The sequence below is a fragment of the Gymnoscopelus braueri genome, assembly GCF_963280865.1.
Source record: "Gymnoscopelus braueri genome assembly, chromosome: 9".
Lineage (NCBI taxonomy): Eukaryota > Metazoa > Chordata > Actinopteri > Myctophiformes > Myctophidae > Gymnoscopelus > Gymnoscopelus braueri.
Genome location: NC_137610.1, coordinates 9098527 through 9242705, shown reverse-complemented (window position 1 = coordinate 9242705; position 144179 = coordinate 9098527). Strand labels below are relative to the sequence as shown.

General features: G+C 41.6%; 4 protein-coding genes across 12 annotated transcripts in view; 3 read left to right on the top strand and 1 right to left on the bottom strand.

Annotated features, from left to right (window-relative positions):
• slc6a15 (solute carrier family 6 member 15) overlaps window positions 1–32561 on the top strand; it is a 197154-nt gene extending 164593 nt beyond the window's left edge. For both annotated transcript variants that reach the window (XM_080437434.1, XM_080437433.1), the window contains 11 exons: window positions 374–929; window positions 6995–7152; window positions 9141–9273; window positions 10020–10201; window positions 21708–21818; window positions 23156–23397; window positions 24153–24351; window positions 26447–26639; window positions 28432–28591; window positions 29873–30035; window positions 30797–32561. In XM_080437434.1, the coding sequence (XP_080293560.1) occupies window positions 626–929; window positions 6995–7152; window positions 9141–9273; window positions 10020–10201; window positions 21708–21818; window positions 23156–23397; window positions 24153–24351; window positions 26447–26639; window positions 28432–28591; window positions 29873–30035; window positions 30797–31210 (2259 nt within the window). In that variant the 5' untranslated portion in view covers window positions 374–625 and the 3' untranslated portion in view covers window positions 31211–32561. The remainder of the gene's footprint in view (window positions 1–373; window positions 930–6994; window positions 7153–9140; window positions 9274–10019; window positions 10202–21707; window positions 21819–23155; window positions 23398–24152; window positions 24352–26446; window positions 26640–28431; window positions 28592–29872; window positions 30036–30796) is intronic.
• Window positions 32562–43749: 11188 nt separating this feature from the next.
• lrrk2 (leucine-rich repeat kinase 2) lies at window positions 43750–92807 on the bottom strand. 6 transcript variants are annotated; one of them, XM_080436822.1, is made up of 51 exons: window positions 92297–92807; window positions 91134–91219; window positions 88302–88411; window positions 86141–86229; window positions 84194–84331; window positions 83258–83392; window positions 80920–81051; window positions 79165–79284; window positions 76995–77155; window positions 75593–75672; window positions 75031–75170; window positions 74152–74281; window positions 73186–73310; window positions 71481–71608; window positions 70006–70150; window positions 69593–69732; window positions 68586–68714; window positions 67310–67480; window positions 65685–65949; window positions 65387–65584; window positions 64867–64976; window positions 64689–64761; window positions 64149–64360; window positions 63161–63411; window positions 62164–62312; window positions 61947–62040; window positions 61340–61526; window positions 60707–60888; window positions 60005–60228; window positions 59367–59494; window positions 58586–58804; window positions 57694–57895; window positions 57391–57479; window positions 56847–57034; window positions 56552–56706; window positions 55689–55835; window positions 54030–54221; window positions 53582–53728; window positions 53282–53394; window positions 52827–53023; window positions 52146–52306; window positions 51152–51322; window positions 50810–50910; window positions 49968–50180; window positions 49027–49220; window positions 48583–48655; window positions 48080–48270; window positions 47679–47831; window positions 46921–47150; window positions 45923–45991; window positions 43750–45556 (listed from the first exon to the last, which is right to left on the bottom strand). In XM_080436822.1, the coding sequence occupies exons 1-51, from the start codon at window positions 92475–92477 to the stop codon at window positions 45435–45437; spliced, it is 7740 nt and encodes a 2579-aa protein (XP_080292948.1). In that variant the 5' UTR covers window positions 92478–92807; the 3' UTR covers window positions 43750–45434. The 6 variants fall into 6 exon arrangements, with proteins under 6 accessions (XP_080292948.1, XP_080292950.1, XP_080292951.1 ...); XM_080436824.1 differs by having other exon boundaries at window positions 75040–75170; XM_080436825.1 differs by having other exon boundaries at window positions 75031–75146.
• Window positions 92808–93311: 504 nt separating this feature from the next.
• Window positions 93312–106752, top strand: LOC308091736 (proton myo-inositol cotransporter-like). Of its 3 annotated transcripts, XM_080437445.1 has the most exons (14): window positions 93312–93433; window positions 94387–94627; window positions 95123–95454; window positions 96241–96400; window positions 97831–98039; window positions 99140–99248; window positions 99996–100159; window positions 100751–100865; window positions 101074–101199; window positions 101793–101911; window positions 102653–102805; window positions 103663–103835; window positions 105621–105689; window positions 105801–106752. In XM_080437445.1, exons 2-14 carry the CDS (start codon window positions 94449–94451, stop codon window positions 105807–105809), a joined length of 1917 nt encoding a protein of 638 aa, XP_080293571.1. In that variant the 5' UTR covers window positions 93312–93433; window positions 94387–94448; the 3' UTR covers window positions 105810–106752. The 3 variants fall into 3 exon arrangements, with proteins under 3 accessions (XP_080293571.1, XP_080293570.1, XP_080293572.1); XM_080437444.1 differs by having other exon boundaries at window positions 105621–106752; XM_080437446.1 differs by lacking the exon at window positions 95123–95454 and having other exon boundaries at window positions 105621–106752.
• A 19596-nt stretch (window positions 106753–126348) lies between these two features.
• Window positions 126349–144179, top strand: part of LOC308092567 (copine-8-like) — a gene marked incomplete at both ends in the record, with an annotated part of 128471 nt that continues 110640 nt past the window's right edge. The window contains 1 exon segment of the mRNA XM_080438542.1: window positions 126349–126425. Within this exon segment, the coding sequence (XP_080294668.1) occupies window positions 126349–126425 (77 nt within the window).

Below are 144179 nucleotides of genomic sequence, written 5' to 3'. Positions count from 1 at the left end.
GTAGGAAAATAAAAATAATCAATACAAACTGGGGGCAGTAGAGGCAGTCTGGTAATCAGAAGGTCACTGGTTGGCCACCTGGCCCTGGTCTTGTGTTGGAGTGTTATGAGCGGTCTACTTAACCTAACTGCCCCCCTCCCATGAACCCATCATAACCATCTGAGCAGCCATCAGTTTTAGATTGGCAAAGAAAGTTCACTGCATGGGACTGAAATAAGATAGGGACAGACTAGAAAGAAACTAGAGAGATACTCTTAAAAGCATTATTGGGGTCTTGTCCTTTTTGTTATTTTTTACAACTGATATTATTGACAAACTATCTGAGCTAACATGTTTCACTCACTGCATCTCTGTGTCCTCTCTATCCCTCCAGACATTTGGTGATAATGAAGAAATAAAAACCTCCTCATCGCTCATTCTCTACAAACTGTTTTCCCATCCCACGTCCCTGTCAAAAACATAAATACCTCAAAAAACTCGCTGCTTACACGGGTCAGAAGAACCTAGCACAAGTGACCTTTTCCCTAAGGGACCCCTGCCCCTGCCCTTGCAGCAGTAACAACCGCGACTCCGGAACAACATTTAAAAAAGACATTCCGACCCTTGCCCTGGTTTGCTTTATCAAATGCCCAAAAACAGCAAGGCCGTCAAGAGAGAGCTTGACGACGATGTCACGGAGTCAGCCAAGGACCTGCTTTCCAATGAGGACGCCTGCGACGGTTCCTTCAAGAAGAGCTCTCTGATTGTCAACGGCCATGACGGCGGGGAGGGGAAAGAGGATTGCGATGTGGAGGAGGGGGGCTCGGATGCCGAGGACACTAGGCCCGCTTGGAACAGCAAGCTCCAGTACATCCTGGCCCAGGTGGGCTTCTCTGTAGGCCTGGGCAATGTCTGGAGGTTCCCTTATCTCTGCCAGAAGAATGGAGGGGGTGAGTTATCATTATAGTTTCAGTCTGAAAGTGGGCTAATGGTGGGAGCCGGTGACAGGTTTGATTGCGTTAGTAGCCAAACATGTATAACAATAGCAGTCGGTTCTAGAGCAACAAGACACTGAACCGCTTACCCAGTTGAGTGGTAACAGGATAGTTGGGCACTATAGGGACATCTGGGCACCTCAGTGTAAAATTGTCTATTTCATGCTGGTTTGTACCAGGAGGAGCTACTGACTGTCTGTCTGTCCGTCCTTAGCATATATCTCTCAAGAACCGTTCATCCAACTTCACACCTGTTGGGTTTATTGCTAAGGACCCAAGGAAGTGCAGTATCAGGTGTGAAGTTGATCAGGTGAGCGGTTCTCTGGATCATGCACGCTTCATACGGGCACGTGTTCTGAACGGCAGCCACACAGCCTGCATGGGCACTGCCCCAGTGGAATCATAATGTTGGTTGGCATGAAAACCTGTGTACGCTATGTGCTGTCAGTTTTCCTCTATAATCCCATTCGAATTTCAATGCTTTATTGAAAAGGAGGGAGGGAGGAGTCTTGCCTGCCTCTGCGCTGAGCCAACGTGGTGTGTGTGTCTCAGCGTGACCAGACGCACACACACACAAAGGCGCGCGGCCGAGCAACACAGAAACATTGTGTGGTATGGCAACTTTCTGTGTGCAGTCTATGCACTCAAACTTTATTAAAAAAATGTAATAAAATAAAAATGAATAAATAATTAAATATTTTAAAAAAACTACATTCGAATGGCAATTTCAGCATTCAAATGTAATTAAAAAAATTCACACACATTATTTTCGAATCCCGAAATTCGTTCTGACAGCACTATTGTACGCTTTGCCCATGGGACCATGTCAGGTTTTTTAGAAGGCCACAAGTGTTAGCATCTGTGCGCTCTCATCTCAGCTCTAATGGCTGAGTGGGCCCCAAGTGACAAGACCTAATAACCACAGTAGATATGTTGTTATCCACAATGTGTCCTACTGAAATGTAATTGAGCAAGACTCTGAAGCCCTTACAATCATGTTCACTTGTTGTGAGGTGCTCTGTATAAGAGCATCAGCTCAGTTGGTCTACTGGTATGGAATGACGGTGCCGGTTTAGTGCTAAATATTGACCCTTTTACCCTGACCTTCATTTAAAGGGTCCGGGTAGTTCAGTCGGTAGAGCACTCGTCTTTGGAGCACAACATTCTGGGTTCGATCCCATGTACCGCCAATTCAGCATATGAGTTGTGCTTGGGTAACTAAGTTGTGCAGTAAGTCCTGGGAGCTGATGGTACAACATGCCCCATTGATAAATCCTTAACTTGAGTTATGAACTAAGCCCATAGCAAATGCCTGTAATAGACTCAAGGGCCTTACAGTATGTGGGTGAATTAGTTTTTGTGTCTCAAAATGATTCTTTGTGTGTGTGTGTGTGTGTGTGTGTGTGTGTGTGTGTGTGTGTGTGTGTGTGTGTGTGTGTGTGTGTGTGTGTGTGTGTGTGTGTGTGTGTGTGTGTGTGTGTGTTTGCGCGTATGCATGCACGTGCATTTGCGTGTGTGTGTATAGCAGTTGCTAGTGTAAGAGAGGAAGAGCGGAAGAGAGGAAGAGAGACAGAGAGACAGAGAGACCTTCCCCTGTCTTCTGTCAACACAGACTTGTTTGCTCAATGACCTTTGCAATGTTTGAAGGCATATTTCAGCTTGACAGACAATCGATGTTCACCACATGCCAGTCACCAAACCAGAGCAGCCACATAAATACAGAGTAACATCCTTTTTAACACTAGTGTGCTCTTGAGTCTAATGCTGAGATCAGACTACACCAGACAGTGGTTCTCAAAGTGGGGGTCCAGGGACCCTCACCGGTCTGTATCTCAGAGTGTACAAAATTAAATTTGGGTTCCAATTGTACACTCTCAGAGTTATGGGTCAGGGTCCCTTGAAATTAAAAAGTTCACTACACAACACGACTACTTTCATGGTGGTCACCAAGATGACATCCACAAAGAGATGAATCAATATGATGATATGATGATATGTAATACCACATTTCCCATCATTCTGCTGAATGATAATATGGCCCACTTATTCTATCCTCCCTAGAGTGCAGATAATCTCTATTACAGTTCAAATACATCATAACACGTCGCATGCTGAGGAGGACTAAACAAATATTTGATTGTGTGTTGTGTGTGTGTCAAGGGAGGGAGATTACATGTCACATCTCCTGTGTGTGTGTGTGTGTGTGTGTGTGTGTGTGTGTGTGTGTGTGTGTGTGTGTGTGTGTGTGTGTGTGTGTGTGTGTGTGTGTGTGTGTGTGTGTGTGTGTGTGTGTGTGCATGCCCGCGTGACTGTGGAGGCGGCAGTCTCAATGATGTTTCCAGGTCTGTTTTAAAAGGCTCTGGTGGCACTGCTGCGTTCAGCTGTAATTAGATTAAAATGGTAGGTCTGAGGTTCTGCTACTCTGTCAATATCCTGGCTGCTGGCTAGACAACTGTGTGTGTGTGTGTGTGTGTGTGTGTGTGTGTGTGTGTGTGTGTGTGTGTGTGTGTGTGTGTGTGTGTGTGTGTGTGTGTGTGTGTGCGTGTGTGCGCGTGTGTGTGCGTGTGTGTGTGAGAAAAATAATTTCAAAACTGCAAACACAAACACACACACACACTCACAACACTGCAGTATCTTTCATGGCTGTCTGTATTATGTGTTACTGTGTTTGTGTTTGCAGTTTGAAAGTTTGTTTCGTCTTGTCTTCCATGATATCTCATCGTATCTCCCCCTTTGATTCAGTGGCTAGTTTATTTATTGTTTATAGTGTTACTTGAGCCTGTCTGCCATACGTCTTTGTTATTGTCTGCCACGTGGCACAGCTTGCCGTAACTAAGTCCAAACCTACGGTACATCCTGTGTTTGTTTGCCATTTACTACAGTATGACTGTAGGCCTAGCTTTAGATGTGGTTTTAGTTGTACCAGTGATATTTTTAATTATGGCATCCTCTGTGGTATTCCCCAAACTGGATGATTCATCAAGTTATTATTAACCCACTAAAACAGGCTGTGACAGGAATCAAACCTGCAGTCTCTCAAACCACTAGGCAACCCCTGCTGTGTCCAGCTGTCCCTGTTTGCTGTTCTAGAGTTACATAAAAGTGTTCAAGGGAGACAGTCTAAAGGTTTTGGGGGAAAACAATGGAGGCTGGGTGTGTTTTGATGTTATTTGATGTCAACATCTATTCCCGCAAATGTTTTGTGAGCACACAATGAGCTAGAATTAGATATTTTAATATCACTCTCAGCACACTGAACACACACACACACACGCGCGTGTGTGCACGCACGAACGCACACACACCGAAACAATTAACGGTGTGGGAACAGTAATGAAACTAACATTTAGACAATGCACCTCGTATTGGTGTTTCCAGATGTTGTCACCTGTGAGGCATGACAGTTGGCAGACATTCTTGAATTTGTTCTAAGAGGCATGCCTTAATTGCATTATATAAGTTTGACTTCTTCTTTGTGTCCATCATATTAGTGAATAATATAAAATGTGTATTTAGGATTAACATAACCCTTTGATGGCCTCCTCTTTCTCTTCAGTGGAGTTTTTCGATTGAAAACTGGATGTTAATGAGGATATGGCTAGACATTGACATATGGATATGGATGGATATGTGTTATCCTTTTAGCATAGATGTTAAACTATACTGCTGTACTGTTTTTCAATCTTGCTAATAAAGTATTCAATCAATCAATCAATCAATATGAAATTCCTTACAGTTTTGGATTTACAGTAATAAATGAATCAGTGAATCGGAAAACATTAACTCAGTTCTCTCTAGGCTTAAATGGGAATTTTGGACCACGGTTTTCTTACCTTTTCTATGATGTTCTATACAACAAGAAAAAAAAAGAAAGAAAAAAAAACTGAAGTCTCGCTATACAAGATTGAAATCTCGAGATTTCAATCTCGTCTAGTGAGACTTCCGTTTTCTTTTCTTTTTTTTTCCGGTTGCATAGTGTTCTGTCACTATGAACGTCAGATCTCACAAAAAACAAACAAAAAAAAGCTATTAAAATACGCGATCTAACGTTTTATTTTTGTTTGTAATTTATTGTAAGTCTAAGGACTGCAGCACCCCTTCAGCAGTCTAATTAAGTCTTTCTGCATGTGTGAAGTAGTGTCAGCATCTCTTCAATACTCGCAATAATAACGTTACCACACTTGTAATAATGAAACAGGAAATAAGAAAAGCCACATCCGCTGAACAAAGGCTATCACAGTAATAGGCCTACTGTCTCTTTCCTCTCACACTAACATCATGAGTCTGCTGCCAGCCATTTGGCTCATGTGCACTCTGTCTGTACTCTCAGATGCCACCAGACTATCAGAAGCACCATGCCCGCTCTGTATTCTAATATGCCACTCCTGTAATGGTTTGTCTTTCGTCTTACTCATTCACCCCCCAGGCTGTAATTGCACAAAGGAATGCCTCTGCTGCGGTCCACTGTAATTTGGTTAATTTTAGACTGCCGTGTCTCTCCTGGTTTCCAGAATTGTTTGATTGCACCACACACCATGAGAGGCGTAGTGGATAGAGAGCAGATACAATTAAAGAGAATGCTTGGTGTGTGTTTGTGTGTGTGTGTGTGTGTGTGTGTGTGTGTGTGTGTGTGTGTGTGTGTGTGTGTGTGTGCGTGTGCGTGTGCGAGAGAGAGAGAGAATGAGAGAGAGAGAGAGAGAGAGAGAGAGAGTGAGAGTGACAGTGAGAGAGAGAGAAAGAGAGAGTGACAGTGAGAGAGAGAGACAGTGAGAGAGAGAGAGAGAGATAGAGAGAGAGAAAGTGGAAGTTTTGTGATTGTTTCCAGGAAGTCGCATGGTCGCACAGCACAATAATCTGATCGATGTTGAGCTTTGCGTACCTTGTCTTGCTTTGAACAAGTTGCAGTATACACTACTGTTTAGCATTTCATGTGATTTTATGACATGAATATAATATAGAATAGTTGAATAATATTTGTATAAGAATTATTGGAAGATTGGCCTAACGGGAAGTAAATTTGTCCATGTGTTAAAAGAGAGTGTAATTAGCATTTCTTTTATTGAGACAGAATGAAAGTGTGAAAGTCAACAAGGAGATGTTGTAGGGAAGGTACACTGTGAAATCCTCAGTGTTAATTATCATGAATTGCTTAGAATATGTTTTTGATATTTAGATTTTGCATCGTCGTTTGTCGCACAGTTGTTTGTCCAGTTGTTTGAGTGCTGAATGTTTAATATGGACCACATAGGAAACAAGCCTTTGGCTGTGTCGCGGGATTTGACAGTGTATACTCAACACATATACTGTGTACATATACTCATGTAGGAGAGTACACACTAGCATGATTAGATCCTAAACCAGCCACGCTGCATGTGGGCCTAAGATTTGGGTCAATGGCCCCGATTCTTGGATCCATACAGTATGTGCCCTGGTTTCCCACCACTGAAGTATGATATGATGAGTAAAATGCCCATTTGACTCAACTGCAGTATAACTAACTTGTACTGTACACAGGTGTCATCGCCATGCTGGCTTGTGGTGGACAATGTTGTCAAAATTCTATTTTTGCCATGGACATACAAAACGAGTGGACAATAATATTACCAGAAACACATAAAGAGCTAGCCCTGAATGACCATAACAGGTCTGTAACTCTGAGAGTGTACAAATGGAACCAAATGGACCCTCACAGGTCCATTTGATTCCATTTGTACACACTCAGAGTTATGGGGGTCCTTGCAAATGAAACATTTGAGAACCACTGGTACAAGTGGACTCATGATGTGTCATAGTGTCATAGTTAATAAGTGTCATACATATTCTGAGGAAAACCTGGAGACATTCAGTAATTGGGTCTTATGATCAAAATAGGAACATTATAATGTTATGTAAAAACTAAATCTGTGACGGACAAAGACAAGTCTTTGCCGTGGACACATTTTTCCGTGTACGGACATATTGATGACCCCTGACTATACAGTATGTAACTCATTGAATGTAACGTGTGTGTTACTGGACAGGAGCGTACCTGGTGCCCTATCTGATCCTGTTGATCCTGATCGGCATCCCCCTGTTCTTCCTGGAGCTCGCTGTGGGACAGAGGATCCGCAGGGGCAGCATCGGGGTCTGGAACTTCATCAGCCCTCGTCTGGGGGGCATTGGCTTCGCCAGCTGTGTGGTGAGTACGCGACAGGTTACTTAGGATATGCATTCGTAGGCCATGGACCATGGATGATATTATTGTCTCCGCCAGGCCGAAAGGCATGGCGAGAGAGTATGTTTTGCCCTCTGTCCGTCCGTCCGTCCGTCCGTCCGTGTGTGTGTGTGTGTCCGTCATTATGTCTGTGGACAGCTAATCTCCGGCACCGTTGGCTTGCTCGCAGTGAAACTGTGCACACACACTCCCTGGATGCCACAGCAGAACCTCTGCCCCAAATTTTTCACATGGGCCTTTTATAGCGCCACCAGGAGGCCGATTTGTGCAAAACATATTTTTTGACAGTACTCCTACAGATTTTGTCCAAAACTCCCGCAAATCGGTACACAGTATCTCTATAGTCATTAAACAAAACGGGTCTTTCAGATTTGTCATATTCCATCCTGATTGGCTAAAAATGGCTTCCAAAGTTTGCAGGAGTGCTCCGTTTTGAACAAAATGCCTCAAATCATGAACACAGCATGCAATTTCCTTGAAATTTTGCACACATATTTCCATTATGCAGAGGAAGAAATGCTACTTGAACATTTTCAAATCAGCCCCATGGTGGCGCTATAACAGGCCGATTCATGTTTTTACCCATAACTGCACCGATCTATGTAAAACTTTGTAAGCGCACTCCCTAGAGGTCAAGGAAAAACCTTTGCCCTGCATTTTTCACATCTGCCTTTTCTAGCGCCACCAAGAGGCCGACTTATGTAAAACACATTTTTTCATATTACTTCTTCCGATTTTATCCAAATTTCACGCAAATCAGTACACATGATCTCTATAGTCATGTGATCAAGACGGATGTGTTTGATTTTTCATATTCCATCATGATTGGCTACGATTGACATCTAAAGTTTGCAGTAGTGGCTTGTTTTGAACAAAATGCCGCAAATCATGAACGCAGCGTCCGATTACGGTCAAACTTTGCACGCACATTCACACTATGTTGAGGAGCAAATGTCACCCAAAACACATTGGCCTATTATAGCGCCACCAGGAGGCCACAATAACCTACCTGACCTGGCGGAGACCTGTGCTCCGAGGAGCACTTTTTCTAGTTTTATCTCTGAGACCCCCATGTACACTACACTGAGAGTGTAGGTCCATTTGGTTCTTAACTATCAGTTATTTATAGATGGTGACTACTGGAACACCCTCAAGGATCCCTGGGGTCCCTCGACCCTACCATGACAACCAGTGTTGTACTGTAGGCGATATAACATCAAATTAATAAATTGGCTTTTTATGCCTTTATTGATAGGATAGTAGGCTGACAGGAAATGGGGAGTGACATGCAGCAAACAAAGGCCGTCGGGATTGGGACTCGAACTCCACGACGCGCTGCCAGACTACTTTGGAGCCTAGGTGCCCGGACCGCTACGTCAGCGGTCCAGGCCAACATTAAATTAAGAGTATGAAAATTAGTTACTATGATTACATTTCTATTTATGTGCACTCGCTGAGCGGCGAATCCCAATACTGTGACCACTTTCTCTCTGAATGAAATGGGAAATGGGAGCACATGTCACGATTCATCAAATACTCCCAATAAAATCCTCATCTATTATAAGATCTTCTATTTTGGGTTCTTCCATAAAAAGCTGCAGTTGTGTGTTGTGTAGCTCACAACAAGGCATTTGTCACACCTCCAATTAGGGAAATCATCAGTAATATTGATGCATTATAGCTTTCATTTATACTGGACGGATTTGGAGTATAAACCAGTACTCATTTTCATTTTCATTTTCAGCCATGGGGTGGCCTTTCTGACTGTATAATTTGGCTGAATGCAATGAAGCATTCTAAGAGACAACAACAAAAAACAAAAAACACATGTACGAGTATACCATCTTGATACCATCCAACTCCATAGGAGGAAGGAACTGATATTGGTTTCCTTTGATCCAAATCCTGTTCTCTGTAGCTGATGTTGTACTTGTCCCTTGTCCTTCCTGTAGGTGTGTTTCTTTGTGGCGCTCTACTACAATGTGATCATTGGCTGGAGTTTCTTCTACTTCTCCCAGTCCTTTCAGCAACCTCTGCCGTGGCATGAGTGTCCACTCATCAAGAATAAGACCAGTGGCAGCACATGTAAGACACACCAGAAGAGAATGAGGAGGGTGTGCACGTGTGTGTGTGTGTGTGTGTGTGTGTGTGTGTGTGTGTGTGTGTGTGTGTGTGTGTGTGTGTGTGTGTGTGTGTGGTGTTGCGTTGCGTGCGTGCGCACATGTACTTTTCTGTGTGTGTTAGGGGGGTAGTCTGTCCTTTGCAAATCTTTTTGTCCTTTAATGTGAAGCACTTTGAGTTTACTTCGAATTAAACGCGTGCTATAGAAATGAACAGAAATAATAGCCATATTATGCAAATTTAGCACATGAACCCTGGTGTCCCTATTCTGGGCATGCCTTAATAGGCGAAAATACTGTGAAAATAGGCCAAACGTTCGGCAAAAATAGCAGATCTACAAGCTCACAAGATGTGAGCTTGTAGATCGTCTGTCTTGGACAAAGAGATTTGTTGTAGAGGGAAGAAAGGCTGGGCCAAGCATAGACCCCTGGAGGACCGGTCAGTCCGTATAAGTGGTTTAAGTTGTTAATATTATGCACATTTTCAAAATGCATATTATCCAGACTCAGAGACCACTTATTCTGTATAGCCTATAATCATCCTTAATTCCTACCTTAGCTTGATGTATATTACTCATGGATTTCCCTGTTTGTAATTTTAACTATGTCGTTCTGTTTTTATCCATGAAGCACTTTGCGAATGCCTGCTACAGTAAATTAGTGTGAAATAAGGTGATCGATCCGCTGACTCCTGCCATGTTGTCCTTATAGATGTGGTTCCAGAGTGTGAGAAGAGCTCAGCCACCACGTACTACTGGTACCGCGTGGCCTTGGACATCTCTGACAGCATCGATGAGGGTGGAGGTCTCAACTGGAAGATGACGGTCTGCCTGCTGGCTGCCTGGTCCATGGTCTGTCTCGCCATGATCAAGGGAATCCAGTCCTCAGGGAAGGTGAGTAAAATAAGACTTTTCAACCTTTAAGATGAGATTTGTAGAGGTTTTGTTTCGCACGTGGGAGACCTGAGTTCCGGGTGTTACAGCTGCAATCGCAATTACAATTTAGCACACGCTCTTATCGAGAGCGAGAACATATGCCTCTTACTGTCAGGACATATAGGACATAAAACGTACAGATTGTATAGCCTTAAAGTAAATGAAAACCCATGCAGACCAAGCTGGGTGTTGGGGATTCCCGATCATACTGTCTGACTGTGATTGGAAGAACGGATACAGAGAAGATTTGAATGAATGCACTTTGAATGTGTTGTGCATGGAATATCACATACATCTTCTTTACTAAGATAACTGATGAGACCACTCTGGACTTGGATGCTTATGAAATGGCCCTTTTCTGATTTGTGGCAAGAAGTCGTTTGAAAGCCAACTTTACGTTGAACAGCAGCAATCATATCACAAGTCTACTACTGTGCAATTGTCAAGAAAAAGATGGTCTCCACTATCCAGGCTTGTCCCCTGGATCTGCACACAGCCACGCACCTATTAATCACCCTTCTATCTACACCCATCTAATAGACGACACCCTGAATGAGTGCATGTTGTGTCGATAGGCTACTACGCTGTGTGACTACTGTAATGTTAGCTGATTAATTTCTCTAATGATATATGATGCCTGGAAGCTCATGTGATCTCTCAGATTTCTAGCTGAGCTTACTTTTGACCAGGATTAGTGGAGCAGAGTTGACAATAGCGTGACTAGCATCTGGATGGATTAACCCACAGGCTAAAAGGCTTGCATTTGCTTGCAAACTCACCCAGCTACTTCCCTTTTTTTCTCCTCCTGGTCATCTTTATCCTTTTTCTCACGTTTTCTCATTTCACATGACAAGCATTAGTCGGTGCACTTCCAAAGTCAGAGTCAAGGTTGTGTTAATTGGTGAACTGCTGGCAGTTATTAATCTTTACAGAGCTCACTGTGACAGTGAAATTACATTAGATTTTCGGTGTTACCCCTGCATGCTCTGAGGCATGAATTGGGTCCAAAAATATATTTATCCAACTTTCACAGTACTGTTACTGCTGGTATCCAGTGTCCTCACTGCTTACCAGATTTGTTACCTACACCTACAAGTGTAATCAAACTAGAGAACTGGGATACGTATACTGTACATCACATTATGAATCTGATATGACAGTTACAAAGCTGTTTTTGGCTATACAGTTCCTCCTGAAATTGCATGTTAATACATATGTTCTGGTTGCCATGATTAAAATGCATTAATAACATCATATGTTCCTGCCAAACTATACATATTTCCATCTCATTTAACCACAAAGTCAGAATGTGTCTATCAATCTATATAAGTCAATGATTTCCAATATTAATTCATATCGCTATTTAGGAAATGTAAGGCAGGCATGAGCTCTTTATGAGGTTAGTTATTTTAATAATGGGAGAAAATTATGCCAAATTCCGCTTGTAATGAGCCAGTATCTAGAAAGAGAATGTGACGTCACTCCATTGAAAGTAATAGCGAAAACCTCCCAAGGTGGCGCCACCTGTTAATTTAACTCCATTGAACGGTTCCTCAAGCTAATATAGCCAAGCCTGTAGAGGCTTCCTACAGAACATAGCTGTCTGCTAGCCCTCTAAATGAGAGTTTCTCATTTGATCCAGGCATTGTCACCAGTTCAGTTCTTATCCCAACAGCTGTCTGGTTGTTTGCTTGGCTCCATTGAATCCTTGTCTTCCGCTGTGCTCTGCTTTCACCACAGTGGACACAGACAAAACAAGATGGATGCCTTCGTCTGCAGCAGTTGTGCTTTAATCTTGGTCCACTGCCATGGTGATGTGCAGACACACAGTCTCCTGCCACACAAACCCCTGCCATTCCCTGCCGCCTTAGTGTGAAATCTCACTGATAGGCACAGTCATCATTATCATTATCTCCATAACTGCCATGCTGTCAAGGTTCACAGCGCCGGGGGAAAAATATATATATTCAGCTGTCAGAATGTCCTTCCCTTCATTGAGATTATAGTGTCTTCTTGATTATACAAAGTAAAGTAACATCTTGTTAGTAATAAAATGTTTGAAAATAGCAGCTCACAACGCGTCGCGATGCGACACGTTGTGAGCTTGTAGATCAGCTATTTTCAAATAGCCTAGGTATAAAATAGGGTTAAAGTGGTTAATGTATGTTTTATAAAGTAATAATTTATATCTGCAAAGTAACTAAAGTTTTCAAATAATTGTAGTGGAGTAAAAGTACAATATTTGCCTCTGGGATGTAGTGGAGTAGAAGTAAAAGTACAGACAATTGGAAATACTCCAGTAAAGTAAAAGTACCTAAACATTTTACTTAAGTACAGTACTTGAGTAAATGTACTAGGTTACTTTACACCACTGTGTCTGACAAACCCTAGTAGCTACTCCTGTTGTAAGTGAACAGATTAGCGCATCAGTAGTGTAGAAAAGACAAAGCCACCCAGGCTGGTGGTTAGCTGTACTGTAAAGGCCAGATGGACCTCCACCAGCCAGTCTCTCTGTCTACATGGCCTTTTCAGCTGGCAGAGTGGAAGCAGACGTGAACTTTTTTTTCTTCACTTCACTGAAGGGGCCACTGTCGAATGCCTTTGAAGCTTAATCAGAGCTATGCCATTCAAAAGAATATTAATGGCCTATCCATCCACCCATGCTCGACAAAAGCCTATTCCAAGGAATATCCCTACTGTGATCTGCATTTCTCTCCCAATGCTCTGTATGGGCGGGTGTGAAAGCAACCGTTTTTGGTTGCCATGGTTCCGCGCGCTCTTTTTCTTGGCTTGATTTGTCAAGAATGTGGTGAAAAGGAGGAAAGGAGACATTTTTGGTTTATGACCGTGAGAGAGAAAAGCCCATCACATGATTGAAACAACCTGTTATGCTTAAATGAAAGTTCATCTAAAATGTTCCATCACAAATTCTAATCAAAAGGTCCTCAATGTTAAATTGCACAGAAATATCACTAGTTATGTAGATAAGTACAGTGGCACATTATTAAATCAGTAACATTTTCATAGTGAGTTTTATTACGGTCTATAATCTCTGCAAAAGACATCTTGAAAATGTTGTATTATTTGTTACAGAGATAACAGCGTAACTCTCAGAACATGACCTTTGCAAAAAAGCACATGCTATCTAATGCCAAACATAACCTTTCAAAATAAAAAAAATACCTTTTATAGCTTGTTGGAGAGAAGCTGCAGAGGAACAGATAACTACTTATCAGCCAGACAGTCTTCTTAGCCTCGTTTTGACCAAGGTTTTGTTTGTGTTCTTAATTAAGAGCCAAGTTATGAGGTTGTCAGACATGCAACACACAAGAATGTTCAGTCCCAGGGTAGAGAAAAAAATGGCCATGATATATATTCTAAATATGATGCTTGACATGTAATGAGATTTCATTTTCATTTCAGGTTGAGCATCATCCCTGAATAAACAGCATTTACTTGAGCAATGGGCAATCAATCATGGAATTTTAAACAGAAAAATCCACCCTAGCACAGAATTCATGTCACGTTGCTTCCGCATTCTTAGCCAGGTTAATCTGGATTTGTGAATATGAACAAGGCGCTCTCATATCTATATAGGGTGTGGGACGGGGTGATCCCCGCGGCCTGCCATGACGCACCCATCCTCACCCCCCCGCTGGCATCCAACATCCAAAACCAGGTTGCTGCATGCGTTGCCACCAGCTCATGCAGAATAGCACAGAGATTGCATCAGATTGCAGAATGGTTACAGCAGACCACCATGACAATACTACTGTGATGTCACCAAGATTGAGCAACACGTTGTTTAGGTTGTTCAGTGGCTTAGGACACTTTTTCTGCTTCTAGAATTTCAGCTCTACATGCACATGATAGTAGACTACTGCAGGGGTCTTCAATGTTTTCAGGCCAAGGACCCCCTAGCTGAGAGAGAGATGAAGCAGGGACCCCCTCTAGATTGTATAAAATTGTGTTTCAGATTAAACTTTTTTGCTTACTTGGTCTGCTCTTTTTCCCCCTCTACGCCTAAACCTCTTTGCTAAAAATAGTAGATCTACAAGCTCTAGATCTGCTATTTTTTGGCTAAAGTTGCTAGGGTTCAAGTGGTTATGGTAAAGATATATATCACGCAAAGATTTGACAGACCCCCTGTAGTAACTCTGAGGACCCCCTAGGGGTCCAGGATCCCCTGTTGAAGACCCCTGGACTACTGTATACAGACTGCTATTCATAATCAAAGAAAAAACTAGACGTTTTCCTGAGTTCACGGGCTAGACGGGAGTCTCTGGTTTCTATAGTAGCATGGGATATACTGCAATTGCTTTATAAGTTCACAAAATATTCACTGAATTGTGAGGTATCTTTCAAAATATATGCATTTAGTTTTTAGGGAGAACCCATCCCTTTAAGACAAGATGTTAAGCTTTTCATGGGGACACAACGTCTGAATCATCAGCCCTGCTTATGACTCAACCCCAAAACATCCCCCATCGTCTGAATCCACACCCCGTTACCAAAGCCCATAAACACTCTTGTCAGAGTGTGTGTGTGTGTGTGTGTGGGGGGGGGGGGTTGACTCAGCCCCCCTCCCCTGTCTTCCAATGCCACCTCACCAACCCAGGACAGATCCTGAGATAATGCCCCATAGCAGTGTGCATAAAGAAAAGAGGCCCACTGTCAAATTAGCACAGCAATGGGACAAAAGTAAGTACTTGTGTGGGCTCCCTTGGCCTAGCTGCTAGTGATGTGAGGCAGTGGTGGACAGTAATGGAGTAAATGTACTTGAGTACTGTACTTGAGTACAGATTCTGAGGATCTGTACTTTACTTGAGTATAAGATATTTTTTTGATACTTATTACTCTTACTTGAGTACATTTCCAAGACAAATATTTTACTTTTTTAACTTTTAGTACTTTTAAGCCTACTCCACATCCACACCAATGATTCGCCATGCAACTCCTTGCATCATGCAACTACTTGCAACTACTTGCAACCATTATCCCCAATGGCAGTTGCAAGGAGTTGCATTGGTGCGGTTGACCTTAAAACGGTTTTGTTGCAAGGAGTTGCGACTAGTTGCATTGGTGCAGTTTGGTCTTTAGGTTGGCAGTTTTTTTTCCTTCCCTAAAATGCAATTGGCCTAACTTCTGCTCTCACACTAGCCGTGTTTCTGGCTTCCCCCTCCGCTCGTATCTTTGTTACATCTTGTATGGGTGTATAGGAGTAAAAGTATTTAGTTCTGGTTCCTCAGTCATTTCTATGTTTTTATTGATTGATTGATTGATTGATCGATTGATGTACTTTATTTAGTAGGACATGAGAACAACAGTACATATTAGGTGTTTCTGCAGGCTTTGTACAACGTAGTGGTTCTACAAGAAAGCACATCAGTGCATGCAGTGCAGGTGGTTTCAGAGTTACAGTATTTCTCTGAAACAAGAGCTACTTTTACTTGTAGTGGAGTAAATTTGACCAAGAGTATCTGTACTCTTAATCAAGTACTGGGGTCGAGTACTTCGTCCACCTCTGTGTGAGTGACATCATTTTCATGGTCGAAAGGGCCGTCCACACCAAGCACTACAACTATAACTAGACGCGTCGCAATTCAGGGCAATTGCAAAGTGTGGTTGCGCCGACGGCGGTCGTGGGCTGCGGCCGCCGGGACTCGAGGAATACGCTGGGAGGAATACTGTCGGAGGCTGCGCCAATTACATTGTCACGTCTGTCATGAGATCACTTGCGTTTCATTTTGAGAGGATCGATCCACCCCGAAATAATGTTTTTGCATCAAACGGTTACATTTTGCGCATTTGTGGTGCCCCCTATGGATCAAAGTGGAAATGCTTTTGGGGATCCGTTGAGTAAACCACCCTTGACATGTAATTCAAATTTGGGATTGACTGGAGGTTTCGTTTGTGATTTTTGGCCTTTTTTGTAAAACGGGCCCCTCCCGCTAACTTTGGAAGCCATTTAAGGACGAACCGTAAGGACTATCAAAATTCTGCTTGGAGATGTTTATCGCATGGGTCCAGAGATCATGTGTACCGATTTTTGTGAAATTTGGACAAAATATGTGGGAGGAGGAGTTAAAAGTGTGTTTTGAAGAAAATTCAAAATGGCGGAAAATCTATCCTGACGCAAATTGGTGTGACCTATATAGGGAGTTGCGTCATGACCCACTCTTGAACCTACGGTTCAAGAGTTATAAGTCAAAACGTAAAGTGGGTTGTTATAGCGCCACCATGAGGCCGATTGGTGTAATATTTTTTTTAATAATTTCGCACTAAATTATAAACCTCCCCTCCAAGTCTTGTAACTGTAGCCCTTACGGTTTCCGAGAAAAAAATACTTGAATGGGAGTTTTTGCAATTCCCATTAAAGTGGATGGGGAAATTTAATGCACTAATAAATCAATATCAAAAAATCTATCCAGACGCAAATGGGCGTGGCCTATATGGGGAGTTGCGTCATGACCCAAGGAATCCAGGCAGGGGTGCAATGCTCACTGGACGGCCTTGCACGGCGTGCCGGAACCTATTTGACCAGGAGCACGCGCAGGCACACGCATAGATTTAAAACTACTTCAAATTCACACTTCATCAAAGTTTACAAAGGCTCCCGACTCACGCCAGGTACATTAACATAGGAATTAGCCTATATGCATATCAATTGTCCATTGTGTGACCTATAGTGTAGGTGTTAAGCGACGTGCGCGTCACGTCATTAATACAGTGCAAGCACTTCCCAAATGAGCATAGCAACACTGAATCCAGGGGTAAAGACTTTTTCATTTTACGACCTACGGTTCAAAAGTTATAGGCCAAAAGGTAAAGTGGGCTGTTATAGCGCCACCATGAAGCCGACTGGTGTAATATTTGTTTCAATAATTTGGCAATAAACTCTGAACCTTCCCTCAAAGTCTTGTAACTCTAGCCCTTACGGTTTTTGAGAAAAAAATACTTGAATTTGAGTTTTTTTATTTTCCCATTAAAGTGGATGGGGAAATTTAATGCACTAATAAATCAATATCAATTAAACTGTACAACGTATCTCTTAGCAAAGTACAAGCCTGGGATTCCCGATGAAGCCGTCAATTTGACATATGGCACGAAATTGGGGGGAAAAAACTGTGGGCGGAGTAGCACGGCAAAATAAAGTTTATCTATTGGAATAAAGTCGGTAGAGTACTATAGTCTGGTTGCCCATTCGGGCAACCACACTAACTAACAATAACTAACAATAACTATCTGTATAACTTACATACATGATTACATTCACCACCTTTTTGGTTTATTTATAGTTTTACAGTAGAGACAGACAGGAAACAGGGAGAGAGAGATGGGGAGAGACATGCAGCAAAGATCGTCAGGAACGGGACTCGAACCTGCAATGCACTGTCAGGCTATATTGGAGCCTAGGTGCCCGGACCGCTACGCCAGCCGTACGGGCCACCACTGTTATTCTGTAGTTGTGGTGTTTGAACTCTGCCGCCCACTTGAGTTCGAATGATTTTTTTAAACTGCCCCCCCCCCCTCTCGCCTCTCGCCGCAATGACCATTCTGTTACTGGTTACGTGCAGTTTCTCTCTCAACTCATCAACCAGGTGTCAGACAAGCCAATACACAACAAATCGTTGTTCTTTGTAAACTGGCCAGAATCAAGTGCTGCTATGATAGACTGACTGACTAGGGATCAGATTACTACAACAAGATATGGGGGAACTAAGTTGTTCCCACGTCAGTTAAAGTGAGAGCGCACGCACATACTATACCTCCGTGGAATCAAAGTGCACCGTGGCATGTGTGATCATGGTTTCCTTATTAATCGAGGTGAAAACATGCAATTTAATGTCATTGTCAATGTCTCTTATTGTAGGCTGCTACAGCTAGGCTAGATTTCATATGGAGTATAGCTGATATCTCACCTACTGTGTTAGAACAGCATTTTAGGTCCATAAAATAATGGGTGCCATCCAGGTGCGTCTTTCTTTTTTCTTTTTTTTAATGTCGGCTCCACTCGGATCTCGGAACCAATTTCAGGTTCCATTAGGGTTTGGGACCGTCATTTTTAACCTGTGAAGAGCTCTATGTGTATAATATATAATCTAATATGTTCACTATTTATTCTGACTTCCATATTACTAATGTTTATTGAAATGCAATGTTTCATGTAGTTCTTTTAAAGTTGTACAATGCAGAATCCCAAATAACGATTTTTAGCAACCTCTGCTGGTCACTACCGTCACTGCATACAATTTCCGTAATCCTCGATTACCCAGAATTCCATTCGTTTTCACCGGAAGCCGGAAGCGTTTCAAAAAGCGATCTTTTAATTGTTTTATACTATCTACGGATCGTTTCTCTTAGCCAGTGGAGCATTAGTTACCATGAGCTGTGCTTTCTTTTTCTGTTCTTTTTCGATCTTCCAATCCTACATTCTCTTAACATCAGCGTGAGGTTCCTTTTTGCTATTACCGCGGTAGTTCCTGGCCAAACAGGAAACCGTTGCGGTAGTTCCTGGGGACGTCGGCCACGACGTCATGACGTTGGCCAGGAACGTCATTTTCCCGGGAAAGTCCCCCCCTTCACCGTTCAATAGAAAATATATAAATAAAAGGCTTCCGGGTGTGAAATTCATGGAGTGGGTGTTGTGAAACTTTTGCCACTGACAAAAGATATACAATTTAACTTTAGTTTTGTTGAAAACGTTACCTAGTATTACTTTAACTTTCACAATAGAGTAAGCTTGAATTTCCTTTAAATAGAAAGTCTGAAAATTACTTAAACATTTACAATCTGTTCTTTATCCAGAGCTATAGTGCTTATAGTTAGTTAATTCAATTCCAGTCCATTTGGTTACATTTGTACACACTACACCAGCTACACCAAAACTGACAGTGAACGTCATGACGTCAGCCCCCTCCCCCCCGCCCCCAGCATGTCCACGACTTTTTCCCTCATGCCGGCACGCACGTTATGGGGTTCAAGTGGTTAAGGCTCCCACCAATAACTGCCCACAGGACTCCTCTTCTTCTTCTATTGGGGTTTATTGGCGGTTGGCAAACATAATTGTGCATTACCGCCACTGACTGTATATTGTTTCCACCACATGTCTCTGTGTAAACTACAGTGTCCCACACAAAATATCCCTTTCATCACATCCGCCCGTTCTATGACTCAGACACTTATTGTCTGAGTTGGGGCAAAACCCTCTCTCAGAATGTCATTCAGGTCTTCTCCACTAATATCCACGACATCCAGGAACCTTGTGGCTGCATCCACTATCATATTTATCCTTTCTGACTTACTCTGAATTTCTACTGCACAGTTTATAACCATGGCTATGAAAGCCAGGAATCGCCTCATGTCAAGGCAGATATTTTGGCCAGTAGCGTTCCCTTTTTCCTCCGGTCTATTTTGCACAGCCACTTGGGTTTCATTCCCCTCCAGTCTCCTCACTGCTTCCGCATACGACAATCTTTTCTTTCCTGATCCTTTTCACATCGTCTTCCATTATTCTTTTAGGACATTGCGCTGCTCCTGCATGATGGTTTCCTTGACAGTTACATTTTGGCAGGTTCTTGCTGTTCCTCACACTGCGTTCTCTCTCTTTCTTCCCACATCTCCCACACTTAAGGTCTCCTCTGTATACCCGTACTCCTGGCAGCAGAAGCACCTGAGTGGTGCTTCCTCATAAGGCCTGACTCTGTAGCACATTGGTTCTCAAAGTGGGGTCCGGGGACCCCCAAGGGTCCTTGAGGGAGTTCCAGGGGTTCCCAGCTAAATGATGGATAGTTAGGAACCAAATAGACCCTTATGGGTCTGTAACTCTGAGAATGTACAAATGGAACCAAATGGACCCTAACGGGTCCATTTGGTTCCATTTGTACACTCTCAGAGTTAAATTAACATTGATTTAACAATATAAATTGGGGTCCCATAGAAATTCCATGAAATGGGGGTCCGTAGCCTCGTGCAAGTGGGCGTCCTTGGAATTAAAATGGTTGAAAATCAATGCTAGAGCCGTAAAAATCTTCTCTTATGGGGGTCCCTGGCTTATCTTTTCAAATGGGGGTCCGTGGGCTAATAAGTGTCACGTTGGGGGTCCTTGACATGAAAAAGTTTGAGAACCACTGCTGTAGCACACATAATCAATGCACATTATTTCTGGTAGATCCTCTTCTAATGTTATACATACATACTGATTTGCTAAGCTCCTTCTTCCCACAGGACCCTGGAATGGAGCTAACTATTTGAGGGACCTGGAGGCTCTAGAAACAATACATTAACAATAGGCCTAACAAAGATATTAAAGACCCTCTAGAAAAGAAACATCACCTTACCATTTTCTGATTCCACACACTTCCACACGGCCACACTTGCCAAACTCTGTAAAGGGGATATAGAATGCAGCTTATTAAAACACGTCACCATATTGCCAAAATGAATTACAAAAGCAATAACATTGGTTCACAAGTTTCCTTGCCCAGTTTTAGATTGAATATTCCCAAGCCTCCAAGTCTTTCCCCAAACACTCAAATGCAGGCTTTGGGCCCAAAAGGAAGGCCGCAAATCTGGTCACCCCTTTTATGCCCTCCTCTTAAAGGGGCAGTGCTGCATAATGTATTTATCGTTATAGTTATAGGGCTTGGTGTGTACGTGACCACGGCACGGTTGATTTCTTCTCTTGGTCTCTGGTAGACCGTGTCCATGGTAATCAATTAGAGATGTGATGATGCTAAATGATTGATGTCAGTGTCCTGAGTCACTCTGACACCTCACATTTGGCCACAATACAGAACCTTGTGTTCTGTATTGTGGCCAAATGTGAGGTGTCAGAGTGGCCTTTTGGCAGTTAAAAGAAGGAGTCAGTACTACGTAAATATACTATTTATTTAGTCATGTATATTTTTTTTTAGGTAGTTAGGTAGGTAGGTACTGTAGGTAGGTAGGTAGGTAGGTATACAGGAAAAAGTGTTGTACACTTAAACATGACTGCTAGTATATCTCTGCTGTCTGGCAGGAACTTTAGTTAGGAGGTTAGGAGGTTAGGAGGTTTTGTTCATCATTGGTAAGAACAGCTGAATGGACCTCCAAGCTCACAATGAGGTTGGAGGTCAAAAGGGGGTGGAGCCTGGAGTCAGCTAAACCAGCTAACTCTGTTGGCCTTCGCTGGTTTAGCAGAAAATTTGAGGATCCAATGGAGTTAGCTGGTTTTGTCAGAAGTGCTTTTTAATACTTTTCATTGGTTCATTTTTATTATTTTTACCAACACACAGACGTAAAGGGTGTCCAATGGCCTTGATTTATGGAAAAAAAATGCAAAAGCGTCAATATGGAGTTAGCTGGTTTCTGCCGGACAGCAACGATATCATAGTGTATGAGCTGCTGTTCTCATTGACTGCAGGTGATGTGATAATATAGTGTGTGTACTGCGTATGTAATGAGCTGTTCTCATTGGCTGCAGGTGATGTACTTCAGTTCCCTGTTCCCGTACGTCGTACTGATCTGCTTCCTGGTTCGGGCTCTTCTCCTCAAGGGATCCATAGATGGCATCCGGCACATGTTCACTCCAAAGGTACAGTCCAATCCAGAAGTGTTCATTTAACTCTGAGAGTGTCAAAATGTGTACACACATTGATAAATGGCTACACGAATGGAGGATATTACTGTGTTACACCACATTAAAATAAAGGATTGTCTTAAATTGTCGGTGCAGAATTATAGCCAATAACAAGCCTCAGACATCTAGAAATAGGCCAGAATGTATTTAATGAGCCTCAACAAAGAGCAGTATAACTCTGTGAATCAGTGTGCCGTGTACATAATTACAATGCTATCTTTATGACCTCAATAACCCTTCAGCGTGTGCAGAGTCACCCTATTTGGAGAAGAGCACCAGTGTCTGTAAAGCTACTGTGTCGTTGTCGATATCATCTTGACATGACGTTGTGTGGAAAGCCGGTGTAAAAAAAAAAGAACAAATACAGGATCATCACAGCCTATAGGTGTTTTGATCGTAAATGTCGATGAACAACAGTGAAAGATTATGTTGATTTGGTGAAACTGGACCAAGCTGTCACACATACAGCTGAACATCACATTTTGAATCTGATAGAATCTGCCGAACAGTTTAGTTTCCAAATGAGATCATGATGAACTGATCCGATCTGCCCCAAATTTCTATCACACATTGATGGGCCTCTAAACAATGCAATTTCACAACTCCACCCATAGGGGGCACCACGAATGCTACAAATCACTGTTAGTTGCAGACATGATTTTTCAACCCAGCGGCCTAGCAGAGATCTACTACACTCTGAGGAGCACACTTTTGTAGTCAATATAATGTCTATACCAGGGGTCTTCAACAGGGGGTCCCTGACCCCTAGGGGTCCTCAGAGTTACTACAGGTGGGCCACCACGTCTTTGTGTGATTTTTGTTACATTAACATTAACCACTTGAACCCTAGCATCCCTATTCTGAGGAACATTAGCCGAAAATAGCAGATCTACTGCGAGGCGTTGTGAGCTTGTAGATCGGCTATTTTCGGCAAAGAAGTTTAGGTGTAAAATGAAAAAGGACCAAACCAAGTACAGAGCCAAATGTAAAGTTTACTGAAGTATTAAGGGTTTAAGTGCTTAAATGTCTGAAATAAACAACAAAAAAACCTACATTTACACAACACAGATGATAGCAATTAAATCTATAAGCTATGAAATCTATGGAAAAGTGTATAGCCTACAATGTAGTGGGGGGTCCCTGCTTCATCTCTGTCTCAGCTAAGGGGTCCTTGGCCTGAAAAACGTTGAAGACCCCTGGTTTATACAGTCTTATCAGCCATTGCATGAATGACAACGGAAAGGGGTTCTTCAGACTGAAGGTTCCTGTCCTGCTGTGTCTCCTCTCTCTAGCTGGAGATCATGTTGGAGCCCAAAGTGTGGCGCGAGGCGGCCACACAGGTCTTCTTCGCACTCGGCCTGGGCTTCGGCGGCGTCATTGCCTTCTCCAGCTACAACAAGCGGGACAACAATTGTCACTTTGACGCCGTGCTGGTGTCCCTCATCAACTTCTTCACCTCCGTGCTCGCCACCCTGGTGGTTTTCGCCGTGCTCGGCTTCAAAGCCAACATCATGAACATCAAGTGTGTCACTCTGTGAGTACTCTTTCCTGCTCTTCTTGAGTCTGTAGTACAGTCGGTATAACCCTTTAAGACCGGGAACGCATCTGTGTCATTTATTTTAAGATTTCTTTGGCTATTCAAAAATTGCAGATCTACAAGCTCATAGCGCGACACCCAGTTCCGCGCAGTTGAGCTTGTATATCTACTATTTTTGAAAAATCGTGAAGATTTGTTCAAATCTTTGAATATATATATTTTTAAAGCAAACATTTTTTAACTCTGTTACAACTTCTCGGGGTCCCTGGAACAAATCATTTTGGGGGTCCACGGCCAAATAATATAATTTTTTAGAACTTTTTTTTTTTTTTTTCTCAAAACAACTGGATTTAGAAGACATTTGTAGAATCCTCCCAGAAGCAAAGATTTGATGTTTGCTTTTGCACACATTTTCCACGATAACAAAAAAAAACAGCAGATCTACAAGCTCATATATCTGCTATTTTTTTATAGCCCAAAGAAATAAAAAAATGACAGAGATGTGTTCCCGGTCTAAAAGGGTCAAATGTGTTCAGTAACGTGGATTTGCAGAACGTGTGCATAAAGGACTCAAAATGTCTGAGAAAAAGCCATCATGCACTTGACACTCACGTAATTAGCGGGAATGCGCCTCGAAGTCAGTCTGGACATTGGGATTGGGCTCAAGTGTCTGATGAAGCCAGACATTCCTACTCATTTAAACAAGTCTTGTATTAGCATAAAACTGAGTATCCCTTTTGACAATTTTCCAGGAACACTAAGAAGATTGTGGCCTTACTGGGAAATGGAATTCCCCCCGAACTGATCCCGCACCACATTAATTTAAGTCATGCTGTCAGTGCTGAGGACTACCAGCAGATGACAGACAGTTTCAAAGGAGTAATGGATGGTGATGGTGATTACGCTCGACTAGGACTGGACTCCTGCACCATCGAAGCTGAACTCAACAAGGTACAGTACATAATGATGGGAAGATAAGTTGTGACATTGACAGATGCCACACATCTAAATTCACCAAACCTGTGTGCGTGCGTGCGTGCGTGTCTATCTATCTGACTGTCCCGGGTATAACTCGGACACCATCCGACCGATTGACTTCAAACTTGGCGTGGGTGTCCACACTGCCACACCCATAACTGGGTGGGGCAGGCATTCCAAACTTGCATCGGTCACGACTTACTTCGTCCCCAACTTGCATGGTCCACAAGTGGTCTAGTAAAGGGGTTCCCAAAGTTGGGGTCGCCACGCGGGACACTGACGGTGGGGTTGCAAATTTATTTTGGGTAAAAAATAAATAATAATAAATAAAATAAAATGTATTTCAATCTAAAAATGATTACAAATAGTACATTTTACCCATCTCATTAGGTACTGTAAATGTGATTGATTGAATTCTATATTAACAAGAATATTAACAGTACAAGTAGTAGGCCTACAGTCAAAAGTCATACTAAAATACGTTACAAATGCGCACCGAACGTGCAAGTTTATGTGCATAAATTACCTGCACGGTTAAAGGGATATTTCACTTTAAAAAAAACTTTTGGTCTTTTTATCGTCTACTCAGGCTTTTGTGAGCCCCCCAGACCGTTTTTAAGTTGCTTGATTCAGTATTTAGATATTTGATATTCATTTTATCAGACACGCCCCCTTCCTATACAAACCCATTATAACTTCAAACTCCATTTTTAACATGTTAGATTCATCAAAAACACCCGTCCTTGGTTCTGGTGACTCACCCTGCCCTCCTAATACGCGAGGGGGCCGTGTTTTTTCGATAACTTTTTTCATTTATTTTTAATATTTTTTTTGGAAAACGAAAAAAATTAAATACAATAAAAAAATTAAATAAAATAAATGAAAAAAGTAATCGAAAAAACACAGCCCCCTCACGTATTAGGAGGGCAGGGTGAGTCACCAGAACCAAGGACGGGTGTTTTTGATGAATCTAACATGTTAAAAATGGAGTTTGAAGTTATAATGGGTTTGTATAGGAAGGGGGCGTGTCTGATAACATGATTATCAAATATCTAAATACTAAATCAAGCAACTTAAAAACGGTCTGGGGGGCTCACAAAAGCTTGAGTAGACGATAAAATGACCCAAAGTTTTTTTGAAAGTGAAATATCCCTTTAAGTGGGGTCGCGAGTCAATGGCTGCATTATTTTGGGGTCACGGGCTGAAAAGTTTTGGAACCCATGGTCTAGTATAGCCAATATATATATATAGTCACCTTTATGGTCAATGGATATTTTGGATTGAATGCTATATACAGTGGATTTTGAAAGATAAACTAAAGGGTCATAACATTTCAACCCGGAAAAATATAATGTTATGTAAAAATGGAACGGCTGCAAGAATTGGGAGAAAGGTTTTCATGTGACAACAGCAATATGTAAACGCATAACTAATATAGTAAGACCATTTGAAAGAAAAACACACAAACAAAACCTTTCAGTCATGAAGATGTTTTCAAGGAAGTCCACCATTGACCCCTATCTGTTTTCAGAGGGCTATTTTAATGCATTTCTATTCCTGTAGTGTTACATTGAGTGTAGTCCAAAGTAGTTTGAATAATAGATGAAGTATTGGCCCTCAGGAACTATAGCAATACAACAGAGACAAGAGTACTGTAGCAACAGCTGATATACTGTGAACAGAAACACCACACACTGCAAGTTGATGAACACCTGAAGACTTGTGGGTAAAACATCAATGAGCGTAAAAATGTCAACAACCCATTTCCCTCAGCGCTGTATTGATCACAGTGGTAATGACCATAACAATATATGGAATCTTAAATAACTATTTTATAATGAGAAGCATAGGGAATTTAATTATTTACTAAAAGTCATATACAATAATTTTGTTCACATAATTGGTGCCGTGCATGGTCTTGTCTGCCATCAGTGGGTGAATGTGTGTGTATGGGTGAAAGTATAATGCACATTGTAAAGTGCTTTGGATGAAAGGCGCAGTATACATTATTTACCATTCTGTATCAACCCATATCACTTCCTCACTCTTCCTTGCTCTTCCCCTGTAGGCGGTTCAAGGAACGGGCCTGGCGTTCATTGCGTTCACAGAGGCCATGACACATTTCCCGGCCTCTCCGTTCTGGTCCGTCATGTTCTTCCTCATGTTGGTCAACTTGGGCCTGGGCAGCATGTTCGGCACCATTGAGGGCATCCTCACCCCCCTGGTCGACACCTTCAAAGTTCGCAAAGAGTTCCTAACAGGTTTGTTAGAACGCCCCTTGTGGCCTGGAGGGACTGGGTTTAATCTCCGCTGCTTTTTACTAACACATTTATTTATTTTAAGTTAACCCATTCAATTTTAGATTTATTTGGCTATTCAAAAATAGCAGATATACAAGCTCATAGTGCGGCACCGAGTGCCGCGCTATGAGCTTGTAGATCTGCTATTTTGTAAAATATTTTGTTCCAGGGACCCCCAGAAGCAAAGATTTGAGTTACAAATATTCGCTTTAAAAATATATATATTCAAAGATTTTCACGATTTAAAAAAAAAAGCAGATCTACAAGCTCATAGCGCGGCACTCGGTGCCGCGCTATGAGCTTGTAGATCTGCTATTTTTTGAATAGCCAAAGAAATCTAAAAATGACACAGATGCGTCCCCGGATTGAATGGGTTAATGTTGGTGCTGGCATCATCACTGGCATAGAAAGTTACAGTATAAATGACACTGTAAATCTAAGAACAAGCCAGAACGGGCCATTTTACATACAGTATTAACACTCTCAAAGTTAACAGTGGTGATATATAGTGTCGTTTAGAAATAATATCAACACCATTTTTAAATGAACACTGAGGATTTTTACTGTGTACGTACCTGGTACTTAGTCAGCATTTCAGACTTCCCCTGTGATTTCAATCAACAGGATATGGTTCATTCTGTTTAGTTGCTTATCACAAGTAGCATTTTATCCAATTAACCTCAGCTCAACTGTGCTTCTTCAGGGTCAGCCAAATATGTGTTACCTAGCCTGCATGCTGCTGTTAGTGGCTCAAATGTAACTAGCTGAGACTGAGTAATGGACAATTTTCATGCACATCTCAAATTAGAATATTAATATAATTGGCTAATATAGGCTATATTATTCATATAGCACTTATCAAAGCAATCACAAAGTGCTTTACAATAGATAGAAGCAAGAATAATGTACCGCACTGCAATGTATGACTTGGAACCCATAATTTGGTGATGAAAATTGCAGAAGATGCAAATATATAATGTGAATATAACCACAAACAAAATGTAATGCCTCAACTCCTACAATTCCAAGTGCTTATCAGGGTGGGGGGGTCCCCAGTTCAAATATGATTATTTTAGGGGGTCGCTGCCTGAAAAGGTTGAGAACCATTGCTCTAGAGATCACTGCTGTGCTACAGTACAAGTCATCAGTATGTTTGTGTGTACACCAGTGTTGATTTTGTCGACTAAAACTATGACGGAAAATGTCTGTTGACTAGCTTTTTTCACTTACGAAAACTAAATAAAAACTAAGCTATGATGACTAAAACTATGACTAAATATACTGACAATTTCGTCAACAAATAAAAACTAGACTAAAATGTTAGTGAGGGACTAGTGGAGAAGAGATCCAGTAGAACTAAGACGAGTCATCATGGGCAGGGGCGGATTAACCCTTCGTGGTGCCCGGTTCGGTGCCCCCCCCCCCCCGTTTTGTCAACGGTGGGGGGGGGGGGGGGGGGGGCAGCAGCGCGGTGCCCCCCGGGACCGTTTTGTCAACGGGGGGGGGGGGGGGGGGGAATCTTTTCGATGGCATCACAGCCCACCAAAAAGAATATGTTGTTGACTAAACTGTAGATTTAGTCGACTAAAACTAGACTAAAAGTAAACATTTCAGGTGACAAAAAAATGACTAAAACTAAACAGAATTTTATTCAAAAGACTACGACTAAAACTAAATCAAAATGTGTTGTCAAAATCAACACTGGTGTACACAGTAAAACCCCAGTGTTAACGAGTCCTTTCTCCTCCTGCAGTGGGATGCTGCCTGTTGGCTTTCTTCGTTGGTCTGCTGTTTGTCCAGCGTTCAGGGAACTACTTCGTGGCCATGTTTGATGACTACTCTGCCACCCTGCCTCTGCTCATCGTGGTCCTACTGGAGAACGTGGCCATCGCCTGGGTCTATGGCACTGATAAGTATGTACACTGTATCTCATAACCCACTGCTGTGTATCATAGCTACTGTATGGGAAGATCAAAAAACGTAGAGAATTTGCCTTTATACTTTCAGTAGTTCAAGGCTTACTGTAGATTGAAACCTTTTTTTTTTCTTTTCTTTTTTTTTTACTTCTGTTTGAATATCCTTGAATTTTAAGGACAAACAAAGCTATGGAGGATGTGCAAAGGCTATTGGGTTTATGAATCATCAAAGCATCGTGATTTTTATTTATTTTTTACCTCCATTATCTAAACCAAACTCCTGTAAAGTTGCATTGTTTTTACATTGCTTCCACTCGGGTTTTCGGGTTTTATTTTCTTAAATCTATATGGAACAAAGAAAGAGAATTATTTCAGCTACAGTACAAGCTTGTAGTAAACATACAAGTTAACACATTTCCTCAAACCATGAGAACAAGCAACAACATACCAGCATCATGTCCAGGGGGGGTGTACTGTACTTGTACATCAAGCTGCCTCACGCAAAAGAAACAGGAGATGGACTCCTGACCCATGGGACACATGGCTCTTGGCCCCTTGTTGTTACTTTATGAGAACAGGCAAAGGTCCTTGATTTATGAAACATCAATCCACTGTGAAGTGTGAACACAATGTTTCCTTGTTACGACTCCCCTCCCATTCTCCTCTCTCACATTCTTTGAAAACCTACAATGGGACATACTGCGATCCATGTTCTTGTCACCAACCTATAATAAAAATAATGATTTGAAAGATTGTAGATATTTAAGAAAGGTATGAGTGCAACTGAAAAAATGTAACAGCTTTCTCTTTGACATTGGTCAAGTCCGTGACTTTTACTTGTAACAGAGTATATCTACATTGCAGTATCGATACTTTGACTTAAAGGAGGAGTTCACCCAAAAAATTACTTATTTTCTATCAATTGCACACCCCATGAAGCCTTGAATTCATGGATTTATTTCTGTTTTTGTCGCATTCCTAAGCCAATAATTTGATGACTGGGTGTATTTCCGGTAGGAGACACAAATAATCTACTTTGTGTCTCCTACCGGATACATTAGCCTGTAGGAGACATGAATCAAATTATTAGCTTACGAATGTGACAAAAACTTAAAGAAAATCATGAATTCAAGGCTTCATGGGGTGTGCAATTGATAGAAAATAAGTAATTTTTTGGGTGAACTACTCCTTTAAGTAAAAGATGTGAGCACTTCTTCCATCACTGCTCCCACCATCTCACCTCCTGTCTCTCTCTCCGTCTCTCTGTCTCTCCTGTAGATTCTTTGAAGACCTGAAGGACATGCTGGGCTTCACTCCGTACCGTTTCTACTACTACATGTGGAAGTACATCACGCCGGTCCTGCTGCTGGTGCTGCTGGGATCCAGCTTAATCCAGCTGGCCATGACCCCGCCCTCCTACAGTGCCTGGAACCAGGAACTGGTGAGTCACTGTTTCTGCCTCTCTGTCCACCTGCTGCGACCTGGGGGGTTATCTACTAATATGCTCTGTAGTTTCCCTGAAATAGCTCTAAAGAAAAGGACAGGGTTGAAAGGAAGTGAGGCGTTGTCTAAAGATTAAGGGGGTGATGAAAAATAATGTGTGTGAGCCTGCTAAATGCGTTTTCTTTTAACCTGGAAGAACGAGAGGATGTTTAGTCTGCCGAGCCGACATTCAAGGCCATCGACCTGTTTTATCACTTCAAGAGAATGAGGAGGAGCAATTGTTCCAAGTGTATTGAAGTAATCAGATTGTATTAGACAACATCAGATATTTATGAATGGAATTCATGTAAAAAGCATACCGTAATTATCTAACTAATTATGCTTTTTGACTAATAATTCAAAAAAGGCATTTTAATAATTTGTCAAATGTACTCTTTAGTTTTCAATTAATATAACATGGTTAAAATAGAGATTGAAGTTACAATGGGTTTGTATAGGACAGGGGTGTGTCTGATAAAATGAATATTAAATGTCTAAATACTGAATCAAGCAACTTACAAACTGTCTGGGGTGCTAACAAAAGCCAAAGTAGACCTTAAAATGAGCCCAAACATGTAGTCTGTTATATCCTCCTTTAGAAATTAGAACTCACCACAAATGTGTTGAACAATGTAATGCTTTGTGTTAAAAAAGGGTCAACCTTCCAGAATGAAAGAAAACAATACCATATGGAGATAATCTTTCACCCCGTCTCCGCAGGCCAAGGAGCAGCCCCAGAGCTACCCTCTGTGGGGCATCATAGTGTGCATCAGCCTGGTGGTGACAGCCATCCTGCCCGTGCCCGTGGTGTTCTGCCTGCGCTACTTCAACATCATAGACGAGAAAGCCGGCGCCCTGTCCTCCGTCGCCTACAAGAAGGCGCGCATCATCAAAGACAGCAATTGCCCCGGGGACGACGACGGCGACGACGAAAGCCTCATCCGTGGCAAGGCGCCCAGCGTAATGCCCTCGCCCATGCCCGGCAACAGTATCTACCGCCTGCAGAGTGGCGGCGGGGGCGGGGGCGGGGGTGGGGGTGGCGGAGGCAGCGATGTGGACACTGCGCCCAACGGCCGCTATGGTATTGGCTATCTGATGGCCGACATGCCGGACATGCCAGAGTCAGACTTGTAAAGGATGACTGGAAGCCCCTGTTCTGCCTCCAAACCTGCCGTATAACCCGACTGGACGACCCCCCTCCTCCCCCCCCCCCCCCACCCCCCCCATGTGCGTTTAGTCGTTGGAAGTCATGCGTATTATTTGACCATTGTACTGTATATTCTTTGTAGATATCTTAGCTGCTCTTCATTACGTCGTCTCTGAACCCACGTATTGTACCTTTAAAAAGACGTTTTGAATATAACGTCATCACCACCCCTCTCCATCGCTTAGCTGAGTTCCAAACTGATCTCTTTGCACCCTTATTCCCCTTTTACAACCCTTGCTCACTCCACCTCGTAGGCGCCACAGGTTAGAATGGGTGTGTAAAGCAATAAGGTGGACCCTCGACAAAGCCTACTTGAACAAGACCTCCCTGAAGTGGAATTCATAAAGTAGCGGGTTAATGGACTAAGACAGTGGTTCTCAACCCCAGGGGGGTCCCCACATGATTTTGGGGCGGTGGGGCGGGGTCCTCAGATGACAGTGAAGTGACAATTTAAGGACTTTTAAGACCTTTTTTAATACATAGGAAAGAAAAGAGAAGTAATCAAAAAACTATACTATACAAACGACCATCATAGAAGAAAGAGGCCAAATGTTTGAAAATAGCCGATCTACAAGCTCAAAACGCCTCGCAAAGCGAGGCGTTGTGAGCTTGTAGATCTGTTATTTTCACAATATTTATCTGTGGAACCGAACAAGTGAGAGGGTCCCCAGTTCAAATAATGCTTATTTTGGGGGGGTCGCGGCCTGAAAAGGTCGAGAACCACTGGACTAAGAGATCAGTTTGGAAGTGGGGCTTTTGTGCATCTGCTGAGGGCAAGCTGGGTGAACTGTAAAATGGCTGTGTAGCTCACGATCCCCCCCTCCCCCGCCTTGCTGGTCTAAAAAGTAAAGAGATTACTAGCACTGTAGCCGCTTTGGATGGCGTTTTGACTTAGTTTGAAACAGCGAAAGGATGACATTGAAAACCACTCCCATGATTGTTCTCAAGAAGTGTGCCTAAATCATTTATATTTGTTTATAGAATACATGGTGGACGTTGTATATTTACGGTATTCTGTAAATATAATATATAAATATTATAAATATATTTATCTGAATAGTTTGGATATCAAGAACAGTGTTTATATGGTTGAGAAGAGCTCCAAAATCCTTAACGCTGGTCTCTCTTTCTTAATATTCTTTTTTTTGTTTTGTTTACTAATGTGCTGTCAATGTATACGAGGGAGTCCTTGTAAATATTTTTGGTTTTTTTTCATGAAAGTGCTTCAAATGCTGTCTTTTTTTCCTGTCAGGATTAAAGAACAAACATGTTCCAGACTGGGCACTTGTCATTTGTTTTTCTGGTTTTCTCAGACATGCAGAATGTAGACTCATCAATGTGGAATCATCATTCAGTCAGGATCAACATTCAAAAACCATAAGAAAGTACATCATCTATGAATGAAATGACTTCATGCTGATTTAAACTTACCACTCAGCACATCATCAATAAATGTGCAGAGTGCGTGTGTCTCTGTCTGTCTGTCTGTCTGTCTCTCCATGTGTGCTCCGCTCCGCATATATTGAGAACAGTAATCAACTTCAAACCTGGCATGTATCGCCTTGCCAGTCTGACGAATTTCCTTCAGAAACAGTGCTTGGTTTCTAGTTTGAAAGATTCACAGATCATGGTGCAAAACACAGCCATACTACAAAGTCACAGATTATTTTATTCACTTAGTTTGGAAGCATTTCATCTGACAACTTGCGCATAGAACTGCTGAGATATTGTACATAGAATTTAATGATGCGATGAAATTCACTGCATGACACTGACATACAGTATACCGTTGAATGAAATGACATAAAAACCATGCCCAAAGTAGACGGCCAAAAAAATCAAACAAATTCTGTCCACTCTGCCCTAAAAAGCAAACAGCAGTAATTACTTATTTTTTCCCTCCCCAAATTATTCGTTGTCAATTCCCCCGTTTGTATTGATTCTCCATGTCAATGCCAAACCCTGTCTCATCCGATATACAGCTACAAGGGGTCAACAGTCACTTCATTTCACCTGACAGTGAGGAGTATTACCAGAAGGGCGTAACACAGTCCCTCCAAGTTCCACTCCCTGCTGAACAGGCACCCCCCGGAGTCGCTAGTGCAGAGACAGAAGTCCCCCTCCCCTACTGGCTTCCCACCTGCAGTTCAAACACGGCCAATTGTATTCGCTGAAACACGCAGCCAAGCCAGCGACACCGTGGAGGAATAGAACACCAGTCTCCACGGGGCGGTGTTTGGTGCCACCTGGACTACTTGTTTAATCCCAGGTTAATCCAATCCAATATTTTTCTTTATCACTTTTGTAACAACAATAATTCTTTATCACATTTTTGAGACTTACATATAATTCTGTTTATATTCTCTGTTTAAGTGCTGATGTCAGTTTTGCCTGTTTGGCTTTTATAGCAACAAATGTGCTGGAGTGAATGTCCACTGGTAAACAAAACACACAGACATGAGAATAATAATAAAATATGGCCTTTAAGAGGCAAGGAGCCTCTTCCCTTGGCTTAGTAGTTGTTGCAGTCCCTGGTCTGCAGGCACATCAAGTAGGACATGCCTTGGTACTGAATGTAGGTCTGGACTGTAGGTAGATCACAAGCAGGTGAGCTTGGGAGGAGTTGATATCAGCCAGATTAGAGGCGATTACATGGGGGAGCATATTTTTCAGCACTTTTCCCCCGAGTGTTTCCACATTGGTCCAACAGCGGTCCAGTGTTCGTCTTGTGAAGTACACACTCATGGAGTCAATACACACCTTGTCTGGAGAAGAGGAGAAAGAATGGAAAGGTGAAGGAACATAAAAATCCAGTGAATAGTGGGTTTCCAATCTCCAAATCAACCACTGACAATAACACATTTGATGGGGGCCAAATTCTAACCTGGGACCAACACATTTTTTATTCAAACGACGACTAGTTAAAAATAATAAATAAAAGTAAATCACAGTGAAGACATCTGTACTTTGGAAGTACAGATGTCTTTATTATGTTTTATTATACCGTTGGATAATAATCTTAATACTAATACTTAATGGATTGCTGTGTGTCCATCCTGAGACAAATTCTTGGCAAGTGGCAGCCTTGGTTGATGTTGCAATAAACGATTAAACTGAATAAAAGTATCTTCTCACCTATGTTGTGAGCCTCGTCAAAGACCATCACCGATGTCTTGGCCATTTCCTTGTACACCAGGGCTGCAATCTTTGGGTCCAGGAGGCAGTTGTCGGTGAATACAACAATGTTGGCATGCTTTATCTACGACGAAACACACATACACAAAAAAAGAAATATATGGTATATTAGATTACATATTCTATATAAACTTCAAGTTGCAGTGGTGTCCGTGGCGGGCCAGGCGGCCGGATTATGAAAAGATATGCCCAACACCGACGCAAATCAGCACATCACATGCCCACATATGGAGATGCCCGTGGGTGTGTGTGCCCAGGAGAGAGAGAGGGAGGGGGAGGGAGGGAGAAAGGGAGACATAGAGCCTATTTCAACCATGCAATAACCTGTCCAATGCTGGGTACTGAAACCTGATTGTTATTTGCACTGACAATACACAAGTCGCTTTGTAATGCGTCCATTGCTAAGTGACATGTTTTCAGCGCAATAACCCTGGAAATACAGTGAAAGCAGAAATCGTGGTGCAATTCATCAGCCAAACGGGGTTCATTTTGTGGTGTCACAGCCTAGGTTTTTTTTTTTTTAAGTACTCACCGCATGGCGTGTTATGAAGTAAGGACACCAGCCTTTCCTCGTGCCATAGGCCTTCAGTTCCTCAAGGTTAAAGATGCCGTTAGGGAGGGGCGCCTGACGTTCGCCGGCTGCATCAAAAGTCTACAACATACAAAGCTCTCAATAAATTATCTTAACCCATTAAGACCTGGAACGCATCTGTGTCACTTCTTGATCTTGAAAAAGCATTATTTTACACTTTGGCTATTCAAAAATAGCAGATATACAAGCTCATAGAGCGGCACCGAGTGCCACGCTATGAACTTGTAGATCTGCTATTTCTGAAAAATCGTGAAAATGTGTGCAAATCTTTGAACATATATATTATTTTAAAGCGAACATTAACTCAAATCTTTGCTTCTGGCGGTCCCTGGAACAAAATATTTTGAGATGGGGGTCCGTGGCCAAATTCATATCATTTTGGGGGTCCTTGACATGAAAAAGTTCGAAAACCACTGATATAGAAACATATGCAACCCCCATGTCAAATTAGGGTGTACACAATATGACATTAAAAAAAAATGAACCAGTTCATTCAAATGAATAAATAAGTAATTAAAATACACAAGTAATTCATTAAATGCATAAATGATAAATAAGGATTGAAATGAAAATGGGTTGATGTGTAGAGTCAACAGTAAAACTGTACCTGTACAAAAAAAAGAACACATCCCTTTAAGGCAGGCAGTGATGTGACTTCCCCTTTAAGGACACACAGTTTGTCATATTGGAGCTGAGAGTGGAAGGAGAGAGAAGCAGACACAGAACGTCTGAAAGTGACTTAAATTGATTTGAGAAAGAAAAAAACGGATAAAAAACGTTTGATACAGCCATAAAGAGTGTCTTAACACCTTTGTGAAGAGTTTGGTCATACTTAGAAGCAGCACCTGCCTGGTTTGTGCTTGTGTTTGCACAGACCAAGTGTTTTGGTGAGTTAAAAACAAATTCATTTGTCACTGCTGAATATTTGTACTTTTAAATGGAAACGTTTTGGGTATTATTTTTTAAGAGTAACTGTGTATTGTGTACATTTGATGGTAAAATGTAAAGATTTATTAATGTAAAAAACGAATTGTTTGATCAAGGCAGCTTAGCTGGGCAGCCAGCTGACAGCAATCAGTCATCAATTTGGGTCTAGTTGTCCACTGCAGCTATAGTGTTAATTGGCCCACAGTACCTGAAGCCCTCTGTTGTTTGATCTGAGTCATTGCTGATTGATAGTGATTTATTTTCTTTATGACCTGTTGTACAGGTCAGGTTTTTTGTCCCTGTTGGAAAACAGTGAAGACATTTCTTGGAGATACAAGATGGCGAGCTAGGAAGCCCACGATTCAAGGAACCGATCTACATGCCAGTGGGTCCACTTTGCATGGTCAGACCACTGTGAAACTCACTGCCAGAGCGGTAGGAGTGTTGGGATTTATTTAGGATTCTTCTCCAATCTATCATTTTTCTATCTATTATTTTTGGACTGAACTGATTTAAGTCACAACTTGGAAGTGGGAAAAAAGACAGGCCTATGCAAGTGCCACAACTCAACTGAACTGAAAAAGGACTGTAACAGTGTCACACATTTAGTTTGATACAGATTTTTGAATTGATCTCTATAACCTGTTTGAAATGTAACATTGTTTTAAAGTTGTGATGTAAAAGGTATTGAGAACATTGTATTTAGATTTTTTTTTTTTTTACTATTTGGTTGAATGTGGTTTATATTTGAGAGAAACACTGTATGGATTATTCTGTATTACTGCAGTGCCATCTACTGTTCAGGTAATGTCATTGTGTTACCTGGTCAGTCAGTATCACCAATCACTGAACATTGGGTTCACCTGTTATATGCCTGTCAATCAGTACTACTGAGTTTCTGAAGAGGGAAGGAGCTCTCCTTCAGCTGTAAAGAGTTTCTGAAAACTATTACAAACCTAACCTCGTAGATAATTCTGTGCAGAAGACGCACTGTGTGTGTGTGTGTGTGTGTGTGTGTGTGTGTGTTGAAAGAGATTACAATACCGTGCTTATGAGAGTAGACTTTCAGACCCGGGTCCAGCAGCACTCCCACTCGAAGTTGGACTGTGTTGCTGTTAAAACATACACAATTACCGTGTTAAACAGCTATTTAACTCCTTTGTCAACCGCCAACAAGACTGTTCGGATCAACAAATGCAGACCAAGCAGTGATCAAAAACAAAGACTTGTACAACACAGCAGCATGTTTGAGTCAGAAATCCGTAGGGCCATTTTGTCTGCTTTGCATATGTTAGTTACCAGCTGACTTGGGCCACAGCAAATATTGAATGCTAAAGGGATCAAGGTCCCATGTTCATATTCATGCCAATGCAACAACATAATGTTCACTAATCTATTGGGATTAAAAAGCTCTAAAGAAACTTAAAACAAATTCTACCATGCCCACATTGTGTACGTACAGAGATAGTCCAGCAGGTGGTGTCTCCCATATCTCCTCTGTGTGCGCAGGTGAGCTGTACAAAAACAGACAGAAATATAATTAAACATTTTAAGGACTTTCCAGCTATGGCACAGACTAAAGCACACAAATAAAAACATTTAAGTACCCGGTTCCGCAGGACACCACATGCACATCCAAAAACTGCAGCGGGATTTGCTGCTGGCACTTGAGGCACAACTCCTTGAGAGCAGAAGTTTTATAAAACAGTCAATTAAAGTCAAATGATTAAATGATCAAACAGGTTTAGGGTCAACACAATAAGTAATCATTCCTTTTCGGTGTGTGTGTTTGTATGAGACTTAGTGCACTAGAAAGAAAGTTTGGGAGACAACATTAAGAATTGAGTGTATACTACAATTTTAGCCCAATTGTGACCAGAATTGTAATTATTGTTCATTGACATTTCTTATATGAAGTCATTATGATTTCATATCCAGTTTGTTAGAGTTGTATGCGTTCGACCACATGTAAACATAAGCAATTACCTGTTCCTCAGCAACCACAGGCCCCTGTATCACCTCCGGCTCAAGCCTCTGTTGAATTGGGACTAACGACAGCCCGATTTAGCTCACTATTGCTACGCAGGAAAGAGACACTGTAACCTCCCGGTGGCATTGGAATGTCTACCAATTCACCGGCTCTGTTGCTTTTGTATATTATTATATTTATTTATTTTAAATTCATGGTGTAGTCCCTTTAAGAAACTCCAACAGCATTCATATTTCAGCAGAAAGACTGTAATGATACTCACATGTTGCCGAGGGCGACCTCTCCCAACAGTATAAGACCGGTAGGATCGGACTGGGAAGTGAGGCAGTAGTTTGGACACCATGTCGGAAAAGTACACACCTTTGCCGAACATGGAACCAGTCTGGAGAGAACAGAATGAGAGAGAACAGAATGCAAATGAAACAAAATAAAATGTGTGCATGCATTGCCAAATTCTAGAACAAGAACTACATATGTATATAAAAATTGGCCCCCAAGCACCCCATCATCCTGTTTCATGAGTGCAGGTTGCCCCCTGTGTCTTGTAGCAAACTAACCGTGACCATTACTAGAAAAAGCTAGTCCATTATACAAGCTCCAACCAGCAGTTGGCGCTGTAGTGCAGGAGGCGTACTCACTGGGGCTTCAGGAGATGTAATGACCAAACCCTGATGCAAGATATTAGTGTAGTTCATGAGCCGTGAGCCGTGCCAAAGAAGCTGACGGTTGGGCAGACGGCACCGTTGGTACTCTCCCTCCCGAACAAGTTCGAAGATCTGAGAAGGAGAGGGGGAGGGTTGGTCAGGAGGTTGGTCACAAGAATTTATGACCAACACTTGAGTGTTCGAGAGACATTTCTGGAATTAATTTGTGGCTGTCAATGTAAAAGAGGGGGGGGGGTCATTATTAATCACCTACCTCTTGCACTTCCAGTGTGTAATTATTATGGGTAGCAGCATGTGTATTCTTGACGTCAGTTCCTGATTGTAGGAAAACTGCTCAGGATATATGTAGGGAAGGGGAAAATAGACCAACAGGTCGTCGACGATCAGCCTTGAATAGAACGTTAGAATCACATGTTATTTTAGTCTTGTAATATACAAACATTTATATGATTATTTTCTATCATATTTTTGTATTAAATGCGTTGCAGCTTGGAAACTAACAAAGTCTCAGAACAAGGCTATCGGTAACGTTAGGTTAGCTAGTTAACGTTCAGAAGTTTTTTTTGATAGATTGATAAACAACTAGATTGATAAACAACGTAACAACGACACACCAGTGGTGGAAGAAGTACTCACTTGTTTTACTTAAGTAAAAGCATCAATACTGCACTGTAGAAATACTCTGTTACAAGTAAAAGCACGGAATTCAACATTTACTTGAGTAAAAGTACAAAATATTGGTGTAGCTGTCGCCATAAAAGGGTTGTATATATTTTTGTATTTTATTTACATTTTGAATGTGGTTTATATTTGAGAGAAACACTGTATGGATTATGCAAGGGATAATGCATGGGGAGGTAGTCATTATTGAAATTTAAAGCCCGACAGGGTGATAATGCACCGAGGCGGAGCCGAGGTGCATTATCACCCTGAAGGGCTTTAAATTTCAATAATGACTACCTCCCCATGCATTATCCCGCTTATTACACGGCTACTTAAATACATAAATAAATAAATGGACTCAAAAGTAACAACAAAACGAAGTATTTCCTTGCTTACGGCAATGAAAGTATTCCATAAGTATTGGGCTGGGCGGACAAGTTCGCCTCGAGAAAAAAAAAAAAAAAAAAAAAACTCGCCCCAAAACACACTCGCCCCCCATTCTATATACCGCCGATTTGCCTGTAATACCGCCGGATTTGCCCCAGGGCGACTGTGTTTTGGGGCGAGCGTTTTGGTATTCCCCCGTCGATGCGCCACGATAAACAAGGAAGTGCAGTGGATCAAATAGAATCACTTTTCGGTTATTGCATCGTCTATTTCTCACTTCAAATGTTTTCAAAAACATTCTTGAGAGCAACGTTTAGTTGTAAATGACATTGGTTGTTTGTTTACATGGCTGTCATGTTGGATAAAGTATAAAACCAAGCAGCGCAGGTTGGCACAGGCAGGTGTTCTGAGTCTCTGATTACACAGCGGTCCGTTATAGAGCTCATCGGTCATTATCAAGAAATAATGACCGATGACTGACCAATCAGAATCGAGCATTCAACCAAGCCGTGTAATAATCTGTATTACTGCAGTGTCATCTACTGTTCAGGTAATATCATTGTGTTACCTGGTCAGTCACATCACCAATCACTGAACATTGGGTTCACCTGTTATACTAAGATGCCTGTAATCAGTAAATTCAGTACTACTGAGTTTCTGAAGAGGGAAGGAGCTCTCCTTCAGATGTAAACAGTTTCTGAAAACTATTACAAACCTAACCTCGTAGATAATTCTGTGCAGAAGACGCACACGGTATGTCTTTTGTTATCTCTGTATAAAATGTCATTATTGTAGTTATGTGTTTATGTTTATGTGAATATGGACAATGCATTCATCAACATGAACACATTTAAAAAGACAGTATGACTGTCAACATGGACATTTACAATTCATGACGTTATAATTCATTGTGTTAAAAAATATATTATTTGTTTTATGTTGCAGTTTTTCACGTTGTTTTCTAAAGTGGGTGGAAATAAAAAGCCATGAACACCAGTGAAGCATGGTCTATTATGCCTCGAAACAATATCATTTAGGGACGGTTATAATTGGTATCAAAATGTACTTACAGTACCAAAAGTAAAAGTACTCATTATGCAGAATGTCTCGTTTCACAAGTTATCAAATGTCTATAATGTAAAAAATCCTTTGAAAGTAGCAGATCTACAAGCTCACAACCGTTGCATCGCGACGCCTTGTGGGCTTGTAAATCGTTTTTAAAAAAGTTAGTTATACTACCTTGCCATCCAGAGTCGTCTTCAGCTCCTGCATGTACGAAAACTGCTCTGGATAGATGTTGTCATAAGGTAAATGTACCAACGGGCCGTCGACGATCAGCCTTGAATAGAACGTTAGTATCACATTTTATTTTAGTCAAGCAGGGTATCGTACTTCATCTCGAAGCCGTTATGAACTTGTGATAAGTGCAGGTAATAGATGTCGTTGACGAACGCGTGTTCAGAAGGACCTAACACTCACTGAGTGACGTCACAAGTGGGCGTGCTTACACCAAATCTGTAATGGTAATTCTTTTGCCGTGTGGACAAGCCTTGAAGGTAATTTTCGCCATGTTTAGCTTTCAAAACCTAAACATGGCGGAAACACAGATTTATCAGTGAGCTTACTATGAGGGCAGGCACACATGTTCAATGTATCAATACTATCAGTTAAACGATTAATTAGCTTTATATTATATTTATATAATTTATTATGACTATTTACATTAGACAATTGTGGATTTATAATAATTTACAGTTGATAATACTATCAATGTCCTTCATATGTTTTTGAATATTATCTACTTGCTAAACATTGATTTAAGTTGTATATTTTACATAGCTTACAATGTGTGAGTCCTGTGATTCATACTGTTTTTGCACACAAATAAATCTTTCTAATTGAAAAAAACTAATGTGTAATTTTAAATGGGTCACACACAGCAGACATTCATCCATTGTAAATAGAGTATTTTCTTCTTTATTAATGACTTGATAAGTTGATAAGTTTTGATTATTTATTATGATTGAAAAACTACTGTATGTGCCTTGGAAACACCATACATGATTATATATACCTTGCCATGCTAGAATTGTGCATAGTTGGTCCTCATAGGTCTACATTGATTTTCAAACCCATGCTATGTTACCTTACCAATAATAGTCCATGGGCCAGAACACAATTTCTTCAATGGTATACCCAGAGGGGGCAACGTTTGCATGTGACTGTTGTAGCCTATTGCCATATGTCTGTAGTGAACATAATTTGTATATCCAAAATAGTAGCTGACTACCTGTTATCATCCCTCAAATATGATATACAATGAAAGATATGTGGTGCATCATGAATGACATCTCAGCATCTAAGTCAATTTGGATGAGTTGATGGAGGAGGCGACTAAAGCAATTCAAGGTCAGGGTCTCATATTAAAGGTCAATGTCACGGTAATGGATCAAAACGTGAAAATGGCTAAACAACAAATAAGCCATTTTTTATTATGACTATCATGAGAAATCATATACAGTCTTATCAGCAATATGACATTTACTTTCATTTAACATGGTATGAAAACCTTAATGTCTTCCTCATCAGAACTACCCTTTTCAACTGTAACCACTGAATCTTCTTCAGCCACTTGGTTTACTTTGTAGCCTGGCATGGCCAGCTCAGACTAATATCACTGCGTAGATATTAGTCTGGAACCTGCATTTCCGAGGGGCAAATAAATAAATAAAAACTCACAACTTCGGAGGGAGAGAAATGCAATCTCTATGGAGAGGGGCCAGACCTAATCTGCCAAGGGCAATTATTTTTTGCAATGGCAGATTCGTCTGGAACCAGGCTATTTACTTTGTACAATTCTGGAGTTTGCACATTGTACATCTCAATCCATTGCTGAGACTTGAAGGTTATACACCTGGAAAGCTTGCATAGTCATACACATTTACCAACCAAAAGTAAAGCGCTAACTGTCCACCATCAACAGTTGTCCATCCACTGTATGGGATCTGGTTCAGATGGGTGAGTCTGCAGGGAGCATCTCCACATACTCTGGTAATGGGCATGGAGGGCATGGAGAAATAGACATGGTGGGTGTTGACTGGAATCAGCCTCTCCTCCCTTGGCACAGAATATCTGGTAGATCTTGTTCACATCACTGCAGGACGGTTCAGATCACTGGCCACATTCTACATTCCTGTAGATAAACTGACCGGGTCAGTTTCTTCTGGTTTCAGGGGATTCAGCAAGTCAACCAGAGATTGTACATCTCTCATCTTTCTTCAGTGTCAAACCATGCAAGTTTGGATGCCACAGAGTGGACATTCCTTGACTGTCATGTACCTCAGCTTCCTGGGATGGCACTCCAGGCCTGAGGCTGAACCCCTTGGTCCCACCTTGCATGGTTTCTGTGTGTCTTTAATACATGGTTTACTAGTCGGTTGTAAAGACCGAGCATTTTGATCAACAGAGGTTCAAACTTCCCTTTTACAGTGTCTGAAGTCTTTATTCCATGATTGAGTGGATAGCCTGCCCTTGGATCAAGACTGTCATAGATTTATGTTATCGAGTCTTGACTTTTACTTTCGTATCTAGATATGCAAATGTCAAAATCGATATTTAGGCTTTGTATTAAAGACTCTAGGCTTAGGCCCTGAGGGCACAACACTCAAAATAGACTAACCTCTCAGCCCAAAAAGCTCTGACCAAAGACAAACATAAACCTTTTCATTCAGATGACATTGATAACAGTTATTACAGTTAAACAACAACCTCCTGTGACCACAGTACTAAGATGAATTACAATACCACAGCAAAACTGGATATCTATACATGCCTATGGACATATCGGTCGGAGCGGCAGTTCTGGACAAACGTATATAACTTAAAAATGAAGGCAAAGTTGGATATTAAGTTAAAAGTCACTATAATTTAAAAAAATCCAATATTATCAACGAGAACAGGCATAATACTGTAAGCACAATTTCCTTCAGAAACAGTGTTTGGTTTCTAGTTTGAAAGATTCACAGTTCATAGTGCAAAACACAGCCATACTACATAGTCACAGATTATTTTATTCACTTAGTTTGGACAACTTGCACATAGAACTGCTGAGATATTGTACATAGAATTTAATAATACAATCTGGTGATGAAATTCACCGCATGACACTGACATATACCGTTGAATGAAATGACATAAAAACCATGCCCAATGTAGACGGCCAAAAAATCAAACAAAAAGTCTGTCCACTCTGCCCTACAAAAGCAAACAGCAGTAATTACTTATTTCTTCCCCTCCCCAAATTAGTCTTTGTCAATTCCCCCGTTTGTATAGTCCATGTCAATGCCAAAGCCTGTCTCGTCTGATATACAGGTAGATGGGGTCACCGGTCACTTCATTTCACCTGACAGTGAGGAGTATTACCAGAAGGGAGTAACACAGTCCCTCCAAGTTCCACTCCCTGCTGAACAGGCACCCCGGAGTCGCTAGCGCAGAGACAGAATTCACCCTCCCCTACTGCCTTCTCACCTGCGGCTCACACGGTATGTATTTGATGAAACAAATGTTGTTTGGTGCCACCCGGACTACTTGTTTAATCCCAAATTAATCCAACCTGGGATTAGACTAAATAAATTATAAACACAGCTAAACACAGAATATTTTTCTTTATCACTTTTGTAACATCAATAATTTTTTATCACATTTTTGAGAGAAACTTACATATAATTCTATTTTTATTCTCTGTTTAAGTGCTGATGTCAGTTTTGCCTGTTTGGCTTTTATAGCAACAAATGTGCTGGAGTGAATGTCCACTGGTAAACAAAACACACAGACATGAGAATAAATAATAAAATATGGCCTTTAAGAGGCAAGGAGCCTCTTCCTTTGGCTTAGTAGTTGTTCAAGTCCCTGGTTGGCTAGCAAATCAAGTAGGATATGCCTTGGTACTGCAGAGTTCCATAGATACGTAGATAAACTTGAGATACAGTAAGCTTATGTAATGGCTGAAAACCATAGGCAATGATACAACATCACAAATCAAGCCATGTGTCCCTTTTAAAAAAAGAAAATATGTTTTGTAAATATATACTGTATATAAAACAACCACATTGTGATTAAGAGATTGCCACAGTATAGTAACATGTGGCAACTTATTTTATAAGAGATGGTAAAAAAAAGAAAATAAAGAATTGTCAGTTCTTGGTCTATAGGGGTCAGTGCGCTGGAAAGTATGGCTGACAAATCAACGAGGTACCCTTAAGGTATACTGCCGACGCATATCAGTCCACAGGACCTTCGTTCCCTTATTGTCTGAGAAAAATGAAGAACAAACTCGGTCCATGTCACTGGGAGTCATGCTTTTGCACATCACCACAATATTGTGATAATATTTCTACGATGGCATTTTGTGTTGTCGTGTTCATGGCATTTCATGGTTCGTAGTTATCAGTCCTCATTCCTTCCACTTTTAAAAAAGGTCCACCAAATGACACCATGAAGTGGCGAGCAAACCAGAAAACCAGTTTTTTGCATTTTTATGAAAGTGCTGCTTTGTAGATTGGAGTCACACCAAAATTAGGAGTGTGGGGCATCAGTTTAGAAAACATCATTAAGTCATGTCATGTGAGCTCTGTAAATCTGCCGATGACTGGCGATACATTAATGTGTCACCTTAATAACCACGAACACATGAACAGCACATACTGGGGCCAACAACGTTGAACTGTGGATGTTCAGTCATGGTGCTGCTCTCTCAGCTTCGTGGTAATCTCCTCTCTCAACTCACAGTGTTTGTTCAAGTCCTTCACCTCCGACGGCAGGTCACTGTTCCACACCATCAATACTGACTCCTCATCTGAGAGGAATGAGAGGAAACACACACACATTACTTATTTACCCGCCAATGAGAAAACATTGCATGCCAAGTACAAAACATGTAAATGAAAATACTTGACAATACAACTATTTCAAGTTCAGTCTACTAAGGAAATAGATAGATAGATACTTTATTGGCAGTTAAAAAAAAAGAAATCACAACAATGTCATTATTTAGGAAAAACACCAACGTGGATTATACACAAAAAAGCCAAAGCTTGTTTCCATTGTGGTCCACCTTGAGACATAGAACAACACGCAACAAACTGTACAAAGGACCATGAAACAAAGACAAATAAATCCTTATATATATAAAGCTGGGAAATGAATGAGATCTCACTCTCACCAATATGAGTCTTGTCCTGGGGAAACCTTCTTCCCAGCACCAACACCACATTCTTCCTGTTCAGTGTTTCTGTTGTGGAAATAAATATTTTGAACCTCACAAAAACATGAAATAACCCAGTCTAGTACAGCCGAGTACAGAGGAAGTGAACAGACAGGAAATCAGCATGACATGGACAGACAATCTTTGAGATTATTTTAAGGCCTTCCTGCTGTATTTGACCGGGACAGTGGAGAGAGTCAGGTCCCACGTCAGACTCAAATTCAAGCCATTGCAATTTAGGGACGCACTTGCTACTTCACAAAAATCTCTGTAGAATCTGTTTCATTATCCCCGCCATGCCGAAACGGCCAAAGGCGAGGGATTCTTTTCTTTGCTCCTGTGAGTCTGTCTGTCTGTCTGTCTGTCCGTCGGTGAACAGCCAATCTTGGGCAACGTTGGACCGATCTGCGCGAAATTTTGTACACTCCCAGGAAGCCAAGGAAGAACCTCCACACCAAATTTGTATATAGCGGCACCATGAGGCCGATCAAGCAAAACACATTTGTTTCTACTACTCCTACAGATTTTGTCCTAACCTCATGTAAATCGGTACACATTAACTCTATAGTCCTGTGATCAAGATGTATCTGTCATAATTGGCTACAACTGGCTTCCAAAGTTTGTGAGAGTGGCCCTTTTTGCACAAAATGGCACAAATAATGAACGCAGCATCCAATTACCGTGAAATTTTGCAGGCACCTTTCCACTAGGCCAAGGAATAACTGCCACCCTAAATGTTTCAAATCGGCCTCATGGTGCCGTTCGTTCCAAAGCATATGTTCTGGTTTTAGGTACTTCACTTCTCATCGCTTATCTTTAATATTCTCTTTTAACAAATGCTATTCGAGTGTCAAGTTAAAGTAACGGTCGGCCACGGTTCATTACGATTCATCACAATTAACTCTCAGTCTCAATCAGGTGATTCAGCGCTACAATTAAAAGCAATGTTACCCAACCTATAAGTGCAGAGCCGATGGCGCGGATGGACTGACATTGGGGGCCGATGACCTGCAGCAGCTGGTGTTTGGAGAGCTCCAGCAGGATGACAAAGCCCCCTCTGGTGCCGATCCAGAGCGTAGCGCCGTTGTGGACCAGCAGGGCCTTGACGGTGGCCCACATAGAAGCTTCCGTCTCTGCAGGGGCCTCGGTCGTCTTGCCCGTCCTAGACCTCCAGCCTGAGTCTTGTCTGAAGGGAAGAGAGGTAAATTGGGGAGACATTATGGTTCGCTGGCTAAACAAACTGAAAAAAAGCCAACTGATAAGTAGGGTTGGGTTTCATGATGTTTTTTGATGAATGCTATAAAAAAAAGAAATCATAAATAATGTATAAGATGTATACTGTTTTCACTGCATCCTTCAACAGTGTAAGAGGGCATTAATTCACCCAATTTATCACCACTTCATTGCTTTCTCTTTAACCTGTCTAAGGGTTTGTACACGTACCTGATTAATGTGTATGTTGATCTGTGTGCATATACTGTAGCTGATTTGACAGTATTGGGAGCTGTAAATCCAGCATGCAGACATCCATTTCCTTTAATATGGAGCTGATTAAATTATCTGTGTGTGTGTGTGTGTGTGTGTGTGTGTGTGTGTGTGTGTGTGTGTGTGTGTGTGTGTGTGTGTGTGTGTGTGTGTGTGTGTGTGTGTGTGTGTGTGTGTGTGTGTGTGTGTGTGTGTGTGTGTGTGTGTGTGTGTGTGTGTGTGTGTGTACCTGATTATCTGAGCACAGTCGATGCAGTCCACCATCTTTTCACTCCTCTTGTCCCAAACCTCCACAGTCTGCCCCCCAGCTTTACTCAGGTACACAAGTTTGTCCACAACCATTCGAGAAACACACGCCTCACAGCTCACCGCTCGCTGCTGCCTAAAGGGTGGGTGCGCGCACACACACACGCACACGCACACGGACGGACAGGAGTGAAAACATAATCTCCCTATCTAATAAGGCAATTAAAAGATGTGCTACAATATCTCATCATATTGACACTTGATAAGAATAAATTAAACAATAATTAATTAAACAATAATACATGGAAAAATGAGAGAGGTACTTTGAAATAGCACCCCTTCAGCCTTTCGGAGCACACAGTCAAGCCTTTGTCATGAACTCACTGGAAGATGTGGTTGGGTCTGGTGTCGATGGCCTTCCACACATCGTAGTCGGCCGAGAAGGAGAGGATCCTGGACCCGCAGCCCGCCCACACCGTGCTCCTGTCCAGTGAGTGTCCAGACTGACCCAGGCACATCACAGGCGTGTGGGCGTTCCCAACAGTGAGCGTTTTGACTGGCTGGCCGTTCTCCTCCTGCAAAAGAATGGAAAAAAAAGAATAAATGATCTTTGGACGGATGTGTCTGAATTCATTACTATTATGGTTGAGTTCAAACATTAGTCTTGTACTCTTTTACTAAGTCTAATGTTAATAATGTTTGTTTCAGACCCCCGGATAGAATAGCTGTTAACTATATTTTAACAGCTATTTGTTATATTTTTGATATCTGGATAAACAACAAATAACATGCCACGCCAGCATAGTGCAGATACCGTTACAGATATAGATTAGATTAGTAAAAATGTATGTTACAGTAACAGCAGATGTTATTTTAAACTCAAGTACCTTTAGAACAATGTCCTCATAAACAGTAAGAACTCCATCTGCACTCCCAACTAGCAGGTAGCTCCTTCTTTGGCTGAAATTAAATGAAAGAAATCCAGGTGAAAGATTTGAATACATTGTCAAATTGTCGATGCATTATAATAATGTAGTCATTGTAGTTTATCAGCAGCTTTAAATACAGTACTGATACAGTATACTTGTATAAATTAACAACTATGAAAAAACTCAATATAAATCATGCATGGGCATCTCTCCTGTCTTTTAGGATTGTAGTTACAGGAATAGAAAAGGTTACACACATGGCCCACACTGACAAGGAAGCTGTCCAGTACAACAGCAATCTTTGGTTAGTAGCTCCACTAGAGTATTGTGGGATGAAAAGGCATTCACACGTAACTGTTGAAGGAGGGTATTATTCATGTTCAGTTGGGATTAACGTCCTACCTGCGACGAGGGTACGTGTGAAAGAACAGGGACGTGACAGCATCTGAGACACCCTGCAGCTGGTGCCATGACGACAGGTCCTGACTGTTGATGACCACTAAGGAGCCGGACTGAGTGCCCGCCACCAGCCAGACACAGGCCTCGTCTTGGACCTGTGCGGTCACCAGGCATAGGACAGGACTGGTGTCAATCTCCTGTTGGTGGGAGGGAACGGACATGAATAACCACAGGATAGGTTTTGATGTCAAACCCCTGGACATTCTGAGTGAGGACATACAATATAGAAAACTAGGGAACCAGCATACTGTCCAAAAATAAGGACTGGAGATTTACTAGGAAGATGTTTGTTCATTGTAATCTCAAGGATAAAATGTAAAGTGTACCGTACTGTCTTCAGTGCATCTCTCTGGACAAGGGGCAAGAAACAATACCTCGAAGGTATTGCTACAAACCAAATAAAACAAACTTGCGGAACTGAAATGTACAAATCTGAGTCAATAGGTTCCCAGAGACGTATAGTAATAAGAAAATTGCAGGTCTGCTACAACAAGGCTTCTTTCATTTTTATTATATCCAAATGTTATTTTATATTGTGTTTTTTGCTCTGTGTCCAGAATAGGTGTTTCCTATTAAGGAGATAGGTGTTCAACTTAAACTTTTTCAATTAAAATGTCCTGTTATAATGTCTTTCTTTTGCTTAATGTTTTAAGTAAAGCCCATTGAATTGCCTTGCTGTTGAAATGGGCTATACAAATACTCTTGCCTTGCCTAATCCATAGTGAGCTTTGTCGGTTCTTACACCTCTATTAACTGACAACCAACTCTCCAAACATTCTGTGACAGGCCTTTGAAGAGAGACTACACATTGACTTTATGGGTCAAATTGGTTCCATTTGTACACTCTTTTGAGTTAAATGAGAAGCCGGGATTTTACTGTGTACCTGTGTGGTGACAGTCTCAGTGTCCAGGTCCACGGCAGTGACAGAGCCCAGTTTCTGAGTGGTGCTGCCTCCTCCCAGCCACACCCTGGGACAGGGACTGGGACCGTCACTGCTGCTGCTACCCAGTGTGAAACACTCTGCACCAGGAGCCCTGGGAAACACCAGCTCCCTCATAAGACACAGCATCGGCCCCGAGTTCAGCCTGTCAAACACCTAGACGTATAAAAGAGCATCACATGACATGCCATGATAAAACATACGCTGTATCGTTGCTGTCGGAAACTTTACAACTTTACAAATCAACCGTAATTCGTCATACAACAGTCACACAAAAGTAGCTAAAATAGCTCACAATGTAGTAACATGATATCGTTGCTGTCCGGCAGAAACCAGCTAACTCCATTTGTCCGCTTTTGCATTTTTTTCCCATAAATCAGCGCTATTGAACACCCTTTACATCTGTGTGTTGATTAAAAAAATATTGAACCAGTGAAAAGTATTAAAAAGCGCTTCTGACAAAACCAGTTAACTCCATTGGATCCTCAAACTTTCTGCTAAACCAGCTAACTCCACCAAAGGGGGGTGGAGTTTTGCTGACTCCAGGCCCCACCCCCTTTGGACCTCCAACCTCATTGTGAGCTTTGAGGTCCATTCAGCTGTTCTTATCAATGATGAACAAAACCTCCTAACTCCACTTTTTGTTTTGTTTTTGTGAACATTTTGGAGTTAGCTGGTTTCTGCCGGACAGCAGAGATATAGAAAATCAGCCTTGTATTGGGGTTTGCTTATTTTGAGTCGGCATAAGCACAGTTGATCTGTTAACTAACAGACCAGCTTGTTACCTGAGCAGAAGTTGGCCGATCCTGAGGGCTCTCCCGCATGCATTCCTTCATCAGGGCTTGGAAGCCAGGCCATGGAGAACAACCATAATGCTTGACTGGGTCTGTGTGGATGAGACACATCATAGGATAACATTTTATTCTGTTAAAACGTCAGGAGACAAAGTTTGTCTAGGGCATGTGGTAAGTTCTAATATCTGCGTGGTGCTTTTATGTAAAGATGAGCTTAAAGTGCTTAGGTGAATATTCAACACATCAAATGTAATAAGTATATTCCCCAAGTATAAGTAAATTTCTCACACAGCCGATCTGAACAAGACGGGAAGAAACAGGAACAAACATTACCTGGCAGTTTCCCCCGGACAGCGATCTCGTCAAACTCGCTGGGGAACTTCATGCCATCTGAGATGCGCTCTCCACAGGTCAGAAGGTCGTACAGCAGCAGGCCGAAGGAGAAGATATCGGCCTGCTGGTTGTAGATCACATTACCGCGGGCTACCTCTGGTGCACGAAAACCTGACAAATACACAGATCACAGGCATACACAATGGAATATGTCGTAGCTGAAGTGATACAGTAAGCCACATTTGTGAAGATAAGATGATAATTATAAACCTGTCCAATATACAAACATACTGTACTTGCAAACATTTTACTTAATCAGATTTGGAATTATGAACTGACCAATAGTTTACCCCTCTGTACAATGTGTCTTAAATGTGAAGGGTTGTATGCTACAGGATATGAATGCCTTAGAGTAATAGAGTCTCTAATAGAGCCTTAGAGTAAGCAACCCTAATTTGATCAGACGATCAAATCTTAACTACTGCACATTTGCACTACAAATCATGAATCTTGGTACAGTAGGTCCACATATGAGGATCAGCAAAATGTTGGTACAGTAGGTCCACATATGAGGATCAGCTAAATGTTGGTACAGTAGGTCCACATATGAGGATCAGCTAAATGTTGGTACAGTAGGTCCACATATGAGGATCAGCTAAATGTTAAAATTATCACTTGTATTTGCTGATGTGTGGGCCTGAACAGATCAATATTGATTTGGGGCATTTTGGATTATGCAAGTAGAGACATGGCACAGTCATTACATGTTTTAACAACCATTGTTTGCAACCTGGCGGTTCTTCAGGATCTGGACCGAGAAGTGAGCAGGAAAGATTATTGCCAACTTCTCTCTCATTTTTCCCCATAGCTCATTAACAAGCCCACTGCCCCCCGGACTGGAAGATGTCTAGGACTGAGACATATATACTCGGTTGCACTGTGGTGCGCAACACCCGCACGCAACTAAGTACAACTCAGGCTTTAGGCTTCTTACCAGGTGTGCCCTCAGAGCTCCTGACTCCCATGCTACAGCAGTACTGGGCTATTCCATAGTCAGACATCTTGGCAATGATCTCAGAGTTGGTTTTCAGGTTGAACAGCAGTATGTTGTGGGGCTTCAGGTCCCGGTAGATGATCATGGATGAGTGCAGGTACCTGTTTGTATAAATGGGACACAATCACTGGGCCAAGTGGTTGAAGAGAAATAATGATGTAATTATGAGCTTTTTTCAAGTCCCTTTGTATAGGGAGAGTTACACTAGGAAGACAGTTGGGAATCTATCCCATACCAGCTAAAGGCGGAGGCTCCCGAGGTGGAGGTCTTAATCACTTGAACAGCAACATTACAATACACATCAGGCATAAAGAAATGTCCTAGTTTATTCACAACTTCAGCCTAATGTCATACATACGCATAGCCCATTTTCCTGTTGATTACTTTATTTTCAGACTTCATATTTTATTTTGTTCTTAAAACATTACAGAACTTACAAGAATAATCGAGCCAATCTTGGCTAAACATAACAGTGCGGTTAATAAATTATGGATTTTTGAATTTCGTTCAAAACTCAAATACTGTAACCAAAATCGATAGAGTAGCCAATTATATTTTTTTCTCCCAATTTAGTTGTTATGCCCCCCGGGTGGCGCTCGGGTGATTATAATGTGATTTTACCTGAGTCCGTCAGCTACTTGCAGGGCTATCCTGTGCTGGAGCTTGGGGTTGAGGCTGCCATTCTCGTGTTCAAACAGTGAGTCCAGTGACCCCCGAGGAGCTAGCTCCATTACCAGGACCTGGTAAACCGGACCTGAGCCTGCTGCCAATAGGCCCACCAGACTAGGGTGGTGGAGGCGACCCAACACTGCCAACTCCTGGAGACAAAAGCCAGAGGAGAGGAGAGGCCATTGAATGAGTTTAGGTGCCCTTGAGCACGACAAAAAATCCTCATGAGCTCAAGTGGAACTTTCTTCATCTGAGACTTATACTTTCAGTTCAGAATGAAGGGGGATAGGTGAAAAAACAAATTTTCCTTTCCACAAATATCCCCATATCAATGTTCATGATCTAAGAATCAATTTCAGTGACTGCATACTACAATATCCCAATAGAACGGCAAGAAGTACAATTACCTGTCGAAGGAGCCTGTGGATGTAAAGCTCAGATGCATGCTTGTTGAATATCTTCACAGCGACCTCTTCATCTTTGTACACTCCTCGATAGACAGTCCCAAAACCGCCATCCCCTGTGAACACACTCACACTGGTTTACTGCTTTCTTTTACAATATAAATGCTTGACGGAAACATGGATGAGTAGCCCAAGCACGGAGACAGCTTGCTTGGTTTCTTGAAATCAGGACAGGGAAAATGTAATGTACTTGTGTATGTGTATAATTACCCCAGGATTTTTTTTCCACAAAACCTTACATACCCAATAGGTTCTCCTTGGATTGGTCCATGTGCAGCTCCTCACTGTCCAGTATGATCCCAGCAGGTTGGTCACTTAGGATCAGGTCAGGCGCGATCTGAGAGATGGGTAGTGTACAGCGGGCATCTTCTGGGTTCACCAGCAGGCAATCTGAAGTAGATAAAGCAATTAAGGAAACAACCGTGAATATAAGGAGACATTTTACAACTTTTTCCTGTTTAGGAAACCTTTTTCCCTATACACTTTGTCACCCGATCTACAAGCTTACAACACGTTGTATCGTGATGCGTTGTGAGCTTGTAAATCTGCTATTTTTGACAAGTTGAAAGTGGTTAATACAATGTAATAATAACTTATCAGGTGTAATATGATAATGCCATATAAAAAAATGAAACAATGGAGAAATATACAGTGTTAGCGTCATTCTAATGAAGGCCACCACAGTACAGACCTTGATCAATATGCTTAAAGAGGTCCTCCAACAGAATCTTGCTCCAGTCCTGGCCGTCCTCGAAGCTATAGAGAGCCCATTTCTTGAGCAGTGCCTCCCCGGTGCCGTGCATGTCTGTGTTGAGGAGGCCTGGAAACCACTCCTCCAGCAGGGAGTCGATGTGGTCCACCACTTGACCCAGCAACATCCGACCTGGGGGAAAGGAGAGCATTCATCAGCATCAACACGACAGTCATAATCATTACCACCAATCATCAGGACTATACTTAGCCTAGAGTTAGTGCTAAAACGTTAAAATGTTTACGGACCAAACATCCATATTTCATGTTCTCACTTCCTTAATGACAGAATTGAACATGCCTCCATGTTTCTTTACAAGCTCATAATGTGTTGTGAACTTGTAGATTGGCTATTGTTGCTATTCAAGCAACACAGAGAGAGAGAGAGAGAGAGAGAGAGAGAGAGAGAGAGAGAGAGAGGGAGAGAGAGAGAGACTCTATTTTTAATTATGTCCTCAACTACAAGGGGAAATAACCTGCATCCAGGTGTAGATATCCATATATAGCTCCATCTATTATCTTTCTTTCACCAAAGCACAACTACCATGGTCACCATGGTAATGAATGGCCATAAGCTTATCATTATCACCATCACAACCATCTGAATCTGAAACACTACATTTATTCAACTCTGTGTTTGTGTGTGAATGATATCAAGATTATTATTTCTATACACAGCAATCCTATTCTAAATACTTACAGTGTATTCAAAGTACAATTTCCTAGGGGCTCTGGTTTACTTAAATGTAGCTAGTACTACAATTTACAGTTAATACCCTGTTATCTGACAGTAATGTACTGTAAACTGCTGAAGAAGATGGATATGAGGCACTGAGGCAGTGCTCTGCTCCTACTCAAATGATTGTCAGTTTCTCCTCTTTCAACATGACTGTGATCATATCATTTTCTAAGTATAAGTATATAAACAAACTCCACCAATCTCCCTACCGACCCCAACACTCACAAGCACTAGTCTCCACACACAACTACAGTAATGGTTCGTAGGGGTCCATTTGGTTACATTTATTTTGTACAGTCTCAGAAATACACACACATGGATAAATTAACACGCTGTACACTGTGAGGATTTTACTGTGTACACACCCTTTGCCCCTTATCCTAACCAGTGTTCATATCCATCTCTTATGCTCTCGTGCACACTCTCTCAATGATGTGCTTATTATATTAGCATGTGAGCTGTGTTGATGTGCTCGGGTGTTGTGCTCTGAAAATAGCAGATCTACAAGCGATGCGTTGTGAGCTTGTAGATAGGCTATTTTCATCCAGTAAAATCAGGCATTACGACGCCATCAAGGCACCGCCAAAATACATTTTAGTCGACTAAATCAACTGTATATTAAGTCGACTATAATCTTGTGATATTTAGTCGACTAAAACTAGACAAAACTAAAACATTTCAGGTGACTAAAATATGACTAAAACTAAATGGAATTTATTCAAAAGACAAGGAGTAAAACGAGGCACATTTCTTTATATCGCTTCGTATTGCATTTCTCTGTACTGTGAGTGTGAAGCACCTTGAGCTAAATCCTACGTATGAGAGGTGTTAAAAAAAATAATAGTTTAGCAGTAGTCTTACCTTTACGTGAGCACGGCACAGTGATCTTTACAAAGCTAGCAGGGCTGTCCTCTACAGAGGCAGCCTCCACCAGGCAGTAGGCCTCTGGAGACCAGCTCAGGTACACACCCCTCCTCCAGTACTTACGGATGGGACGCAGCACTTTCTCTGGGTAACAGAACAGCACAAACACATCTATAATAATACTAACCACATGAACCCTAACATCCCTGTTCTGGACATGTCAAAACAGACAAACATTCTGTAAAAATAGGCAAATATTTGCAGAAAATAGCCAACTATTTTAGCAACTGTTGCTATTTTCAGCAACTAGAGGTTCGGCCCAAACATCTAGAGTTCAGGCTGCTACGCAGCCCTCACACCTACGTCGCACTTCCGATCCGACCAATATGTCTGAGTCATAGTGTTGGGGGCTTTGTCAGAGTACCCGTTGTACCCGTCTGTCTATGTCCCTTTTATGCCCATATATGCACTGCGCCAGTATATGCACATGACCATATATGGGCATAGTGGTCAGATCGGTGGCTCTGAACAACCGGATCTCTGTATCTGTCAGTCCTTGGCCCTTTATGCCCATATATGGAGATCGCTGATGTCATCAGTATATGCCCATATATCGGCATGCAACCCTTTTGTGACTGATTTGTTTGAGGCTGATGACGACACATTGAGGTTAGATAACACACTCCATATTTGGCCGTAGCTGCATTGGGAACTCCTTATATGGTTATGGCCGAGTCGGAGTGACGTCAGAGGTCTGCCCTCCCATTAGCCAATGCATCTTATTCTTTTCAATGCTAACTATCTCTTATCATGCAGCTTTACTAACTAACTGATAATGCATGGGTTAGTGGCTATGTCACCTCTTCCACAGAGCAGGTAGGGGGACACCTCCAGGAGACGGTTGATCTGTCGTGACCAGTAGCCCATGGGGAAATAGGGCATCTCGTAGAGGCGCACTATGACCTCGGAGTTCTCACAGTGGGGCAGCTCTATCCCCGGCCTGAGCTTGGACAGACTGTGGAAGGAGAAGTGAGCATTGTAAAATCCTGAATGTTAATTCAACTCTTGAGAGTGTACAAATGGAACCAAATGAACCCGTAAGGGTCATACTGATAAATATAAGCCAATACAAAAATCACATGTGTATTAAGGTACCTGCTAGGTACAAGCAGCTGGTCCTCCCCAATCGGCAATGCCACCTGGAACTTCTCCAGCAGTTTGAAGAACTGGGTCAGGCGGCTCTTGGGGAAACACTTGCTCTCAAACAGGAAGCGTTCCAGTGCCGAGCGCTGCACCACTCCTTTAGGGTGCTCCCATGAACCACAGCTCGTCAACACCAGTTTCTACACATAAAATAACACAGTACAATCCTCAGTATCATTTATCTAATTGTAACTGAGTGTACAAAATGTAAGATTACATTTGAATTAGAGTTCTCAAATTCTGCCCAAACCCGACCCTACCCGACGTTTTCAGGCCGGGCCGAGCCTCGGGTTCCATTTCGGGTTTTTGGGCTTAACCTTATGGTAATTGTTCGAACGGGCCCTGTTTGGGCCGGCCCAGTTGAGCCCAGTTAGGGCAGAGCCTGTTGAGAACTCTTAATTTGAATACTCTCAGTGTTAAATGAACATTTAACCAGTGTATTGCAGTATGCAGATGGATTTAGACAGATTGTCTTAAATTCCCAGGAGGCTCAGACCTGTGATATGATGTTGCAGAGCCACTGTGGATCAATGAAGTAGAGTTCCTGGAGCTGAAGTGCAGGGTCGTCATAGTGGAACAGAACACCTACAGGGATAAACAGTATATTTACTGTAAATGTAACGCACACACACACACACACACACACACACACACACACACACACACACACACCTTTTTTTTTGGTCAAAAATAGGACATATTATTTAATAGAATACAATGTGCTCTATTGTATAATTTAACTAATTTCAACTTCAAGCGCTAAAACCCCTAATACGACTCAGTCATAGCTCCATCTTACCAGCTTCACTGAGGAAGTGGACAGCATGTGGGAGCTCAGCTTCGTCCAGCTGAAGCTGGTTGTCCTGGATGACCTGAAGCAGCTTGTGGTGTGTGAGGACGGGGAACTCTGGAGGAACACTGGCTCTCTCCTGAAGAACCCTGCGCTCCAGCTCCACATAACTCTCTGGCACCAGCTGCCCCATCACAGGCTGACCCTGGATCTGGAAGCAGAATGGAGGCGAGAAATGTGGGGAAAGTAGAGGAAAGAGGTTGAACGAGAACGAGATGACATTGTGATGGGATTTCTGCTTCACAGTCAAATCCTCCGGGTTAATTTAACTCTGAGAGTGTGCATTTGTTTACATTTTCACACTCTCAGGTCCTTATTTTGCGGTGCAGCGCTTGGATTGTCGCCAAGGACTGTATGTTGTCCATCAGCTCAACTGGGAAACTGTTTAGTCTTGATATATGGTCTTGTTCCTGTAAGTTCTTTCAAGCTTCACCTTTACTGAGGCAGTGAAGCATCCTCCCAAAAGTGCAACAGTAGCAGAAGTAGACAGGTAATTTGTCTGGAACGATTTTGTTCACGGCAATGATTCGTTCAAATGATTCGTTCACGTTCTCGTTCAGTGGTGCTATTTTCTAGTGAAAAACACCATCGCGGGAGCGTTATTATTAGGTCGCGCGTCCTGTGTACGGGCGGAGGGGATGGGGGGCATGAACGATAGCGTGAACGTTAACAGTGACATAAAGGACAGATTAGATATGATTTGAGTGGCTATACTGTCCAAACTGGGACACAAATATAATATTTATAATTGATATTGTATTTCATTTTTGCTGTTCAGACTTAATAAAAAGCAATCCGACTCCAATCTGGACATCCGCACACACTCCGGCTGTCTCCTCACCTTGAAGCTGGTGACCTCCCTTGCGATGGCCTTGCGTAGCTTGGCCACGGTGTCCGAGTCCTCGTGTGCCGACACCATGTGGTAGTCCTTGATGGCTGGGAAGCCCTGGTGGTTCAACAGCTCTTCTCTGATCTTGGTCAAGCAGGCCTGGAGCTGGGGCTCCTCAATCACATCCGTGTGTGTCCCCACCAGGATGACCGGGGACAGTGGAGCTGCTGCCTACAGGCCATGATTATACCACAGATATACAAGAACATGAGGTCCACTCAAAAACATGTTTTTTTTGTCTTATAGGGGGGGAAATAATTATACATTTTTGTCACTTAACTTTTATACAAATAATGTACAACAATCCAACAAGAGAGACAAATTATGAAGGCAGGCAGTAACCTTTCGCCTGTGTCCATTTATAATATATAACATACTCTCGTCCAGCTCGGTGGCCTTGTGGTTAGACTATCTTCCCTGAGACTGGGAGGTTGGGTTTCAATCCCCGGCCGGGTCATACCAAAGACTATGAAAATAGGACCCAATGCCTCCCTGCTTGGCACTCAGCATCAAGGGTTGGATTGGGGGTAAGTCCCTACGACATGCTAATGTCATGTCCAGGGGGTGTACTTGTCCATCAAGCCGCCTCACGCTACAGAAACAGGAGATAGAATCCTGCCCTGTGGGCCACATGGCTCGGCAAGGCTACTTATCTATTCCCTCGATACACATTGTAAAGTAACATGCCCATAAAATGGGGAGTACACACAAAGTATGAATGTTTGTCTCTTACTTTGATGTTGAAGAGCCAAGGTTTGAGGGCATCCACCTGGCTGGCTCCTTTACTGAGGTCATACACCACCAGATAGAGAGCTCTTGGAGTTAGGAAGTGAGGGTGGGAGCCACTGAACTCTTCTTCACCTGTCGACAGAAAATAGTGAAATGCAACTTAATGTAGTGTGTATTAATTATTTTCAGGAGCAGCCTCCCATGTTTTCTTTCAAGAAATTCAGCTCTTGTAAAAGCACTTCTCACCCAAATCCTGATATCTGCTTAGGACGGATATGGGCTGTCCTAAGCAGATATCCAAGATTACAAATGGACCCTATCAAGGCGTATTTTGATTAAACAACAATCCACGTATTTTTAATGCGCATGATGCCCTAATTATCTTTTTTTTTTTTTTATATTCTTAATCAAATCCTATGAGCAGACCATTAATTTTAAATGCAAAAACATTCATTACATTTTAGTTTCATGGCAGCAACATGTCATCATTTTATTTAATTAATGATGAATCTCTAATTCAATAAACAGCTCTTCATTAGACAGTCCTTCATGTCCCAGGGCCAGTGTGAATTGCTTTTGATACACCATGATTCCATCATGTTGAAATCTACATCTGGGATCTACCACCGTGTCCTGACGCACCTGAAAAGTCCCACACGTTGAGCACCATGTTCTTCTTGTCCCTCTCCCGGATGATCCAGTCCCTGACATCAATGCCAACGGTGGTCCTTTCCGTGTACCACTGTGATCGCTTCCGCTTCATCAGCTGTTGGATCAGGGTGGTCTTCCCACTGCCCGCATTCCCTACCACGATGAGCTTCATCCTATTGTAGGGAACCGCCTTCTTTAGACGTTGCCGCAGGAACCTGGAGAAAAGAGAAGATAAATGGAAATGATGATGGCAATTTATTGAACTCAACAAACAAAGTTTGAGGGCAGTACAATGGTGTACCCGGACGTGAACTACCCTGAGTAGTGTTTTCTTCACAAAATATCCCATCAGCACAGAGAGGTGTGTGTTGTTCCTAGAGTTCTCAAATACACTGCCCGAACCCGAACCTACCCGACCCAACGTTTTCGGGAAAATGTATGCTAATTAGTCGGGCCTAAAATTATGGTAATTGTCCGGGCCGGGCCCTGTTCGGGTCGACCCAGTTAGGGCCCAGTTAGGGCCGGGCCTTAATTTTCAGGCCCGTTGAGAACTCTAGTTGTTCCTGAAAATATTGCTTGCTAGGCAATAAAGAACTTCTAAGCTCTGTGTTGCTGTAGACTGCATGGCTTCTGGGGGTAAAAGGGTACCGTATATCACAACAATGTGAACATTTTTTAATTTCAGACCCTAACCTGACAATGTCTTTGGTCTTGCTGCCGATGTGCTTCAGGTCCAGCTGGAGGCGCAAGCCGTCCAGGGGCAGGTCCCACAGTCTCACCAGCTTCCCCATCTCATCGGGGAAGGAGCGCAGGCCGGCGTTACGGCTAACGTCCAGGGACGTCAGCTCCTGCAGAAGCCCAATCTGAGGAGGAATCTGAAGACAGAGCACGGTGACTTACAATTAACCACATGAACCCTAGCATCTCTATTCTGGGGCAAACAGTTGCAGCGCCCTGCATTGTGAGCTTGTACTGTAGGTCAGCTATTTTGGGGGCGAAGAGGTTGGGTGCAGAGGGAAAAAGGAGGGGACCAAGTATACACCATTGAGAGACTCTGGTCAACAAAGTATATGTAGGGTTTGAGTGGTTAAAGGCATTTGATTTACACCATAATATACAGATATTTTTTTGTCACAGTTTTAGTTTACATGTGTTACATAACAGTTTTCTGTAGGTTTCTTGTTCTGCAGTTTAAATGAGAAAGACAGGTGAATGCGAATGAGTGAAAAATAACATCGTTAACACATGTTAATGAAAACAGCCATTAAATTAAATTCAATATTAACAGTCCTGTGAATATTCAAGTGTGCAGACTTAATGCTGTACCTCAGAGAGCTTGTTGTCACTCAGGTGGAGTTTTTCCAACCTGGCCCATTTGTAGATCGGTCCACTCAGATCAAGAGATGCGATCCGGTTCTGACCGAACACCAGTTCTCGCAGGTTCACGGATGCCCATGACACGGGGCCCGGCAGGAAGTCAATAGCATTGGTTTTCATGTCTACTGAACGCAAACTGAACAACATAAATAAGCTTTAGGAATGGGTGATCAATTTGTGTACTGTCAAATGCAGATGGCTGATGAACCAGCTGATGTTTTTATTTTATTTTGGTAAAAGATACAAGTAAAATCACAATATAACTTAAACCCAGGTTAACACATGAAAGCGCAATGAAACATTTGTTTCAAATGTGGTCCTGACAATACACAAAACTCCAAAACATTATGGGGATATGGGAAGGTGATGTCAGTGTTATACTACAGTAAGGACTTAAAGAACATTTCAATTCTTTGTTACCACATTTCAATTCTTTGTTATCAAACAGTTTCAAAACTCTTGCAATGTTAAGCCTCACATTCCTATCATAATTACCAAGAACGTAGCCTCACATTCCTTAGCAAGAATTACTTTTACAAAACCACCCAATACTTACTTTACTAAATCAAGTACAGCCGGAGGAATGCAACTGAAACTGTTGCAGGCCAATTTCAGTGTTGCTACCTTGGATGGTAGATAGGACAGAGAGCCTATAAAAGAAAACATTTGATATTTCTTCACATCATGACTAGTATCCCAAACATACATAGGATTGTGAAAACACTTGCTGAGCTGAGTTGTCGAATTCATTCAAGTACTGCAGCAATCCTTACTGAGTTTGTTCATGGAGGCACTGAAGGTCTCTAGTTTGGGACAGCCAGTCAGAAAGTCAGGGGAGATGTTCTCCAAACTGTTCTTACTCACATCAAGCATCTTCATCTCAGGCAGACAGAGAAGAGCACACAGCTCAGTCATTCTATTGCTGAACACAGAAATGCACAAACAACATCACCTTTGGGAATTCACTGATTAGTAGGGGTGTGCCGATATATCGTCCCGCGATATATCGCGATACGTTTTCGTGACGATATGTATCGTTTTGGAGAGAAAAAAATATCGTTTCGGGTCAGGTGTCACACTATTGCCCTATTTGGATTCAAAACGGCTATTGTAGCTGAAAAGCTACAAGTTCGCATGTCTGAATAATGCAAAAACAGAATTATTTGTTTGCATTTGCTTTTTTTCTCCCCCATATATTTTCATAATAAAAAAGTGCGTATCGTATCGTATCGAAATCGTATCGAAGTTGTGAGCCCAATATCGTATCGTATCGTTTCGTGAAATTAGTGTATTGGCACACCCCTACTGATTAGCAAACAGAAGCGCTGACTTTATATTCCTAATTTGCTCCAGAGTACTTTAAAAACTAGTTCAGATGTAAGAATTGCAACAACATGAAACTGTTTTAGAATGTTGAGAAGAAAAAAGTGCAGCAGTGTGAACTAGCAGAACATATTGACAATTTACTGAGGAGATTGACCATGTCAAACCTTGATTATTAGACAAATAACAATGCCGGGAGCTTACAGTACATGACAAAGAAAACGGCACATTTATTTTGAGTCCTTATGGACATGTTTAGCTGTATTGAATGTGTACAGGACCGTTTTAAAAGGTTTGTAATCATATATCTTGATTCTTTTGCAAGGTGTTGCCAGTTCCATTCAGTCTTATCACCAATGTTAGATCTGAGCTAGCTTTGACAGTCAGCTATTGTCAAGGAAAAAGGATGATGCTCCATCATGAAAAATGAATATCCCAGCATCCTACCCTTCCATGGACAGCTCCTCCAGTCCATTCATGGCCTGGCCCAGCTGGTGTGGGAAGGTGGTGATCTGGTTGAAGGACAGGTTGATTTGTCGTAGCGACGGGCAGGAGACGGTGGGTTCGAGGGTCAGCAGCGGGCCCACAGAGTTGCGGGAGACATTGAGCGTGCTCAGTGAGGGCAGACACAGCAGCTCCGCTGGCAGAGACTGGAGATGGTTGCCTTGGAGATCCAGCCGAGTCAAACTCTTAAAGCTCTGATGTAATAAAAACAAACGGATGACTGTGAAACTATAGGGTAATCGATAAAGTGTAGTGATTTAATATTCCTAAAATAAAATGTGCCAAATATAGTTAAATTTGAGGGTTTAAATCTTAAAATCACTTAATTGATGCACTGACACTAGGGAATCCATACCAACACATAAAGTGTTGCAGACATCTATTAGACCGAGAGTGGTCTCATACTGTATTTAATTGCAAATTGAATTAAATAAGTCTTAAATTAATTTTACATTTGATTTAAATTGTTTAAACATACAGTTACCGGTGTATGAGAGGTTTTTATAAAGTATATATAACACTTGCGAGCTAGAAGGAGACAAAGAGCCACGCACAACAATCTGATAATAAAGGTAACTAGAAAGTGAGAGCATGGTTCACTAACGTACTACATAGTTACTAAACATGCTATTGTAAATGCTATTGAGTTCCTATGTTTCATCTGGACATACGTGTCACACTGATGACGTCAGTGTGGAACTCCATATATGGGCAAGACTGATAGGAAGTTTGGTGGATCGGCGGGCGGTAGGAAAATATTCATACAAATATTTGGGAATTGAGTTCCTCGGCCTACTGCCAGTATGCACAAACATTTGACGCTGATCTGTGAAGTGGTTTGCGAGATTAGCAGAGGACAGACACCGACAGACACACCCGCACATGAACAAAAACATTATCTCTCCATAATCTTTTCACCAGGTCAACCTACCTGACACAGCGCTGAGGGGAAGTCCAGCAGGTTGTTGTGGCTCAGGTCCAAGCGGGCCAGGTGCTCCAGGTTCTGCTGGACAGAGCCCTCGTCCATCAAACAGCTCAGAGTGTCTAGCTCATTCCCTGACAGGTCCAGGAGACGGATTCTCTCCCTGTCCGCGGTCAGGGAGGTGGAGATCTCCCCAGAACCCAGGACTGGGGAGTAGATACCTGAGGAGGAGTATAGTACATGCCATTGGATGCAAATGTACATCTTTAAAAATATGAACTCTCTGGAAAATGGCTTTACAAATTTTTAATGGGTTCAAATGTTCATTCATATAGGACTCACCTCAGATTCAGAAAACAAGTTGCTAGTGAAGTTTTTCCTGTGATCTACATCATCTACTTTATGTGTGTAGTCCCCCCCCCCCTTTCTTTTATGAGCGGATAGCAATGATTAATAAATTACAGCTAATTACTGAAAATTGGGTACCAGCATCTGCAGACCATGCCTACAATTGTAAATTGTATGTCAAATGTTTTATACAGTATGTACCTTTTTGGTTGTGGCCAATCCTGCCATGTCTCCTCTGTAGAGGCTCATTAAGTTCCATATCATTTTGGCCACTCTGGAATTAAGAAAGACAAAAAAGTAAACAATGAGAGAGAGCAACAGCGGAACCTTCAAAACCCAAACACAGGGAACACGCCACATGGTGGATGGAGGGTCACACCTCTGCACTAGCATGCCTGCGACGTCCTTGCTTCCTCTTGCTTCCCCTCAACTCCTCCGTAGAGTTGTTATGGGACATGGGAGACAAGGTGAGTGACAGAGAGTCACTTCCTACAAAAGTAAAAGCACATAAAGTTAAAGCTGAAATCAATAACTTATTTTTGTGAATACATTTGCATTTTAACCAATCTGTATGGCAGAGTATGTTGATACGATATAACTAATTGCTGTGTTGGTGTTTTTTTGTTTGGTTCTATATTTTTTGAGAACTAAGTCCTGGTACTAATAGCACATGGTTCCTTTTTCTGATTTTTATCCCCACTACTGAGGCTTAAAGAATGACAGTGTCAGTTGGTTCAAACCACGCTTGTAGGCTTCTCATCTGCTTCTTCCAAACAATTCCACTTCCATGCACAGAAAGTGCAATATTAAAACCTACCTAAAGCATGCAGTGAAAAGTGTAATTTATATAATGGCTATCTGAAAATTGCACTGGTCTCACTGGTTTGAGTGAGACTCACCATCACTCTCCAGGTCATCGTTGAGGAACAGGCCATCATCCGTAGATACGAAGCTGAAGCTAAAGCTGGAGCTCTCGTCACTCTCGTCCGACATGTAGCCGGAGGTCAGGCAGGGGTCACCCAGGGACCTGGGAGGACCTGCTGTGCTCTTTGACCTAAGGAGGGACTGTACGTAGCGGGCCAGCCACGCCCCTTTACCTGAGGACACAAAACACAGTGCAGTACATAGACCAAGAACAACTAGAACAAGAACCTTGCTTATGGATTTGTGTGTTAAGGGTAATTTTTTTCCCCTTACTGTTGTTGGTTCGGAAACTGGGGGATCTTCCTCGGTCGGCCAGCAGGGGTCCCAGCCAGGCGGCGTCAAGGTGGCCGAGGCGAAAGCCCCCCAGGCAGAGGGCAGAGTTGTTGAGGTCCAGGCCCAGACGTCGCAGCAGCTGGATGACGGCGGGCCCATCGCCTCGCTTGACGCTCACCGCCAGCGCACTACGAAGGTGCTGCTCATGGACCCCCTTGCTGAGCAACAGCTCCACCAGCTCCAATGGTCCTCCCTTCTCACACACCTGACAAAACACCAGTAAGAGAAGATTCATTCAGATCACTTTTTTATATTGTATTTGTTTAGCCAAAACTCTTAAACCTGTATTTTTCTTTTCTCCATTTGAAACAATGGATAGTACAGGTACATTTAACTCCATATTATCAGTTCAGAAACATATTATAATAGATATATTTAGATGTAAAAGTATACAGGACAGTATGTATAAGATGTGTCAAGGGATACAAATATAAATGGACACTTACCGGTATATAGTTTCAAAATGAAATGAAGCAATATATTGAGTTGAGTTGCATTTAAACAAAAGCCAGCTTTTGAAATGACACGATACATTTGTGAGTAAAGAATATGGCTAAAAGAATGAGTCCTCCCCCTGACCCTTGAGGAGTTACAGGCCCCTCCGGCTAATTCCTATCGACCTCAGCTTGAACCATACCATACAACATAATAGACCTTTAGTTTGACGTCACTTGCCTGAAATGACTGAGATGTAATGTGCATTTCTCCATTATAGTGATCTGATTTATTTTTTTCCCATTTGTGAGAAGGGGTAGAAAATCGATTCGTAATCCAATGATGTGATACAGAGCTCTTGGTAAGAAATGTAGGAAATCTCCTGAATCTCCTGATACCAATATGCTATAAGTAAAAGCACACACATTTTTAGATTTCTTTGACTATTCAAAAATAGCAGATCTACAAGCTCATATAGCACTACGAGCTTGTAGATCTGCTATTTTTGAGAAATTGTGAAAAGATGTGATAATCTTTGAATATATATTTTTTTTACTCAAATATTTGCTTCTGGGGGTCCCTGGAACAAAATATTTTGAGATGGGGGGGGGGGGGCGGACAAATACATATCATTTTGGGGGTCCTTGACATGAAAAAAGTTGATATAGCAACATAAGTAAGAAGAAAAGAAAAAAAAAGTTAGGATTTAGAAGACATTTGTAGTTAAAAATGTTCGCTTTAAAAATATATATATATTCAAAGATTTGCACAAATGTTCAAGATTTTTCAAAACTAGCACATCTACAAGCTCATAGCGTGGCACTCGGTGCCACGCTATGAGCTTGTATATCTGCTATTTTTGAATAGACCAAAGAAATCTTTAAATGACACAGATGCGTTCCCGGTCTAAATGGGTTAAGACATGGCACAGCAACCTCTCACTCATAAGAACAATCACCCGACTAAATGTTACTTACATACATGTAATACAAAATAGCCGATCTACAAGCTCACAATGCATTGGCACCACGAGGTATACATAAATCAGGCTGCCATCAGCCCCGAAATCCAATCAGCATTGGTAGAGCCCTGACCGTGATGTATGAGGTCCAGTGAACTCTCTCTCTCACCTGGTAGATGAGGGACTCCGTCTTGGTCTTCCTGTTGATGTCGGCTCCCATCTGGATGAGACACTCGGCTATCAGTGCGTCTCCGTCCTCGCAGGCCTTCTCCAGCATGCTGTACCGCAGCTCAGTGTCACACCACATCTTAGACAGAGCCAGGCACGCTGACCTGCGGAGCTGAGACACACACACACACACACACACACACACACACACACACACACACACACACACACACACAGAGCAGGATGAGAAGAGTTGTGTTTGATTTTTATTGAGTATGTACATAATAAAAGTCCCTCAGCAATGTAATAGGCTCTATGCACAGCAGTCATATATAATGAAGGCTCTGTTCCATTTAGTGTAGCACAGTGGTTCTCAAACGTTTTAATTTCAAGGACCCCCATAACTCTTAAGGCGGTTACACACCGGCGAATATGCGAATATACGCAAAATTCGGACTCGTTCCGAATAATTAAAAGACGCTTTTTTCGCTCCGCGAAACTGGTGTGGAAGCTTGCATTGACTTTATAAGGTTTAAAAAAAAAACGTAATATTCGCATGAAAAAAATCGCCCCGGTGTGTAAGGACCTTTAGAGTGTACAAATGGAACCAAATGGAACCAAATGGAACCAAATGGACCCGTAATGGGTCCATTTGGTTCCATTTGTACACTCTCAGAGTTACACATCCGTAAGAGGCCATTTGGAAACCCCCCAGGGAACCACGAGGGTCCCTGGACCACACTTTGAGACCCACTGGTGTAGCAGAGTGTTTCCAGTGATCCAACATGCACAATATGAGCACCCTGACTCTGTTTGAACAGAATGGAACAGAGTATCAATGATACATTAGTATCATTGGTAACACTTGTGAAGGAAGTAAGAAGAGAACCAGTTTAGTTCCAATGTGGTTGCTGTGCATGGAGCCTATTTGATACAGAGAGGTAAGGAGAGGAAAGGAAAAGGGGGTGATTCCCGTTAGACCTAATTTGCGTGGCTCCAAAGAGGGGGCTCGGATTGGGCCGAAACCTTGCACAAATTGGGAGCCATGCAACAATGTTGCCGTAAAGAGACTGACGTCATCGATGACGCTGTTCCCATGTGGATCTCGAGATCCTCATGTGACTTCTACTTTTATTTTCTGTTACAATCAATGACTGATAAGGCTGCACTGGGCAGTAGCCCAAACAATCTTGGTGTTGAAAGTTTCCATGCAATGTACACACACACTCAAGAGTTAAATGAACACTGATGATTTTACAGTGTAGCCAACATCTTACTGGGTTGTTGCTCTGATCGGGAGTGTCTTCTCTGAGCTGTGTAAAAATCAGTCTGTCAAAATCTTCTCTCTGCAGCTCAGCAGCAGCTCCTGAACACGCATCTAACATCCTCAGAGCCACCTGGAATCCCTACAGAAACATGACCAGCAACACAACAGTTTCACTACCAAAAAACAAAATAATATCGTATAGCATTTGGGATAAAGATTCAGTTTTAATTCACTGTGAACTTGTACTCAACAGTTGGCAACCACAATGGGGTGCAAAGTGCAGTTAGCACTATTGTATGGGATGTACTGCTAATGGGTGAATGCTATGCAAACTGTGCCACACCATTTGATGTCTGTTCAGTTGTGTTAAACAAGAGAGGGGGCTCGCAACTCTCTTATAAAATACTCAAATCTTATTCACAGCAGCAACAGAATGACGTTTTGACCTTGCCGTCTTTTTCAAGTTAGCGCAAGAACAGGAAATTACATCTTTATATAGCAATGGTACAAAGTGGTGGACAAATTGCCATGGTTACCAGGCTTACCTGGTGAACAGGAGTGGTACCAAAGATTATACAATTTCAGATATTTGAGCATTTCAGTTGTGTTATCCATTAAAATATGGCATTTGGGTGCCTGTTCAGTCTAAACACTGACATTTTGACCAATCTCAGGTGTGTGCCAAGAAAGATTGAAGTTGTTGCATTTCTTCAAAAGACCATGTACTCTATGTAAAGTTTTGGAAAGTGTTTGGTAACAGTTATAATAGATCAGCTAATATTATCTAATTGCACACCACATGTATCATCTGCTGATATTTCTCTGTAGATCAAAGGAACAGCTAGTTATTCAAGTCTGTATCACGGCACCTCTTGTATATTGTATACATTATACCTAACATAGGTAGATTATAATAATGAGGTATACACAATGGACTGAGGAACTGCGACCTCACATTGTGAGAGATATTGTCCATGACAGAATGGTATCAACATCAAAGCCACACATCCAGGTCACCTTCAGTAGCATCTCTGGGTCCTCTTTGTACTGGACCAGGGAGGTGACCAGAACTGAAGCCAGAACTGGTACGATCATTCTGGACAGCTTCTTCTTGGACACGAGGTAGTAGAGCAGGGTCAAGCCCCAGTAGTGTATCTCTGTGGGACACCGGGAAGTGAGTAATGTCACCATTAGTAACTTAATCATTAATCATGTTAGTCCTGACAGTAAGGGACAAATGTGACGCATCCTGTTTAGTTATGTCAGAGGATCATTCTACCAAAATCACACAATCCTTGAGACTAAGAATGGATTACGTTGACCATTGACTGGCCCTTAAAAACATTTCAAAACAGCAGTGAGGATAAATAGCACTGTAAGAACACATCATGAGGGGATATGTACCATCATATCCCAGCAGTAGTACCTACCTCGTTCCCTTGGGAACATCTGTAGCGTGTGTAGCACAGTGTCTATCGCCCCCTGCTGGCAGAGGAGGTCCACTGCACCAGAGCAGTCAGCCAGAAAAGACAACACTTTCAGACCACACTCCTGTATGTACACACTGCTGATAAACTACACACACACACACACACACACACACACACACACACACACACACACACACACACACACACACACACACACACACACACACACACACACACACACACACACACACACACACACACACACACACACACACACACACACACACACACACACACACACACACACACACACACACGATCAATTGGCTTCCTTTTGCTATTGGCTTTTTTTAAAGCATTTTCTTTTTTTATCCACCGTTTCTATTTTAAGGTATGTTTGTCAGGCACATAATTAAATCAATTTGATCATTTTATTACATTACATAACATTCCAAACATAATATCAGGCATCGTATTGCCACGTCCTAGATCATTTTCTGATTCTGAATGTGTCTTTTGTTTTAGCAGATCTTGTTTTCTTGTTGACAACAATACTCACTGCTTTCCACACTGAGTCATTTGTTACTATTTTAGTCACTATTTTAAAAGTCCCCTGCTCCTGGTTTAACTTAACATCCGAGCAGCCTGTTATCATTTTTACTTTATGTGTACTTCCTATTTGTATCTGTTCATATTTGTTTCGCAACGTTGTTGTACTGTATGTGGACTGGAGACACATTGCATTTATACTTTATTACTGATGTGGCCAAATTCAGCAATGTTACACGAGAGGGTGTGCGCTATCGTGATTATTGGAACGACAGTGATGGGGTCAGGAACGAGGCAGAGCACTGAAGTGCCAATAATCACAATAAAGCCACCCTTGAGTGTAATATTGCGATTATACAACAGTTACCATCAAAATAAAACGTGTACAAATGTATTCATATTGTGGGGCATTTCGCCCCACAATATGAATATTGAGTCCCTGTTTACTCAGCCAGTCCAGACCCAACATTGAGATGGCTGTGCACTAGAGAACCTTTCCAAAAACTGAACACACAGAGAAACAAAACTCACTGTAATTAAGATATTCGATAGAAATTCCACATTTTGTAATGACAGATTTAAACTTCCCATGCAAACTGCTAGCCTAGATACTTAGCCGGCTCTGCTCTGCGAGACTGTGTCTGAGCAGCACAGCTGATTTTTATATTAGGTGTGCTGTCATGCTCGTTTGAGCCCGGGTAGAGAGAGCCTATCAGATTGCTTGGTCAGAACTACCTGTTGTATAATGCATTACAAGCCACACCCTGAGGATAAGTAAGTGATGAGTGTCACTAAATGCCAGGCGTAAATGTGGTCACAGTTAACTAGTAAAAGGATGACCCCAACAGCTACTATTGCTGTATTCTGCTGCTTACTGTCCCTTCCCGGGTGTGGTGTTTGTGAGAGGTTCTCTGTAGAGTCCCTACCCTGTTGAGGACCTCCAGGTAGACAGTGTGAGCCCCTTCCACGACACACTGGTTCTTCAGGACCTTCAGTGATATGTCCACAGTGTCTGGGTCTGCCACTGAGCCGCCGTGTTCCTGCAGACTCCTGTCTGAGAATGACATGTTCAAGATCACAAGAGATCAATAAGCTCACAATGATCTTACAATGGTCTGAATTATCATTATAATAAAATAAGTACAACCTTAATCTATTGAGTCCAAGCCTAATTCACAGAAGCCGAAAAAAGGATTTAAACTGAGACCATGTTTGTCAAAAGTTCACAACAGAAGAGGAATCCGATTGGGAGAGATAGGCTGGATGAGATTAAGGCTAATAAATATAAATAAAGATAGACCGGGGGCACAGGTTCAAGTTGGCTTCATTTTTGCTCCAATCCAACTCGGGGTTCTGAACCCAACAAACTAATTTAGAAAAATTAGCAGGCTGGCGATAACACATCAAATTGAGTAAAACTAGTCCACTGTCAGATCTAGGTCTAGATAAGTCTTGTAGATAGTCTTTTTTGATTCCCATAGCCTTTCCTCCCCATATAAATTATGAGATTAGTTTATCTAATTTGAAGCAAAAAAGGGAATGAAGATTGGCAAACCATGGAACAGGTATACAAAAATGGGGCAGAACATTAATTTTTATGAAGTTTACACTCCCTGCCAAGGATATATTCATAATGGCCCATCTATTTAAGTCTACTTTGTAAGTGTGCATGCGCGCACACACACAAATCTAATTTAACTAATCTAATTAAAGTGTTTATTCAGGATATCCTCTACAGAAGGCTTATTCTGCATATCGTCCTAATTATTGGAGATCTGAATGCACCAAAACAATCTGCCTAAGATCATACACAGGGCCCTATTGACGGTTCCAAAGTCTCGCCTTGTCACAAAGAGCTTTTTGCCGTTCGGGCCCCTCGGCTGTGGAACTCACTGCCTAGGGATCTCAGGCAGGCAACCTCAATGTCCTCTTTCATATCTTTCTAAAAACTCACCTCTATCGCACAGCTTTTTCTTAACCCATTTAGACCTGAGGCCGATTCTAAAAACGCCTTCTAAATCCTGACCTAAGTTTTCGGAAAAACTTCAAATATGTTTTCAATTTTTTTTCTAAATGTATGTTGCTATATACTGTACATAGCAACAGGAACCCCAAAAGGGGTTCCCGTCCTGAAAGGTATAGTTACAAATAGGGTTTCCCGCCCAAAATGGGTTAATTTATGAACCGTTGTACTAGTTATGCAATTTCTTATCTTTATTGTATATTTACTGTTGTTGTTGTAAAGCAATTTGTAACTTGTTTTCAAAAGGTGCAATATATATAAATAAAGTTATTATAATCTCATTACATTTAATTTTAGAGCAGGGTGGAGATGGTATCACTTTGACATCACCCTCTCTCTCTCTCTCTCTGTCTCTCTCTCTCTCTCCGTCTCTTTCTCTCTCCCTCTCCGTCTCTCTCTCTTTCTCTCTCTCTCTCTCTCTCTCTTTCTCTCTCTCTCTCTTTCTCTCTCCGTGTCACACACACACACACACACACACACACACACACACACACACACACACACACACACACACACACACACACACACACACACACACACACACACACACACACACACACACACACACACACACACACACACACACACACACACACACACACACACACCTGGGCAGAGGAAGGTGAGACTGGCCTGTAGGGCCTCAATTTGGAGCTCTGGTTCAAAATTGTGGATCTTCATGGCTTTCAGGATTTGACCCATGGCCATATTCAACTCATCCAGACTGGCCGTCCTGCATAAGACACACAAGAACACGTTTCCTCAAACGGAACAAATATAGCATTTTCTTGCCCCGCTAGCGCTGGGGATTACAATGTCAGTCTGTCTGTCCAACACTTTGGTCCCAAAACATTGATCAAAAAAAGTACTGGTTGGATTGCCATGGATTTAGCTGTGCACCTTGTCCCTCGAGACAGATGTGTTGGCTCCCACAATTTTCAAATGCTTCCGCCCAGGGGCGTTTCTAGGCATAGACAAACTAGGCAGATGCCTAGGGCGCCATCTGCTGGTGGGAGCGCCAAAATTGCACCCCCCTCCACCCATTTCTTTCTCTTTTTTCAAATGTATTTTTCAATTTTTCAAAAACTGTTTATGGGGGGTTTGCAATTCTTTAACCAGTGGAAAGGGTGCTAATTTAAAGATGTTTATACATTAGAATGTGTAGATATTCATATACAATATACAGTAAGATGTTCCACCTAAACCTAAATAAAGCTGATGTGTCGTTTCCTTTAGCATAGCCCTTAGGCTAAAAATTACACGTGCAAAGAAGATATCTCAATGGGCAGATTGCCATAAAACTCGGGAGTACCACGGCCTATAGGGGCCGCAGGCGAGATTTATTTGTCTATTACTCAAAAAAAGCTTCAGAGTTGACACGAACACGGATAAGGGTGTGTCCTAATCTCTACAACACCAACATCAAGAGTTCACACATAGTTTGTATTGAAACCCTTCATAAGAATAGGCAATAGGGTGCAGATACTGGTATGAGACGGTGAGACCTTGCTCTCAATACGTCACACCCCACTCCATAGAGTAGCATGTTAGGAAAGTCTGGGTGGACCCCTCACCTGCCCTGGAACAGGAGATGGAGAAGTCTGCAGGCACTGGTGGAGACCTCCAGTGAAGTGGCATGCCTCTTCATCATCTCCACCAAGTTCACATGGAGGCCATTGGACAGCAGCAGAGAACGCATTTTACCTACACAAACAATAACGTGTGAATCTATACAATATATTATTTGGAGCGCCAAATGGGGGTGTTTTATCACAGTGGGACCGGATGATATCAGTTCTTCGTCAGTAAGGTAGAGTTCCCATAGAGCCATACTATAATATCTCTGCTGTCGGGCAGAAACCAGCTAACTCCAAAATGTTCATTTTTCAGGAAATGAAAAAAACTAAACAAAAAGTGGAGTTAGGAGGTTTTGGTCATCATTGATAAGAACAGCTGAATGGACCTCCAAGCTCACAATGAGGTTGGAGGTCAAAAGGGGGTGGAGCATGGAGTCAGCAAAACCAGCTAACTCCACCACCCTTTGGTGGACTTAACTGGTTTAGCAGAAAGTTTGAGGATCCAATGGAGTTAGCTGGTTTTGTCAGAAGCACTTTTTAATACTTTTCATTGGTTCAATATATTTTTTACCAACACACAGACGTAAAGGGTGTTCAATAGCACTGATTTATGGGGGAAAAAATGCAAAAGCGTCAAAACTTTCAACACAGGTCACGTGATGACAGGTTATGACAAAAATACAAAAGATGTCTTTACTGTGACTGCAGACAATCTAAAAAATACCTGGTTTGAAAGGGAGCCTATGAGCAGGGGTCAGGGAGCAAATACATACTGTGCCCCATCATTCTGTTTATTCATGTTTTCTTTCACTTGGCCATAAAGTACATCCACATGACATTCACAGGTGTCAATACATGTTAGTTAGTGTACAGTACGTTTCTCACGGTTGCGTGTGATGAGCGTGCATAAGGCACTGGTAGCAGCGCTGAACACTCTGGGAGAGGAGGAGTGGAGCAACATGGATGCCATCAGCTGTCTGTGGACGGGAGCTCTGAGAACAAACACATAATCACAACTAAACTCAATTATGACAATGAGTGGTTTCCTCATTGGATGCCTAAATGAGACAAGTCACTTAAGGGAGCAGTGTGCAGACCTTATTTATTTGCCTTTGATCTTTGTTCGCCTTCAAAGGGTTTGGATGCGTATGTATGTGTTCTTTGATCTTGCTCTATTACGCTAGCTATTAAAACCTAATTTTCCCACGTGTTTGTTAGCCACTTCTAACCTGATGTCCCTATTTTGGACATGTCATTATAGGCAAACTTTCAGATTTCTGATATTTTTGAACGTTTTACAGAGTTCATAACACGTCACGGATGAGCTTGTATATCTGCTATTTTTTAATAGCCAAAGAAATATAAAATGACACAGATGATTTCCCGTTTTTAATGGGTTAATAATAATAATAATATCATCATATCATCATAATCATACCTTTCCTCCTGCTCCTCTGCTGAATGGTTCAGTCCATCTCCATGTAACAACAGGCTGTGAATGGCCCAACATGCGGCTTCCTGAGGAAAGCAAAAGGTTCACTTCATGAAGATTAGACAAACGAAAGTTGTGTCAAACAGGACATTGCTGAAAGCTGACACGGTTTGTTTAGTGTAAAGCAGTGTTTCTCAACAGTTGTGCTGGGAACCAACGTTATTCCAAGGTGTTCTGACAGGTCATGGACCAAGAAGAACTTTAGCAGTCATGGATCCTGACTTTAAGGCTAGGGGTGTGCCGATATATCGTCCCGCGATATATCGCGATATGTTTTCGTGACGATATGTATCGTTTTGGGGAAAAAATATATAGTTTTGAAAAAAAATAAAAATAATAATCAGACATGCAAACAGCCCCGAGGTGAAAAGGGTGACAACATGTTGTTGTTTTTTCGGGTCAGGTGTCACACTATTGCCCTATTTGGATTCAAAACGGCTATTGTAGCTGAAAAGCTACAAGTTTGCATGTCTGAATAATGCAAAACGGAAATATTTGTTTGCATTTGCTTTCCCCCCCCATATATTTTCATAATAAAAAAGTGCCATATATCGTATCGTATCGATATCGTATCGATGTCGTGAGCCCAATATCGTATCGTATCGTTTCATGAAATTAGTGTATCGGCACACCCCTAGTTAAGGCCGATGCGAAAATCCAGGTCCCATCAGATGAGAATCCCTGGTACGTTGACTGGGAACGTTGATAAGTTTACCTAAAGTAAACTCATCTCAAACTCAATATGTTAAGCTAAAATAAACATGCATACAAACTAGGCTAAACTAACCTGAACTAAGCTCACACCAAACCCAAACTGAACGAGAGAGAGATGTCTGTTAGTCTGACCAGTGGTGTAAAGTAACTAAGTACGTTTACTCAAGTACTGTACTTAAGTACAATTTTACTTTACTACTTTTACTTTACTGGAGTACTACCAATTTTCGATACTTTTACTTTTACTCCACTACATCTCTGGGGAAAATATTGTACTTTTACTCCACTACAAATATTTGATAATAAACTTTAGTTACTACAGTAGTTACTTTGCAGATATACATTATTATATTATAAAACATACATTAACCACTTCAGCCCTATTTTATACAAAGGCTATTTGAAAATAGCTGATCTACAAGCTCACAACGCGTCGCGTGAGCTTGTAGATCGGCTATTTTCAAACATTTTAGTACTTTTAGGTTTGGTACTTTAAGTATATTTTGATGCCAATACTTTTGTACTTTTACTCAAGTAGCATTTTGAACACAGGCCTTTTACTTGTAACAGAGTATTTTCATATTGTGGTATTGCTACTTTTACTTAAGTAAAATATCTGAGTACTGAGTCTGACCTGTACATGAGGCTCTGCAGCATGGAGCTCCAGTGCGGTGCAGCAGACCTCCATCCACTCCAGACCCAGGTCATCCACCTCCTCCTTCCCCCTGTTCTCCTCCGCCTCGCCATCCTCCAGGCCCCGCTGTGCCACCGCCTTGCTCTGCACGATGGTCTCAGCTGTGGGAGAGGAGACAGACAGAGCATAGAATAATTCATAGTAAAACTATTTTGTGTAGCGCTAGTGTCCATCCTATATTGATTGCATGAAGGTTTACAAAGAATTCCATGGCAATCGTGGCAGTAGTTTGCAAGATATCTTGTTTAGGATGGATGGACACAAGGAGGAACAATCAACATTTCCAACCTTAGAGCCCCACCCCTAGCGGGGCTAAAAAGTTATAGGTCAGTCTATTTGTAGCCTGCCAGACTGTAAATGAGTAGCCATTACCAATACAGTGGTTCTGTTGTAACTATCTCTTGTGCTATTTAGCACAGCAGCTATGCAAAGTGTACAGTACTGAGTGGTTCTCAGCCTTTTCAGGTCGCGACCCCCCCAAAAGAATCATATTTGAACTGGGGACCCCCCACCCTGACAAGCACTTTAGGAGTTGAGGCATTTCATTTTGTTTTACTGAATAATTTCAAGCCTCAATTAGCCTCTGTCTTAGTAAATATTTGACAATTTGGCCAATGTTTGACCATTTTTATAGCATAGTTTGTTGGTTACTTGCAGTAATGGTCTCTTTTTATTTTTAGAGGTCTTTAAATGATTTAAATTGTCACTTTAGAAATATGCAGATACCCTGTACTCGTCTCATTTTGTTTACTGTTGATTGAGAAAACAATGTTGCATATTAGCAAATCATCTGCGGTCCAGACCCACAGGTTGAGAACCACTGTGTTACTGTTTGACATGTAAGCTAATTTGTCTCATCTGTTTAAGAAAGTAGCTAGCTGATATATTGCACTTTTACCTTAGCGCTAGGTATACTCTTAGTTGCTTGTTTTAGAAGAGAATGCACATAAGACTTCCGGTGATTAGTAGTTTTCTTGCCTACCTACTGTATGTTGAATGCACTTACTGTAAGTCGCTTTGGATAAAAGAGTCTGCTAAATGACTGTAATGTAACGTCTAATAAGGACATCTAACAAACTCATTAATGTGTGTCCTGTTGTCCACATCACCATGGACTTTGAGAGCATGTGCTACATCTGTAAGGACTGAATTCTAGGAATTCCCCAACAGGACGTCCTGTGACAATAATCTCTGTATAAATAGTCTGTATTTCTTTTGTACTACAAAATGTTTTGACAGATTAGCGGTATGTTCATGTGTCTCCTCAAAGTTGGAATGTCCCCCCCCCCCCCGCTTATCACAAAATGCTTCACACAATTGGAGCGCATGGAGGTTTTGTTGTATGTCGTCCCGGCTCTTTGCCTGTTAACCACTTAAAATCTATACTATACTTGGTTAACCGCAGCTGCAAATAGCCTATTAGCACACAATATCTACTAGCACACAATCTTGTGAGCCTGATCTGCTATTTTTCTGCAAAAGAATACCCAGAATAGGGATGCTGGGGTTTAAGTGGTTTATGTCCAGTCTTTCCTCTTTCTTTCCCATGACAACGGAATTTGCCTTGGGGACAATATGTGGCATTGTATGTTACATGTTGTGAATTTCCCCTTCCGCATGTGAAAGCACAGTTAATACATTTGTGTAACATGGTTGTAAATGGTGGTGTTTTAATTTTGTGTTAGATGAACAGCTTGAGTGGGTACGTCCCTGCTACAAAGGAAGTGATTGTGTGCTTGTTTGTGTGTCTGTATGGTGTGGACTGTATGTGAGAGAGAATAAGATTTAATTAGGAACATGCTTGTATATGTATGTATATGCATGTGTGTGTTTCAGAAATAGACTCAGAGAAACTTCGCACTAGGTGAGAAGAGAAGTGTGTGCATGTGTGTGTGTGTGTGTGTGTGTGTGTGTGCATGTGTGCATGTGTGCGTGCATGTGTGCGCGTGTGTGTGTGTGTGTGTGTGTGTGTGTGTGTGTGTGTGTGTGTGCGTGCGTGCGCGTGCGTGCGTGCGTGCGTGCGTGCGTGCGTGCGTGCGTGTGCATGTGTGTGTGTGCATGTGTGTGTGTGTGTGTGTGTGTGTGTGTGTGTGTGTGTGTGTGTGCTCACTTAGCAGAGCCAGACAGGACAGTGCAGCAGCTTGCAGTGTGGTGTTGTCAGGGAACGTCTGACAGGCTCTTACTGCCACCCTCTGGACTCCATTCAGCACCAGGATGTTGTAGTAACTCTCTACGAAAAGACAAAACAAACACAACCAGGATCAACACCCACAACTACAGCCTCAGAAAAATCTAGAACTACATGAAAGTGCATAACGGCTTCGGTCAGCATAGATAGCAGGCATACATAGCTTCAAGTGCAAAACGGCATAACAGTATGAACATAAGTCAGTCATAGTCTGTCATAGGTCTGTTTACAGTAGCCACAGGCAAGTAGCCATGTTGTCCGGGCAGTATATCAGCTCAGTGCTTGTTCATCAGCCTGATGGCGGGCCAAATAAAAAGTACTCCACAGTCTTTTAGTGCAGCTGTCAAGACTAAGATGACACTTGCTGGCCTCCTGACATCCACAATCAGCTCCTTCCTTAGTCTTTCCAGCGTTGAGAGCGAGGTTATTCTCCTGGCACCAATCCGCCAGTGCGGTGTATTGGCCTTGTCTCTATAGGCCGTCTCAATGGCGTTGGTGATCAGGCCCCATGTGTGTAGTACTTAATTGCAGTCGTGAGTGGTCATACAGTCTTGTCAGTCATGTTTACAGGGAGTACAGGAGGGGTCAGATGTCATATGATATTTCCCATCCGTGTGATGGCTTGACAGAAAAGTCCAATATCCAGCTGCACATGGTTGGGTGCAGGCTTAGGTCTTTGAGCTTCCTTTTCGAGTATTGCAGGAAATATTGTGTTGACGGCTGAGCTGAAGTCCACAGCACCCTTATTAGTCCTCAGTATCCCTATTCAGGGCATGCCTTATTAGGAGAACATTTGGCAAAGATAGACGAACAGTTGGTGAAGATAGGCGAACACAAATAGCAGATCTACAAGTTCACAACACCTCACGTTGTGATGTGTTGTGAACTTGTAGATGTTTTCACGTACAACAATGTATATAGGGTTTAAAAGGATAAGTGCAGTAAAATAATGAAACAATTGATAAATTGACAGATAAATCACCAATATACTGTATAGAATATGATTCCTTTTGATTTATTCTAGTTTAATATACCACTTCCCCCATGAGATTTGTTGGGAAGCCACAAATGAACCCAAGCTGTGTGGAAACAGTGTGGAGAGAGACAGAGCAAAGGAAAAGTGTGTGAATTACCTCCAAGTACACAACCTCAGCCTGATGGCGATGAAAGTCTAATATCTCCCCCGAGCGATGGGGATATCCCTTTGGCTTAGCGGTTAAGATGTTGGCTTTCCATGCGGGAGACCCGGGTTCAAATCCCGGGTGTTACACAAGGATACCATCACATTGGATCCTTTGGAGATATTTCTAGTATGTCGCTGTCACACCATTACCCATTTAACCACCAAGAAGATCGATTCAAGCAAGATTGGGGGAAGTGGCATGCCACTGACACAAGGGAACTACAACATCTGCTTTAAGAAAATCACTAAATGATTAAGCAAAACCTCCGTAACAACCACAAAATGACACTCCACATGCCACTGCTGCATGAAAATTCCAGAACAGAACACTGGCTGGGTGGGATTTCAAAGATGATACATAAATAAATAGTAATATTCTCTTTTTCGTAACCTTTTTTTACAACAGGGATGAGGTGCCAAATTAGCTTTTGTGACTATACTCAGACAAATGTCCCTGGTATGACCATTTGAACCACCAAGGTATAAATCCTAACCTGACATGAACTTCCGGAACAGACAGCAGGCGGTCTCCTGGAGGTCCTCCACTTCAGGGAAAGAGTCCATGGCAGTGATGAGCATGCTGTAACACCTGGCTCCCCCTGACATCAGCACCTCAACGTTACTGCCTGGGAGAGGAACACAAAGGAGTTCATTTAGACTGTGTCCCTTGCGTTGCATTTGTACTTTTTTTTGTTTCTATATTTACTTTGCTGGTCTACTTTTGGACCAAATTTGAAATATATATATATTTTTTTTATATAATTTTTATCCCGCGATTTTGTAACCCTTATTTTTTCACCCGGTGCCAATTTCTGAGTGATCCTGGGCGCTACATTCCCCTCACCAGCCTAGGGAGGTCAGGGCCGAGCTCATGCCTCCTTCAATGCATGAGAGCCAACTGACCTTCTTGTCACCTGACAGGGGGGAGTTTCCCTGGTTGGACGTAGCGCGTGGAAGGAACACGTTATTCCAACCAGTTCCCTTCCCCTCCATCAGGCGCCCCGGCTGTCATGGGGGAGGCGGTATAGCGACCAGGATTACTACATGTTTTTGTGAGGGTATTAACTACCCTGAGAGACACAGGGAGAACATGCAAACTCCACACAGAGTAGGCCCTTTCGCCAACCCCACCTAGGGTATGGGCGCTGATGACGCGGAGGAGAAGACACGCAGAACCTCAAAAATATTGTTTTTAATTCCATTATGTTCTTACTTGTTGACATTTAATTTTCTCGTTCCTTTTTTGGACAAAGAAAATGAGTACCGTCCGGTAGACATTAAAGGGATACTTCACTTTCGGCGGGGGGAAACATTTAAAAAATATATTAAAAATAAATGAAAAAAGTAATGGAAAATTCATGGCCCCCTCACGCATTAGAGTGTCCTACTAATGTGTGAGGGGGCCTTTATTTTGCCATAACTTCTTTCATTTTTTTTAAATATATTTTTTTAATGTTTATTTTATGTGAAAGTGAAATATCCCTTTAAGATTTGGTCAAGATTTTACATGTGGTGATAGTGATCAGCAACTAGCCTATGGCACTTAATAGTTTGGCATTATTCCAAAGTAAATGTTCAGTGTGTGACATAAAGTAATGTTTTCCCCACACTTTTTGTGTAGTCCCCACAGAAATTCCAGCAACCAATAAATGTAATTTCCCAAATGTTTCAGTGTCTACAAACGTTGTTCACAGCAAAACACAGTTCTTCCCTACAATAAATCAAATCAAAGCAATGCGCCTTCCAATTACAGCCAGTCAGTGTTGCCTTTTCCAAAAACAAGAAAAATACTTTTTGGGAGAAATGTTGAAAGCACCTTCAATGTGATTACGCCGTCTTCAATACAAAACATAATCCCCCCCGGTTTGCAGCATAATCAGATTTGTGCAGAGATGGTATCCTAGTGTCCTTAGAGCAGGCAAGGAAATAAATGTGGATCAAAGAGGGAGTTAAGTCAGTGTGCTTTGTGTTTGCCTTTGTGATGAATGCCTGTTTCTTAGAAGCCTGATGAGGTGAATGATGTAATGGCCAGTGACCTATCGCTGTTAAACTAGGCCAAGTTTATGCGTTCTTCTGGCACCGCGCATAAACAGAATCTGAGGGCAATTTAAACATAAACATAAACAAGACACACAGATCAGCTACGTCCTCACTTAACACTGGCCGGATGTGGCCTTAGACAATTATCAACAGTATAGTTTTAAATTAAAACTATATTGTTGATAATTGTCTAAGGCCACACATTAAACATTAAAACTTTTAATTTCTATTTATCTGCATAAGGTTTTTGTGGAGCGTGCAAATGCTAATGTTTTACATCTGTGAAGTGCCCAGTGCTGCGTTGTGTTTGTGTATGTTTGTTTGTTGATGTGTGCACATGTCTGCACTTAAACTGTGTTTCGGGTGGCCTATTGTATTTCTTTTGGTCTCCTCTTAGTTTGCTAAAATGTGTCTTTAGGACTTAGGACTTTTACTTTATTTATATATGTTATGCTCCAATTGCTGTTAAGCACTTTATAACTCCTGTTTTGAAAAGTGCTATACAAATAAAGTTATTATTATTATTAAGGGATGAATGCCTTCCTCAGTCACATTTTTCTAGCCCTTTGCCTCCAAGACATATTACTGTATGCCCGATTCCTTTCCAGTCATTTCACTTTCAGACAGATTTGATTCAGAGTGACTTCCAGCAAGTGCAACTGCAGAATGAGCTTCAACTCGTAGATCCATTACATTAGCAACCAGTATTATAAAACGCAGATCACCCTTTTCCACTCCTACTTCTCTCCATTTCCTTTACAACCATTATTCAGCCTTCTGGCATGGCCTTACCAGGGCTGGCCAGGGGGAGCAGCACTTTCATGCCCTGGAGGAGCAGGTCAGGACTGTCCTGAAATCTCTGCAGGGCTGCCAGGACTACAGCGTGATCCTGGTTCTCCACAAACTCCACCAGGTGCTCATCACTCACTGAAGACAGACAGACCGACAGACCGACAGACCGACAGACAGACAGACAGACAGACAGACAGACAGACAGACAGACAGACAGACAGACAGACAGACAGACAGACAGACAGACAGACAGACAGACAGACAGACAGACAGACAGACAGACAGACAGACAGACAGACAGACAGACAGACAGACAGACAGACAGACAGACAAGTTCCTTATAGAGCTGTGCATTGATTGCATTGAAGACATTTCACAGAAAGAGTGCAATGTTTTGTGTTATGAATTATGAAATAAGGCTTAAAAGGGTAGATAATTGTATAAATGTGAGATTGTTATGGTTATGTAAATGCCAATAGACGTTTTACAGAAGTTGCACTACCATTCACTTCCATGAGAAATAAACAGGTAAAGTATGAATGTGTTATATGTGTGTTAATTTATAGTTATTTTCAACGGCCTACTCAGGAACGATGCAAGTCGGGAACGATGCACGTTGGAAATGCATGCCCCACCCAGATATGTAATACCCGTTATAACCGTTGTTAGAGTACCCGTCTGTCTGTCTGTGTCCATTTTGTGCACATATATGGAGTTCTGTATGGAGTTCTGTCTGTTCTGTATGGACAGGCAGACAGGTACAATGGATACTCTGAAAACGGGTATTGCATAATCAGGTGGGGCATGCATCGTTCCAGAGTAGGCCGGTGCCGGTCTAGTCAATGTAATTTCTGTTGCCAAGTTCACAATTTGTCGTATCGCATTCAAGTATAAATGAAGTATTAGTGTGACTGTGTGGTTACAGTATGTATGTACCTCTCTCCAGGAGAAGCTGCAGAGCGCAGCAGCCTTGGAGCTGCACCTCCTCACTGGTCGGGAAGGTCTTCATCCCCACCACCACCAGCCCAAACACATCCTCCTCCTCTTCATCCAGGAGACACTGCAGCAGCTTGTCTGCAACGCACACACACACACACACACACACACACACACACACACACACACACACACACACACACACACACACACACACACACACACACACACACACACACACACACACACACACACACACACACACACACACACACACACACACACACACACACACACATTTATACAGTATTTCTGTACTTATGAGTGATACATAAAGTTGATACATAAAGTTTGATTAATTAATTCACAGATTAGTACAGGTATGTGCACATGAAACAATAAAAAATATATTTCTTGTTGAAATATAACTTGCATCCTATCTGTTGTGCCGTTTTCATGTCCTCCATTTATTCCATCACATCAATGTCATTTTAATATCAATATCTGACCTAATGACAATCATTTCAAATCTAAAATAGATTTAAATTGAAGAAGAAGAGTTCAGAAAAGAAGAAAGAAGAAAACATGTGTACTGTCTTCTATAGAAGGCAACTCTCCTACCGGATCAAAACCGCCAGGAGAAGGCGTGCTTTACTCAAGGGGAGTCTTGAGAAATAGTCTCTTATAGTTTAACTGGGTGCAGATTCTTGAGGATACATACAATGAAAGGATTATCCGCACTCTCTTCAGTTATTTCTTAATTTCTTTTTTAATAGGTTCACAGCAGCAGCAGTCCATCTAGAGAAACGGACGTGTTTCGGCATGTCGGCCTTCCTCAGCGTTTCAAAATGAAAACTGAAACGCGTCCGTTTCTCTAGGTTAATAGGTTCACTGCTGCTGCTGTGAACCTATTAAAAAATAAATTTAGAAATAACTGAAGAGAGTGCGGATAATCCTTTCATTGTCTGTCTTCTATAGAATAATAAAACTCCAGGACTATGTAATTGCACCATGACCTTTCAGTCAGAACAGGTAAGCTCTTTATCCTGAACTCGTAAACATGTGAAACAAAAGGCTCCTCATGGTCATGGCTGGGAAGTAGCTGCCTTGCAGTTTTTCTCCTCGTACTGTTCGGCCGATACTGTACTTCCATTGACTGATAACGGCGGGAAGGACACCATGTGACCAGTGGTCTTAATTGAATCTCCTGCATTCTCAGCCACTCCACATCAAACTGAGCTTATGATGTTATATATGGGCCGTTATATATACAGTACATGCTATAGTAAAAACCTCAAATAACCTTTTCATCTCATGAGCGAAGAGATGTAAAATATAAACAGTGTGTTTACCCCACACTCCCAACAAAGAAGAAGTGGACTTTTACAGTCGATATATTATCCAATGATACAATGTATTGTATACATGCACAAAAAAAGATTTAATAACAGCTACAACAGAGGTTTATAGCCAGATATGGACTGTACCTATTTGTCTTTACCTGCTTCATTAATATATTCTTTTTGCACTCTTTTCCTTGTCAAAATACTTGTGAAAAAGGGGCGATTGTCTTTAAAAGAAATGTGCATATCTTATGCATGCCAATTGCCCATGTGAAGGCATAACTGTCCCTGACAAACATTTTCATGTCAAGGATCCCCAAATTGATTTATTTGGCTGTGACCCCCATCTTGTGGCAGGGACCCCTAGAAGAGATGATTATTCCAAATTTCCACAAAAAAAAGCAAGATCTTTTAGACTTTTTCAAAAATAGTAGTGAGCTTGTAGATCGGCTATTTTTTTATAGCCAAAGTATAACATAAGGTTAAAGTGGTTAAACTGACTCTGATGCTATATCAACTAATAGTTCGGGAGACCCCGTGGAACCCCTTCAAGGACCACTGGGGGTCCCCAGACCCCATTTTGAGAACCATTGGTATACAGTACCTGATGTAAGCAGCAGAGCCAGGGCCCTGAGTCCAACCATGGTCACCTTGCAGTCTGCACTGTACTGGGCCAACACCTTGAGGATCTGTCTGCAGACACAACACATGTGAACAGAAATTAATTGGAGGTAGGCCTACATAATGTCGCTGTCGGGCAGAAAGAAACCATCCATGTCCAAAACCGTCACTTTTCATCACCCACTGTAGTTATTACTTGGTCACAAGCTCTTGTTAATACTTCATTGGTTACATATTGACAGAAGGACGTAACCACTTTCACTTTCAGAATAGTGTGCATTCTTGTGCGTCTTATCTTTCTTACCTGCGGCGTTCTTATCTGTTCTTTTTCTTTTCTTTTGAATGACTACTGTAAACTGCCATGCGGTGACTACATTTCACTTGTGGGATCAATAAATTAAAGACCCATCTATCTATCTATCTATCTATCTATCTATATATTATTGTATATCAATAGTAAAAAACATAAAAAATATAAGGGCTGTGTAAAGATTTTGTAAAATCCAATTTGAGTACATCTTAAGCACAATCAGTCAAGGTCTTTGAGGCACCTTGCAGTTTCCACAAAGCCACCACCAACCAATTCAAAATCCAAATATCTCCTTAAAGATTTTACTATGCTGTGTTGATATGCTAAGTATGGTGAGAACGTCAGAATTATGAGAATTATCTTCAGACTTTAGACTTTATTGTCCCACAAGGGGAAATTCCTTTTAGCAATACTAACAGAAAATGAAAGCTCAGGCCAGTTCTGCAACACTTATTTAAAACCCTATACTTAGTTGACCAGATTCCCAAGGGCTCTAATACTAGGCCCCCTTTTTTCGCTCTACACTAAATATCTTTGCAAATAATAACCAATCTACAAGCTCATAATGCATCACGGACGTGTTGTGATGGATTGAGAGCTTGTAGATCTGCTATTTTTGCGGAAAGTTGGCCCCAAAATAGGGATGCTAGGGTTCAAGTGGTTAAGAAGGCTGACTGCAGGTATAAGGCTTTTCCCAAAAGAAGCACTTTTCCTCAATGTTCTATACCAGTGCCCGGAGCTGGGTATTAGGGTAAGGCGGTGATTGAGTAGGTGTGTGAAGTCCTGTAATATTGAGATTGAAATACATGCAATGGCTTTGTTGTTTAGTTCTGTGAGGTTAGGCGTGGGAAAACCAATTATCCTGGCAGCAGTGTTGGCTAATGGCTATGCATGTCAGTTGTGCCCGGGTAAGGCGGGATAACATGTTAAACGAGAAATACCGCATTATGGTTATACTGTATGCCTCCGCCAATCAGTTTCCGTTAACATCTGTGTCTTGTTGTGACTGGTGCAGTCGTTGTTGTTGCAAAGCGTGTACAGGTATGGGCGCTCCGGTGTTAGTGGTGAGTGCAGGTGATGTGGTTGTGCCGACTGTCACTGAGAAACTTGCGCATGAGATGAGTCAGATGGAGTATCCTGGCGAAGGTGCCAGGGGGATCCAAGTGCTGGAGGAGGAGGTATAGCAGGCAGGCCACAGCATCCTCAATGCACCTCTTAGCTCAGTCTGTAGAGCACTTGCCTTTTGACCACAAGGTTCTGGGTTTGATTCCAGGTACCACCAAATCAAAGTATGAGTAGCATGGTTTGGGTATCTAAGACGTGCGTTACTGGGAGCTGATGGTAGGTCCTGTGCTCCACCTCAGCAATCCATTTGTCAGGGGTATAGCTTATTGAAAAGGGGATAGACACCCTCGTTCTCGGCTGATACCGACAATAAGCCACTTACCTACTTACTGACTTGGAGGGGATCCAGTTGTGGGGCAACAACTGGCAGGATGATGAATTAAAGGATGTTTCAATAGAGGTGTACTTGATGGAAATTGTCAAGCAAATGTACTTTCACTGACACACACACACACACACACACACACACACACACACACACACACACACACACACACACACACACACACACACACACACACACACACACACACACACACACACACACACACACACACACACACACACACACACACACACACACACACACACACACTTAATTGCTTATCAAAACACAAAGCCACACGAAGAGAAAAACGCAGACTCACAGTGTATGCACAGCATACATACCGTAAGTTTTTTACAGTCCCAGTTAATTCTCTATACTTACTGGTGAACTCCCAGTACATCCCAGTCCTTGGCAGCTGCCAGTGGTCTGGTCAACTCGTCCAGAGTGGCAGGACATATCTCAATCAGCCGACACAGCAGGGACCACCCCACCTGTAGCAAGGAACACACACTCACTGTGAACTATCATTCACAAGTAAGACGCGCGAACGCGGTAAGCGAACGCAAAAAAAGAAAAAAAAGAATGAAAAAAAATATATATATTTTTTTTTTTAAATCTGCGTTAAAAGGAGCATCTTAGAAAAATACTAATTCACAAAAAAAAAACTTGGAATGTTTTTGAACAATTCAACAAAGTGTTTGAAGTGCCTGTTTCACCCACTTCCGGGGGGCGGAGCCAAAATCCGAGCCCGAAGTATTTGTTCGTAGACCCCCACTTAGGGGGGGTAGAAAAAGTTTCGGAGCGATTCGGGCACTTTTCATTTAACATGGGGTTTCAATGGGGAGTTTTTAGGAGCCTTCTCCGGGGCGTGGCTTCCGGGGGAAGGGGCGGGCTTAAACGCAACCTTGACAGGTGTGTTCAGTTTTCAAAGACCTTTCATTTGATGTATGGTACGTCTATATTGGACATTTACTTATCTCAGAGGAGCTGCACAAAGGCAGTGCACACAGAGACACAGAGACACAGACAGAGACACAGTGCACACAGAGACACAGAGACACAACCCAAGCAGGGTTACATAGTAAGCTCCACTTGGTCGGAGGCGCGGCTCCGCCCTAATCAGATTTGTGGCCTATCCAGATTGGAGTCGCATACAGTAGTTTTTATGCAGTCTGAACAGCAGAAAACCACATGGAAACTGATTTTACACATTTTATTACTTTCCTTTTATTACAATCTGAGTCCAATCTAGACAGGAAATTTGATTTTGGCTGGATTTTGGCTGCCAGTCTGAACAGGGCCTTTAAGGTGTGCAACTGCAAACACCACAAGTATTTCTGAACAGTGTAACTTGTGCATTGTGTGCTACAATGTATGAAGAACAGGGGCTATAAAAAATAATAAAGATGATTAATTATGATTTAACAGGGAATGCAATGCAACTCCTGCCCCTAACAGTGTAAGTGCTATTATGTACCAGTTGAAGTACAAAACCCAGGGATCCCGATGAGCCAATGAGGAAATAAATAATGGTAGCAGGAAAGCAGGAAACCAGGAATATCCGCTAGACATGACTGACCGGAAGTTGTGTGCCCACAAAATCCTTGAAACAATCACCAACAGAAAACAAAATCCCTGACAAATGTCGGAGTCCAGCTCCAAGACAAAATGTTTGTTAATGACATTTGTTTTCTTGGATTTTACTTGGATCTTCCTGGCATGGGGTAGTGTCAGTTATGCCAAGGAGATTTGAGAACGTTTGTTTTTTTCTGTTTGTTCTGATGAGCATTGTTTTTGCATTGACAACTGACTCCTCTCTGGTCTGTATGGAATATGTCATTTGTTTATCTCATGTTTTTTACCTACTGTAATTACTGTGGGTGCAAACCAAACTTTCCTAAATAAACAATAAATACTTGAATGGAAAAAGGATTGGTGCTCAAAGGAACTGAACAGATTGAGGTTTACAATGAATCCATGTCAGTTTAGCTCAGATTTCATTTTCCTTTCAGTCCAGCTCTTATCTCACTCACCACCCATACTGTAAGCTGCTATATTGAGCAGTCACGGGACTACACACCAGATAAAGCACAGGTGTTTCACAATCATAGCAGTATGACTACATAGATGGAATATTTCCAAGGCATGTATTCATACAGGATGCTCTTACAGAATATTATGCTAAGATAAAACAATGGCAATAATAATAACAAGAAATAGAAAAGAAACATGATACACAAAACTGTTAAACTATGTTACTTTAAACAGTAGAAATCTATAAATGCAAGGAATCTCTGTGAGCGTCTGTCCGTCCATGTTTCCCCACATATCTTGGAAACCAAACTCAGCGTGCATATTGCAAAGAACCAGAGGGAATGATTGGCAATGGGAAAGTCAGTCGGATTGGCGGTTCTCCAAAAAATATTGATAAATCCACAAATCTGAGATCATAGTACTGGCATAATAGACTGGCCTGGACTCCATTCCATATTTGGTTATGGCTGACACAGAACTTCATATAAGAGCATGAAAGAGACACAGATCAGACAGATATAGAGATCTTCATATGGGCATAAAAGGGACACAGGCAGACAGACATATAGAGATCTCCATACAGTATGTGCTCATATATGTCCATCCATGACTCAACATCAAACTTGGCATGCACAAACCTGAGGGCCCGGTGCAAAGTCGGCTGGATCATTGGCTGTCCAGAGTCAGACCCACAGATCCAAATCCTATGCCCATATCTATGGACATCATAGTACTGACGTCATAGCCACTAAGTACTAGGGTGGTGGGTTAGGTACCGCACTGGACAACAAGTATACAAAGGGTATTACATGCATTCCCGGCTTGCATCATTCCCGAGAAGGCCGGTGCCCGTCTAGTATAAATAAAACATGTCAGTACTGTTATTGACACTTGCCGTGTAGATACAATACACAAGAGTTCACTAGCATTTAGCACCTACTAGCAGGATGCTGATATAGATGGCCTCAATAGAAAGAGGATTTAGCTTTAAAACAGAAGTACACATTAAGTGTTTAGCAAGCTAATACTTAGTTGACTGGGTTGGCTCTGTACTTGGTCTGCTCTTTTTCCCCCCCTCTACCTCTTCACCGAAAATAGCAAATATACAATGGCAAATGCACAGCAAATATACAACAGCAAGTGGTAATTGGACAAATGGAATGCTTACACAAACCTTACCTGCTGTACACCTCTGCTACCCATGTAGGACGACAGTACCAACATGAGAGGAGCCTGGACATCTTTATCTTCAAACAGCTCTGCTGCTGCACAAACAACACACAAAGGGCCACAGTAAAGGATGACAGCGTGGCTATTCCATTACATCCCTGCATGACCAGGAGAGATATTGCGTTTATGAGCTTCAAGCAGTACTAGGCTACTGTACTTGTCAACCAGTTAGGTGTCCTACCAGAAACCAGGGTCAACATTTCTGCTAAAGTTATAGCCTATTGTACACATACTGTACCATACATTGGTTAAAATAACGTTTTATTCATTAAGATGCATTTTTCATGCAATGTGATGATGCAAAGCATATAAGACAAAGTGATGGTAAAGTTATGAAACATAAAAAGTCAGATGATTAATAACAGTACAAAACCAAACAAGATCAGGCAACAATATTATGAAAATTGGGTAATAATCTACTTAAATCCCGTTTATAAACGTGTTAACAAGCTACATTTAAGAGATGACTGAAGTAACTGAAAGGTTACTTACAATATAATCATCATGCATTGATTGTTAAGACAAAGAGACAGTTTCCTCCTCAGTGTTCATTTATCCATTTGATTTGTTACTCTGAGAGTGTACAATTGATGTGTCCATTTTGGTGACATGTGTAAACATAGTTTCATACGGTGTAAAGTAACTACTGTAAGTACACAATTACTCAAGTACTGTACTTAAGTACAATTTTGAGGTATTTTACTTTTCAGTACTTCTACATCTCAGAGGCAAATATTATACTTTTACTAATACAATTATTTGAAAACTTTAGTTAGTTACTAAGTAGATTTGAATTATTATTACAAAATTAACCACTTCAACCCTATATATACACTTTGGCCATTTGAAAATAACATTCTGTGTAATGAGCACTTTTACTTTTGGTACTTTAGGTACATTTTGATACCAATACTTTTGTACTTTCACTCAAGTAAAATGAATTAAAAATGAATTTGAATTCCAGACTTTTACTTGTAACAGAGTATTTCTACATTGCAGTATTGATACTTTTACTGAAGTAAAACAAATGGAGTACTTTTTCCACTGGACAAAAAGTCAAAGTTGATGCACATGATGATGATGATGAATGAATGTGTGCAGTTGATTCCTACCACAGTCAGTGTGCGCCAGGAACAGCAGATCCTGGATGATCTGAATCAGTGTGCTCAACTGTCTGTCCTCCTGCAAGTTATTCAGCCTCACTAACAGCTTCTTCAGCCTCTCTCCCAGTTCCTCTTTGTTTACCATGATCTTTGAAATAGTTATGGTCTTCCAAACCAGCTTCACATTCATTCAATTACGCCTCGACTTGTGGCAACTTGTTTGTTCCATGAGAATAATAAACAAGCAGCAGGATCGCCACTCTGGACATGATCTACAAAGTCTGGGGAAGGAGACAGCTGTCAAAGTTTGAAGTCGATATGATAATAATCCCCCGGTGGTTAAATGTGCTCCGATCGAGATTCATGTTCCTGTTTTTTTCAACTGAGATTTGCCTGTCGTTTCGGTCTGAGAGAGAAAGCGTTGTCCCTTATTCTCTCAGCAACAGGCGTGTTCTTCTGGGTAGTTCCTATGGTTTTATGGGTCAGATCCACTGTAAAAAAATATCATATGACTTCACTTCACTTCAGTCAGTTCAACTTCCCGTTTCCCGTTTGGAGGAATGTTGCAGACAGACAACAACATGCGTCAGAGCAGCTCAAGTACAACTTGTAGTTCCGATCACTGGTTTTCACAATAAGATCTAAGCTTGACAGAAATTACTTTCATTCCCCCAAACATTTTGCACCCTGTCCCAGGCTGACACATATTTTCAAAATCTTTTCACAAGGAGGTCTGACACTATGGCTGACATGGGTCAAAACCGTCAAATCATGGAGCTGGTAAAAAAAAAAAAAGCAAGGGGATTTTGTTTTCTTTCCCTTTTTTTATATCTGAGGTTTCATATGTTTATATAATTTATATTACTGCTACACACAAGTTATTGTGTAGGTCACCTTTTAAAGTGGAAACCTATCTTCATGTAATGATTAATCCTGCTGTTCTCCCTTGGTATCTGTAAATAAATAATAATAATAATAAATACACACATTTATTTTGAAAGCAGAATCGATCCATTTCCGGAAAAGGTGTACCTTATTTCAGTGTGCTTGATGTAGGCTGACCATAGAGGCTGACACACACAGCAGCCAATTCAGGAATCAGGATATAGATAATTTCTCCAAGCAAAAGCTTTCATATGATTTAAGGTATAGTAGCCTATACATACTCTCACATCTATTTAAGATGGAGTTTTACACACAACTCCTTCACACGGCTGTGTCGTTTTACATGATGTTATCCAATGTTTCCTGACGTTTGTTTATAACGCTGATAGATTAAAGGTATGGATGGGAGTCCTGCTGTGGCTATAGACCTGACGTAGTCGTTCCACCGTGTTTACAGATCAGTTTTGACGCACGCAGACAGTCCTCCTGACAGGAATAATGACTTTGCATGATCGATAGTCGCTACTGTGCAATGAGCATGCAGAATAAAAGTAAGTTTTTTTTTTACACACTCGTGTTCAGTAGCCTAATGTTAGACACAAGACTGTTTATGAAATGATCAGCTATGATGACTGGTTGGTTCGTGCAAGCCTGCGGGGTTAACACAAATGAGTTCTCCTTAACGCTATGTTACTTTGTAGCCGTTGCCCCCGCACACCGGTAGCGCGGCCTCTCTTCTGTAGGAAAAATAAGAAATACACTTTTGCTACTCACCAAAAAAAGGACTGTTTTAAGACGTTGAAAGCATACTTTCCTTTGTGGGAACACTCGGAGCCCCCCACCTCACGTCTAAAATACACTTTTTGGACAGAAAAGTAAATATTCCACCGGATGGAAAAATTACTCCACTGCGCCCCCTACAGATCTTGTCAATAGAAAAATTCCATTGACCTCCTTCTAACTCCTTCTAACGCTATGGACCAGAGCCTATACTTTTTTCTCCGTCAGACTACAGTGAAAAGATGTGAGAGAGTGTTTTTTTTGTCGATTGCTTTTCTAGGGCTATTTACTATGTCCCGCCATTGATCTCTTCGCCAACGGAGAGATCAATGTGCAAGATTCTCTATCTACCGTGCACCAGCGCCTGCTTTTTGAACTGCATGCTGTGATGTGACACCTATCATCATCTGTACACTGCTTCTCCATCTGTTCAGCTTCAGCATCAACCCGGGCAGCAGGAGACAGGAGTCATGATGACTTCAGCTCTCAGAGGATTATGAGCAACCTGATGGGCGCCAGGAAGAGGAAAGCAGTCGATGATGATGGAGAGCAGAGTCTCGTCGGAGCCGGAGCTCCCTGCGATCATGATGCCGGGGCCAGCAGCCTCCAGCCCCGGGACCACAGGGTGTCCAGCACCGCTGCTGCTGGAGGAGATGTCATGGACCAATATGACAGGTAGGGATGGGACATAATACTGTACATATTTTTTGTTTTTCTTATTTTTATTTTTAAACTGTTTATATGATGTTCTGCATAGTAGTGTATATCTGTCTGTCATTTAATGTCACTATGAACTGAGTACAAAGGACCCCAATTAAAACAAGCCATAGGTTGTTGTTTTTTTAATCCTATTTAGTTGACTTTTGTTTCTTTATTTTATTTATTTGCTTTTTTTCTGCAAACTTCTAAATAAAGTATTCAATCAATCAATCAATCAAACAATATGAAAATGACATGTCACGATTATTGTGGCAAATTTGTTTGCGATTAACGATATTATCACGCTAATCAAAATATGCTTAAAACTTAAAATGCCACTTTTGTTAATCACTTGAACCCCAGGGGGGGAACATTTGCCTAAAATAGCCGATCTACAAGCTCACAAGGCATTGCGTTGCGTTTTATCACGATAAACGATAATAACGATTATCGTCCCATCCCTAATGACAGGAGGACGCCGGGTTTCGTCTACGTTTTGGCGTTTTTCTCCGCCCTGGGGGGCTTTCTCTTCGGGTACGACACGGGGGTGGTGTCCGGAGTCATGCTGCTCCTGAAGAGCGAGATGAACTTGAACTACATGTGGCAGGAGCTGCTGGTCTCCAGCACCGTGGGAGCCGCCGCGCTGGCCGCGCTGGCCGGCGGGCCACTGAACGGGGCGTTCGGACGCAGGGTCTGCATCCTGGCGGCCAGCTTGATCTTCACCGTCGGCGGGGTCATCATGGGCTTCGCCCCGAACAAATGGTTCCTACTGGTGGGAAGGATTATAGTGGGTTTGGGTATAGGTACGTTTATTAGCCTGCCCTATGTAGCTACACAGTAAAATCCTCAGTATTCATTATTTTTATTTTTAACTAATACACTTTATTTCTCCCTTTTCCCATAAAGCAAGTACTTAGAAAAGTGATATAGGCTATACATTTTAGGTGTTTTTATTATTATTATTAGGCTATTATTATTATTAATGTGACCAAAGGTAGGCTATGTAGCCTACATGAGTTTAGACATAAGGTGCAAAACTAATTTGGGTATAGGCTGTAGCTGCTATTGCTTTGAGTCTTGGAATAGTAGGTTACAGAAAGCGGAAAAAGCCTTAGAGCGTATGTAAAGTTAATATGAATAAACACACACCTCCCAAACCTGACTGGTTGCCTTATAGCTGTTAGTCGCACATGACCAGGTCTAACTGATTGCCCCAAGGGCAAGGCTATTATTGTAAAAAGTGTCACTTGTTAACTGGTTTTGGGGGCATAGCCTAGACTAGGCTATATATCACTATAACTAAAACATGTATATAAATACATCATCAAGATGCTTTATTGTTCAGAGATTCCTTCTTTATTATCGTTATGCATATGTCAAAATTGATTTGAAAGCCATAGCACTGGAAAAGTGTGACTAGAAAATTAGCTAATTGACATGGCTCCTCCTAGTCTTATCTTAATCTTTAGTAAAAAATAATACACAAATTGTGGCATGTTTTGCCATAATAATTTATTCACAGTGAATGATAAACCTGCAGTGATTGTCCATTTTTACACTCTCAGAGATTGTGTTCTCTTATGCCTCAGGTATAGCCTCCATGACAGTGCCTGTCTACATGGCGGAGATGTCACCACCTCATCTGAGAGGCCAGCTGGTTACCATTAACACCCTTTTCATTACTGGGGGCCAGTTCTTTGCCAGTATTATTGACGGGGCATTCAGTTACCTGCAGCATGATGGTTGGAGGTATGTATGTGTCTTCTACCAGTGATAAAACATGACTGCATATGTGTGTGGTTTGGGGTATTAAAGTCCCTGTCCACAACATGTCCCATGCTGTGGTTTAAATCCTCAGAATACATTTACAATAAATTCAATAAATGTACATTTCAAGTATTATTCTCCTCCAAAAAGGCATAAAAGAGTTTTTACAGTACAGTTGCTTTATCTTTCCCCTACTTTAGTTGGGCCTATTCTATATATCATGAAAGCAACATTGAGTCTGCCCCAAATTGGAATCAGATGTTGTTGAGGAACCTTTTATAGAGAACACCTCCAAAGCGCTTTCACTTCTGACCATAGCGGTGCCACAAATGCAAAAGTTGAACCGTACTGTATGTCGACATAGAAACACTATTTCCACCATTGCCTCCTTGGGTCCTAACGGTTGCAACCCACAACTTACAGTACACAGCCCTAATGATCATTTGTCTTTATATGCCCTGGGCGAGGGGCTGATAGGTTCTTTATTTCACCTTTAACTCTGTTGAAGTGAAATAAATCTCAAAACACAACCACTTGTGAACCAGACTGTGTTTTATATACTGCAACCCACACCTGAATGTCAATTGATTGATTGAAATGATTGCTGATTCCGGGCTCACAAACCTTTTCTCATAAATATACTTGAATAATATAAAATCATTGGTCAAGTATTCTGTTATTTTTACTCAATATGAAACTAGTTGGAAAAATAGACCTAAAAGCACTGTTGTACAGTATGCAATACCTCTACTACCAATAATATGGTAAGAGAGCTTAATTCTCCATCAACTGTAATGTCGAACATGGAATATGAATTTAAATCCTGTGTTCAATAGGCCGTTACCAGCTGCTACATCTAAATACAAATTCAAAGAGTGAGCAAAGGTGTGATTTGTGGGTGAGAATCGCAGGTTGTTGATTTCTTATGGATGAGTTGATGTAAGATGTGGTGTAAATGAAGCATGATTATGCACTTGTATCAACACACATTTTCATCATGTTTCTCACATTTTCTTTTGCCCTGCATGTATTCTATCTATCCCTTTTCATTCTTTCATGGGCTACTCAGCAGAGGAGTCAAACATTCTTACACTTAGACGTTTTATTCTTGTTGCACATTACTTTTCTAATGTGACAGTATTCGTGTCAAATCTGTCAATGATGACACTTCGATTAGTAGTTAGCAGACAGAATGGCATAACGTTGGGGGGGGGGGGGGGCACTGGGCAGGACACACACACACACACACACACACACACACCACCCCTTGTAACATCTTTTATCTTTCTAAACAGTCCCTCCTCTTGCTCACCCCATTGTCTCTTTTTCTCTCCCTTTCTCCTTCCATCCTCCTCCACTCCCAACCCACTCTTTCCCTCTCCTCTAACGTTTGGTTTTCCTGTACTGTATAGGTACATGCTGGGCCTGTCTGTGGTCCCTGCCATTCTGCAGTTCACCGGCTTCCTCTTCCTGCCAGAGAGCCCGCGCTGGCTGCTTCAGAAGGGCAAAACCCAGGAGGCCAGGCGTGTCCTCAGCCGCATCAGAGGAGAACAGAGCATCGACGAGGAGTATGACACCATATGGACCAGTATAGAGGAAGAGGAGAAGGAGGCGGGGGCAGGTGAGAGTCTTCTACAAAAATACCTTCACATGAGAGACTTGTGAAACATGGCGTCATTGGCTGTCACGCGTCAGGGCACTGCTGTTTTTAGGTGAGCTGTTTCTAGCTGAGATGTTGAGCTGTTTCCGGAAAATCCTTATTTCTTTTTAAACCAAGCGTACATGAGGAGGAGGAGGAGGAGAAAGAGATGGCGAGTAATGAAAGGTGCCAAAAAACAACGACACAAATTTGTGGTTTTAATTATGTTGTGACACATTTCAAGTGCTAGCAAAGTAACAGTACAGTAACTAGAGAGCAAATCATGTTACTGTTGAATATTTCTTTCCAGAGAGATCATGCCTTCCTAATAAGTTTGAGTGTAAAGTACCCTGAAACTAGCTACTATCACTTCCACATACTACTACTGATACTAATACTACTACTGAATCAGTCTTGTACCTGTTGTACTAATCAGGATATCTATATCCCATAGGCCTTTGTTACTATGTGTCAACAGAACCAACTTTAAAACACTGTTTTGAAATACCATATCCACACATTTGTAGTTCTACTACATACACTAAGATTTATGTTTTCATTTTACAATTTACATTTTAGGCATTTAGCCCTTTATCCAGAGCGACTTACAAGTGTGAGATCTGAGTAAATGGCATGAACTTTCTTTGTGGGATTATTTTATGCTCACAAGCTTCAGTATACTTGTTCTCATTATGCATTATTTTATTTATGTTTTTCTTTTTAATCGATGATTGATAGGCATTGAAGCTGAAGCCTCAAAAACAAGACCTAAATTCATGTGTGTGTCATTGTGCGTGTTAATTGATTACCACTGATAGCTCTATATGGGAGAGCTGTTGTTGGCAGCAATGTGATTTTGTGACTATCATATACTGTATATGGCGTGAATAAGTCCTTTATGATTTGTCTTTTTCTTTTGTTTTTATGTCTCTATTGTATTGTTATGTTGGGCTGTGCTGTGTCCTAGGTCCTGTCATGCTTGTGGTGTATTGTCTACCTTTTTGTCTAATAAAAATATTGAAACAGATTACCACTGATTTAAAAAATCCTTTTCATATCTGACTTCCTTACTTGTACAATAGGCGGGCTGATTATCTGGCGTATCCTGAGCCACGGACCAACACGCAGGGCCCTCACCGTGGGCTGTGGTCTCCAGATGTTTCAACAGCTGTCTGGGATCAACACTGTCATGTATGTACTCCTGTTGTCTTCTCACAGGGAACAATGTTATTCCAACATTTGTATTATAGTCATGTACTGTAGGTACTGTAGCTCTATTGACTTCTATAAGGAACCTGTATCTATGTTAATATCAACACTATCAAAAGGGTCATCCCAGTGTCTGCTAATGTATAGGGTATTTCTACTATACATTAGCACACTCATCTAATAACAGTATTTCTACATTAGTATTAACACATAAACTATTTATTTGCACCAGCCATGTCATTTTCACATTGTCCACTTTATTGTCATGTTTTGTTCTGACTGACAGACCACATTTTCATTTGGACACATTACTCATAAATATATAGGATAAGTAGGTTGGGTATAAATATTTGGTTCAGTGAACCAAATCGATATTGCCGGGTACCGATAAAATCCTATTCATATAAGAGTCCAGTGGTTTTCCTTTAAATAAAAAGTACATCTAGCTTTAACTGCTACTGCTTTCCACTGTGTTGTCATGGAATAAACGTATAAATGGTAATTTCTTAAAGTTGACAATTATGGATGTAACATTAGTTTAAACGTTTTCAAAGGGGGCCATATTTAAAAACATGAAAAAACCTTAGAGCCTACTGCTTCTCCTGTCATACCGAACCTTTGGACCATGAAAAAGTCACATACACTGATTACATTTTTAGACTCTGGGTTCTAGTGGATTGAAATCTAGTAAGTGACTTTCACATCTCTCTCTCTCGCAAACCTGTGCAGGTACTACAGCGCCACCATTATCCAGATGGCAGGCGTGCGAGACAACAAGCAAGCCATCTGGATGGCGGCAGCGACTGCTGCCACCAACTTCCTGTTTACCCTGGTGGGGGTGTGGCTTGTGGAGAGGGTGGGCCGCAGGAAGCTGACGTTGGCCAGCATTTTAGGTTTGTATGTTCTAATATTCTTTAGGTCCCCAGCTAAATGAGATATTGCATTTGTCATTTAGTCAGTCAGGAAACATGATCAATATTTTATTTATTTTCACTTTTAGAAAAAACAATCACGTTACCATTCAAATTTATGTTAATTTATTGGACCAGATATTTTATATTCTTCAAAACAGAATTAAGAACTGCTTTTTTGCATTCGTCTTACACTGTCTATAATGTCAAGCCTGCATACAGTATTACTTTGCCTATACAGTATTACTTTGTTAATCTTTACTTCATGACCATTTTTACCTGAAACAACAGCCAAATCTGTCTTAATAACTTTAAATACTATCTCAGAACTAATGAGATACTACAGTGTTTCTGAACCTGTGGGTTTGGATTAAACGGCGTCAGTCTTAAGTGTTCATTTAGCCACTATAACTCTGAGAGTGTACAAATGGAACCAAATGGACCCGCACATTTTTACTCTCCCAGAGTTAAATTAACACTGAAGATTTGCAGTGTAGGGTTTGGACTGGGCCAAATTTGAAACCATTTGGGAATCACTGAATCACTGCGTTGTTTTTTCACCCTCTCATCCAGGTACTGTTTTGAGTCTGATGGTACTGGCAGTGGGGTTCCTGTTATCAGCCCAGAACGCTCCTCCAGTCACCCTGCACCCCATTGGCCCTGTCAACTCCACTTGCACGCTATATGGGTCAGAACACATATGTACATTTCACTCAACCAGTAGGGATCTTTAAATATCCACTTGTAATAAAACTACAATAATATATAAGTAGCTGTCCCGGACAAAATGCACATAAAACTCATTATGGCCTCATGTCCCATAGGGGATGAAGACGAAAGTGCTGTAAGCTGCGGTAGATATACTGAGAGGTGTTGCATTCTTTTGTGTCCCCCAGGTCCTGTTCTTTATGCATTTTGGATCCCGACTGTGGCTTTTGTTACCGTGAAAATGGCACCAATGTATTCGACGGCTCCTGCACACCTGCCAGTAAAGAGTCCACGGAACACGCTGCTTGGGGCAGGTCTGTATGTGTGTGTGTGTGTGTGTGTGTGTGTGCGTGTGTGTGAGTGTGCGCATGCGTGTGTGTGTGTGTGTGTGTGAGCGTGTTGGTGGCTGGTAGATAATATGGTGGCCGATAGGAGAGCTGTGTAAGACTGTTGTTTTCATGTCACCTTCATCACCATAGTGTGGTGTTATTATGTCATTTTCATCACAGTGTGCTGTTATTTTTGGATTGGATCCTGGCGGGGGAGGGTGTTCTTTATCGCTGCACCCCCGTGACTCCTACAGGCTGGTCAAGGGCGTCTGACAGAAGGGGTGTTGAACTTTAAGGAATAAGGTGTTCCTCTGCATGCTCAAGTCCTTCCAGCGAAGACTCCTCACTGGTACTGTAGGTCAAAAGACGCAGCAGGTGATTCCATGTGTATAAAAATAGGCATTTGGTTTCAATACCATCCCTACTGTAGGACCAAAAAGTCCCAAAACCAACCAGTAGGGGTCAGCAGTGACAAGATTACACAAGTGTTTGTGGAATTAGGGAATTGTCATAATGAATACATTGGGAGAAAATTGGCCAAAGAAGAGGACATTACAAACGAACTGTATTTTCCCCAGGTGTTCCAACCAGACGGCTGCCAGCAATGGCCCACTCTGGGCCTACAACTACTGTCCCACCCTGTACTCCTGGCTCGTTCTGCTGGGTCTCATCCTGTACTTGGCCTGCTTTGCACCTGGTCCGTAATGCTATCCCTTATTTAAGTCTTTACAAATAGAGCACACAACTTGTATTAATCCCTGAATGCACACCTTTCCATAATGCTATGCTACTGGATGCTAACTTGTTCTCTGACCATTTCAATTCCTTAATTTGTATTCCCACTACTTACCAACCACCATATCTGATAGTTCTACGGTTTAAATATGTTTTGTAGTTAATTGAGTTTGGTAGTATTTATGCAGCTCTTGCGGAGCACTAGTATAAAAGTAGCCAAATACACAGTAGTAATGTAGATGTTTTTAAAAAAAAACTATTATTAAAAGGTTTGAGGTGTGATTTAAAATCCATGACAGTTGAATGAAAGCTGCCTACTAATCTGCTTGTCTGTCTTTATGTCTTACTCTTTTTGTTTTTTGACTCCCCTTTTTCTGTCTGTCTGTCTGTCTGTCTGTCTGTCTGTCTGCTTACCTGTTCTCCCTCTATATCTGTTCCGCCTACGTTCCTTGTTTTTTCCCTCTACCGTCTGTCTGTCTACCTTTCATTCTCTCTCTCGCATGCTCTATTTGTACTTGCCTGTCAATTTATCTCCCTGTCTATTTCTCTGTTTGTCTCTTTCCTTTTTTTCCACTTATCCTCTTTTCTGTCTTCTCTCTCTGTCTCTTTTCTCTCTCACACACTCTACATGTATCTATCTATCTCTTTCTGTTTTCCCCTCTCTCTCTTTCTATCTATCTCTCTGTCCATATCTCTCTGTCAGGTATGGGCCCTATGCCATGGACGGTGAACTCAGAGATATACCCTCTGTGGGCCCGCAGTACCGGGAACGCCTGTTCAGCTGGTGTAAACTGGACATTCAACGTCCTGGTGTCTCTCACCTTCCTCCACGTCGCAGAGTATCTCACTTACTATGGTAGGAATAAATAATATTACTATATAGGTAGAGTGCTACTGTGAAAGTTTGTAGATAAACCAAGACAAACAAAGTAGAATGTTTACTGTTTACTGGACATCTGGTATAAAACACATAATGCAGGAACGATAAGCAGGTGCATTTAAAATATTTTACAGCATTACCGGTATATTTGAGTTTTAAAACTATTTTAACCTCATGGAGTAATATAAATTGTGAGACTAGCCCAATAGCTTCTTCTTCAGATCTGCAGCATGCATAATGATTGCATCATCAGTTTTTTTTAACACATTGTCCTCAGAATAATGAGCAATTAAAGGATGCTGCAAAAGAATTGCAACTTCAGAATAATCTAGAATAATAACGTTGATTATCTCAGCTGGCCGGCAATACATCTAAATGCAGGCTACTCACAGCCTAGGTCACAGTGACATTATATTCAGTGGAGAGTGCTGTCCATGCTTCTTTTAGAGACATTTTTGGAACACTTTTGGAAAAGCTTTTGCAGAGATCTTGTGCAGTCTCCTCCATATAGCTTTCCAATTCTGGGACCATGTATTCCATGTCTATTTTTGTGCTTTCGCTGTGTTTTCACCTGCACACGACGTGACCTCTCAGTGATGCTAGTTAATGAACAGCTGTTGTGAAGTCTCTTTAGGCATCTGTGTTGGATGGATCATCTTTATGAGTGTGCATTGGTTGTTGCACAGCTTTTTGGGCAAAACTGATAATTACCTGTCTAACGTGACCTTTGGTTTATAGGTGTGAAAATTAACACTCCATGTCTTCAGCAGAAGTGTAGTATTAGAATTAATCAGACAGAATGCATAGATACTTTATCTATCTCAATCCTCCAGGGGTGTTCTTCCTGTATGCGGGACTGGCAGGGTTGGGCCTCCTCTTCGTCCTGGGTTGCCTTCCAGAGACCCAGGGCCTTCAGCTGGAAGAGATCGAGAACCTGTTCACCGACGAGCTGTGCTCCTGCGGGGCCTCCTCCCGAGGCGATGACCGGCACATTCAGTACATCCGGGTAAAAGGCAGTAACTACCACCACTCTGACAATGATGCCTCTGATGTGGAGTAGAGTGGGGTTGAATCTATCCCTTTTACTCTTTCTTGGGACTTTTTGTGGGTATTTTTTTTGGTAGGGGATACTGTATCCTCCTGTCCTGGCAGATCCAGAAGGATGCTGACGTGGGGAGGGAAAGTCCTCTCGTTGACCTCTCATTCAGCAGAAGAGGCCTGGACCTCTCCATTGATCAATTCTAGTTGGCATGTTCCCTCTCTGCAGTGACCCTTCAATGATCAGCCTTCGTTTCTTTCTTCAACTGTGTCTCACACCTTCTGGTGTTAGCCTCGTGTAGAATGTTTGCCTATCTGGTCAGGTTTATATTCACACAGTATATATACACACGCATATACACACAGTACTATATATATATATATATATATATATATATATATTTATTGTAAGTACTGTGTGTGCATATGTATATGTGTGTGTGTATATATATATATTGTGTATATATATATATATATATATATATATACACACACACACACACACACACACACACACACACACACACACACACACACACACACACACACACACACACACACACACACACACACACACACACACACAATTTGAAAAAAAGTTAACACCGGCAGTACTTTTACAAAATGATCAGTAGCACAACCTAACAAATTCTAGGATGCAGACCTGCCAACCTGTCCTGTACACTTTTGCCTTGTGAGTTTTATTGTGCAGTACTCTAATCTATGCTCTCAGTAGAGCACAGTTAGTTCTCTGCCAAACAGATTTTGCCTCCAGGCTGAATGAGAAAATGAAGCCACACACTAATAAATCAGCACAGACAAATTATCAGCATGGTATTACTTTAATAAATTATATTATAATAGCAAGCCACAGTAACAAATGAAAACAACCCTTATTACCAAGTCATAGCTCACAAGATCAGATGCTGTAGTTTGTGTGTGCATGCATGCATGACTGGCTTTGGCTTTGTGGTGTCTAGCGTGTTTGATTGGTGTTCCAGTGTTAATGAGCTAATCAGCTGAGAAAACATTTTCACGAGGTTGGCAGGTCTGGGTTAAAGATGATAGTCAGTCTTTAAGCAACTATTTTCTCTGTGTCATTACTTATTACAGCTGTTGAATAATGGTAAACTTCAGGTGATTAATCCATATTCCAGAGAGCTTAGAAAGCAGTCATTATGCCCTGCAACTTACTGTCCATGCATAACCCTACAGTATGTTATTACATGGTCACTCCACGTATGAAAGGCCAAGAACAGGGAGAGAGGGATATTCCAGTCTGGCCAGACAACAGGCTGTATATATTGCCTCATTGGAACTGGAACATTGATATACAGTAGCCTACTTTACTAACAAGTGTGTAATACTTGTCTGCTAGGCTTTACAATGTGTAATGTATCACTGTATATAAACAAGGATGTGTAATGGAATGAAGGGACCACGAAGAGTTTAAGCACAAACATTTAAACTACTATTCTACATCTACTATTTGACTTCTATATTTCTCTATCTGGAATATATACAGTATTTGGGAATTTCTTATGCTGGTGTATTATGACAGACTTTCTTTTTTTAAAGGGTTTGTTGTCACTTGAATCTCAGTATGTTTTAAGGCACAAATCTGATTGTGGGTTGCTGCTATAGCGTACACGTACACACTGGGAGAGAATCTGCACCATATTTGTGTCTTTTATTGAAATGATCCCTGTAATGCCTGAACGCAAGAATTTTGCGCAAACCTTCAATTTTCTAGCCGTCTCCGGGGTTCAGCCAAGTGCACTATGGAGCGACGGGTTCAGACAGCGGCATTGCCTATATAACTGTAAGTAGTGCATTCAATGGGTTGTCCAAGTGGTCTAATCGTTTTATTATAATGTGGCAAACAAGAGAAGTATGCCTTTTATTGTGTATGTTCATGTCCTTGCTTCCGCAGCTCCAGTAATGATGACCCAGTTAGCGTGAATGACTTTGTCCCGGGGACAGAAAACATAGAGGTCATTCCAGTGCAGCCATGAGCCATGTCATTCATTGCCACACAAAAAAACGATATGTGATACATTCCGTTGATATGGCTCTAACAAAGCACCATAGGTTATATTGAATATTTTTCTATTATTCTTGTCGGACCAATATGGGTGTAACAGTTAATCAAAATAATTGTTTTATTTGAGGTATAAATTTTGGGGGGAATTTTGAAATGTCGCTCTTTTTCTTTCAAATTAAAACGAAATAATCTTCAAAATAGCGGATCGACAAGCTATAGAATAGGGTTCAAAGTGTGGTTAATCAGACTAATCAACCAAACAAATATTCGTTTTTTTACGTTGTTTTGTTGATATATGAAATGTAAAATTTTAAATTTACATTTAATTTTTTTGTAATGTTTTTTTTTTTTTCAAGAACGAAAAAGTGCTACGAAATTAATCGATAGGTTCAGTACTACACACCAATACAGCCTGCTGGTTACTCAATTGAACTGATATAAGAATGTTTTTGGTGTAGCTGGCAGGTGTTCCTGTTTATTAGGATCCTATTATGCTCCAGATATTTTCAGTCAAGCATTTCAGTTGGTTAAAGACATGTTCATTTTTAACAAACAGGCTTTCAATTCCTGTACAGTAAATCTATCTTTGCTATTGTGGTAGATATTGTTTGCTGTGCCAACTCATAGCAATTAGGCATCTCTCTAGTATTTTCTCCTGGTTTGTATTCTATTTTTTATGTGTACGATTGGTAACCATTGTATACAGTACAATACATAATGACTTTGATTCTGTACTTTTTCTTTACCATTATTGTGGGTACTTTTGTGCTATTGCAGTGTGAAGCACATTGAGTTTACTGTGTATGAAAAGTGCAATATAAATTAAATTGACAGAACTTCCTACCCTGTGTATTTGTGCTGGGTATTTCAAAATATGCCTACTTTGTCCAAGCTCACACTAGGGTACATTCCATAAAGTATTATGATGATATAATAATTATTATACATTTTAATGTAGAGACGATTATTTTTACCCCTTTTTTTTCTTTCAATTTAGTTATGCGGCTCTATGCACAGCAGCCATTTTGAAGAGAAATTGGGCCTCTTCTTACTTCCTTCACAGGTGTTACCATGATACTAATGAAGGCTCTGTTCCATTCTGGTCAAACAGAGTCAGGGTGCTGATATTATGCATGTTGGCTCACTGGAAACACTCTGCTACACCAGTGGATCTCAAAATGTGGTCCAGGGACCCTCATGGATCCTTGAGGGGGTTCCAAATGGCCCCTTTAAAGGGTGTGTAACTCTGAGAGTGTCTATTTGTACACTCTCAGAGTTATGGGGGTCCTTGAAATGAAAAGGTTTGAGAACCACTGTGCTACATGAAATAGAACAAAGCCTTCATTACTATCATTGGTATAACCTGTGAAGGAAGTAAGGAAGCCTATTGAATGCCTGGGAAACAGAAGGTCTCTGGTTTGCATCCCCGGCCCCGTTCTATGTGTCGAAGTGTCCCTGAGCCGAATCAGGTGCACCGAGCAAGACACTGAACAGCGCCCACTGCTCCTGATGCGAAGGAAGAGTTAAGTACAGAAGACGTATTTCACTGTATGTGCAAATATACAGTGACAAATACCTTAAAGGAGTTTGGACCAAATTATTAATATAATTAGTGCCCCATAAATGACTGTTATATGATGTCCGTAAGGCAACAGGTCAACTTTACCCACTATCCCCTTAGTTCAACTTCCTAGTGCTTGTGAAGCCGCTTATAAATTGGTGTATAATAGACACTAGATGGCACTAAAGGTACTGTTAGAGACTGCTATGTCATACTGTGTTACGCTGTATTATTAGACCATGGGATTTAGAGTTTGATATCCCCCCACCCAGGAGGTTAAATACAACTCTAGCATGCCCTGCAGCAGATAAATAGTTGCATATTTCATTGGCAGAGAATGCAATGATGGATTCTCTGAACTGGAGGTTTAGAAAGGAATGCAGAGGCCATGGTTCATATGTAGGTATGGAGATTCAGGTATAGGCCTACAAGGTGAAAAGATTGGATCTTGAATCTGGCTAAATGAATAGACCTGCTACACATTCATTGGCAGCTTGATTTGCTGTCCACACCAGGTACTATGACTATTAAATTGTTTTCTAACTCAAGTCGATGGAAGTGTTCCCACATTATAACAACAACAATGGTGAAAGATAGTTAAAGTGCTTGGTGTGGACGGCCTTTTAAAAGATGATTCAGGGATGAGTGCATAGTCTATAAAGTATGCTTATAGATGTGCTAGCCCATCAGTTTAAAATCATTAATCATCAGCAGCTTCAACATCATTATTCTGTGACTGCAAGACTCCAAGTTGATGAGCCTGTTTATGACTGTTCATGTCAATCAATTTTAAATGGGCCTATAAACAAGCATCTATACTAAATCACAACTTCCCTTATGGATTAAGATAAGTTAAACGATGTATAATATAAGTACTGTAGGCCTATATAAACAGAAAATCCCACTTTGAAGTGTTATGTGGGGCCATTCAAGCACATACATCGCATTAATACTGTACGTGGTGAGGCATTATGTGTTCAAGTTAATTTTGCCCAATCTTGCAGCAAAATACTCTGCTGGCAACTACTGTGCAATGTGTGTGTGTATGGGTAAGGTAATAGTAATTATATGTGAAGTGTGTCTCATCGATACAGGTTGTATTGCATGTGTTTATTTGTACAGATTTTTACTTTTTTTTTGGTCAATATAGACCAGTACAATTAACCACGTTATGCATTATGCATGATTCTGTGCAGACCACCTGTTTGAAATGCAAATGAAAAGCAGGAATTATTGGTTATTCTGTCTCATATACTGTGTGTGTGTGTGTGTGTGTGTGTGTGTGTGTGTGTGTGTGTGTGTGTGTGTGTGTGTGTGTGTGTGTGTGTGTGTGTGTGTGTGTGTGTGTGTGTGTGTGTGTGTGTGTGTGTGTGTGTGTGTGTGTGTGTGTGTGTGTGTGTGTGTGTGTGTGTGTGTGTGTGTGTGTGTGTGTGTGCGCGCGCGCGCTACAAACAAAAACACATTCTAGTGAGCTGTCCGGGGTGCTGGTGGTAGCCTACTTTGTAGTAGGATGTCATGTCTCAGGGGGAACATGACAGTTACAAGCTTGGGAAATAGTTGAAATAAGAAGAGATAGAATATGTTATGAGACAAGATACAATTAAATATTTACTTTATCGACCCACAAAGCGAAATTGTGTCAGTACTGCATGGAAGAAGAAAGTATTAATAGCCTACAATTACAATGAAAGACAAATGTAGAAAAAGATCATCATGAGATACGATCAGATAGTCAAATCAAGCCTTATTTAGTTCTATACATACAAACTTAAACTCACACAGTTAAACTACACAATACATAGCCTACTATGAGGTCATTCCTGCAGCACAGAATTAAATCTCAATAAATCGTGTTATTATAGAGAAGTAAAACAGTGTAAACAAAAAATATAATATAGATATAATCATATAGCCTAATCAAATAATAATCAATGAGATGACGGTAGATAAGATTATATGAGGTAGGATAAGATCACATTAACTTATTATTCAATTTGCATTTTAAACAAACATTCACATACATAGACAGGAACAGACAGAAAACAATTATGCACAGGATCACATTAACTTTATTGATTACTGAGGCGAAATGGGTCGGGTCGGTGCAGCAGGAACATAGTGGAAATGTAATCAAAGCTCTATAAAATGCATATAAGACTAAAACATAGGAGAAAAAAAGAAAGGAAGGAAGACCTAATGATAGCACTTTGTACAGACTAGACAGGCACCGGCCTACTGGGGAACAATGCAAGGTGGGAATGATGCAAGTTGGAAATGTACTGTATAGTATAACCCAGGCCAGCTATGTGATACCTGTTGTACCTGTCTGTCTGTCTGTCTGTCTGTGTCCCTTTATTGCCCCTATATGGAGATTTCTGTGTCAGGCATGGCCAAAAATGTCTTTTGTGATGAAGTGATCTGAGAATGCACGTACATGCATGAACAGCTGGGTTTTTATGCATACTATGGCTATGCATATATTTTGTATATCTCTGCTGTCCGGCCGGAACCAGCTAAATCCAAAATGGTAATTGTTCAGGAAATGAAAAACAAAATATCAATTTTTCAGAAAATTAAGAAAACCTTATATTTTTAAAACAAAGCAATACTGCCTCATCAAACTTGGTATTGTGACTTTATATATTATCAGATACTTGCATGTGTCATTATATTATCACCACTTTACCCAAATCCAGCTCAAGTGGAGTTAGGAGTTTTGTCCAAACACAAATCCAGCGCAAGTGGAGTTAGGAGGTTTTGTCCATCATTGATAAGAACAGCTGGCAATGGATCTCAAAGCTCACAACACATCACAACGCATTGTGAGCTTGGAGATCAGCTATTTATGGTGAGCGCCATCCTCATACTAAGTATAGATCAAGCTGAATTCTGTACTTAAACAACTTTTATTTTAACATGCATCTAACTGTTACCACTGTTGTTCTTCTACAGTTGAGTGCAACAAACAATTCTGCCTCAATACTCAATCATGTATTTAACAAAAGCAATCATGGCTTCATTTTCAATCATTTCATCAATTTCATCATTTCATCATTCATCAATTTCATCAATTCATGGCCTCCAAGCATCACTGCAGTGATGCTTGGAGGACTTGACACACGCAGCAGACTGGCATCTCGGTCCCATCACCCGAGGCTCGTTGTTAACCTCTTCTCCCTTCCTCTTGCTAATGTAGGACTGTCCCATCATTCTTCTCCTTTTCCCATCATTCTTCCCTTCTTTCTTGCGCTTTCTTCCTCCAGCTGTGTCTTCCTCAGCCACATCATGGGAATCTAAAAACACAACAAAAAACTGTGTGTGTGTGTGTGTGTGTGTGTGTGTGTGTGTGTGTGTGTGTGTGTGTGTGTGTGTGTACATACATCTATTCGCTCAACACTCATACATTGTGATGTCAATGTCAATACAACTCATCAATCATGAACACATTATTCAGTATTATACGTGGGACCACTTCAAGTTCCTCTCCCTCTTCACTTCATTCTGTCACCTCATCCTCTGAGCTTGCCCAGTCCATTCCACATGCCTTCCCATACACCACCTGGACCATTGCACAGCCACACATTTCCTCCAGCAGGGACATGTAAAAAATATATACAAACTGCTGATGAACAACTTATTGAATGATGGGCAATAACAGTCTGATAAGTTATTGTTATAGCTTGTTAACTAAGACTCCTCAGTCAGCTAACAACTATATTACTATTACAATAATGGTCAACATTTGCATGACTTATTAATTAACGCCCTGATACTTCATGACACTGCTTATATAGGACTACAATAATGAGCAAATATTTTTTTCAAAGAGGGGCTCACAGAGTTGGAGTTTCAGTAGAACTTGCTAGAACAGAGAGAAATGCTGTGAACTCATTTGTTGTTACTTTGCTCTCCTCACAAAAACAGTACTATATATTTTAGAAATATAATTAATTGTTTTCATAACATTAGCGTCAGTGCTAAGTTACTTTTAACAGACTTATTTATAAACATTGAGCTTACCTTAGACGGGGAGAACCCTGCCTCGTAAAAGTTTGTTTATCTTCCGTCGCGCAGCAGACTGAGCAGAGCTTCTCTGAGAGCCTGCGAGGAGGGGGGAGTTGTTTGTTTTTGACGGACAGTTTGAGGGTCCAATGGAGTTAGGAGTTTTCGTCAGAGGCGCTTTTTAATACTTTTCATATGTTATTAATAAAAAAAAAATACACAGATGTAGAGGGGTTCAATAGCGTTGATTTATGAAAAAAAGAAAAAAAGAAAATGGAGTTAGCTGGTCCCGGCTGGACACCGACGATATGTATAATATGTTTAATTTATGTTTCTTAGTTGGCAATTAAAGCAGGGAGAAAAGGTTCTTGCCATGCTTTTAAAAGGATGTTTTAAGTGTAGGCCTACATGGGTTTTATAAATTATAATCCACTTTAGTGCTTCATCTCCCAGGTGAAGGAAGGAGTGAGATTATATTATCATAATTCAGAGCTACATCAAGGAGGGAGATAGAAGAGCTGATGGGCTTTATGCAGAATCTTATAATTTATATTTAAATACCATCCCTTTTTTTTTGTTAAAGGAATACTGTCACTTTTGATTAGTGCATTATCAATGGAACTGCTTGGTCCACAAGAATATTAAGTTATAGTTTTACCTTTGTGTGCGTTTTACACTTTAGGTCTCTTTTATGTGTGTAGGGGGTGTGTATGACCTAGGTCAGTGGTTCTCAATGTCAAGGACCACAGACGTAGGTTATCCGTCCGCAGGGGACTATCTTATCCCCCTTACCTTTCTCCTTATATACGAATGAATTCCAGTTAGATCAGGATATATTTCATTTGTTCAAATATGCGGATGATATGGCCCTGGTTGCCTTACTGAAGAAGGTGGACACAGCGGGGGAGGAAGCATACAGAGTACATGTGTCATCTCTTCAGAACTGGTGCGATAAAAGCTCCTTAGGGATCAATGTGACCAAAACAAAATAACTTGTCTTTTATGAAAAGGAACCTGTGCAGTCCACTACAATTGGTGGACAAATAGTGGAGGTAGTAGACAATTTTAAATACTTAGGCACAAATATTGACAGCAAACTCAATTTCAGTGAAAATACTGACCAGATTTTTAAAACTTGTAACCAACGCCTCCACCTACTACGCAAGCTCAACTCCTTTAGAGTGAGCAAGCGTATCATGGAAACAGTCTATAAAAACCTGATAGAGGGAATCTTGACTTTTAACATGGCAATGTGGTATGGCAATCTTAATGTAAAAGGTAGAGGCAAGCTGCCGCGAATAGTGAGGCAAGCTGCAGCGAATAGTGAACCTAGCCTCAAAAATCATTGGGAAGAGACAGAAACATTTAAGCTGTATCTACAAGGAGGTACTTCGTAAAAAAGCTGTCAAGATAGCAAACGACCCCTCTCATCCACTCTGCAGGGAGTTCGAACTACTTCCCTCTGGTAGACGGTACAGGGTACCAGGAGCTAACCGTAACATTTTTAAAAATTCCTTCATCCCTAATGCCATTAAGGCACTAAATGATACAATGTCTCGCTAGATTTGTTGTTTTTTCCTTTGTATTTGCCACTGTTGTCCTGTACTTTTCTTTTGCCATGAGAAAATAATTGTGTGTTGTTGCTGTTGTTGTAACTGTTTTTTTTTTACTGTTGTTGAGACCGAAGACAAATTTCCACATGTGGACAATAAATGAAACTAACTAACTAACTAACTAACATCATGTCAAAAGTCACAGTGGTGCAAAAAACTGAGCCGAGAGGTAAATGCCAACAACCTTCTTGCACTGCAGTATTCAGCTCATCTCCAAATAGTCTCCTTTGATGGCAACAGTGTGAGGCTGTTATGTATTATTCAAAATAAATACTGTGAGCAACATACACAGTAATGGAGAGTGTCTGGAAATACACATCAAAGGCCATTGTGCTTGTTTTGTGCTTGCAAAATATTAATGAGTGTCCACATTGTGTTGTGCAATGAAAGTTGATGGATAATGTTGTTGACTCTGAGCATGTTTAAAACTTTCAGCGCTGTCAAACACGAGGTCCCTGGCGATGACCATGAAGACAAGAGGGAGCTTACAGAGAGAGAGAGAACGAGGATGCTGAGATGGTATGATTGACAGCCTGTTTGTTCAGTCTCACATTGAATGCACAATAAAACACTTTAAAAATATTACAGTGGGGAATACACAACCATTTTTGGGCAACAGAGATTGTCAACAAAATCCACAACAGCCAGCAAATTTGAACTAAAAGATCAGAAATCTATTCAGTACTTTCCTGGAGGTTTTGCCGTGAGGAAGTGTGTTGAGGCAGTTGCAGTTGTCATGTGCGTCACTGCCTTTTATATATCTATCTCACAGGGGGTCCAGGAAGGCAGAGGAGGAGGAGGAGAAGGAGATGGGTGTGGAGGGAAGCTCCAGTCCACACCCATTTTTTAGGCACACTGAGGCACACACACCACATCATTCAATAATAATGATAATATTATAATAATACATATAATTTATATAGCGCTTTTATAGGTACTCAAAGTCGCTTTTCAGAAACATTTTCAACTTTATTAGGGGGGAAAATTTGTTGAAAGGTTAAAAACTTAAGGGGATTATGATTAGGTAGGGAATGGGAGTCTGAAAAGATTTTGAGTGTGGTTTTAAACATGGTGAGGGTGGGGTCATCTTTGATGTGAGCTGGGAGTGAGTTCCATAGGGAGGGGGGGGCCGGCAACTGAGAAGGCCCTGTCACCCTAGGTTCGTTTCTTTGTCTTGGGGATGTGCAGGAGGTTGGCATTACCCGACCTGAGGGAGTGGGAGGCGGCGTGGCGTTGGAGGAGTTCAGATAGCAGGGAGCCTGGTTGTCGAGGGCCTTGTAGGTAGTGATCAGTATCTTGAAATCTATTCTGTGTTTGACTGGGAGCCAGTGAAAGTCACGGAGTTCTGGTGTGATGTGGTCCCTGGATGGGGATGAGCAGGCGGGCGGCAAAGTTGAGCCAGTAAATTGTTCGATATAATCGTGGCAGCACTGCCAATGGACATGCATGCATGGGTCATCATTTAGGTGATTGACAACTGATGAACAAGTGAACCAGGTTTATATTAGGAAATATAAAGTACTAGATTTTCTGGTTGCTATGCGGCCTTCAAATGTAGTTCTATGTTGTGCAGAGCAATGACGTCACCGAGTTAAGGCCATTTATAGTGTTAAAAACTGCTGTAACACTTCTGTAGCACCCCATGTGTGTGCAATTTAGTTTAATTTTAATGGTGTGACTATATATGTGCACCTCGACAACGTGTGCCTGGCAACAGTAATAAGCTGGGTTGTACAACATGGCCCCCTGGTGTGCCTATTCTCGTGGCAGACCCACGGACAGTGTTTGTGCCTAGTGGTGCGGATCGGAGCAACGGTGCGCCTCGACAATGTGTGGCCCCTGACACAGTATGCTGAATTGTACAACGTGGCCCCTCGTGTGACTTTTGTCGTGGCAGACTCCCCGAACAGTGTTTCCACCAACTTTGGTACGGATCAGAGTAACGGTGCGCCTCGACAATTTCATTTCCTGAAAAAAATATATTTGTTTTTTTCATTTCCTCATAAATGAACATTTTGGAGTTGGTTTCTGACCGACAGCAGAGATACTGTCTATAGGATAGTTATGGTCTACATCTAAAAATAGTACAAATATACAATAGGCTACACAAGCTATCAATCGTGTTGACAAGGTTGTCAATCGTTTAAAAAAAAGAGAAGCATCATTAAGTTGGTTGCAGTGGTCATTGAGTGGCAGCTGAATGTTTGGAGAGGTGCGGTATGCTGCTGTACTGTGGACAATGCAGAATGAGTATTAAAGGAGCAGAGATAAGTGAGATTGATGTTAGGCTGGCATAGATTTTTCTACATGCAGCGCGTTGCACTCAAAGTCTATCGGACAGGCACTGGCAGATGGCTGGCTGGCTAATTCCCAAATAACTGAACAAAATTGGATGTTTCCTTTTAAATTGGGTCTGACACTCAGGCAAATTGTATCAAGAGTATCAGAATATCTCACAGACCCTGACTTTGGATGTAATGTGGTTGTAATGGTTGAAGATATAGCAACAATAACTAAATATCAGAAGAGCTTCATAATAGGTGAGAGGTATAATTGATAGGTTACTACATTAGTGACACACAAATGAATCATTAACACATAGTAACATAGTATATTAATACATATTAATAAATAAAGAGCAACAGAAAGCTGTGTATTCGTGGCGGCGGCTAGGTGTAGGAGGAGAAGTTTACAAAACATTAAAGAACTGCATGTCTCTTACTTGAAGTTACGTGTAGAAAACATTTATCACAGAAAGACCCAACTCATGCTATTACAATATGTAATGGAAACTAAGTGAGAGCTAAAGAAAGGGTCAAATCATGGGAGGGTTATGTTATATTTTGTTATGTTATATTATGTTACAGTATGTTGCTGTTATTTTAATGCATGGATTCGTTTGAAAACAATTCAAACGTACAGTAATAACCACACCATGCTGTTTAGCCTACAATGACTCAATTTATTTTGGCAAGTTTAGTAACATTTTAATGACTTCAGAGAAAATGTAAACAAAATGTGGACTTTAAAAATGAAGCCATTAACGTTAATTGTCTATGGCTGAAGCTGTGAATAATAGACAATGATTGACACTGGTACAGCCCGCTGTAACCCTCATCAGACCTTCCAGGCTACAGTCAAGTGATGTCTTCCTTATTGTACACACAGCTCAATAACACACACTATGAGCCAATTTGCCGACAACACCAGTCAATCTGTTATCGACCCAGCCTTTGACAGTATTGAATACAAGTGTTCCCAGTAGGTCACTGGTTTCCAATGAACTGTCTGTCTGCCTCTTTTCTCCTGTGTGCCTTAATCTATTGTATAGACTGGATGAGAGAGGCTCCTCGGAGCTCCAGGTACAAAGGGGGTTGGTTCAGTGTATCGGTTTGTTTCATCAGGATGGCTTTGTTCACGTCTGTTACTTGTATGCACTATTTGAGTCATCAATTTCTGTTATGACTTGCTGCATGCTGCCAACTGGTTAAGTGGGTTACATGTGCTAAATTTGTATGATTGTGAGAATGTGTGTGATTTATGTGGTGCCTGGTACTCTTGTTCTCTGAGGTTATTAACTTTCAACAAGGTTATTCTCATGACTATTTGCTCTGGAGAGAGAGAGACACACACAGAGGTATGCAACCCCATTGGTGTCCTCTAAGAGCAGTCGGTCAAGGACATTACGGCATGTCTATGTACCTAAAGGACAAATCCCTGCTGTCCTGTGGATTGCACTGATGAATATCCTGTTTTATTCTGTGACATAAATTACACTGTTTAATATCTCCTCTGTGAATTTTGAAGTCATTATGCTTTTTAAAATATTGAATAATTGCTGTATATGGTATAAAGTGTTTTAATTCGTGGAGAGGATCTTGTTGAACAGAATAAGTTGTAAGCCTTTGTTTTCTATGCAGTTGATTTTCTTATCCAAAATCCACTGTAAAAATTCCATTGGAACTCTCGATAGCAATCGCCTTCTGTTGTCCTTGCTCTGTTTTTGTATTCTGCTGCTGGTAGCCAACCAATCATGAAAACAAGGTTACAAAGCCAGTATTTTCCCTCCTAAAACGGTTCCACTGAATGTAGAGCATTTTCTTCTACTGATATTTTCTCATTATCTGAGCCTGTGATTAACATTTTGTAATGGGTTTTTGACCTTGCATTTCTTATTGTACTTGTTTGAAGTCACTCTGGATAAGTGTGTCAGCAAAATTGACAAAAGTGTAAGTGTAAATAAGCCAATTCTATTAGCTTACACTGTATAATTATTGAATCTCATTCAATCAGAAGCCTGGTATGATATTTACAAAGCCATAATCCATCATTGTAAACAGTTTGGTGTCAAGTTTGACAAAAGTATGAGTTTCCAATGGAGAAAAAAAAGTTTGGAACTATAAATATATATAATATTATTTCCACTAGACTGAGCCACCGCTCAAGGACAGTCTTGGTAAAAAAAAATAACCATGCAGGAACCCAAGGACAACTGTGAAAAGTGCCTCTGCACAGATGTAACAAGAGCTTCTAGTCCCAAGTATGCTAGAACCATGCATAATGCTGGACCCTTAAGAGAAATCATACAAGGTATCGTTGTCCTCCCTTTGCATCTCCCCTTCATTGTCATTCATGCAGGAAGGTGACGTGGACAGCACCTCCAACTCTTATTAAGGAGTGTCCTCTGTGGCTGGTATTCTTATTGTCCAGCTGGAGTTTCAATGGGAGGGCTTTGATCTGAGAAAACTCTGGTCACAGGGTATTATGTTAAGCTAGAAGACTTATCTAGGTCCTGTTGTACATTGCAGGAGATCTTTTATCGTGGCTATTTTAGCTATTCATTGTACGTAATATATATATACATGACATATCCAGAATTGAGACAAACAGTTTTGAGTGTGTTTTTGCATATAGCAGGGTTAGTATCTGGCCTCCACAACCCCAATCTCATGGTGGTAATGGATTGTTTTCTCTGCGCTTTAATCAGAACCAATGTTCCCTTTTCCCCTTCAAATATCGGTCCCGAGCTTGGTAGATTGGCTATTTTAAAATAGTCAATGTATATATGAGTTCAAGTGTTCAAACTGATTTAGATGCTACAGTATATTAACACATTTTGCTGGGGTCTAGGGACCCCCTGTGTGTGTGTGATCTTGCGGCCTAGTCACTTCTTTTGGGCTTTGTTTGATTGATTGATTGATTGATGTAGTTTATTTAGTAAGACATGAGAACAGTACATGACAGTACATAACAGTACATGGAAGTACAAATTCACAATACAAGGTCTACTAAACTGGAACTCTCATTAAGCACGCAGCTTGTTTAAGATGAGAACCCCATGCACACAAATCATGATGACATATAAGAGAGACAGATATACACACTACTATACAGAATGTCATACAATCAGCTTTCAGGTTACTGGTATGAAGAGAGAAAAAAATATATATATACAAAAGAGGAAAATGAAGGAGGGGGGGGTAGGGGGGGTAGGTTAAGACTTAGACAGGGGCCATTTTCGAATTGCAGCCTCCTGAAGGTGTATCTTTAGGGCAGTTTGGGGTTTTACACTCCTTTACTCCTTTTGGTAGGGCATTCGATTCCACATTTTTGATGAATAGCATGAGAACGAGTTCATTCCCTTAGTTGAGCCAAATCTAATTTGTGGAGCTGCCTCTGGTGTTATGATCATGGACTTCATTAACATTTTGGAAGTATTTTGACAAATACAGGGGGATCCCAATGTTGTGGTGTATCTTGAAGACCAGGCCCATAGCAAGTTGCTGTACTCTGTCCTCAACCCTAAGCCATCCAATCCTAGCAAAATGAGCAAGGGTTAGATGGGTTTTGTGATTGAGGCCAAGAAGTAGCCTTACAAGTTTGTTTTGGGATGTTTGGAGCCTTGTTTTTAAGGCCTTGGAGGTGTTGTGATACCATGAAGTGCATGCATAATCATAATGACCTTGAATGAGGGCCCCTGCAAGAATCTTCAGAGTATTCTTACTGACTAGACGATCAATCCTCCACAAATAGCGTGTTGTTTGGTTGACATTTTTTATCACTTTTTGTTACCAGAGAGGTTTGCCTCCAAGATGGAGCCCAGGTAGGTAATTTCATCCTTTCTTTTGATGACATCATCACCCACTTTGATCGTGAAACTCTCTGCCTTGCTAAGGTTAGGACTGGACCCAAAGAGGATGGATTCAGTTTTACCCAGGTGTAATGAAAGTTTGTTGTCAGAGAGCCAGATGCAGATCTTGTTGAGTTCGTAGCTGAGAGTTTTCTCAACCTGCAGCCTGTCCCTGTCCGAGACTAGCAGGGCCGAGTCATCTGCGAACAGGAACAGTTTGCAGTCGCAGGCTGATGACATATCATTCACATATATCAGGAACAGTAAAGGTCGTAGTATACTTCCTTGTGGGACACCACAAGTCACAGGGAGGGGGGGGGACTGGGTGCCGTTTACTTCCACCACTTGCTCCCTCCCTTCCAGGTAGGATCTCATCCAGTTCATTGACGTATCATCAAAACCTATTGCTTTGAGCTTATTGATCATAATTGGGTGATTAACGGTGTCAAAGGCCATCATGACCATGCCGCAATATTTGCCCTTGTCGACATCTTGTTTGATAGAGTCGTTCAAATAGAGAAGGCATGTGTCAGTGGAGTGGTTTGTTCTGAAACCAGATTGGAATTTGTAGATTAGATTTTTCTCGGCAAGATACTTATCGACCTGTTCATAGACTATTTTTTCCATGACTTTCGAGATGGAGCTAAGAATAGAAATAGGGCGGTAGTTGCCAGGGTCTAAGTTTCCTAACCGTAGACCTGGCTGCTTGAGCTGCTGTGCTATAGCATACCATTCAACACATACCGATAAAACATACCCATACTTTTGAAGGAATTAAATATATGAGCGGGGTAGTGCTACCCCCGCTATCTATGCAAAAACATTTTCAACATTTTTCTCTGCCATCTCATTTTCTCAGTCAATCATTCAATTCCTACCGTAGTAGCTGCCCTCCACAACCCCAATCTCATAGTAATTGTATGGATTGTTTTCTCTGCCACTTAATCAGAACCAATGTCCCCTTTCCCCTTCAAATATCAAAAGCGGTTTTATGTAGAAAGAAAAAGAAGCCACTCACTGTTCCCCATTAAAGATTTTCTCTCTTTTACATGGTGTTTCTTCTTCCTTGAGTTGAGCAGTTGCTTAAAATTGACAACCAAAATTGTGAAACATGTCTTTAATTAAGTTTGTGTGCCGTGGCCCGTGACTGCCGTCACTGTACTTATTCAACAAACGCCGAAAACATATATTTGAGTGAATGTCTTATTATGGCATCACCGTTCCCAGATGCAGTCTTGCACAAGAATCGAGAGGTTCAGAATTGGTGGAGACGGAGACAGATGGATGCTTTTGAACGGAACATTTCCTATATGTTTTAATGGCCTATCTTGTTCTTGTGATCATTGAGATCTAACTTTTACTTACTCAACATATCCTGGATGAACCTTCCCCTCTTTTCCCTCTGGGGTTTTAGCAGCTATTCCAAAATGGTTGACTGTACCGATTCTAATGTCAGATGCCTGGTGAGAATAAATGTCATCTGTCAAAAGGTTCTGTCAGTCATGTACACCAGTAAATGTGATGGGATGTAACTATTTAATGTATGCATTTTCCGTAAGCCTCAGCAATACATTCTGGTGTTGCAGCACCTGTACCAATATGAAATGTCAGTGTTGCATTTTCTAATTCTAGCCTCATGGAAGCTAATTTATTATTTTTTGCTACCAGAATTTGAAAAAGAAATCATTTGTTGCTCCTTTGCTGCTTTTCTGTTATTCACTGCTTCTTATCTAAAAACTCACTCTGAAGTACATGACTTTCGACAGTGGGGTTCAACTCCAGTCCTGGGGACACAGAGCACCACTGGTTTCATTCTAGCCAAACCACAATCTAATCACAAACTAATTTAAACCTGGGAACACAGTCACCACTTAGTAGACTTGCAAATCAGCTGTAGTTGGATCACTACGAGTGGCTCTGAGAACCACAGTTTCAAGTGACATCCATGCTATTACATCTGTGACCAGGAAAGATTGTGGCTGTGAGTGGAAATGACCACAAGATGGCAGAAGTATTACCTATACTAGGACTGCCTTCATGACTAGAATGGAGTATTGTGTACATTCTCAAAAAAGTGGCATAATTGCCAAGATGCCATGTGTGCATTAAATGCACACATGGCATCTTGGCAGTATATGCCATTTTTGCTGATGCTCTGGGGCATCATAGAAAAAGTGCGTGTGTGCGTGCGTGTGTGCGTGGAGGCAGTCCTGTATCAGATGTTTGTTTTTTCTCTGTGCAGTTTCCAAACTGTCACGTTGCTTTCTCACTCAGCAGGAGTACATTACGTTATGCATGAATTGCACTCATTTCACAACGTACTGTAATACAGTGGCGATGCAGGTAATTGTTGTGCACTGACTCTAGTATGAACTCGGCACAGTCGGGTTGTACAATGTAGGCCTACACAGGCAAATGTAGTTGATTTAAATGTGAAGCCGAAAATGTGAAGAAGGGAAATGTTTTTGACATAAATGAGTGCCCAGCTCTTGTGGATATTTGCCATGCACGGCCATCATTCAAAAACCTCCTCCACTTTACTGCTGTGACTGTAGTGCCTCTTCATATGCAAGGCTCTCTAAACACGTAAACATATCTGTACATTTTTTATGATTTTGTTTGGTTATTTATAAACCTGTCTCAGGAGACCCTCTCATGGCTTTCTTTGGATGAGTTTTATCGACCTGTCTTGAAGCTGTGGGCTATGATTACAAGGGTATACATTAGTGAAAGCACAGGGAAAAGTATTGAGGTAGGTCTAAGATTGATCTATTTTTTATTACATAATTTAAAAAAAGTGATATACTGTTTAACAAATCTGACCACTACTCCCAGGAGTAAGGATATTACTTGAGCCTCTGGTTGACAAAACAGTTTCCAATGCATGGAATAACATTTTCAGTATCTTTCAATAATGTATACTACTAGAACAGACCAAATCAAAGCCACCTACATGTAACACAAGTTGGCATACATGTAGATCAACTAGCTAGCCAACAGGTTTCTACTCTCTAATATAAGTTGGAGCTGGAGTGCAAATTCAACACCAGCGTTGGGGAAACTACAATGAAAGCATAACTGCAGTTTTAAAAGCTCCCAATTAATGATTAATTATGATTAATAATTGTTACTTCAAAGTAGGGGGGGGGGGGGTACAGAGGAAAGCAAGCTACAGTATACTAATAGAAGCGACACAGAGGCAGACAATACCAATGGGAGACCATTATCACTCGCAGCCGGTCCCCACGATCAACCATGACCAATTATATTGAGATGTCTTGTGTATTGTTGCCTGAGGGCGGAGCTACAGTAGAGGAAAGGTCATGAGGTCACTCCACTGTTTAGAGTTCAACCTCTGGGGAGCATGAATGTTTTACTGCAACCATTAGATTTTTAGATTTCTGCCTGCCAGTCACACAAACAGGACAGAAAGAAAGAAGCACAGTATCCATGGGAGAGTGCAAGGAATGTCAATATTGGTTTTATATGCCGTGTCTATCATTCAGACACCTGCCTTCTGCCTTCCAGAGGCTAGAGTTCAGGGGGGGATTGAACCAATTAGGATGACTCAGAATGTGTGGCTATCGTGATTATTACTTAAGCTGAGATTCAGATGCTGTGTGGCTGGTGGCTAGTAGTGAGCTTATCAATGGACTTTATTCCAACTTCTAATTTACTTAAGTTTTGATCATAGCATTGCCATTCCAGGCTTGAGGCAATTATTTTAATATTTATCTTATATTAGTAAATCGACTTAATTCTAACTTCTCATGATATACTCAAGTTTTGTTCACATAACATTGTCATTCCAGGCTTGAGGCTTGTGGCAATAATTGTAAAATGAATAGATTTAATAGACGGTATTGAAAGTATACCTTATTATAAATTCAATGATGCACTAGGCAGGTAAAATAGTCTGTTTTTAATGATTGCATCATTGATTGTATGCCCATGATCCGTATCTGTCAGCCAACTAGGTAAAACGTTTACCCAGAGTGAAAAACTAAACATTTAAATTAAATCTATCAACAGCCCATTAAACTGCCACCATTAAAATCGTTCAAGCTTGGATCTATGCACTTCATTGCTGTCTTTGTGTATTAATTGAGCTGCTGATCAGCAGCACCGATAGGTGTAATTATGTATGGAGGTTACTTCGCCTGGGAGATGAAGGCCAATGGCTGTGTCCGAAATCACTCCCTACTCCATTTTATAGTGGTCTCTGAATGCATAGTGATAATATTATCACTATACAAGTTGGGGACACCGACGGTCACTATCCCAAATACAGTACATGCCATCACCTCATGGTAGCGCTATACCAGGCCGCTTTACACTTTGGCCTATAACTCTTGAACCGTAAGTCATGCAATAAAGAAAACCTGGATTCCTTGGATTATGACCCAACTCCTCATTTAGGCACAGCCATGTATGCCTTACTAGATTTTTGGAATCGCATGTTGAGGGGCCTCTATAGAGATCACATCCTAAAGTGCTTTCCCTTTTCTTTCTTTTTTTCAAAATTCAACATCCCCCCTAAAACCTGGAGATCCCTTGTCCTAACGGGCCTCAGCAAGTCTGTAACTGATGATATTTTTGTTAGCAGCTACATTGCCCCATATTTGGTGATGCGATGCCAGAGGAAGTCAATGAACACCAGCCCAAACTGCCATTTAGAAGGCAGAGACAACTGAGACCGTGCAGGTTGAGACATCATTCTGAAGATAAAAAGATGCTTTATCGTAGAGGTGCTAGCGAGTAAGATATCATTCAGGTAGACCAAAAGGACCTCAAGGTCTTTGAGCACAAAATACATTAGTCGCTGCGCTCGCTGGAAAGTCTTCACTATGTTCTTGAGGACAAAAGGTGCAGACATTTGAACAGACAGGAACCCTAAAGATGAACCAATGCCGGGTGATAGCCTTGGTCCTTGGAAGAGGTCCACCTTAGAAACAAATCACCTTCCCAACAACCTGGACCAAAAGGTCCTGTATGTGTGGGACTGTGTCTTGGTCACGGCGGGTGCATGATCCGCACCCACCATGGAGAGGTGAGGCCCAGAGGCTGAATGGACTATACAAAGTCATTCCATGTTGGCATGCAACACATAGCATCATGTTTCATACTTCAAACTAAATTTGAATGCCACACCTGATTACACTCAATTGAGTTGAACTTATATCAGACATGCTATGCTGATGTTGATCGAACATTTAGCTAGATGTAAACAAGAAGGCAAATAATACATGCAGTAGCCACTGCCTGCCTTTGTGTGATGGAGTGAGTGAGGTTAAGTGAGTTAACCATGAAATGACAACATAGAATGGACTGAAACATCCGGTGGGGAGGGCCATCATGCATACCTCCCTTGATGCTTTAAAAAAAAAAAAAATTAAGTTCAGGGCAGAGCAGGGGTAAGGGGTAGTAGGTAGGCTACTAGGTAGGCCTATATGCTTGTACATGCTGTCTATCTATGCATGGTGGGTTCTATAACAGACCTAATCAATCAAGTTACCCTCTGAACACAAACTGACAGATCATCGACCATACCTCAACTAATTAAACAGGTGCTTGATCGACCGATTAAATTGCTCATAAGGTGACGCAGGCAGGTGTGGCTATTTTAACTCACAGGCCTGGTACAAGAATCTGTCACTTTAATTGAGGGGTTGGCTCAGGAGGCCCTTTCTCTTCTGGCTTTAAGTTGCATCACATTTGCAGCTGTCTAAACCCCCAGCAATGGTATACTGAGAGTGAGCTAGCGTGAAATTAAACAAATATCAACTTTGCCTCCTGACACAACGATCATTTCGAGACTGCCAATGAGAAGTTGGGTGAATACCCTGTTTGTCTATTGTTAAGAAAAGTGCCTGCTTTATTTTTAAAACATGTTGTGGAATGGCTGTAAATTACTGTATAGGCTAATTAAAAATTACTATAATCCAATATCTACATCCTTATACATAATTGCGTCTGATTTATGCATGGTCCATTACCCTAGGCTAGATGTAGGCTATTATTATTTTAATAATAGCTTATTGTCCCTAGTCTCCACTAGGCCAGATGTCAGAAGGGTGGAATGCTTAGACTATGTTACACGAACGCGTGCACACACACACACACGTGCACATGTGTGCACACATGCACATGCACACGCACGCGCGCGCGCGCACACACACACACACACACACACACACACACACACACACACACACACACACACACACACACACACACTGTTGGCTTAATTGGCTACACATTTAGTATTTCTTCGTTAATTAATGGACGAAGACATTTTTCTTATCTCCATTCCTCACATGCCCAGGCCATCCCTTTTAACACTATGGGCCAACCACCACACACACACACAGCTCCTTCCTCCGTCACTCACCATATAGCATCAGCATGTGAGCGCGAGGCATCTTGGACAGTGTTGCCATGTCTGGTTATTATAAGCGACTTTGGGCTTGTTTTTCTGTAAAGTCGTTTGTAAATATTGGTTTATTGGTTTATAAATCGTTTTTTTTTGCCTTGTTTCTAAAGTGTAGTTGCTTATTTAGGCTTGTTTCTTAAATGGTTCCTAGTGGTTCTTAAACATTATCATGTCAAGGATGAAGGACCCCCAAATTAATATCTATTTGTCCGAAGACCCCTCCTTCTGAAAATATTTTGTGCCAGAGACCCCCATACAAGATTTGTGTGGATTTGAAAATATTCCACAATTTTCATTGTCAATTATTATTATTATTACAATTATTATCAAATAGCCGATGTATAGGGTTAGGCGCCAATGTGGCCTATAATTAGCCTGGTAAACCCTCCCTCCGGAAATCTCATCAAATGGAAATGAGATTTTCCGGAGGGAGGGGCTTTACCAGGCTAGCCTATAGTGGCTTCTTTTTGGCTTGTTTTCATAGACCTGGTTGCTTGTTTCTCTCTCACAATCTGGCAACACTGATCATGGAGCGAGGCGCGCAGAGCGCAGCAGACACGTTGGTATTCCTCTGAATCCTCTCCGACACACAGAGAGAGAGAACTGTTATTTTAGACGTTATTTCTTCCATCACATGCCACTGGAAAAGGGACCCGCAAAGAAGGAGGACATTTAATTCGACGATACCTTGAATAAATATGGCGTGTATTGGGGACTTCGACCCGTTCACCGCTGCCATACCTGCCACCAAAGTTGAACTCTCTGTATCTTGTAGGTGAGTAAGTGTCCAGTTACCTAGTATTGATTGATGATTGATTGATTACTTTATTAACAGTTTGCCCTAAAAAAAAGTAGTTACCCTAGTAGCCTTTGATTGGTTGATTTCTTGATTGATTGAGTTGATTGATTTGATTGATATATGATTTGATTTGATTTGATTTGATTGATTGATTGATTGGTACAGTTCCATACAAAAGGATGCTAAAATGTTTAAACCCAAGAAAGCACTATGGCTTGTTTGTTTCCATTGGGTCCTGTCCTGTGTATTCAATTCATCATTCTGTTCATAAAAAGAGTAGATCGCTGTGACGCGCATCCATAAGCTTTGTGAATGAATGTAAGCATGGGGCTTGTGGACTGTGAATGGATGTCATTCAACATATTAATCTTTGGTCAGATTCGTTTCCCACACTGCGTCTTAACCTCACATGGGTGACCAGAGTCCCTCAGCATGGGCAGGGCTCTATACTAGGCTAATAGTGAGTGTCTTTTCTGTTTTCTGTTATTGTGGGGAGAGCTTTCGCAGAAAATAGCAGATCTACAAGCTCATAAGGCATAGCGCTGCCACATGTCATGTTGTGAGTGAGCTTGTACATCTGCTATTTTCTGCGAAAGCTTTCCCCACATAAGGATGCTGTTGATTCCGTGCGCAGGTGCGCTTTGGGTGAAAGGGTAGCTCAGCCTCAGACTTTATTGTCCCAATATACCTTCAGCATGTGTTAAGTAAAGGAACGTTGTTGACCCTTGTGTGACGGCTTTGGCGCTTCCACTCGTCCCTTTTCCTTCGTCAATTAAGACATTAAAACCTGAGGCAGATTCTACAAAATGTGAATAACGTATGTTTCTAATGTCAGTGGTTGCCACTGACATAGAAACATACTCATACTCAAACATATAATTCACAGAATCTCGGAGACAGGACCGCATTTTACTCTCTTAGATTGTGAGGTTCCAATAATTAAGTTATGCCTGTGTCTGTGCATTTAATCACATTTAATTATATACACCTGTGTCCTACGTCCTGGTGCATGATCTCCAAATACAAGTGGCACTGGACACTACAGTGGTTCTCAAACTTTTTCATGTGAAGGACCCCCAAATGTACATGTATTTGGCTGCGGACCCCCCATCTCAAAATATTTTGTTCCAGAGACCCCCAGAAGCAAAGATTTGAGTTGAAAATATTTGCTTGCTTTAAAATGCTTTAAAATAATATATATTCAAAGATTTGCACAAATGTTCATGATTTTTCAAAAAATTGCAGATCTACAAGTTCATAGCGTGGCACTTCGTGCTGCGCTATGAGCTTGTACATCTGCTATTTTTGAATAGCCAACCAATGTGCTATATAGCTAAAATCTAAAATGATAGGTAATTAATGGGTTAAGACAAACTGCCAGGAAGGAGAAAGTGAAGAGGGAGGCTGCAATCATTTATGCTTTAAACTGCAATGCATCTCCCAGAGTGTGGCTGTGGTACCCAGCAGCGGTACATCATCGGAGACTCCGCTGTTGTGCACATCATCTCCCAGCCCAGGGTGCATGCTTCTTCCAACTGAGTGCCATTCCCCACCCCCCCCCCCCCTTTCAAACAAGAGGAAATTATTCTCTTGTTGTTATAGCTTTGGGAACACAAAAATAATACATGCAAAATGGATGGGCGAGGGAAAAAAAGCGAGTGAGGCTTAAGTGGAGAGGACATTCATCTGTAATATTCAACCATATATAAGCTACAGGCATTTTCTTTGCTACTGACTCACACAACCTCTCTGAGGAGATCAGTCCCTGAGGATTCAATTTTTGACAATAAAATATATAAATAAGAACACTTTTTTTTAGTGCTATGCCAATTGGTTCCTCCCCGCACACATTTTGCGTGTTGTTGTCACTGCTGTTGTAGCCTACTGACTCACCTGCCAGTGAGGAGCCCCCACCAGGAGGACGTACTCATCCCGCCCAACACTCCCTGCTGACAGGTGCCGCCCCAGCCCGTAGGAATACGTGCAGTAGACACCCTCCCTGCCTGGCTTTTAATCCCTTCCCCGAACACGGGCCAATTGTGTTTGTATAGATAGATAGACGCTCGAGAAAGCCGGATGCACTACGGTGGATCCAAACCCACAATGGGTGGGCACTGGGCAGGCACGTTACCACCCAAGCGCCTGCCTGAAGTTAATTATTGAGTACATCTAATGTAGCCTGAATAGGATTTATTCTGTTAAAAAGTAGTATCACCCTTTGCCAATCAGGGTGCTCTAAACAACTTTAAATTGGATCTAATTCTCTGCCATCATACTGACCGTAATCTTGGGAATCACTGTCTTCTGTGGATAATATCTATGAGAACACAAATAATCACTGATGTTTTTCCTCCGATAAGGACTCTCCTCATTTTAGTCAGTAAATCCAGGCTTATTGCCAGACATGTCACCTGGGGTTATTCATGCAGGAAGCGAACTGACAGATTGATTAGCTCCAGCCTAATAGTGTACATCAATGAGAGGAGATAACCCCAATCAACTGCTGGAGCACCCATCCACGCCCCCCACCCCCCCCACACACACACCCACACGTACGCACACAGCCACGCACACACGCACGCACAGCTATGGGTGTATCGGAATGGAGTGAAAGGGTTTGAACATTTGTGGGTCATCACTATTGTGGGTAGACCATGATGCTCTGACTTTACCATGTCCGTATTTTAGCAATACCTATTAGTCTTGGCTTGGCATCAGTCTTAATTTGATTGTGTGACAGTGTGGCTGAATAGAATATGAGGATATGATACTGTATGGGTCATATTCTTGTCTATCATTCTTTGTGGGGGTGGCTACTATACAGAAATAGCCTCACATTGCCAGACAATCGAAGATCTCTGCTTACCAATATGGGGATTACTACAGCGTCTAACAAACCTACGCCCACTGCTTTGGAAACCAATCATGTCACTGGCCCAATATGAAGGACTTTGGATTGTTTTTGCAATGCATTTTTGATATATATATATTATATACGTATAATTGTTTTAGCGAAAAGCTGTGCGATTGTCCTCATTCTATATTGAGCAAAGCATTTAGAGAAGACTGACTTGTGAGTCTATACAGGAAAGAGGGTGTTAGAGAATTGGCAGCAAATGTGTCATTATGGCTGACATTATGGCTATGTGTACTAACTTTTTTGAGCTACCAGGGTGCCCTGATGTTTATCACGTTATGACCCATTGTGTTTGACCTAGACAACGGGGTGGGGCAGCATAGTTTAGAACAGAAACAATCAGAAACAGTTGCTCTTTACAGGTGGACCTCTGTACCCAGTCAGTGTGATTTCCATGCAGGGTCAATAAGGGAGTGGAATTACACCCAGCAAGCGCAGCATGTGTGTGTCTTCATCCGCTGTGTAATGTACTGTCTACTGTAGGTGTTTAGTAATGTCCTGAAGTGAACATGAGTCCTGTGATGGTCACAAAATCTTATTGTTGGATTTGATACTGCCAACATTGTAATGGAGAATTATTGACATTTGACAATTCTTTATTCTATATCAATATTGGTATACAAGGGATCCATTCACAGCCATCTTAAATAGGATACCTGTAGCTGACAGGTGAATCAATTAGATCAATCTTACATTTACTGTGTCTGCGGCTGTTGGCATTTGAAAAAGTCACATTCTTTGTAAGAAAATATTTTCATGATTTTCAAAGCATTTCTTATTTGGTTGGTCAAACCATATTGCATAGACATTATGATGTGCGTAAAACACAGAATAGAAAATCTACAAGTCCAGTTACTGTTTCATCTTTTCATAAGTAGCTGCTGATAAAGCGCACAAGTGCGTGCACACGCCACACATACACATACACATACACATACACATACACATACACATACACATACACATACACATACACATACACATACACATACACATACACATACACATACACAAAGAGCTTGAGGGAGCTTGTTGGGTACATTGGCACTTGATATTCATTTTCTTCCCAGCCTGCACACAGAGATGGAAGGCACCATTCAAACAAATCACTCAGACTCTATCAGATAGATCAGTGAGAAATATCAGATATTCTATTATAAGAGATATTTGATTTCCGACATGTCTCGGATTTCAGTTCATATTATTTAATAATTTTGACTGTGGTGTGCAAGTGCATGGGATGCATTAAGAAAGCAGACATTATTGTGCTGTGAAACATGCATACACATGAAGATGTTTAGAGTTATTGTCTGCATGGCCGTCATCATAATCTATTAGCACTGTGCGGTAGATAGTTAGACCAGGAAAGCATCTGTGTAATTTCTTATTTTAGCCATATTTTATACTTTGGCTATTCTCATTGTAGATCTGATATTTTTGATTTTTTTTAAAAACGTGTGCAAATCTTTGAATATATGTACACTTTTAAAGCAAACATTTTTAACTCAAATCTTTGCTTATAGGGGTCCCTGGAACAAAAACATTTTGAAATGGGGGGGCTGGGGGTCCTTGATATGAAAAAGTTTGAGCACCACTGATACAGAAAACATACGTTTGTTAGGATTTAGAAGACATTTGTAGAATCGGCCTCAGGCCTTAAAAGGATTTTTTGTATACATTTTTTATCCCATGATTTTGTAACCCTTTTTTCACCCGATGCCAAATTTCTAAGTGATCCTGGGCGCTACACTCCCATCACCAGCCTAGGGAGCCCAGGGCCGAGCTCATGCCTCCTTCAATGCATGAGAGCCAACTGACCTTCTTGTCACCTGACAGGGGGGAGATCCCCGGTGTGACGTAACGCGTGGAAGGAACACGTTATTCCAACCAGTTCCCTTCCCCTCCATCAGGCGCCCCGGCTGTCATGGGGGAGGCGGTAGCCTATAGCGACCAGTATTACTACATGTTTTTGTGAGGGTATTAACTGCCCTAGGAGGGGGGTAGTTAATACATTATACTTGCCCTTATACTTGCCCTACATAACTAACATTTTAAATGAAAAACACCTTAAATATTTTATTTATTTTATAAATAGTTTGTCTTTCACTCAATAGGGACCGCTCCCGTCCATGTGATGTTTTTCTTTATTTATTATTTATGTCATATGACCATGTGTGGTCCAGCCCTATGGAGTATGGAATGCACGTGATAACTAAAAACAAAAAAAACAAACAACTTAATACTTCCTAAGGTTAATATGAGAGCATCAAAACAATATTCTAAATACTTTTTTTTAGCACGTGAATTCCATACATCCCATAGGGCTGGACCACACATGGACAAATTACATCATCAACTATTGAGTGAAAGATTAACTATTTCTAAAGTAAATAAAATATTTAAGGTGTTTTTAATTTTACGGAAATTATAATATTAGTGTTATAGTATTAAGACATATTTGGCTTATTAGCCAGGGATCCTTTAGATGGGTTAAAGGGGAATACCACTAATTTTCAACATTGAACCATGTCATAATATACCCTAGAGCTGTTGTGTGGAAATAAGAAAAAAGTCTCCCCCCTTCTATGTTGCCTAGAACTTTAGAATTGATTGTTGGGGTCATGTACGACTTGAATATAAAGTTAAGACTTGTTAAAGCATTTTCAGCCAATTGATTTCTATTATCTACAAGTACAATGTCTTGTGAAATGGGATTATGCCATTATATAAACTACTACAAGTCGCACTGTTTCAGCTGGAAGTGAGATTCTCCATTCTAGCGAATGCAGTAGCCTAGAGGGCGGGCCAAAGAGTACACCTTCCCTATGTCACTGATCACATGACCCCAACAATCAATTCTGCAGTTCTAGGCAACATAGAAGGCGGGGGACCTTTTATTTCATTTCCACACAACAGCTCTAAGGTATATTATGACATGGTTCAATGTTTGAAAATGAGTGGTATTCCCCTTTAAAGGAAGGTATCCTTTCAAACGTGTTGCGATGGGGCTGCATCGGAGCCTGGGACGCTGACCTGCTGAGATGCATGGGTCAATGTGTCACGACGGATAGCTCACTTTCCTCGAGGAAGGAGAACAAAGAGACAGTTTCATAGGAAGGTATGCTACCTCGTGTCTCCTGCAGAATGTTTATTGCTCTTCAGGGTCCTCTAGTAGTGAAGACTTTCTGCCTTCCCACATAGATGCTCGAATATCTGGTGTAATAGACAGCTGACAAGGACAAACAGGTTTATAATGAACTCCCTAGTCGGAGGCAGTGGCTCAGGAGGTGGAGCAGTTACCTATCCCATTGGTTCTCAAAGTGGGGTGCGGGGACCCCCAGGGGTCCTTGAGAGAGTTCCAGGGGGTCCCCAGCTAAATGATAGATAGTTAGGAACCAAATTGACCCTTATAGGTCTGTAACTCTGAGAGTGTACACACTCAGAGTTAAATTAACATTGATTTTACAATATAAATTGTTGTCCCAGAGATAGAATGACCATTAAATGGGGGTCCGTAGCCTAATGCATGTCAAACCTTGAAATTGAAATGGTTGAGAATCACTGCTAGAGCCGTAAAGATCTTCTCTTATGGGGGTCCCTGCTGGCATATCTTTTCAAATGGGGGTCCGCGGGCTATTACGTGTCAATTTGGGGGTCCTTGACATGAAAAGGTTTGAGAACCACTGTCCTATCCAGTTTGATCCTACAGTAGCTCTTCCCATAATAATGACGATGTACATTATCCTTGAGCAAGATACTGAACCCCTAAATGTTCCCGATATGGTTGGTGCCTTGCATGGCTGCCTCTGCTGTCAGTGTATGAATGAGTGTGTGAAAGGGTGCATGTGACTCATATGGTATTTTGTAGGAGGGAAAACCAGCAGTAAGAGATACAGTACATAGTAATTTAGCCCTTAATCAGATTATTTGCCTTTGGATTACTGCCTGTTGGAATTGTCTTTTAAAATGTCAGAGATCTGTCTGTTCTGTTCACTGTTGCATCTTATGAGGGTTCAGAATCAGTACATTGCCTGACGGGCTGTCAGATTATCATGCTACTTCAGGCGCCAATGATTCCATAATCTAAATGCAATGGAAAATATTTTCTCTTTGCTTTAGGCTAACTCTGACTGACGTTTCCTCAGTCTCTTGATTTTCAATTGATTCTCAATACAAAGCAATGAAAATATAAACAGTACAAAGGTCACAAGTTCCAGGTAAAAAAAGACAAGACACGTTAAAAACAAAACCCCAAAAGACACCTCTTTTACTTTCCAACACATTAAAATGAGTTTAGCTGTAATCAATCAGTCCATATATGACAAGAGATGTTGCTGTGTCTTTTATCTCAATACATATGATATTCCCAATATTATTAAGACTAGATTATTATTAAGATTATTAAGGCTCAGGTTGTATCTGTAATTCAGATATTCTTGAGAAGAAGCTGAAGATATCGACCCAGAAACCTTGTAGCCTGGTACACAGAGCAAAGCTGTGCCGCAGGTCAGCTTCGACAGACTCACATTTTTAATATATAAGTACTTTAAAATGGATTAGACAATGTCTAGCATTTAAAGAGCAAATATGGACATCCTCTAAACTGGAGTTTAGTACTTTGTACTTTGGTGACACAGACTTTGCAGTCTGTTATACAAGAGGGATATTATCTGGTCTGAACCTGCGCACAGCTTGAAACACCCATACAGTTACCAGGGGTTGCCAGCAGCGGACTGGCCATTTGGCGTACCGGGCAAATGCCTGGTGGGCCGCTGGGCCAGTGGGCCGCTGGGCCCAAAAAAAACAAAAACAAAAAATATATGTTTTCGCTCCCGTTTTAGGATTATTACGGTCATTTTTGGGTCGCCCGGCCCAATTATTAGTTACTTTAATGTTTGGGCTGGGATGCTTTCCAGCAGGGTCCTCAGTGCGGCTGAAGAACCCCCCCCCCCCCCCCCCCGTTGCCAGATACTCCCTCACCAAGTTCCTGATTTGAAAATACCTAAAGCGGTGTGAGTCCACGGCAAGTCATATTTTTCCCGAAGCTGCTCAAAAGATGCAAATGTCCCCTTTACATAAAGATCATATTACCGCAATCTTACCTATATCTAATTCTTTCCAGGCGTTAAAAAAGCCATCCATGTTTGAGGGAGAAAATGACGGATTGGATGCAATGGGTAATAAAAAAGAAACTCCCCTGCAGAGTAAAGTGCTTCAGTCTTTTGGTTGTAATGTTAACGTCATTCAAATATTCTTTTTGAATTCCTAAAAGCTAAAATTACTGTAGTAAGTAACTTAGTAATTACAAAACAATCCTTCCATGATGATCATCATCATTCAATGAATGATGATGATCTCACGAAGCTCTGTTAAACATACTTGGAAATGTATGTTTGAGTTTATTTTTTTGCATGGATGAGTTAGATCAAGATAGCTTATGGTTTGGGGAATGCGTTAGATAATGTGCAGAATTAATCAGCTATTTCAAAGTGAACAGTCCTGTCCCCATAGTGGTTTTGCCTTCATTATTTAAGCCAGGCAGCATGGGCACTGAGTCGGAAAGCAGTGAGAAAGCTGTTAACAGGATTTAGGTCAAGATGAGCGAGGTACATATGTGGTTCCATATCCATAACTGCTACACTATCTTTGAGCATCAATCAAGTGCTTATTTGTTTGATGAAATGTGCCTTTAAGCGAATCGTAGCAGAGAGCATTAAACCAACAGCATCAGGTGGCAGTTACAAATTGGACAGATTCTCCCAGGTTACCACGGTATAAGGGCGCATGGGGACCCCCACCAGGCTGTATTGAGAGATAACTGTGAGGTCCCCACTGGGGGTTATGGTAAGTGGCTGCACTAATGAGTTTTTAAAGGCAAATTTGGCCTAGTTAAAGCTCCAGGAAGGCACCGTAGCTTTGACTAGTTACTCCAGAGAGAAGATTGGGTCCATCACTTTCACACAAAAGCTACAGCCAATCTTACCTGCTATGCTGTGGGACTTCTTGGTGACTGATGTAAAGACAATTTGTTATATTAAGCTTCCAAGAGAGAACTAGTTAGAGATGGACAGTTGAAAGAAGAGGTTGTTTTAGACAAGTAACGGTAAGGCGATAACTAATGTTTTAATTAATTCCATCCAAAAGAGCCTCAAGCCCTATGTAAACCTAAGACTCTGGGTAATGTTCAGCATATGATTTTCAGTTCATAGAAACAATTATTAGTACTTTCTTTTTGTAAAGAAATACTTTTTAATTTAGGCAGGAAAGGGAAATGGGAAGAGACATGCAAGACATTATAGGATCCAGATTACAACTCTGCTCCTTGCTTGGTGCAGTATTCTACACTCCAAAATAAATGGGGGTGGTACAGGGACAGAGCGCTGATGTCGTGACTTTGTCTCAGCTTTGCTAAGCCTCCCCTCTCGCTCTGAGAAAAACATCGCTAATGTAGAGAGAGAAATGGATTTCTCTGCCTTCTGATTTATTGAAAACCTACTTTTATTTTCCCTGGTGAAAACAACAACTGCACTGGCACACCTTGTCTGAAAGGAGTGCCTGGGACAGGGAACGTAGGTCTCTCACTTTTCTAACATCCATCAAAGGACTTTGTATTGATCACTTTCAGTCAGACCCAGCCGATTGACCCATTCAATTTGTAAGGAGAATGGGTGTTCTGTGCTGGGTTGTAGTATGTGTCTATCGGGTAGATTGAGGCTCTTCATTACTATGTTTGGCCCTTGATTAAAACTCACATGAATGAACCCTGGCATCCCTATTCTTGAGGCGAACATTCTGCAAAAATAGCACATATACAAGCTCACAACACATTTATATTGTTACTTCTTCTGTTACTACAGTATATGGTTTTAAGTTGTTAAAATAAGGTTCCACAGTGCATGGATTTCAATCATATTGGCACCTAAAATGGCACCTATATAGATTATAAAAAAACTAAAACATGCATGTACGGTAAACATTTGAACCATAGTTTAGAGTAGGTTTATGAGGGAGGAGAATATGTGTCTGTGTTGGCTATTTTTAAGCCTATGGGTGTAGGGACTGCAGCCTTGGCCTTGAAAATACAGCTGGTATTGCACCATGAAGACACCTGCAGTATATGAATCATTATTACTTCGCTGTACAATAAAGCAGAAATGTATTTTTTTGGCACACAGTCAAGCCATGACTTACTTTGGGAATAAATATCTATCTATAGATCTAAGGCTACATACTGTAGTAAGGCCAGTCACGGATTTCAACACAGTTGTTTGTCCTTAAAAAGCAATTTGACAGAATAAAAACTAATTGAGGACTATCGAGTTGGCATGCTGTCAATAGTTCCACAGTAAAAGTGATTCTCTCCAAAAGTACATTTCTCATTCTCCCTTCACATTTAGAGCCAGTGAAGAAATACATGTGAAAAGAGAAGTGGGATCAAGAGGAGCCTTTCTAAGTCTGAAAAGGATTAGTTACTGAAGATGTGGAATGAAATGCCCTCTGCTTGGAGGTCTCACTACTGCTAATGGAGTGTGTGTCCTTCAGCCGCACAACATCAAGGTCTGCAGGTGGTTGGGGTTTCTACTGCCTCAGCTATGCTCTCACGCACTTAATGAAAACACAATTAATCCTGAGTGTTCCTTTATTCTTAAAGTGAAATTGTGAAAATGTTACAGGAATACAGGTCAATTTTACACTATCAGAGTTAAACCTGCAATCCAGATCATATTTTAATGAATTCAACATTATTTTAACCAGTCTTTATCGTAGAGTGGCCTATTTTAACATAACATAACATCTGTAACTGGCACATCTGCAGTGGTTGGAGGTGGTGTCCCTACTCTTCCATTGAGAAATGTAGACGCTGGTGTTGGGTAGGGCACCTACGCTACTGTTACTGTACTGCTTGAAGCTCATGAGCTCAATGTTTCCTCAGACCAAGTGGAGATTGCTTCGTGGAAGAGCGGTAGATGTTTGCTCTCTCATGCGGTAAACCAGGATTCTAATTCGGGGTAGGACATAAAAGTTACGGATTGCAGCTTTAAATGAACACTTGACAAGAGCTGCATACTGTATCACATTATCTTGCCAGCTCTCTGGTCTCCATAAAAGTGACATATAGTTACTGCATAGCATACAAATATAGAGTTCTCCTTACACCTACGTCGCACCGAGTCATAGTGTCGGGGGTTTTGTCAGTGCGTCCGTTGTACCCGTCTGTCTGTGTCCCTTTTGTGCCCATATATGGAGATCTCTGCCCGTACCCTGTATATTGGCATGCCCATATATCTTCTGTACAACGTCTGGACAACTGGATATCCATATATGCCCATTTATGGACATATCGGTCGGACTCAGCAGCGGGCCGGGCAACGCACTCCCTCGACCTTACCGTTGCGCGAGTCGAGTTTGAAGTCGGTTGATCCCATATATGCACATGACCATGTATGGGCATAGCGGTCGGATCTGTGGCTCTGGACAACCCGATCCATATATGCCTATATATGGGCATATCGGGTTTGTTTATGGTTATGTCTGAGTCATAGTGACATGCCTATATATGGGCGTATCAGGTTTGTTTAGAGCAGATAGTCAATAGATGACAAATGCTGTCTGTGCTGTATATAGGGTAGGCTTCAGCCATTGAGTCTGTAACATGCTATTAATTACTGTTGATGAAGGAAATTTGCATTGTGGAGCATGGACATTAATTGTTTGATAACTCATAAAGGGTGGCATAGCTTATTAATTGTACTGACACTCTTGGTTTATTATTCTGATTCTGTCAGAAATGCAAAGCAGGCACATTTAATGCCAAGCATTTCCTTCTGAGGAGAACATCCAGACGAGCCTCATCTCCTCCACTGGCTTTGCAGATAGAAGTCCCCTCTCCCTGACGTATTTACCACTTTCAACCTGGCATCCCTATTTTACGCATCTACAAGCTCACAATGCGCCGGATCGCGACACATTGTGAGCTCGTAGATTGGCTATTTTCGTTAGTTGTCATTCAATGTAGTGTAGGGCTTAAGGGGTTTTCTAAATCCTATGTCAGGATCCTTGTATCTTGTGTATAGTTTCCTGTTATCCTTGTACTTTTATTGTGTAGTATTGTTCCTAGTGTTTCCTGTCTGCCCTAGTGTTTGCTACCTGTCTTGTCTCTCCTCCCTGTGACTACTCGTTTCTCCACCTGTGTCCTGTTAGTCTCCCAGCCAATCCCTGTGTTGATTGTCTTTGAGTTCACCTGTGTCTTGTTAGTCCTGTGTCTATTTAGTCCTCCCTGTGTCCAGTGTTCTCTTGTCAGATTATAGTTGTTGTCATGTTGTGTCCTGCCTTGTATGTCCTGCTGTATTGACAACTTATATCGAAAGTTTGATAATAAATCATCATTGAACTTGATCTGCCTGCCTGCTTGCCTGCCTGGTTCTGCACTTGGGTCCAAACACTTGTCTCACATCGTGACATCCTAACAGTTTTATGAAAAACTTATGTTGCTATATCAGTGGTTCTCAAACTTTTTCATGTCAAGGACCCTCAACATTTTATGTAATGTATTTGGCCACGGACCCGCATCTTAGTTAAATATGTTCGCTTTAAAAATATATCTAAAGATTTGCACAGATCTGCAAGCTCGCAGCGCGGCACGAAGTGACGCGCAGTGTGCTTGTAGATCTGCTATTTTTGAATAGCCAAAGAAATCTGAAATGACACAGATGCTTGGGTTAAATCCCAGCTCCTCCAGGCATTTAGTGAAATTAGTGTCCTTGAGTAAGACACCGTACACCCGTAACTGAGAATGTGCATGTGATTGGGCGTATGTAGCACTCATGCGTGTAGACGCCTACATCTCCGCCGCACTGATACGTCTGGGGAAATCTAAATCTCAATATATGGGCTAGAACAGTGGAGAAAATCAGCCCTAACAAACCTACGGCCGCTGCTTTGAAAACCAATCACAATGATCACAATTATGACAACGGTTTGTGCCGTCCGCCTCATGCCTGCTTGGACCAGGTCTACTGGTGTATAGTGGGGCACATGTAGTTGGCGGAGTGGCACCCTGCACATAGATGTCACGGTCCGCTCCTCAGCCCTTGGACTTTGTCTGTGTTTATCACTTTTGGACTTTTACTTTGTATTCCTGTTCTGTTTTGGTCTTTTAGTTCTGTGTAGGTTGTTGACTTGGTGTTCTGTGTTTTATTGTGTAGTATTGTTCCTAGTGTTTCCTGTCTGCTTAGTTATCCGTACCTGTCTTGTCTAACCAGTCCTGTGATTCCCAGTGTTTCCACCTGTGTCCCCTTAGTCCGCTAGCCTATCCCAATGTTGATTGTCTGTTGTGTTTACCTGTGTCTAGTTAGTCCTTGTCTATATATATGCCCCTGTGTGTTTGCTTCTTTGTCAGTTCGTCGTCGTATTTTGCTGTGGTTAGTTCTTGTCCCAGTCTTTGATATTGTCTAGTGTATACCTGAGTCAGAGATTCCCTGTGTTTTCCCTTTGTGGGGTTTTTTGTTAATAAAGCCTCCTGAATATTCACTGCTCAGCCTGTATCTGTCATTCTGCATTTGAGTCCTACACCTCCTGAACTTCATCGTGACACATAGATGTCTCCAAAATCCTGCTTTATATGTCCACGTGACCCCTGATAGATAAACTTACGAATAATATCCAGTTTTGGAGAACACTTCCTCTGTCTTTGCTGGGGAAGGTTAATGCTGTAAAGATGGTATTTCTAACCGCGGCTGTTATATATATTCCAGACCATACCCGTATTTATTACTAAAGCATTCTTCAAACGGTTAGATTCTACCATTTCTTTCTTTCGTGTGGGTGGGATTATAAAACATCCAAAATGAATGGGGGGTTGTCACTTGTACATTTCTCTATCTATTATTGGGCCACTAACATTCGAACCATCTCTTACTGGTTGGATGATACAGCATGGATTGGAGATGGAGTTAGAAGATTGTCTACCGTTTACCATAGGGGCAGTCATTTTATCACCAGTATCACTAAATAAAATGACATACAATAATAACTAAATAAAACAGAAACGTATAGCACTATCCGTATTTGTAAACAAGGTCAGGGCAATGTCATTTTTTTTTTTTACAATATATATCAATCAAACTATTAAGGACACAAAATAACATACAAAAACAAACAAGGCGAACAGAGTCCACATAAAATCATACACAGGATTACACGCCAATGGTTACACTCTTTTTTTTTTTAAAGACCAACTGTTACGATGCCACGATTTAAAGCCAGGAGTAACACAATGAGACAGAAACACACAAACACACACACACACACACACACACACACACTTTGTGTCAAATCAAAAAACAATCAAGCACTAACATGCACAACGCCACAAATCAAATCATGCACATACATTATGGGTAGCTGAACATAGTTCAGATTATTGGATCATGTGTCATTAAGCACAATGCCATGGAAGAGGCATTACTTGGGGCCCACGCTATGGTCCCACACTGACACACAGTGTCAGGAGGCCACAGTGAAGGAACGTCTTCAATACACACAGAAAGAAAGAAAACAAAACATTTACGTCACCTCTTGTACAGTTTGACGTTACTATTTCTTGTACAATCTGGCACATTTGACTTAAGAGGGAAAACTAAGGGCTGGCTTGGCTTTGTGCTAAAAAGCTGTACAGTGAACTTGCATCCAAAACTCGCATCCAAAAATCTCACATTAAATGTGAGAGTGATGCACCCTAAACCAGATGTAAACTTGAACTCTGAGAACATAATTATCTATTCATTGGAAGGGGGGGGGGGGGGGGGGGAGAACAGACTGAGCCCGATCCCACCATGACCTACAGTTCATCACTGCTGCTCTACAATGGACACCCTGTGATGTACAGTATATTACCAGCAAACTACATTTATCACACATCACTTACTTTGAGCACATTTTCTGAATTTAATCCAGCCTTAAACCCTATCCCATAAACACAAGCTACAGTACCTAAACATAGTAGGCAGATAAGACTCCTTTTTACTCTAGCTAAGGAATTGATGAAAGATTATTGTCTTTTAGCCATTTACGCAACATAAAGTAAAATGTTAGAATATCTTGATATAACTTTTTTTTTGTAAAAATGTATAATGTTTTTTTTTTTTTTAATTATGCTGTTTGCAGAATCTGACAGCCTACACATACATTTGAGGTTCTGCAGCACAGCGGAGCAGGTGGGTACACCAATACTGATATATATACAATATATACATAAACAAAATTGATTAAAAATGAACTGATTGACATGACAATAGAACTTTGTTGGAGGCGTGCAACAGTTAATCGAACGGTATACGTAAGAGTGGGCACCCAAACCCTGTGGGCACCCCAATGCCAAATCGGCAATTTCCCTGCAAATGAAAAAAATACAGAATCTGGAAAATGATCCGAAGCAATGTAAACTATACAGGATCCGAACATGCATGGTACACCATTAAGAGACACAAATTTACCCTTCAACTACTTATTTATGCCCCTACTGACTGGCTGATCAGAGGTTTTGTAGCAATTTGTTGCAAGTGTAGAAGTATTGGGCCTTAAATGTTCAAGCATGTTCACATCATGTATACCTACTTAATTACCTCAGATCATTTTCCAAATTCCCCATATCTTTACATTTCACAAAGAATAGCCAATTCAACAATGAGGTGCCCACAATGTCTAGGCGCCCACTCTTCAGCACAGTATTGCAACCTTTGTGAGGTCTGATCTTGGGTGGACAGTCACTGGCCAATCTCCACCAGGAGCCAGCGTTGAGTGGCTGTCCACCAGGATACAGGCAACATCTGTCGCAAATGTGTACAAGCCTCCACCATCTACACTGACCGTGTCAGCCCTAACGCTTGTCCAGGCACCTGCCATCTATGCAGGGGACTTTAACTGCCAGCACACTGACTGGGGATACTCCCACACGACACCAGACGGAGAGACGCTGTGTGAGTGGGCCTCCAACGCCAATGCTCAGCTCCTGTTCGACCCCAAAGAGCCACCAAGTTTCCAATTCCGGAGAGGCAGGTCGATAGGTTCCCCCGGTCACACCATCGAACGTCTATCATCAAAGTCCCCTCACTGGTGCAGCCGGTAGGGGGTAAACCTGTCCGTAGGTGGAACTTCCGTGAGGCCAACTGGCAGGCATTCACCGCAGAGACAGAGAGAACATCAGCCTGTCTCCCGGACCCAGACAATGCTGATGTGGACTCAGCATCTGCAGTGCTCCTAAGTGCAGCAAAGAAAACAATCCCTCGCGGCTACAATGCGAGCTACAACCCGGGCTGGGATGAAGAGTGCAATCACCTCCTGCGTGAACATCAGCAGGCTGGCTCAAGGGAGGATGTGGACGCGACTGCAACGGCACTACTCCACAAGCTGGACGCCACCCGAAGGGCCCAGCTCCTGAAGAACAGCCAATTCCAAGGTGCAGACAAGAACTTCGCCCGCTTTACACAGCGCGAGGTATCTTCCCTCCTCTCTAGGGCACCCAGTCTCGATGCTGCTGACATCTCTGGAGAATTTACATCAGCTTAGGGCGGCCATCGGCAACCATTAGGCAAGGCAAGTCCCCGGGGCATGATAACATCCACCCAGAGTTCGTGACCCACCAGAGTGAGACAACATCTGCCTGGCTCTGCTCCTTTTTCTCATCCTGCTTCCAGAGGTCCAAACTCCTGGGCTCCGTCGGGCGTCTCGCCGCTCCATGAGATCCGCAGGGCGCTTACATCACACTGGGGCGTCAGCAGGTTCTCTTCAGGTGTACTAAAGTACTCTGAGCTCTTGGACTCGCTTCCCAAGCCGGGCTGAAGTCTTAGTCTTCGGTGGCACGGAAGCTGGTGGTGCTCTCTCTTGAACTCGCTTCCCTTACACAGAAAAGCCGGGCTGAATCTTGTTGGCGCTGAAACTCCTGCTGATACCACTGCTCATCCAGCTCAGACCAAAGGGGAGCAGAATGGGCAATCTCCTGGTGGCTCACACAGCTGGTGCATGCCCTGTGAAGGACAAGGATCCGAGTTCGAATCCAAGTTGCAAGTCTCTTTCTCCATCCTAGGGGCCTCTCGTCTTTCAACATGGCTGGAACCTTCTCCATAAGGAATTGCGGTAACACACCGAAGTCCTGAGCGTTCTCAATGAAGCATTGAATGACTGCTGTCTGCAGCTTCAGGCGTTTCTCTGTGGCGTCCATATTCTTAGTTCCCTCTCCAGATGGAAGGAAGTTTGGGGTCAAGACCACAGACAGGCTACTGCTGTCCATCTTGTTCTTTGCACTCCTCTTGGACACCTTGTGGAGGAAATCAAAAACGTAGCGCAGCACGCTGTGGTTTCTGTCAGGCAGAATGCAGGACAGCAGCAGTGTGGCGGCGGTGCGTTCCTCCTCGTTGTTCAGCTGCTGGGCCTTCAGGAAGGCATCATGCAACTCGTCGGGCAGGACCGGTTCCGGCAACTCCCTGAAAAACTCCTTCACCAGGCAGGCCACATTGTAGGGATCTGCTGTGGACAGACACTCCTCGCCCGCATCCAACTTGACCCTGAGTGCTTTCCGACGAGCAATGGAACCTGTCTTTCTGAACAGGCCCTCTTTGTCTGCGTGCTCCAGCAGCATTGAACATGCATCCACCACAAACCGTGGTACACTCCCATGTTCAGTATCATACTGAGGTAGACTCTCCAGCCGTACACCGAAAACCTTCACCGTGTTGGTAGATGGTGACTTTGACGTTTGTTTGGTTTTGTAGAACCCCTTCTTGATCTTTATGCTGTATGTGGCTCTCAGCTGCTGC

Excerpts from the sequence above, each read along its gene's own strand:
- lrrk2 (XM_080436822.1), bottom strand. The coding sequence starts at position 92,477 with ATGAATGTGAAGCTGGTTTGGAAGACCATAACTATTTCAAAGATCATG. Across the intron at positions 62,041-62,163 it reads TGCCTCCATGAACAAACTCA|GCTCTCTGTCCTATCTACCA; the intron begins GTAAGGATTGCT and ends TTTCTTTTATAG. Across the intron at positions 57,035-57,390 it reads TCTGCAACATCATATCACAG|AAACTGGTGTTGACGAGCTG; the intron begins GTCTGAGCCTCC and ends TTTTATGTGTAG.
- LOC308091736 (XM_080437444.1), top strand. The coding sequence starts at position 94,449 with ATGAGCAACCTGATGGGCGCCAGGAAGAGGAAAGCAGTCGATGATGAT. Across the intron at positions 94,628-95,122 it reads GTCATGGACCAATATGACAG|GAGGACGCCGGGTTTCGTCT; the intron begins GTAGGGATGGGA and ends CCCTAATGACAG. Across the intron at positions 101,912-102,652 it reads CTTGGCCTGCTTTGCACCTG|GTATGGGCCCTATGCCATGG; the intron begins GTCCGTAATGCT and ends TCTCTCTGTCAG.